The 141760-nt window shown below is 34.8% G+C and overlaps 15 protein-coding genes, 2 non-coding genes and 1 pseudogene across 21 annotated transcripts in view; 12 read left to right on the top strand and 6 right to left on the bottom strand.

Moving 5' to 3' along the window:
• Positions 1-21814: 21814 nt before the first annotated feature.
• On the bottom strand, positions 21815-23751 carry LOC125212697 (cytochrome P450 78A7). The gene is made up of 2 exons (XM_048112932.2): positions 22752-23751; positions 21815-22681 (listed from the first exon to the last, which is right to left on the bottom strand). The coding sequence occupies exons 1-2, from the start codon at positions 23727-23729 to the stop codon at positions 22052-22054; spliced, it is 1608 nt and encodes a 535-aa protein (XP_047968889.2). The 5' UTR covers positions 23730-23751; the 3' UTR covers positions 21815-22051.
• Positions 23752-27711: 3960 nt separating this feature from the next.
• Positions 27712-29560, top strand: LOC148930571 (cytochrome P450 78A7-like). The gene is made up of 2 exons (XM_089067730.1): positions 27712-28711; positions 28782-29560. Exons 1-2 carry the CDS (start codon positions 27734-27736, stop codon positions 29409-29411), a joined length of 1608 nt encoding a protein of 535 aa, XP_088923856.1. The 5' UTR covers positions 27712-27733; the 3' UTR covers positions 29412-29560.
• Positions 29561-37837: 8277 nt separating this feature from the next.
• On the bottom strand, positions 37838-40618 carry LOC125216111 (heavy metal-associated isoprenylated plant protein 4-like). Its single transcript, XM_048117737.2, has 5 exons — positions 40470-40618; positions 40242-40389; positions 39315-39511; positions 39076-39166; positions 37838-38527 (listed from the first exon to the last, which is right to left on the bottom strand). The coding sequence occupies exons 1-5, from the start codon at positions 40476-40478 to the stop codon at positions 37971-37973; spliced, it is 1002 nt and encodes a 333-aa protein (XP_047973694.1). The 5' UTR covers positions 40479-40618; the 3' UTR covers positions 37838-37970.
• Positions 40619-46290: 5672 nt separating this feature from the next.
• On the top strand, positions 46291-46374 carry TRNAY-GUA (transfer RNA tyrosine (anticodon GUA)). The gene is given in 2 exon segments: positions 46291-46327; positions 46339-46374. It is a non-coding gene; the product is annotated as a tRNA-Tyr (tRNA).
• A 3201-nt stretch (positions 46375-49575) lies between these two features.
• Positions 49576-49661, top strand: TRNAY-GUA (transfer RNA tyrosine (anticodon GUA)). The gene is given in 2 exon segments: positions 49576-49612; positions 49626-49661. It is a non-coding gene; the product is annotated as a tRNA-Tyr (tRNA).
• A 90-nt stretch (positions 49662-49751) lies between these two features.
• On the top strand, positions 49752-51381 carry LOC125211901 (uncharacterized). Of its 2 annotated transcripts, XM_048111861.2 has the most exons (5): positions 49752-49818; positions 49900-49977; positions 50063-50167; positions 50328-50383; positions 51081-51381. In XM_048111861.2, the coding sequence occupies exons 1-4, from the start codon at positions 49816-49818 to the stop codon at positions 50334-50336; spliced, it is 195 nt and encodes a 64-aa protein (XP_047967818.1). In that variant the 5' UTR covers positions 49752-49815; the 3' UTR covers positions 50337-50383; positions 51081-51381. The 2 variants fall into 2 exon arrangements, with proteins under 2 accessions (XP_047967818.1, XP_047967817.1); XM_048111860.2 differs by lacking the exon at positions 50328-50383.
• A 1820-nt stretch (positions 51382-53201) lies between these two features.
• LOC125213229 (elongation factor G, chloroplastic) lies at positions 53202-57459 on the top strand. The gene is made up of 5 exons (XM_048113652.2): positions 53202-53362; positions 53576-53813; positions 54388-55805; positions 56242-56754; positions 57055-57459. Exons 2-5 carry the CDS (start codon positions 53579-53581, stop codon positions 57220-57222), a joined length of 2334 nt encoding a protein of 777 aa, XP_047969609.1. The 5' UTR covers positions 53202-53362; positions 53576-53578; the 3' UTR covers positions 57223-57459.
• A 2434-nt stretch (positions 57460-59893) lies between these two features.
• Positions 59894-63666, top strand: LOC125214453 (ACT domain-containing protein ACR10-like). 4 transcript variants are annotated; one of them, XR_007175119.2, is made up of 7 exons: positions 60275-60400; positions 60926-61013; positions 61238-61456; positions 61601-61706; positions 61854-62463; positions 62554-62745; positions 63210-63666. XR_007175119.2 is itself a non-coding variant. In XM_048115484.2 (5 exons), the coding sequence occupies exons 1-5, from the start codon at positions 60247-60249 to the stop codon at positions 62689-62691; spliced, it is 1227 nt and encodes a 408-aa protein (XP_047971441.1). In that variant the 5' UTR covers positions 59894-60246; the 3' UTR covers positions 62692-62921. The 4 variants fall into 4 exon arrangements, 1 of the variants encoding a protein (XP_047971441.1); XR_007175118.2 differs by lacking the exon at positions 60926-61013 and having other exon boundaries at positions 59894-60400; XR_007175120.2 differs by lacking the exons at positions 60275-60400; positions 60926-61013 and adding an exon at positions 60436-60664.
• On the bottom strand, positions 62946-65421 carry LOC125209759 (uncharacterized; annotated as a pseudogene).
• A 954-nt stretch (positions 65422-66375) lies between these two features.
• LOC125214452 (serine/threonine protein phosphatase 2A 57 kDa regulatory subunit B' beta isoform-like) lies at positions 66376-68924 on the top strand. The gene is made up of 2 exons (XM_048115483.2): positions 66376-67838; positions 68358-68924. Exons 1-2 carry the CDS (start codon positions 66672-66674, stop codon positions 68655-68657), a joined length of 1467 nt encoding a protein of 488 aa, XP_047971440.2. The 5' UTR covers positions 66376-66671; the 3' UTR covers positions 68658-68924.
• A 354-nt stretch (positions 68925-69278) lies between these two features.
• On the bottom strand, positions 69279-75897 carry NODGS (nodulin/glutamine synthase-like protein). The gene is made up of 18 exons (XM_089068517.1): positions 75638-75897; positions 74854-75105; positions 74464-74530; positions 74247-74363; positions 74059-74164; positions 73720-73876; positions 73526-73621; positions 73308-73356; positions 72868-73133; positions 72401-72573; positions 71852-71972; positions 71733-71785; positions 71515-71644; positions 71052-71197; positions 70441-70629; positions 70120-70352; positions 69844-69986; positions 69279-69537 (listed from the first exon to the last, which is right to left on the bottom strand). The coding sequence occupies exons 1-18, from the start codon at positions 75800-75802 to the stop codon at positions 69475-69477; spliced, it is 2526 nt and encodes an 841-aa protein (XP_088924643.1). The 5' UTR covers positions 75803-75897; the 3' UTR covers positions 69279-69474.
• Positions 75898-78306: 2409 nt separating this feature from the next.
• Positions 78307-79876, top strand: LOC125212398 (small ribosomal subunit protein uS12). Its single transcript, XM_048112563.2, has 4 exons — positions 78307-78388; positions 79136-79291; positions 79386-79512; positions 79606-79876. The coding sequence occupies exons 1-4, from the start codon at positions 78384-78386 to the stop codon at positions 79744-79746; spliced, it is 429 nt and encodes a 142-aa protein (XP_047968520.1). The 5' UTR covers positions 78307-78383; the 3' UTR covers positions 79747-79876.
• Positions 79877-80782: 906 nt separating this feature from the next.
• On the top strand, positions 80783-102220 carry LOC125209758 (protein SHOOT GRAVITROPISM 6-like). Its single transcript, XM_089068200.1, has 51 exons — positions 80783-80893; positions 81010-81100; positions 81221-81275; positions 81379-81510; positions 82893-82964; positions 83424-83514; positions 83610-83705; positions 84250-84328; positions 84426-84489; positions 84583-84686; positions 84903-85011; positions 85410-85499; positions 86107-86184; positions 86382-86449; positions 86532-86631; positions 86724-86897; positions 87456-87545; positions 87661-87726; positions 87846-87944; positions 88022-88096; positions 89446-89505; positions 90220-90309; positions 90654-90775; positions 91492-91621; positions 91721-91800; positions 92237-92372; positions 93026-93107; positions 93625-93770; positions 94377-94457; positions 94531-94631; positions 95216-95454; positions 95533-95642; positions 95775-95903; positions 96049-96123; positions 96216-96349; positions 96444-96516; positions 96697-96828; positions 97367-97548; positions 97624-97746; positions 97842-97902; positions 97980-98075; positions 98873-98973; positions 99775-99880; positions 100550-100663; positions 100749-100823; positions 100911-101009; positions 101095-101166; positions 101275-101360; positions 101448-101541; positions 101619-101726; positions 101815-102220. The coding sequence occupies exons 1-51, from the start codon at positions 80854-80856 to the stop codon at positions 101992-101994; spliced, it is 5190 nt and encodes a 1729-aa protein (XP_088924326.1). The 5' UTR covers positions 80783-80853; the 3' UTR covers positions 101995-102220.
• Positions 102221-102628: 408 nt separating this feature from the next.
• Positions 102629-105514, bottom strand: LOC125216754 (putative pectinesterase 14). Its single transcript, XM_048118520.2, has 5 exons — positions 105040-105514; positions 104735-104906; positions 104449-104655; positions 103715-103968; positions 102629-102850 (listed from the first exon to the last, which is right to left on the bottom strand). Exons 1-5 carry the CDS (start codon positions 105489-105491, stop codon positions 102655-102657), a joined length of 1281 nt encoding a protein of 426 aa, XP_047974477.2. The 5' UTR covers positions 105492-105514; the 3' UTR covers positions 102629-102654.
• Positions 105515-107946: 2432 nt separating this feature from the next.
• Positions 107947-111561, bottom strand: LOC125215917 (Tetratricopeptide repeat (TPR)-like superfamily protein). The gene is made up of 3 exons (XM_048117497.2): positions 111162-111561; positions 109864-110194; positions 107947-109781 (listed from the first exon to the last, which is right to left on the bottom strand). Exons 1-3 carry the CDS (start codon positions 111389-111391, stop codon positions 109677-109679), a joined length of 666 nt encoding a protein of 221 aa, XP_047973454.1. The 5' UTR covers positions 111392-111561; the 3' UTR covers positions 107947-109676.
• Positions 111562-114977: 3416 nt separating this feature from the next.
• On the top strand, positions 114978-119492 carry LOC125210925 (aspartic proteinase 36-like). Its single transcript, XM_089069362.1, has 10 exons — positions 114978-115548; positions 115972-116101; positions 116200-116450; positions 116724-116951; positions 117624-117786; positions 118037-118110; positions 118223-118319; positions 118494-118560; positions 118957-119028; positions 119128-119492. The coding sequence occupies exons 1-10, from the start codon at positions 115304-115306 to the stop codon at positions 119301-119303; spliced, it is 1503 nt and encodes a 500-aa protein (XP_088925488.1). The 5' UTR covers positions 114978-115303; the 3' UTR covers positions 119304-119492.
• Positions 119493-122357: 2865 nt separating this feature from the next.
• On the top strand, positions 122358-126992 carry LOC125216775 (polyadenylate-binding protein 7-like). Its single transcript, XM_048118540.2, has 10 exons — positions 122358-122697; positions 123499-123617; positions 123734-123927; positions 124052-124311; positions 124406-124512; positions 124597-124786; positions 125454-125743; positions 125852-125992; positions 126124-126255; positions 126343-126992. Exons 1-10 carry the CDS (start codon positions 122505-122507, stop codon positions 126538-126540), a joined length of 1824 nt encoding a protein of 607 aa, XP_047974497.1. The 5' UTR covers positions 122358-122504; the 3' UTR covers positions 126541-126992.
• Positions 126993-137654: 10662 nt separating this feature from the next.
• Positions 137655-141760, top strand: part of LOC148930570 (threonine dehydratase 1 biosynthetic, chloroplastic-like) — a 5100-nt gene continuing 994 nt past the window's right edge. Inside the window, exons 1-6 of the mRNA XM_089069335.1 lie at positions 137655-138183; positions 139295-139474; positions 139566-140042; positions 140176-140424; positions 140512-140585; positions 140721-140838. Coding sequence (XP_088925461.1) covers positions 137734-138183; positions 139295-139474; positions 139566-140042; positions 140176-140424; positions 140512-140585; positions 140721-140838 — 1548 coding nt within the window. The 5' untranslated portion in view covers positions 137655-137733. The remainder of the gene's footprint in view (positions 138184-139294; positions 139475-139565; positions 140043-140175; positions 140425-140511; positions 140586-140720; positions 140839-141760) is intronic.

Genomic DNA, 141760 nt, shown 5'->3' with positions numbered 1-141760 from the left:
TGCTTCTCCCCGTGCATCTGCATCAAATTCTGACAATCTTCAGGAGTAGGGCTTCGAAGGTACTGCTCACCGAAAATGCTGACCACGCCCCCACAGAACTCCTTCAGACATTTCAGGGCTGACGACTCACCGATGTGGAGGTACTCATCCCACATGTCTGCCGCGCCTCCGTAGGCCAACTGCCTGATTGCCGCCGTGCACTTTTGGATAGGGGTGTGGCCGGGTCTGCCAGCCGCATCGTGCCTGAAGCGGAAACACATATATTGACGCTCCAATGCCCTAACGATGCGCATAAACAACTCCCTGCGCATTCTGAAACGCCGCCGGAACATGTTGGCGGGAAACCGCGGGTACTCTGCAAAGTAGTCCTCGTACAGCCGCTGATGTGCAGCTACGTGATCCCGATCAATCACTGCTCGGTGGTGGACAACTGGTGGAGGAGGGCGAGGTATCGCCTGCTGTTCCACCATACGCATGTACCGCTCCATCCCGCGGTTCATGTAGGCCTCCATAGCCTCGTTCATCCTCCGTTCGTACTCCTCAGGATCCCCACCACTACCGCTACCGCTACCACCCGCGTGATCCATCGCTCGATGATGCTCTTGAACAGAAAGTTAGAGAGAGAGAAAACTCGTTAAAACAAGTGGTGCAAATGAAAATGAAACGAAAATCGCATTTATATATGATTTTAAAAAAAAAAAAAAAATCGAAAAACACCGCTGGCCGATCGCTAGCCGATCGGGCCTCTGCAATGGCGGCTAGCCGATCGGCCAGCGGATCGGCTAGCGACGAGCGATCGGCCAGCCGATCGGCTAGCGCGACAAATCGGCTAGCCGGTCGCTAGCCGACCATTGCGGATGCTCTTACAATTTGTAATCGACTTATAGATTTCGGTGTTAGATTTCAAATAAATTGGCTATAGTCTATAAGGTATATGCTATGTCATTCCTCATATCGCTCATTAATTAATATTTTCAAATACAATGACTATAAGATTTATGCTATGTCGTTCCTCATGTCGCTCATTAATTATTTCGTTTTGTTATATTTCTGTTGATTCTCATATTCTACTATCTAACCTCACTCATAATTAGTATAAAATTAATATATAAATAAACTTTACTTTTAACAAACTTTTTTCCTATCAATTTTTCAATATTTGTAGTGTAGTGTATATGATTAAGATGACATGCTACATGTATTGGTTGATTTCATGTCTTTTCACAATATTACAGTCTATCAACTAACTAAAAACTCGTTAGTTCATTTCATTACTAATGAAAAATAAACATGTAGTACAAAGTTTTCAGGTAGAATAATCCGATAAGAGCATCTTCAACCATGTATATTAAACTCAAACTCATTTTAGTGTAAATGTCACGTCAAATATGATTTTACTCCAACCATTTACATTAAACTCAAACTTAAAAGTATATTCTCTATATTATGCCTTTTTACTCACAAAATTTGAAAAAATTTTAGATTTTGGTTTAGCGTAGACCTAAAGATAGACATTTTTTTTCTCCAAAAACAAAAATAAGATTGGTTTTTGAGTACTATTGAAACTAAATACCTATCATATTTTAGATTTTAGTATACCCTTAGAGATGTCTAACAAACAATATATAATCTGTTTAATTAAATACAAAGGTTGCAATGAAAATGGAACAATGACGAAAAGTGAATCCTGGTTGAACCGAAAAATTGAGTGTTATTCGAATTATAAATTTATAAAACAATTGCAGTGTTGCGTTCCCAGATGAAACAAAGAAACAAAATTTAGTATATTGATAAGTTCGAATTGTTATTAAAACATTGTTCTCTAATTCAAAAATAAGTCAGAATTGAGAAGGATCACGAAGAAGGCAGAAATAAAGGACTATATAAAATTGAAACATTTTACACAGACCTTGCACAAATAAGAGTACTTCAATTTTGAAAATTTCTGCTACATGTTGGACTACATCAAGAAAATTTTAGTACTGACTTTCTGAATTACCTGGCTTTAACCACCCATCTACATCATATTAATTGCACTCTACTTAAATACCGAGTTAAAAAAAAATGATTATAACCGACACAGATTTAATTCAATTAAATTATTAAACTATTTTGGGGTTTTACAAAAAATAATCTTCATTTATAGTTTTTTTTTCTCAAATAAGTTAAACTGATAAGTGCATAACGAAGATTTGACTAGGGATGAGCTAGTATTTTCGTATGAGATTTTTATCCAATCCAAAATACCAAAATTTTATAACAAGAATCTGATCCGATTAAAATCTTATGGAGTACTAAAAAAGAATCTAATCTGATTCGTAGTGTTCAAAAATCCGAACGTTAAAATTCCAAAATATAAAATCAGTTCTGAAAAATCTAAACTTAGGGCATCGCAATGGTGCGGACGCGGATGATGTATCGTCCGTCGCGTCGTCCGTCACTGCAGCATCGCGGACGATGGGTTAACCATCGTCCGCGCCCGATACATCGTCCGCGGAGGATACCCCATCGTCCGTCGCATCATCCGCTACTGTGGACGACGCGGACGATGGGTCGGACGATGCTCACGCGTTTTGTTTTGTTTTTTTGATTTTTTTCCAAATTTTTTTCTTATTTAAACACTACAATTCTCTACCATTTCACACACTCCAATTTCACATCTCTTCAATTTCTCTTCAATTATTCTCTCTCATCGTCTCAAAAATGAATACTGCCGACTACGATTTGAGTACATCGGATGGCTGCAGACGGGCCTTGACTCGAGCTTTGTTCGATGCCGTTAATGAAGCCAAGGCGGAATGCTTGGCACAAATGCAGCGGGAGCAGGCGGCGGCGGCGGCGACGCGGGTCCCTCGCCCGATACGACGTCGGGCGTATGTCCCCCGCGAGCACGACGTAGCGCACGAACGTTTGTTCGCATATTATTTTGCCGAGAATCCAAGGTGGAGCCCGAATGTTTTTCACCAACGTTTTAGAATGAGCCGAGATCTTTTTCTCCGCATTGTGCACACGTTGAGGGACGTGATGAGTACATCATATGGGGTACTACTTGGCCGATGGCATACACCACACCTGATTTTTTGAAGACGATTAGCTGCCCAATTGGTGAGAAGAGAGTCTTGTTTGCGGCAAAGTAGGAGTCCGCGCGGAAGGATGTGGAGCGGGCTTTTGGGGTGCTCCAATCGCGGTGGGCAATCGTGAAAGGTCCAGCGCGTTCAAGGAAGTCATCGCCGACGTCATGTATGCGTGCATCATCATGCATAACATGACAGTCGAACAAGAACGTGGACATTGTCACCGATTGGGTGGATGATGAAGCCGGATCTAGCTCCAGCACAGCGACCTCGCCTGTCACTCGAGGATTACTGATGGGCTTCGATGCGTTTCTACAGCGACATGCCTCAATGCGCAGCCAACAAGACCATACTCAGCTCATGACCGACATGATTGAAGAAGTTTGGAACCGCAACCGCCGCCGTTGAGAAATTGTAGTTTTTTTATTTCGTATTGTAATGTTTTAATTTTAATGAAATGAAGTTTTTTTTCCAAAGTTCGAAGTATTTAAATATTCAAATAATAGATAAAATGCTTAGGGCGGGCTATAGTCCGCCCCACTGCAGGGGGAATGAGAGGAGGATAAAATACTGACGTGGCGGTGCATAAGGCATCGCTTAGGGCGTCCCACTGTGGATATGCCCTTAGAAGTATCAAAATCTAATAGTACTATCAAAATGACAAAATCCATTAAGTACTACCAAATACCATCACAAACTGGTCAAATGCTTCCTCCATCCACCAAATATAATCTCATCTTTCTATTTTCGTCCACCTACCAAAATTAATTTCATACTAAAAATAAAAAGTTACTCCCTCCGCCTCCCATTAAAAGTAGCACTTTGACCAAGCACGGGTTTTAAAAAATGTAAAGAAAAGTTGGTTGAAAAAGTTAGTGCAATGCGAGACCACTTTTTTATATTGGTTTTATAATAAAATGTGAGTGAAATGAGTTATTGGACTGTGAGACCTACTTACCATTTATGGTAAAAATATACTGCTACTCTTAATAAGGAAAGACCAAAATGGAAATTAGTAACTCTTATTCGGGAACGGAGGGACTACTTTCAATTTGTAATTCACTTTTTATATATTCTCCCCAACTTGATCATATCTTAATTCTCTTGCTCTTTATTATTTTGCCCACTTTTTATCTTCCTCTCTCACGATAATTTATCAATTTCATTTAAAAATTCATATAGTTCATCAATAAGATTATTTTTAATAACATGGGACTATGGAGTAGTAGTGAATGAATTAGGGCAACGTGGCAAAAATGGGAGTATAGGCACATAACCAGAGTCAAAGAAATATGCATGCTATCACGTGGTGAAGTCCAATCAAATCAATAGAGAACTAGGGTTAGCCGACATAACAAATTCGATATCAGATGAATCACACTGTTGAATCAGAGTGTTCATATTTGAGATTTGCTGGCAGTAGGCCACCACCATCCAACCAAAAGCTAATACCTATCTCTGCACCTTTCTACGCTCTTATCGAAACCCTAAGCATCTACCACCAAAATGTAGATGTCTTGTATTAACTCAGAATTTATGAATTTAATACTCGTAGCTTGGCTAAAATAATACTCTCTCTATTTCACAGTAATAGAGTCATTTTGCTATGATTTTTAATACGTTTCATAATAATAGAGTCATTTTTCATTTTTAGTAAAAGTCAACACATTTTCCCACACATATTTTACTCTCTCTTACTTTTCTCTCTCTTCATCTCTCTACCTTTTTCATTTTCCAATTTTTTTCCTCTTTACTTAACTCACCTAACATAATTTTTCTTAATCTTCGTGCCGAAAAGAAACGTCTACATTACTATGAAACGGAGGAGTAAATATCTGCATCCGCAAATAGAAGAAAACTACTCTTATACTCTTTTATATATGGTTGTTTTTTGAGTCAAAGAGAATAAAGTGAAAGAGATCAAAGTATAGATGGTATTGTTTTCATTCTTCATTTTAAATGAGATAAATTTAAAAGGAAAAACGTTTTAGTTTTAATGGAACAGAGGTAGTATGAATCACACACTTTTATATATTAGTTTAAATGATACTCTCTTCTATCCGTCCTAAATCATAATTAGGTTAAGTCGTATTTTTTTTTAGGATAAAAAAAAATATTCAATCAATTTTACTTTATCCGATCAGCTACTTTACCCTCTCTTTCTCTTCATACTTTATTAATCTCTACAGCTCTACTATTTTTCAATATAATTTCTTAATCTATGTGTCCAAAAGCTTTTAACTCAAGTTAATTGGGACGGATGGAGTACTCAGTATGTAAGTCGAATGAGTTAGTGGAGGACCATTTTTAATTTATGGTAATTACGAACTGAAAATCTTATTAATGGACGGATTAAAATAGAAAAATGAGATCTTATATAATAACGAGGGTGGTATAACTTTTTATCATTCATTTTTCACTGGTTTAGAATATATAAATAACCAATCAAATTTAGATATTTTTAGTTACTTCTCATTCTTTAAAATTTGTGTCTAATATGACTTTGAATATAGTACACCATCCATCTTAATATATACCATTCCTAAAACAATTAATTTTAGGCATGAGATTTTATGTAGTTTTGTTTTATAAATTAATAAAGAGAGAATAAAATAAGAGACATGAAAAAATAGAGATAGTGTTTCATTTTTAAAGAAACAAACTAAAAAGGAAAATGTTTTATTTTTTATAAGACAGAATTTTTTTACCAATTTTGGTCTATTTTCTAAAAATATAAACTTTCTATTTTAAGAAACTTCTTTTCTCTATGAGCTAAGACCCATTTTTCCACTAACATAATATTTTATTTTACTAATTTTATACTTTTTCTATTCCACAAGAGCATGCATTCTTTTCTTTTTAGTTCGTTCCACGATATTATTCACTTTCTAATTTTAGAAAGTATCTTATTTTTAATGAGGTGAGACTCATTCTCGACTAACAACACTTGAAGATATGACAAATATTATAGAAAAGGGCCTATATTTGTAGGACGAATGGAGTATTTAAAATTCGTGTTGTTTCAAAAATAGTTACTCTTCGGGAAACTTAGGCAGTATAGAAAAGTGAAATACATGTTCCACTAATTTTATTCTTCAAATTTCTTAAACACGCACAAAATCAAATACGGACAACATATTTGCTGGATGGAACCAACCTACGATCCAAGGATATATGATTTTATATTTGAATAATAGGAGTATGATTGAATGAGAGCAATAATTCTCAAGTGTGACAAGCTAAATACGGACGACCCCAAAAATTGGGGCAAGTGTATTGAAAAGGACATTGATCAGATATTGTAGCATCAAAGGAGTGATCTCGTAATGTACTGTGGTAGCCCCATTTATCAGGAAGTACGATATCGAATCGTACGGCTTCTCTGTATTCTACTTCCTTTCCACAACATTACTACATAATTTTCAATCGTACGACCACCTAACGTGGACCCCACCCTCATGTTGTTCTAATATTTGTGTTGAACTTTCTCCATTATAATTATAAAAATACTCCTCACATCCGCAAATAGGAATCTCATTCCTATCCGTCACGCGTTTTAAGAAATACTAAGAAAAGTGGATAGTTTCACTTTTATATATATTTCTTTTAAATCATTAGTGATTGCAGTGAATTGGTGGAATATGAAGCCTCTTTACCATTTATAGTACTACTAATTATAAACCTGGACTCTTATTCGCGGACAGACCAAATTGAAAAAAGTACTCTCATTCGCGGACAGATTGAGTAGTTTCTGAGGAAGATACCCCTTAATTCATTTGGTGGCACAAGAATAAAGTGAATAGCGTAAAGTAAGATAGGGTTGCACTAGTGTGCTAACTAATTTACAGTAATAACTAATAACTTTCAATTCAGTGTATTAAAATTATCAACACAAAGACATAAATTTATCAACACAAGAAGATTGATAAATTTATGTCTTTGTGTTGATATTTTAACATACAAAATTGATATTAGTTATTAGTTATTACTATAACTTAGTTAGTATTTGATCACACACCAAGTAAGATATATATATATATATATAGGATTGTGATCAATTGAGATTATTTAGGCTAATTGAGAAATGAGATGCAATAACAGCCACTCATTTTTATTAAATGAGTGGTCCAGATTTTGCCACACAATAAATATTTTTAGATTAATTTATTATGAAAGGGTATAATAGTAAATTCAATGAAAACAAATGAAAACAAACATCTTCGCCGCTTCCGTTCTTCAATTCTTCTCCCACCAAATTCTGGCGCATCCGATCTGATGTACCTCTCCAGCGACGACGAATTCGAGCTCCTCCGCCGCTGCCTCGCTCCAGAACTCCACCCACCGTGCCGTCCTCCCCTCGCCGCTGTCTAGGCTCCTCCAATTATTCAATACAGCCGATTTCTCGATCTCGATCTCTCTGGATTTGTTAATTGAGATTAGAAGCAACTGAATCCATCTAACTATATCTCAATTTCATGAGCAACAACTGTTCTCAATTTCAGATCTGTCTCAGTGATCTGTCTCACCGAAATCGGCCTCGAGAGGTAACGAATTGAATTCCGACGTCGATTCGAAATGAATCCCCTCCAATTACTTGATGCAGCCGATCCGCAAAGGCTCGGTATCCTAATCGAAGCGCAGTCGAAACGAGAATGATGGAGATTTGGTGAGAAGAAGTCAGAGATCGAAAATTGAGGAGAAGAAATCTGTTTCCACACAGCCGCACATGCTTACCTGGCTTACAGATGTGTGAGAAAGAAAATTGGAGCTGAGAATTTGGAGAGGGCGATTAAAATTGGGGGAAATTAGGATATTCAAGAGTGATGATAGATAGCATCTCATGGTCTTGGTTGACCGCAGCAACGGCTGCTGCATTTTTATTTTGATAAATTATATACACCGAAATTCCTTTTTATTCTCAGAACTTTTATCTCGATATTTAACATTTAAATCAGTGTTGATTATTGATTGATTACGCCTGCTTTTATTTGTTTCGGTTTGTTTATCAGATGAGAGTATTTGGATGTTCTATGTGGGAATATTAGCAACATTTATCTTTACTCTATTAATTTGGATCTGTAATATAATATGGTTGGAAATCGCTAACTTGGTACAGGTTTTGTGGTTGAATTTGTTCCTTTTTGAAGTTGAATGTGATGCTTTGTTTTGATTAGAGCAATGTGGTTTATGAGCATTTCTTCAAATTTAAGGTTAATTATAATGCACTCCAGGTGTTTGGTGATATTCTCCAAATGCAAATTAGTTGCTAAGAGATAGATTCAAGATTTAGCTATCTTCCTTTTTTAATGTCAACTGCATATATAATCTATGTCAACTACATATATAATGTCAACTATGTGTACAATCCATGTCAGCTACATATATAATGTATGTCTAACTACATATACAATTCATGTCAACTACACACGTATAATGTCAACTACACAAGCCTGTCGGATTCTTTGTCAGCACCGGGACTCAAGGGGGCGGACAAGAGACCACTGCGTAAGCTTCAATTTTACTCTTGTATTAATTTATTATGATAACGTGGCTTGCTTCAATGATGTTGAAACATGAATTGGAAGATAGTTTGTTGGAGATGAATCGAATTGTTTGTGTGATGCTTTGGATTTTTCAGATTGATGTGGAAATGCGTTGCAATTGTTTGTTTTACTTATGTATACTGCAATTTTGAAAATGTTGCATTGCTCTAACAAATGCAGATTAATGTGGTGTTTGATTCATTAGAATCTTTGTTCACTTGTAGTTACCGAATTATTGGATGGAACTTTTGGAATGACTTCTTGTATCTGTGTTTGTGAAATTTTGGAACAATAGTACTCACTAGCATCTGACTGAAAATCGACTGAGATATTCTTCTAATTTTGTTAGAATAGATTTTGTTGCTTCACAAACGATGGAAAGTCCGGGATCTTGTAAGACACTATATCTGTAGATGCAGCAGTTTTGAAGTTGCAACTGACTAAATTGATGAAAATGTTTATTTTTTACATGAATTATATAGCTCGTTGACATAATAACGTTTGTTGTTGACATGAATTTTATAGGACGTTGGCATAAATTTTATAAAAAATGTTGTTGACATAAATTATATGTAAAACATTGTTGTTGACATGAATTATATGTAAAACATTGTTGTTGACATAAATAATATAGGTCGTTGACATGAAAATATTCGTTGTTGACATTAATTATTTGTAAAATGTTGTTGTTGACATAAATAACATTTGCTTTTGACATCGTGGTTCCCATAAATAACATTTGTTGTTGACATCGTAGTTGACATAATGTCTCCGTAGTTGGCATCGCGAAAATGACAATTATGCCCCCTAGTTGACATAATGTTTGAGTAGTTGACAGGTGCTATTTTATGGGAAGGTGACATTTAACAAGTTTAAAGCAGCTGTGAGGGAGCGTATAGTGGACTTCGCGGCAAAAGCCCTTGGATCGTTGCCGTATTGTTCTGCAGTCAAATCCGGCTTCAACGACATGAATTATATGTAAAACATTGTTGTTGACATGAATTATATGTAAAACGTTGTTGTTGACATAAATAATATAGGCCGTTGACATGAAAATATTCGTTGTTGACATTAATTATTTGTAAAATGTTGCTGTTGACATAATAGTTGACATAAATAACATTTGCTTTTGACATCGTGGTTCCCATAAATAACATTTGTTGTTGACATCGTAGTTGACATAATGTCTCCGTAGTTGACATCGCGAAAATGACAATTATGCCCCCTAGTTGACATAATGTTTGAGTAGTTGATATTGCGCGAAAATTGTGAATGAGTGGCTGAAAATGCATCTCAATTCTCAATTAAGCTAAAAAATCTCAACCTAACAAGACCCGTTGTTGATATTTGATTTTGCTCTCTATTGACATCTATTGTATGATTTTGTTTTTTTTTTTAATTTTAAGATTTGTTTTCTGAGTTGTACACTCTTTATACAAGCTGTTGACATTTGGTTATAAGTTGTTGACATTTCAATACAAGTTGGAGTCAGACTTGCCTCCGTGCTACTCGCTGATGAGGGCGTCCAGGCTTACCATGTCAACAACTAATATAATTATGTCAACTATGGTGCATATCGTGTCAATGGTACATACAAGTCATGTCAACTACGGTACATATCGTGTCTACTACACGTACAAACCATGTCAACTATGTTACATACTATGTCAACTACACGTACAAGCCATGTCAACTATACATAGAAACCATGTCAACAACAATTATAAGTCATGTCATCTACACATACAAGCCATGTCAACAACAATCAGAGTTGTTTCTTAGTTGTTAACATATACTAAAAGTTATTGACATTATCTTATTAGTTGTTGATATTTGATTCTGCTCTCTAATGACATCGATCTTATAATTTTCTTTATTAATTATAATATTTGTTTTCTGAGTTATTGACACTTTATACAAGCTGTTGACATTTGGTTATAGGTTGTTGACATTTCAATACAATTTGTTGAACTGATTAACATTTTATATAACTGCTAAGTTCAAACTTCAGAATCCACAATAATAGTTTTAAAACCCATCCAACTATATAATTTAAGATTACTTACACATGGAGATGTAGTCATATAATTTTAGATTACTTAAACATATAATTTAATTATGCTCAATCATAATTCATGTTTTTAAGGTTAGTTACAATTAAAAATCATGTCAACTATATATACTAGTCATGTCAACAACTAATATAATTATGTCAACTATGGTGCATATCGTGTCAACGACACATACAAGTCATGTCAACTACGGAACATATCGTGTCAACTACACGTACAAGCCACGTCAACTATGTTACATACTATGTCAACTACACATAGAACCATGTTAACAACAATTATAAGTCATGTTAACAACAATTATAAGCCATGTCAACTACACATAGAACCATGTCAACAACAATTATAAGTCATGTCAACTACACATAGAAACCATGTCAACAACAATTATAAGTCATGTCAACAACACGTACAAATCATGTCAACAACAATTATAACCAAATGTCAACTACACTTTCAAGCCATGTCAACAACAATTCAGTCATTTTATAAAAACAATATACTATTTAATCTTAGTTTTAGTTATTTTATTTTAACAATATTCTCTACTTTCTATTTTCTTTTCTCCTGTTGCATTTCTTTGTTCGCTTCAACTTGTGCGTCATCCATTGGGCTTGCGGTTGGTGGTGAGATAGGAGAGGCCGATTCATTGGCTCACCCCTTTAGGATCATAACCTGGCGATGTAGGGATATTTTCTCTGTTTCTTTCTTCTGCATACTGCTTGTAAATTAGTTCTACAATGTTAGTATATAAACTGTAGGAGTAATCTAATGCCAACTCAGAGAAACATATGTAAACAAAATGATGTACTTACTTCATCAAAGAAATGTCCAAATTTAAAAGTTGGAATTCAGTCAAATCTTCAAGAACTTCCTTTTCTTTTTCAGCAATAACTATTGATTCAGATATTGTTTTCCAGTGATCAAAAGTATCAGACTTGTCTTGAAGGAACGTCTTGGACAAATGAAGAAACTTGTCGGCCATAGATTCAAGTGAAGTCGTTTGGCTTTCAAGTGCAGATCAACTCAAGCAGTTGCATCAAGAAGCAAAACACATATGATGACTGGTGGGAGGGGGTATTGATTGACAAGAGAAACCTCAGATATTTATTCAGGGACAATAAAATTACAAAATCCACTGGATAAAAATAGGCATAAAACACCAAAATATGATTACACATCATCCCTAAGACCCTAATTGTTGGGAACATCCATGAATTGACACTTGAGATTCTAGTAGAGATTGAAAAGACTTACAGCTATGCCACATGCAATGAGTCCAGGCTTCTCTCTGTCATCCATACAGACACATAGCAGTAGAAAAGCTCCTATATACCAAGGGATTGCACCCAGAAAGAAACTGGTAATAAACCTAGCAAAAAAGCAGCAAAATCAGAGAAGTTCCTATTTCACTGAACAAGATGGTAAATCATTCAACTATCATGAAACTATCAGCTGCACCGCATACATTATCTCTTAAGAAAAGCAATTTTGAAATAATTAAGTAGACAATGACTGCTAGATAAACTTACAAGAGCCATCCAAGACCAACACCAAAACAGGGGAGCCGTTCCTCCCTAAAAGGTCCATGAGCAACAACATGACCTAGAAACATTTGTATGTTTTCTACAGCCATTCAAACAAGCATACACTATGTCAATATAATTATATCAACACATATTCAAACAAACATACACTACTACTGTCAACAATATATTATTATAGCTATGTCAATAGCTAGTATATAAAATGTCAATAATCTTAAAATTTTTAAAATCAAGCAGAATAAATCAATATCAATTATACACGATATCATGTCAATAAGAAGTATACCATATTGACAACAAGTGCATGCATGTTTTTACGATTATGACAATATATAAAGTACATAATAAATCTATGTCAATAACAAGTATACCCTATCGACAGCAAGTGCATGTATATTCTTAAAATTATGTCAATAGATAAAGTATATAATAAATCAATGTCAATAACAAGTATATCTCATATATAGCAAACATAATTATCTGGTTACTATTATGTCAATTTGACTATGTCAACAGCGATTCTAATAAGTATACACTATGTCAATAACAAGTATATCATGTTTAAAGCAAACATAATTATCTTATTACTTTTATATTAATTGTTAAAGTTTATAATGTCAACAGCAATCCAAACAAGCATACACTATGTCAACAGTATACAACATCATCTCAATGACAAGTATATGCTGTTTATAGAAAACACAAGTCTATTATCATAACTATGTCAATAGCTATTGTATGAAATGTCAATAATCTTAAAAATTTAAACAAATCCTTAACTGGAAGCAGATGCATGTTCTCTTTCGTTTTTTCCAGCAGCCTTGTTGATTTTCCTCTCTTTCGATTCTACCATCGCTAATCAACAATAAAAAATCAGCAGAAATCGAATTCAGAAGAAAACAAATCCAGATCTGTTTTAATACACTAAAATCGAAGCAATATACTTAAAATTTGAATCAATTTCTTAACCTGAAGAATTCACTTCAACGACCGCCGATTTGGAATGCCTTTTTCTGGCTACAATCGGTGCTTCAACTTCAACTACTTCTTCGATCCTCATTTTTGGAAATTAATTGATGCAGAAAACTGAACGAAGTCTAAGATTAGGAGATGAATTGCGACGAAGGGAAGAGAAGATGCAGAATTGTAGAAGAAATTTGGGAGAGAACTCAGAGAAATGTTCGAGAGTTTTGCCGGCGTGTTTTGAATACAGCTGAAACATTTTAGAGCTGAAATGACAAAAATACCCCCCTGTTGACATAAACCAGAGGTTGTTGACATCGCGCTAAGATTGTGAATGGGTGGCTGAGATTGCATCTCAATTCTCAATTAGGCCCAAAAATCTCAACCTAACAGGATCCTATATATATATAGGTCCATGATCGATTGAGATTTTTTAGGGTAATTGAGAAATGAGATGCAATATCAGCCACTCATTTTTATTAAATGAGTGGTCCAGATTTTTCAACACCAAATTTTTTTTTTTGATTAATTTATTATAAAAGGATAGAATAGTAATTTCAGCATTCCTCTCCTTCACTTTCAACAGACACCATTCCTCTCTCTCCTTTTCCTCTCTCCATCGTTACTCCGCTTTTTTCACAGAGAAACTGTGATATTTTTAATCTGCAATTTCAGTAATGGAGTACTTCGCGGCTGATTATGCTGAATTCTCGCCGGTGGATGATGGCAACAACAATAATGTCGTCCATTTTATGGTGGATGATTTGCTCGATTTCTCCAAGGCGGATGAAACCATGACCGACGTGTTTTTCAAGAGCTTGCCGGTCAATTCGGACGATTCCTCCACTGTTACGGCGGTTGATAGCTGCAATTCGTCGGTGTTCGATTACGCTCTCAATTTGATCAGCGAGATGTTCAAATCGAACAGTCTTTTTCTCCTGAAGATCAATCGTGCCCTAGGTTTGGGGAAGGAGAAGAAGCTAAGGGGAAAATCGATGAGGTTCGTGAATTCGCGAAGAAAATCATGAGAGAGAAGGAATCGGAGTTGCGGAATCGTAGGATTTACTCTCTAGCTTTCTCAGATCTGGTCAATCCGATGAGGAATTTGTCTTTGACGTCGTTATCTGCTTCATCCTCACCGGAAGAGACACCACGTCAGCGGCGCTGACGTGGTTCTTCTGGCTGTTGTCGAGCGGTGATTAATCGTGAGAATCGGCGGCGCGATCGATTCGCGGCGCTACGAGGAAGTGGTGAGTCGTTGCTGGTTGGTTGTTGGAGAAAGTGTGGTCAATCCTCTGTTGTTATTTTTTAATTAACAATCGTGCCATTGACAATCTTGTTATTTTTTCAGATATTTCCTATACATGCCAAGGGTTTAGCCGGCAGCCTGGTGAATCTTGTTAACTGGTTCGGTTCTTGGAATGTTACATATTCATTCAACTTCGTAGCACAATGGAGCTCTACAGGTGAGCCTTTGTTCTAGTTTGTGATTTTCAATTGTTGGTGTGGAGAAGGTGTTGGATCTGAGAGTGGTGGTTTCGGTTCAGGCACTTTTTTCGTGTTCGTGAGAGTGTTAGTGGTCTGACAATGGTATTCATCACAAAGCTAGTTCTAGAAACCAATGGCAGAACACTAGAAGAAATACAAGGATCCATTATCTCATAATTATTTTCACACGATTGTATTAAAGGATCATGACATTTTATACAATTAACAGATCGAAGGATCATAATTTAAAAAATTAAGATATTTTTTAATTACAAGAATTGTTTTTGAGTTGTTGACACTTTATATAAGTCGTTGACAAGCTGTTGACATTTGATATTCTGGCTATTGATATGTGAATTGTAAGTGTTATTTTTTAGTTGTTGACATTTTAATACGAGATGTTGACATTTGATATTCTGGCTATTGATATGTGGATTATAAGAGTTATTTTTAGTTGTTGACATTTTAATATGAGTTGTTGACATTTGATATTCTCGCATTGATATGTGAATTATTAGTGTTATTTTTTAGTTGTTGACATTTTAATACGAGTTGTTGACATTCGATATTCTCGCTATTAATATGTGAATTACAAGTGTTATTTTTTAGTTGTTGACATTTTAATACGAGTTGTTGACATTCGATATTCTCGCTATTAGGCTTGCACTATTATTGGACATGGCCAATGGAAAGTTTTACTTGCAATGCTGTATAGCTTTTCTCAAATTTGATCTATAATCACTCATTTATTGAATTACTTGTTTTGCTATAAATCAACAGCATAAATGTCTTTGCAATCTTTACTGTTGTCTAACATACTCTATGTTTGTAGGTATGATATATACAAAAGGATCGATGCAAGTTATTACGGTTATAGGGATGATGAGGATGACATATTAGAGAAACTTGAAGGTGCTTATAATTCCACAATCATGTATATGGTGCTATACAAACGGTTGAGAAGTGTAATAACCATGGATCTGTTTTGTTGATCATGTAATAGGCATGTAGTTATAACTTTTATTATTTATATTTAGGATTAAGTTGATGTTGCTTAATTCAAGTTCGGGGAACGAAACTATTGGCTAATATACAATTAGTATATATAATGTAACTACATATATGTAGTTACATATATGTATGGGGAATCAATGAGCTTGAGTAAGAAGGCGGTGGGGCTGTATGTCGGCAAGAAAGGGCTGTTGTTTTGGCTCAACAAATTCGCCTACGCTTCCATCTTCATCGTGATTGGGGGATAGATTCACTTCTGGTTTGTGGGTCCCGCTTTGAACTTGTAGATGGAATTGTGAAATATGTAGATGAATTTGAGAAGGCGATTTATTTGACGTCCAACAATCACGATTAATTTGTGAAATATATGGATGCAGTTTTTAATTCAATTGTGTTGCTAGAATTTGTGAGTTGTGTAGATAAGGTGTTTGTGATATTGCCTAAAATATTATTGTTGACATAAATTATATAAGTTGTTGACATGAAAATGTTTGTTGTTGAGTACGAAAACAATGTCAACTATATATACAATGTCAATTAATGTAAAACGTTGTTGTTGACATAAATAATATAGGTCGTTGATATGAAAATATTTGTTGTTGACATTAATTATTTTGTAAAATGTTGTTGTTGACATAATAGTTGACATAAAAAACGTTTGTTGTTGACATCGTAGTTGACATAAATAATGTTTGCTATTGACATCGTAGTTGACATAATGTCTCCATAGTTGACATCGCGCGAAAAATGACAAAAATACCCCCTTGTTGACTTAAACTACACGTTGTTGACATTGCGTGAAAATTGTGAATGAGTGATTGTCCATCAGTAGTAACTTTTGATCATCATCATTAGTGGCTCTTTAATCTTGATTAGTGTGTTTGGATTATTAATTTTGGGTGTACAGATGTGTTAATTAACATGTCAACTACATATACAAATTCATGTCAACAATACACATATAATGTCAACCGTGTGTACAATCCATGTCAACTACATATATATAATGTCAACAACATATACAATTCATGTCAATTACACATATGCAATGTCAACTACATATAAAATTCATGTCAACTAACAAACATATAATGTCAACTATGTGTACAATCCATGTCAACTACACACATATAATGTCAACTACATACAAGTCATGTCAACTACGGTACATATCGTGTCAACTACACGTACAAGCCATGTCAACTATGTTACATACTACTATGTCAACTACACATAGAAGAATGTCAACAACAATTATAAGTCATGTCAACAACAATTATAAGCCATTTCAACTACACATGGAACCATGTCAACAACAATTATAAGCCATGTCAACTACACATAGAAACCATGTCAACAACAATTATAAGTCATGCCAACAACACGTACAAATCATGTCAACAACAATTATAACCAAATGTCAACTACACTTTTAAGTCATGTCAACAACAATTCAGTCATTTTATAAAAATAATATTCTATTTAATCTTAGTTTTAGTTATTTTACTTTTAACAATATTCTCTTCTTTCTCTTTTCCTTTCTCCTGTTGTTTTTCTTTGTTCGTTTCAACCTGTACGTCATCCATTGGGCCTGCAGCTGGTGGTGAGATAGGGGAGGCTGATTCATTATTGTTATCACCCACTGTGTCCTCTTTTGTTCCTTCTACTTATTCTTCTTTAGCAGCCTATTGAATTAGTAATTTATAATTAATATCAAATTAATTTGAATTAATTCTAAATAACAAAAGACAAGATTTTGCTCACCCCTTTAGGATCCATATGGCGATATAGGGATATTTTCTCTGTTTTTTTCTTCTGCACACTGCTTGTAAATTAGTTATACAAGGTTAGTATCTAAACTGTAGGAGTAATCTAATGTCAACTCAGAGAAACATATGTACTTACTTTATCAAAGAAATGTCCAAATTTGAAAGCATGTAGTGACTGTGAAATGTTCATGAATTTTACGAATTTCCTGCAGCAAGCCAAGAGGCACAACCTGTTAGATTTCTTAGTTATTTTATCCTAATATGCATAAACTTACATCAGCTGGATTTTTTATATCATCACAAAAATTCATCAATACATAAACTTCTACCAAGGATTTAACGTCTAATGCAATTTCAAATATTTTTACATATAGCTCAATACAGCTGCCCTAGTTTACTAAAACAGTTAACAAAAATGAAGCAATGAGTTAAAACGAACCTTGTTGAGGAAGTTCACTGAAGCTAATAATTGCAAGGAGAAGTGCGCAAAGTAGCCACGTCGAGCTAGCAACATCCAACCACTCTCTACTCCCTTGTGAAATGTAGTTACTGAAACGTAGAAACATAGATTATGATGATGAGGATGAACTTAATCATTAATTGAACTGAATCACATGTAGCATGGCTTGCTGCATGTGGTGACGGTTGAAGCTGAGAGAGAGTTAAGAACACAAGATGCCTTGAACATTAATATATCAAGATGGCTTGCTGCATGTTGATGCCTTGAACACGTCTGTCTAATTAGCTTGCGCTTCTTCAATTGCTAATCAACAAAAAAATCATCAGAAATTGAATTCATAAGAAAACAAATCCACATATGTTTTAAAACACTAAAATCAAAGTAATAGCTATTGACTTACTACTACAGCCATACATATGTTTTCTACAGTCATTCTAACAGCTATTCAAACAAGCATAAACTATGTCAATAAAATTATGTCAACAGCTATTCAACAATCATACAGTCTGTTATTATAGCTATGTCAATAGCTATTGACTTACTACTACAACCATACATATGTTATCTACAGTCATCCTAATAGCTATTCAAACAAGCATACACTATGTGAATAAAATTATTTCAACAGCTATTCAACAATCATACAGTTTGTTATTATAGCTATGTTAATAGTTGTTGTATAAAATGTCAATAATCTTAAAAATTTAAACAAATCTTTCTCTTCTGATTCTACCATCACTTATCAACAAAAAAATTCAGAAATTGAATTCATAAGAAAACATATGGAGATGTGTTTTAATTCACTAAAATCGAAGTAATATACTTAAAATTTGAATCAAATTCTTAACCTGAATCAATTACTTAAAATTTAAAAATTCAAGCTTTCACTACTTATTACCAATCAAAATATCAAGAACAAACACTTTCCTGAAACGATCTGTGAAAATAAATTTCAATTAAGTGACAAAATAAACCTCAAATTTTCCAATGCCCTCAAGAACCAGGTCGCAATGAAAGATTCCTTATTACTACCAGATCGCCTACAAAATTTAAAAGAAATGTCGAAAAAGTAAATGTAGAGAACCACCACTCCACTATCAGCTAAAAACATTTCAACAAAATCACATGAACAAACTAAAAACCAGAACACAAATTAAACTAATTAAAAAAGGAGAAAAGACGATCAGATTTTATTCTCAGCAATTGAACATCAGAAAACCAGGGCATTGCACAAGAATCATCAGACAGTTCCAAATCAAAATGACTACACAAATAATTAAAAAGAAGACATATAACACGGAAAAAAAATCGAATCTCTAACCTGAGTGAAGAAAAAAAGTGAAAGTCCGAGCCAAAACTGAAAGTATCAATCGATGAACAGGAACGGAAATGTAGAAACAACGCTAGTCAAATCCACTTCTCCGTCTTCATCTCTCACGATCTCCGCCGATTTGGAATGCCGATTCTCTTCGATCGTTGCTTCAGCCGATTCAGCTACAATCGGCGCTTCAGCCGATTGTCTTCGATTTTGCTCTTCGATCATCATTGCAGAAAACTGTTCGATTTTGCTCTTCGATTTTGAAGGTCTACGAATTGAAATTTGAAGATCAGCAGATTTTTCAGCGAGATTTTGAGGGTTTTCGATTTTGCACAATTGTGTGAATTGTATGAAGATTTGCAGATTTGCAGATCTGAATGTCGTCGAAATTAGAAAATGATTTGAAATACAATTTTATGTTTTCCTCCATTTTATTAATAAAATTACAATTATACCCTTTTGTTGACATAATGTGCTAACTGTTGACATTTCATGAATCTTATGGATTAGTGGCCCATATTGCATCTCAATTCTCAATTAAGGTAAATAATCTCAACCTAATAAGACCCTATATATATATATATATATATTAAAATAGAGAGAAATATATTTCTACTTTTAGTAACGAGTTATCATGATTAGGATAAATAAAAAAAGAAACTGAGTTATCTTAAGTAGGACGGAAAGAAGACTATATTACAACCAACAACTTTTAGAACAAATCCAAATTTTATACTCTCTCAATATGCTCATATTCTTGAGTGTCATTGAGATTTTAAAAGAAGTTGTTAGGAAGAGTAATTAGAGAAAGAATAGTAGTTGAATATTTTAATAAGAAAAGATGATAGAAATTTATTTTTAAATATAAAAATTAAACATCTTTAATAGGACAATCTTAAAAGGAAATATAGATATCTTCAATCGTGAGTACATAAATTGTTAAACACAATTTGATACTCCAAATTAACTGTGATTTTTTAAAATTATTTTTCCAATGAAAATTGAATAGTATAGGAGGTGTGGGAATTAAATGATTGTCAGTAGAGACATGCATATATCTTTGGTATGAAAAAAGCAATGTGGAAGAAGCAAGCAATGGTGGCGTGCCATAACCCCAGCAGACCTATCACCTGGCTTTTTACACAGATTCCAAATCTCCACATTTATTTGTTTGCTTCAAATGTGTATATATTAGTATTACTACAGTGTCGCCTGCCATCTGATTCTTGTTCATGCAGTTGGTCTTTGACTTGCCATAATGGTGAATGCTTACGTTGTAGTAAATGCTTAATGTTCTTGTCCAACCACCTCATTGCTCATACAAATTAATGGAGTACTACCTCACAATTCTATTTCTACATATGGATACAATCGTCCCTCAAAAGATGTCACATTTGTTGTACGACACATGATTTTAGAAGGTTTTATTTTGTGTCTTAAATGTAGAGAGAAAATATAATTTTTATATTCACGTGAGAGAGAATTTTTTTCAAAAAACAAAATGACATCTTTTATGAGACAAACTAAAAAGAAAAGTATAACATCTTTTGTGGGACGGAGGGAGTACTACTTAGTATTTGTCTATCGATGTATATCGGTTTCAAATTAACTCTGAAATTTGCAAAATTTAAGGTTATTCTCTAGCTAATCTTATACTCTATTTATACTTCTTCTATTCTCTAAAAAATAATAATTTTTTAAATGACAAGGTGTTTAATATACAAATTATTAAAATAGGAGAAAAATAAAAAGAAAAAAATGTTAGTGAAAAATAGATTTCGTCCTGTAGAAGAACTTTTCTGAAATGAAGAGTTTATCTAAATGTTTTTTTAGAGAAACATCTAGTATAAAATGTTTAGAATGAAAAATTGTAAAATTGTTTATACAATCTATAAATATACATGTGTTGTACTCCCTCCGTCCCATTGAAGATGACCCACTTTTCATTTTAGTTTGTCCCAACTAAGATGACCCATTACTTAAAATGGAAACACCTTTATCTCTACTTATTCTCTCTCTCTTACTTTACTCTCTCCTCTCAACACACAAAATAAATTTGCATAAAATCTCGTGCCGTCCAAAAAAGGAGTCATCTTCCTTAGAACGGAGGGAGTAGTAATTTTGCAACGGCCTCACGAACATAAATGCAAAGCTTTGTTTTATACACCATCATGCATTCACTTTGCATTTTCAATAATTTTCTCAAAATGTTCATTATAATTAAAAAAAATTCTTATAATTCTTGTGAAAACTATTGATATTTTGTTTAATTGTTAACTTAGATAAACTTTGGAAAAATATAAAAAAAGGAATATTATTATTTGTGACAATATTTCGCTTATATTCTAATATTAGTTCCAGAATAAAAGTTGGGACTAACTCACATAGAACTTTCCATAGAACTTTCTTCCACATGCTCCTCAAAGCCAATAAAACCACAAGAACCCTTAATCAAACGAACAAAATTAAGCAAAACAAGAAACAACCGAACATATCCTTTTTAAACCGAACATCCCTCTCCACCGCCTATTAACCAAGAAGCAATACATTCATAAAGAAATACTCCACGAATAAAAATATACTTTCATTAATAATCAACTATATATATATATAGTCAATACAAACATATTAAAAGTGTTGACTCCACCTAGAGAAACAACATCAAAATTAGGAGTCAACAATTTGAAACCCATCTTCGATATAGTAAGCATAGGGGTAACTAACATGTTTTTCCCTTAAAACCCATCAAACAAATAAAAGCAAACATAACTAAAAATTAAGTCCCCAAACATGTTCCATTTATATTTTAATAGGGAACGTCCCTCTCGAGCAGGACCGCGGACAAGGGGAACTTCATCTCGCACGCCAGCTTGAGAGTCTCGCTCAAATCGATCGGGGAGGAAGCATCCTCGGCCCACTGGAACCTGTGCACGAGCTTGGCCACCCACATGGCGACGGTCGCCATCCCGAGATTCTTACCGGGGCAAACCCTCCTCCCGGCCCCGAACGGAGCCAGCCTGAGATCCCCGCCACGCACGTCCACATCAGCCCCGCCCATGGAGGGCACGAAGCGCTCGGGGCGGAACTCGTGGGGATTCTCCCACACGGTGGGATCGTTGGCGATGGCCCACATGTTGACCATAGCTGTGGTGCCAGCGGGGACCACCATCCCGTTGCTGAGCTGGACATCCGACGTGGAGAGGCGGGCCCAGGACAGAAGCGGGCCAGGCGGGTGGACCCGGAGAGTCTCCTTCACAACACCCTGAAGATACGGGAGGCCCGCCACGTCAGCATCCGTCAGGTCTCCTCCCTTTGCCGCCGCGAGATGGTCGATTTCGCGACGGAGCTTCGTCTGGATTTCCGGGTGCAGGATCAGCTCCGCCAGTATCCACTCAGTCAGCAAAGCCGTAGTGTCCGTTCCTCTGAATATCATTTCCTATATGTATATAAAACAAACATTTAATTAGTGAATAAAATCAATATCTGAATTAGTAGTATGTACTTACCCATAAGACGGCGATCATGTCATCCTGATGGAGCTTCTCATCGCCATCCAAAGACAGCAACACGTCAACGAAATCACCGGAAAAGGACACGTTTCGTTCTCGTTTGTGGTCTTGGATGATCTCAGAGACGAACTTCCTGACACGTGGCACGAGGGATTCGCAGCGGGCGGAAATGCGGTGAGGATCGTAGAACCAAGTCATCCACGGCACGTAATCGGACCAGTTGAAGGCGCTGAGCAGCTCGAACCCCTCCCTCACCATCTCCTCCAGCTCCGCGGCCTCGGCGCCCTCGTACCTCTTGCCGAACACGCTGCCGGTGATGTTGCTCAAGGCGGCCTTCTGGAGATGCTTCCTGACCGAAACGGCGCCGTTTCGGGACTGGTCAAGAGAGATGCCAGAAAGCATGGCAGCCGCGTCACCGCAGCGGCCGGGCTCGTGGGCGGCGATGCGGCGCGGGGCGAAGAGGTGCGAGGCGGCGATGCGGCGGAGGAGGCGCCAGTAGGTGCCGTTGGGAGCGAAGCCGATGGCGCGGGAGAACATGAGGGAGCGGGCGGACTGCTTGACCGGGCGGTCGGAGAAGTTTACGGAGGTGAGGATTTCTTTGGCGATTTGAGGGTCGGAGGAGACGACGGCGGGGGTGCGGCCGAGGGAGAAGGCCATGAGGAGGCGGCGGGAGGGGTGGGAGGAGGCGAGGGAGTGCAAGGTGCGGTGGGCGAGGGAGCCTTGGGAGAGGGAGAGGAGGGAGCCGAGGAAAGGGAGGCCGCGTGGGCCCGGGATGGAGACGGGGCCCAGGCGGGTGCGGTTGTTTCTCCAGGCCGCGCCGCCGGGGGAGAGGATGTACGAGAGGAGGGCGAGGGAGACCAAGATGGAGAGGGCGGCGATGATCAAGTATTCATCCACTAGGATTTTGGAGCCCACGAAAGCGGGAAGGGTTAAGACCCACCAGCTTGAATCCTTTGTTGCCATGGATACTGACATTTTTTTTTTTTTTGAGTGAGATGTCAAGAATTGTTTGTGAGTGAAGTGGATGGATGAGTGTCAACTATTTATACATGATTTAGATGCAAAATCTAATTAATCCTTTTCTCCCTTCTTTTCTTATGGCTAATAGACATTAATACTCTCAAATATGTCATTAAGTGATGGAGAACTGGCAAAACGTTTCAGGTTTTTCCCGAGTAATAAATAGAGGACGAGGCGTATCTTATTTACACCAATACATTTATGAAAATTACAGTGGAAGGATTCAATTTTTTAGACCGCATGAATAATAAATAGAGGATGAGGCGTATCTTATTTACACCAATACATTTATAAAAATTAAAAAAAAGGATTCAATTTTTTAGACCGCATGAATAATAAATAGAGGATGAGCCGTATCTTATTTACACCAATACATTTATAAAAATTAAAAAAAATGATTCAATTTTTTAGACCGCATGAATAATAAATAGAGGATGAGCCGTATCTTATTTACACCAATACATTTATAAAAATTAAAAAAATGATTCAATTTTTGTAGATGTTCTAAAATAATGTCAGATTTATGCAAACTCAACATTAAACAATAGTAGTACTATTTACACCACTAAATTCAAATCTAAATGAATATTCATACTCACCTACTTTTTACACCTTTTAATTTATACCTCATATTTATTTAAATTACACATTAACAACAACATTTTTTTCAATTAATGGTGAGGAAAAATCTTAATGCTACCACATTTGTCTTCTTTTCCACCTTAACAACATTAACCATCTTATTCCTTAACTATTTATGGGCCCCACTGTAATTTTCACCCCACCTCTTAACTAAGAGACAACACCTGCATCCCTCCATCTCTTAACCATCTCATCCTAACTATTTGTTCAATTTTATTTTTTTATTTTTATTTCCAAAAAATTCAATTAATAAAAAAACACTTTACTAAATAAAAGAAAATTGCAATTTAAAATCCTAAAAAAAATAAAAAAGTGATTGGAGAGGAAAGAAAGAGCTATGAGAGAAGATTAGATGTGTGTTTGTGTGTAAAATGGAGAATGAAGAATATTTATAGAATAAAAAAGAAAAAATAATTTAAATTTTTTGACCGTTGAACGGTCATATTGTTAGGTTTGGTATACTGAAAAGCATGTTTCGAGCAAGTATCGCGCGAATAGAATCTTGCTTGTATACGTAAAACTCTACAATCCACTTTTAATCCGATTCAGTATTATTCGAGCAGTCTCGCACGAATAGAATCACTATTATTATTACATTGTGTTTGCTTGTACATTTATAAGATGTTTTACAAACATTTAAATGCATAAGAAGTAAACAAAGTCTAAGTGTCTTGCTTAGTAGACCGGTTGTGGGCGTCGTCCACTTTAAGGTAACACGGTCAGATCTATGCAATGCTTTGCAAAAGAATAAGAAGAATTTCACAACCTAGATAGGCTTTGGCTACCTATCGTGAAAGGTTGCAATGTCAGTCCGCATATTTCTAAGCCTTACTGAAATAAGATGACAATGGTGTGGTATAGCACTGTACGGGTCTAACAGCAAGACGTGTCTTTATGCTATCTACTGAAAGACTAGGTCTTGATGAAATACTATTTCTTAATCTACATATGTTAGCATTGAGCGTACGGTATTGATTATGCACTACTTTGACTTATCAAATGGTGCGGGTTTTTCGCAACCCAATAATCCTGATATATTGGGTAGTGGTGATTAATATCTAGCGGTGCTAGGATTGCTATTATGTTGAAACGTGCGCGAGGTGAGTCTCGTTTGATAATGTCCTCAAGAGGAGCTCGAACAAGGTTTTATTATTCAGAAAACTGGCCAGTTGGAGTTTTATTACTCTATGAATAATAATTAAGTGTTTCTTGCTAAGTCCACTCTTGGAATTAATAAGATTAATTAATTAAGTCCATAGCAGACATTAATTAATTATTATTCATAATTTTCGTCCCCCTCTACCTAGAGGAGTTCGAACTCCTCTAGGTAGAGGGGGACGAAAATTATGAATAATAATTAATTAATGTCTGCTATGGACTTAATTAATTAATCTTATTAATTCCAAGAGTGGACTTAGCAAGAAACACTTAATTATTATTCATAGAGTAATAAAACTCCAACTGGCCAGTTTTCTGAATAATAAAACCTTGTTCGAGCTCCTCTTGAGGACATTATCAAACGAGACTCACCTCGCGCACGTTTCAACATAATAGCAATCCTAGCACCGCTAGATATTAATCACCACTACCCAATATATCAGGATTATTGGGTTGCGAAAAACCCGCACCATTTGATAAGTCAAAGTAGTGCATAATCAATACCGTACGCTCAATGCTAACATATGTAGATTAAGAAATAGTATTTCATCAAGACCTAGTCTTTCAGTAGATAGCATAAAGACACGTCTTGCTGTTAGACCCGTACAGTGCTATACCACACCATTGTCATCTTATTTCAGTAAGGCTTAGAAATATGCGGACTGACATTGCAACCTTTCACGATAGGTAGCCAAAGCCTATCTAGGTTGTGAAATTCTTCTTATTCTTTTGCAAAGCATTGCATAGATCTGACCGTGTTACCTTAAAGTGGACGACGCCCACAACCGGTCTACTAAGCAAGACACTTAGACTTTGTTTACTTCTTATGCATTTAAATGTTTGTAAAACATCTTATAAATGTACAAGCAAACACAATGTAATAATAATAGTGATTCTATTCGTGCGAGACTGCTCGAATAATACTGAATCGGATTAAAAGTGGATTGTAGAGTTTTACGTATACAAGCAAGATTCTATTCGCGCGATACTTGCTCGAAACATGCTTTTCAGTATACCAAACCTAACAATATGACCGTTCAACGGTCAAAAAATTTAAATTATTTTTTCTTTTTTATTCTATAAATATTCTTCATTCTCCATTTTACACACAAACACACATCTAATCTTCTCTCATAGCTCTTTCTTTCCTCTCCAATCACTTTTTTATTTTTTTTAGGATTTTAAATTGCAATTTTCTTTTATTTAGTAAAGTGTTTTTTTATTAATTGAATTTTTTGGAAATAAAAATAAAAAAATAAAATTGAACAAATAGTTAGGATGAGATGGTTAAGAGATGGAGGGATGCAGGTGTTGTCTCTTAGTTAAGAGGTGGGGTGAAAATTACAGTGGGGCCCATAAATAGTTAAGGAATAAGATGGTTAATGTTGTTAAGGTGGAAAAGAAGACAAATGTGGTAGCATTAAGATTTTTCCTCACCATTAATTGAAAAAAATGTTGTTGTTAATGTGTAATTTAAATAAATATGAGGTATAAATTAAAAGGTGTAAAAAGTAGGTGAGTATGAATATTCATTTAGATTTGAATTTAGTGGTGTAAATAGTACTACTATTGTTTAATGTTGAGTTTGCATAAATCTGACATTATTTTAGAACATCTACAAAAATTGAATCATTTTTTTAATTTTTATAAATGTATTGGTGTAAATAAGATACGGCTCATCCTCTATTTATTATTCATGCGGTCTAAAAAATTGAATCATTTTTTTTAATTTTTATAAATGTATTGGTGTAAATAAGATACGGCTCATCCTCTATTTATTATTCATGCGGTCTAAAAAATTGAATCCTTTTTTTTAATTTTTATAAATGTATTGGTGTAAATAAGATACGCCTCATCCTCTATTTATTATTCATGCGGTCTAAAAAATTGAATCCTTCCACTGTAATTTTCATAAATGTATTGGTGTAAATAAGATACGCCTCGTCCTCTATTTATTACTCGGGAAAAACCTGAAACGTTTTGCCAGTTCTCCATCACTTAATGACATATTTGAGAGTATTAATGTCTATTAGCCATAAGAAAAGAAGGGAGAAAAGGATTAATTAGATTTTGCATCTAAATCATGTATAAATAGTTGACACTCATCCATCCACTTCACTCACAAACAATTCTTGACATCTCACTCAAAAAAAAAAAAAATGTCAGTATCCATGGCAACAAAGGATTCAAGCTGGTGGGTCTTAACCCTTCCCGCTTTCGTGGGCTCCAAAATCCTAGTGGATGAATACTTGATCATCGCCGCCCTCTCCATCTTGGTCTCCCTCGCCCTCCTCTCGTACATCCTCTCCCCCGGCGGCGCGGCCTGGAGAAACAACCGCACCCGCCTGGGCCCCGTCTCCATCCCGGGCCCACGCGGCCTCCCTTTCCTCGGCTCCCTCCTCTCCCTCTCCCAAGGCTCCCTCGCCCACCGCACCTTGCACTCCCTCGCCTCCTCCCACCCCTCCCGCCGCCTCCTCATGGCCTTCTCCCTCGGCCGCACCCCCGCCGTCGTCTCCTCCGACCCTCAAATCGCCAAAGAAATCCTCACCTCCGTAAACTTCTCCGACCGCCCGGTCAAGCAGTCCGCCCGCTCCCTCATGTTCTCCCGCGCCATCGGCTTCGCTCCCAACGGCACCTACTGGCGCCTCCTCCGCCGCATCGCCGCCTCGCACCTCTTCGCCCCGCGCCGCATCGCCGCCCACGAGCCCGGCCGCTGCGGTGACGCGGCTGCCATGCTTTCTGGCATCTCTCTTGACCAGTCCCGAAACGGCGCCGTTTCGGTCAGGAAGCATCTCCAGAAGGCCGCCTTGAGCAACATCACCGGCAGCGTGTTCGGCAAGAGGTACGAGGGCGCCGAGGCCGCGGAGCTGGAGGAGATGGTGAGGGAGGGGTTCGAGCTGCTCAGCGCCTTCAACTGGTCCGATTACGTGCCGTGGATGACTTGGTTCTACGATCCTCACCGCATTTCCGCCCGCTGCGAATCCCTCGTGCCACGTGTCAGGAAGTTCGTCTCTGAGATCATCCAAGACCACAAACGAGAACGAAACGTGTCCTTTTCCGGTGATTTCGTTGACGTGTTGCTGTCTTTGGATGGCGATGAGAAGCTCCATCAGGATGACATGATCGCCGTCTTATGGGTAAGTACATACTACTAATTCAGATATTGATTTTATTCACTAATTAAATGTTTGTTTTATATACATATAGGAAATGATATTCAGAGGAACGGACACTACGGCTTTGCTGACTGAGTGGATACTGGCGGAGCTGATCCTGCACCCGGAAATCCAGACGAAGCTCCGTCGCGAAATCGACCATCTCGCGGCGGCAAAGGGAGGAGACCTGACGGATGCTGACGTGGCGGGCCTCCCGTATCTTCAGGGTGTTGTGAAGGAGACTCTCCGGGTCCACCCGCCTGGCCCGCTTCTGTCCTGGGCCCGCCTCTCCACGTCGGATGTCCAGCTCAGCAACGGGATGGTGGTCCCCGCTGGCACCACAGCTATGGTCAACATGTGGGCCATCGCCAACGATCCCACCGTGTGGGAGAATCCCCACGAGTTCCGCCCCGAGCGCTTCGTGCCCTCCATGGGCGGGGCTGATGTGGACGTGCGTGGCGGGGATCTCAGGCTGGCTCCGTTCGGGGCCGGGAGGAGGGTTTGCCCCGGTAAGAATCTCGGGATGGCGACCGTCGCCATGTGGGTGGCCAAGCTCGTGCACAGGTTCCAGTGGGCCGAGGATGCTTCCTCCCCGATCGATTTGAGCGAGACTCTCAAGCTGGCGTGCGAGATGAAGTTCCCCTTGTCCGCGGTCCTGCTCGAGAGGGACGTTCCCTATTAAAATATAAATAAATTCTAGTTATGTTTGGTTTTATTTGTTTGATTAAAATGGGTTTTAAGGGTAAAACTTGTTTCAAAATTGTTGATTCCTAATTTTTACGTTGTTTCTCTAGCTGGAGTCAACAATTTAAATGTTTGTATTGACTATATATATATATATATATATATATATAGTTGATTATTAATGAAAGTATATTTTATTTATGGAGTAAGAGTATTTCTTTATCAATGTACTGTCCTACTTCTTGGTTAGTTTTTTGGGTGACAAATTCATACTACAAAACATAACATTTTCTTTATATGTAAGTTATTCTTTTTAAGTACAAGAGTTTAGGTGGGGGTATTTAGTGGTTAAATAAAGACATAATAAAAAATGAATGATAAAATTTTTTTAATAGAAAATAGTATAGTTGATAAAGTAAGGAGAGATAGAGTTTTTTGCTAACAAAGGAAATGCATCAAGGTAGCTTGGACAATCCAAAGAGAAATCCGACTCACACTCACTTTACGTGAGACTGAGGAAGTAGTATATTTGATGACGTAATATTAATAGCAAGTAAATTCAAATTGTTGACTCCCAATGTTGATATTGTTTTCTTGTGGTGTCAATAATAATTTATGTGTGTTTGCTTAGGATGGAGGCGCCACTCAATAGACTTTCTAAACAAATCCCTTACCTATTTATTTTAGCATTTTAATTGCATTTGATTGTATTTATACCTCACTATTTCTTTGTCATGGTATATAGATTTATCTCTCTTTTATTTCTTATTTCTCTAAATACACCACAGTTTCTTAGTTGCACCCAATAGTCCATAACTTTAATTTGGTGACATTGTACTGAATCAATAGGAACCAAAAAAATCTCTCGAGTTGGATAAAGTTTTTGGTACCAAAAAATGGTTATATTTTGTTTGTTACTGAAATGCACAGGAAATTGAGTCATGCCAAGGGAATGGGAAATAGAGAGAAAGGTTTGGCTGAGAGTGGGACAGCTTTTCCCACTGCTTCTTGGAGATTTGACTTCTCATATATGTTACTGCTGCAATGTTGACTGACACCTTCCCAATCCCACATGATATTGCAGCAATCCTTGCATGACTCCAATCTACTCATCCTCATCTAATTAGACTCAATCTAGAAAACGAAACTCGTGGAATCGACTTTTACTCGAAATATTGAGTTCAATAGAACTTTAAGAGCTCGTATAGTTATATGGCCTTAATCGAGTAATCGATAAGCATATTTGTCTCAATAAATGACTCGTGTTATTTTTATGAGCCAGGAAAGCCAGTATTGAAGCTTGTGTTTCAATGAAAAAAATGAAAGCAAGTTCCATTAGCAGTTTTAGAAATTGAATCTAAATGAAATCTAAGTATCTAACAATGTTAATTTGTTATTTAATGGAAGTTAACATATGTGGCCTTCAATAAATGTTAGTACTCCTTCTTACGTGTCATGCAGAACTAAAAGAAAATGCACAAATATTTTAAGATATCAGAGCATCCGCATCACGTCTCGATGCGGGCTCTACCTTGTCTCGAAGAGACGAGACCGCATCGAGATGGCGATGCGGCCTCCATCTCGTCTCGACGAGACGGGACATCTCGTCGCGTGTCGCGCGCGGAAGAGGCAGGCCTCGAGACAGCTCGCCACGCGCCTTGGCAACGTAGCGTGCTCCGGTTCGTGCGTGACGCCCACTCGCCGGCCCGCGAGTGGGCGTCGCTTATATCCGTTTAAAATATATTTTTTTTTGTTTTTTTTTAAAAATCAGTAAAATTCGAAAATAAAATAAATTAAAATATTGTAATTTTTAATTTTTGTATTTTTCAATATTGTAATAAAAATCGAAAATTAAAAAATTAAAATTAAAAATACTCCATAGGATTTCAATTATGTATTTTTCGTATTTTCGGATGTTGTAATTTTTGTGGTTTTTAATGATTTAATGAATTATTAGTATTAATTAATTATTTCAATGAAATATTAATTGAATTTGTTGAAAATAAAAATAAAAAATGAAATTGAATGAATAGTTAAGAGATGAGATGGTTAAGAGAGGGAAGGATGCATGTGCTATCTCTTAGTTAAGAGATGAGGTGAAAGGTACAATGAAGTCCATAAATAGTGAAGAGATGAGACGGTTAAGAGACGGATAAGAGACATGGATGCGGATGACCTCATAGGCACAAAAATACACACGATCATAACGATCATAACAGACGGATGAAAGGTTATTACAATTAAAATGGAATCTACCAATATGATTACCTAATGGCTAAATATAAATCTATTTGTGATCAAAGCACCCAAACTGAAATTTATAATACCAAATGGGCTTACGTTCAAGTTCAACAGATATTAAAATTTAAAAAGCCCGGATAAACCCACTTATATCTCACTCTACTCGGCAAAAAAATAAATTTAGAAGCATAAGTACTTTGTTTACAAATTAAATGGGCTTTTATTGAAATTTACATTTGGGATTTAATTCACTGTCCAAAATCTTATTATATGGGCCTTTGCCATCTCTTCTCACAGCCCATGAATTGTAATTTTGATGTTTACTAGTAGAAATGATGATCGGATCATAAACTCTGTGTTCTCGTAATCTTATATTTTATAGTAGAATCATTTCATTTTCTGTATTCATTTTGAAAAAATAAATAAATAGTTAAAATAGAGAAAAGTATAAAGTAAGAGAGAAAATAATATAGAGAAGACTCTTGTCTACGCTATTATTTTCTTTTACTTTATGCTTTATCCACTTTAACTATTATACTCTCTTCGTTCCACAAAAAATGTCATACTTGTGGGATGACACGAGATTTTAGGAGGTTTTGTTTTGTGTGTTAAATGGAGAGAGAAAATATAATTTTTATATTCATGTAAGAGGAGAGAGAAAATATAATTTTTATACTCATGTGAGAGAGAATTTTTTTCAAAAATGGAAAATGTGACATCTTTTGTGGGACAAATTGAAAAGGAAAGTGACATCTATTTTGGGATGGAGAGAGTATAGTTTTTTAAGATGAGTGCAAAAAATGAAACGACTCTACTACTAGAGCAAGAGATGAACCAAAATCAAATGGTCATAATACGGTAATACTCCCTCCGTCCCAGTTTAAGAGTCACATTTTGCCATAAAAATCCGTCCCAGTTTATGAGTCACATTTAGAGTCTTTCATATTTAGACATAAAATTTTATCCCATTATTCATCAAAATTACACTCAAATGTCATTATTTACATAAAAATAAACAAATAAATAAATAAAAAACCAAAAAATCAAATTATCTCACTTTCCACCAACTCACTTCATTTATTACACACTCTACCATCTGATTTCATTTATTATACATTCCACTAATTTCTTAAAACCCGTGTCATAACTAATTGGCATTCCTAAACTGGGACGGTGGGAGTAATATAGTAAATGGCATTTAGTAGTATGTACTATACTTCATTTAGATGTGATATGTTGAACATACATGATATGCATGTGCATGTATGAATGAATGCATTATGCATGGGCATCTGTTGTTGCCAGCATGATGTGGTGGTCCTAGTCAGAGCTGAGTCAGAAGCGGTGGATGCCATTCCGCGCTATGGGTGGATGCTGATGATGATGGTGGATGATGTAAGCCATGCCCATATCCTTTATTATCTCCTAATCTTAATGCATCATGCCATCTCAATATTAGGTTATTTCCATGCCATTATTAGAGGTGGTGTAGTTTATTTCATGTCATTTTCATGGTATTTAGATAGTTCTTTATGAACAAATTCTGCTTAACTATTTATGTTCATCCCTACACCTAATTACTTTCCTATGTATTGAATTTATGTTAGATATTTTGGGTCATGATGAGCTTTGTAGGGATTCATTCATTAAATGCGATATTTTGAAATATTTTACTTCATTGGATAGGCTTGTTATATTCTTATTTAAGACTATGTTATAATATGATATACTACTATACTTTTCTACTCTGATAAGTAAATATAAAACGATATTAAAGTGGCAAACAAAGGTAAAAATTTACGAGCTATGGAATATTAGTATAAAGCATTTCAATACAGAAACAACAAAATCAACATATATACAAAGTATGATTTATGAAAAACACTATAGAGAAAAACAAGATGCACGAAAAAATTAAAGAGATAAAAGTTGTTTCGATATTATCTTCTCATCCCATCAAAAAGAATATAATAACCACAGATAACAATAAAACATGAGAGATAACATTTCATATCTAAACATCCACTTAAACCAATCCCCAATCCATGAAGAATATATAAAACGATATTAAAGTGACGAACAACTGTAAAAATTAATGAGCGACGTAATACCAATATAAAACATTTTAAAACAAAAACAACAAAATCAGTATATATACAAAGGATGATTTATTCAAAATTACTATAGAGAAAATCAAGATGCACGAAAAAAAATAAAATTAAAGAGATAAAAGCTGTTTCGATATTATCTTCTCATCCCACCAATAAAAAAAAATTGATAACCACAAATAACAAGAAAACATAAATAGATAACATTTCGTATCTAAACATCCATTTAAACCAATCCCCAATCCATAAAGTATATATAAACGATATTAAAGTGGTGAGCAAAGGTAAAACAGACAAACGACATAGTACTAGTAGTAATAAAACGTTTCAAACCAAAAACAACAAAATCAGCTTATAAAAAAAGATTGAATTAATCAAAACCACTGTAAGGAAAAACAAAATGCACGAAAAAAAAACAAAATTATAAAGATAAAAATTATTCAATATTATCTTCTTATTCCATCAATTAAAAAAATCTGATAATCACAAATAAAATAAAATAAAAACATAAGAGATTACATTTCATATCTAAACATTCACTTAAACCAATCTCCATTCCATAAATATGTTGACCTGAAAAAAAGAATACCAATCCCTGAAAATGTTGACCTGAAAAAATATTGAAAAAAAAAATCATTAAAAACGTTGTGATACTTGAGTCTTATTGATCGAGATGTAACATTGTGTGGTATACAATGAATATTATGATTCATTTTTTGACCATTTATATGAATATTCGTGGTAAAGTTAATTCAACATGTGTATGATTAAATGCATAATTTTTTTAGTAGAGGGATACAGTCATATATATATATATAGCTTCTATCGCTATAGTTAATTCAGTTATTCTGTATGAATAAAAGTCTTCTTTTTTCGTTTTATTTTATCATTCTATTTTATATTTATATAAATATTAAGTAGATTATATATTTTTTATTAATTAATTTCAACCATACTATTTTATTATAAAATTATTATAAAAAATTAATGTTTATTCTATAAACCTTTTCATATCAAGAAAATGCCATTTATTCTAATTATACCTCAAACCTCAAAGCACCGAGAAAGATCTGAAAAATTAAGATAAAATTTTGATGTTAAAAATTCAATTTACCCATCATTTAAACTAATCTCCACAAATCATTAAAGTAATAGACTATAATTAGCAATTATGAAAAATTGACATTTTTTTATGAGTGGGACATTGAGTTTTTTGTAACTGTGTTCTATTTTGCTTTTCTAAGTCACCCAATAAAAAAAACTACTTTTAGTGATTTTTGCATAAATTCGAATTAGGAATTTGTCATTTTGCACTTTTATATTTTCGTCCAGCTGTATGATTTTAATTGTTTTTAATGTTTTGTAGATCCATCTCCACTAATATTTAATATGGCTTAGATTCAAACGTGGAAAGATAGAATTAATAAAAACACTAAAGGCCCTTTAGAGATAAGGCATCTCCACTAGTATTTTATTTTATCTTTTATAATTTATAGTAATATTTTCCAATTGTATATATTATATAGGGTGTTAATTAATTAGTAATTATATACACATAATTCTGAAATATAAAAAGTAGGTGAGTATAGAAACAAGAAATCAAAGTTGGACTCCACTTATTGTGTTTGTCTCATTTGTAGTGAATAGCATTAATTTTTGAGAAATTAATATAAGTATTGTTGATATGTAGTCTATAATTGTCTTTACCTTTTTTTATATTTAATAATCTACTAACCGTAGTCATCAAATATTATAAACAAAATCGAAGACTAAGTAAGTTGTGAATTATTTCTCTTTGAACTTAAAGAAGAAATGAAATTTTAGATTCTTAACTATAATGATTGTGGTCAATTGGTCATAATTTATTAATTTATGAGATAGTATAAAAGAAAAATATAGTATCCAAAATATGAAGATAATATTTTATATGTATATATGTTGCGTCTTGAACTTCAATCGCTGCGTGTGTTTTCTAAACTTCTACAATCGTGTGAGATTCAAATTTTAGTTTCTCATTTTTGTTTTCATACTGCTAGTTATCTTCCAAATTCGTGATCAAAGAGTTAGATTTAACATAAATCAACTACTATGGAGAAAAAATAGTACTCTCTCCATCCGTCATTAGGAGTCACATTTCATGGTAGCACGAGTTTTAAGAAATATTAAAAAAAATGGTGAAAAGAGTTAGTGGAATAGAGATCCCACTTGTATATATTAGTTTTAAATAAAATGTGAGTGAAATGAGTTAGTGGAAGGTGAGACCCTATTACCATTTATGATAAAAGTGAATCAGGACTCCTATTCGCGGACGAACTAAAATGACAAGATGGGACTTCTATTCGTGGACGGAGGGAGTATTTATTATAGAGTATATGTAAAAATTATATTTCAATGTTGAAATTGAACACACTGAACTGAAAGATCATTGTATTCACAATGAAATTAACCAAACTTTAAACAAATGAAATTGAAAAATATCTGTTCCTCATGTGATTTGAATTCCAATGCTTCATTTATCCAATAAAGAAATACATCTACCGTTAATCTTTGTGATTGAAGAGGTGTTACAAAATGAAAGCGAACATTATAGTAATAGTACAAAATCAGTACATAATAGAAATAACAACAGAAAGCACAAAAACAATATCTATATACATAAGAAATGTTTTATGCAAAACTACTACTACTACTAAAAAATAAAGAACAAAGAACAAATATACATAAATAAAGTAATTAAATAGAAAACACATCTAGACGTTATCCGTCAATCTCACCCAACACAACAACTCCAAACCAAAAGGTAAATTCTAAATAATAATCATAAAACACATGATACATATCAACCACCAACTTTTACACGAGAGACTACAGAGATAAAACACACGAAACATAGTAAAATTATTACAATTATATTAATATTTTTCAAACCAAAAAAAAAATCCATACGAGACATGTTTTCAACTACACATAAATAATTTAGAAAGCAACATTACAACTATCGTAACTTTCTATATATATGATATTTCTATCTCGATTTCGTTAATTTGTGTGAATGGAAATGGAGAAGTTTCAATCAACTTTTATTATGATTTGTTCGTCATATTTTGAGTGAGTGATCCGTCTTCATCACACTCAATTAATAAGAATTGCAACTGCCAATTTGTTACATTCAATTATTGTATCAAATAGACAAAGTCGTGACAAAGGCCACCACGCAATATTTTTTTTAGCTTTCTCATGCTTGCCAAATTGCTCCTCTAAAAAAGTTTTTTCATGGTTCCCATTTTTTTCATTAACATAGCATGATTTAGATATATATAATTCAAATAGTCTCAAATATTTTATAACCGTCCTGATAAATATGCAACATTTGGTTTTCGGCACGAGATTTTATACAGTGTTGTTGTTTTGTGAGTTAATGAAGAGAGAGTAAAGTAAAAGAGGAGAAAAAATAGAGATAGTGTTATTTTCATTTTAGGAAATGCTTCATTTTTATTGGGATGACACAAAAAGAAAAAACGTTTCATTTCTAATGGGACACGGGAAGTACTAGTAATTAAAGTGACTAACTAGAGAAATCAAGGCCGTATTTTCCCAATTATAATGATTTTCCCATCAAGGCAAAGAAACAATCGTTTTTTTACTATAAATACATGTCATTATTTTAGTGATATGTAAAAGTATAATTATATTTATGACATAATGTTTTCAGCCAAATAAAACGTTGTTATTTTGGGTTGTATACATTTTAATCAAAACAGTTAAAATAGAATTTTCGGAGATATTAATGTATTAGACGACGGCCGTCACATAAAAAGAATTTATAATATCATTAGTAATAATGATTAAAACAATTGCATGAATAAGACATTTGATTTTGTCCAGATAGAAAATAAGCAAAAAATTGAGGACTGAAGGCCAGACCATTTCTTAAACTTCACATGACTTTAACTATTCCTAATATCATTAATGTTTCGAAATCTGGATTGTTTATTTACTAATCAATATTGATCAATATACAAGGATCTTTTGAGTAAAAATAATTTGTTACGTATTCTTTAAAAAACTAATAGTCTTATATAGAGGTAAATACAAAAGGTTTATTCAATATTTTCCGGAACGAGAATTATATACTCTATGTTACACACTAATTGCACTTTCTATTACTTGTATATAATTGAAAATTGCAACTCTAGGAGTGAAGATAATTACATGACGGAGCACCCGTTTGGGTTCTCATCACTGAACATGTTATCATTCGCATCCGCGCTCAAGTACGTAGGCGGCGGCAGAGGAGGCCCACCCCGCCCGGCCATGTAGTAGCCCATATTGCCACCACTTTCATGACGATGCATGTCATAATCCTCATGTCCATACATCACCATTGGCATGGCATAGTGCGTTTCTGGATTGTAACTATTATGATACTCCATCTTGCTCGTCTCCACCTTAGTTTCGGCCGCGGGCGCTGCCACTGGTTTCGATTCGCCTTCTTTTTTGTCGCCACCATCCTCTTTTTTCTTTTCACCACTTTCTTCCACGATTTTGCTTTCCTTGTCTTTCTTTTCTTCTTCTTTGCCCTTTGCTTTCCCCTTCTCTTCTGTCTTTTTCTCTGCGGCAGGGGCGCTGTCGTCTTTTTTTGGAGGAACGATCTCAATTCCTCTTTTCAGCTTCTCTTTTAGATATGTAACCAAATCATTTACGTCCATTGTTCCGATCACAATGATCAGATCCTTTTGTAGATCAGTTGTTACTGAGTCAACACCTATGATCATGAAATAATTCCCCATATTATATCATACAACATAAAATATAAACGAAGAGCAAAATATTATTATAATTATTATTATTTTAACTTTTAGTACTGAAAAAATGTAGGGGCATCGATCGTGATAAAAGTGACAGGGGTCAACATTTGGAATTCGAATTAAATTTTTGTCAAATTCGAACCAATTTAAAATTTTGAATTTTGTAATCTATAAATTTGAATCAATCCAAGTACGTAAAATTAGTTTTTCATAACTAAATCTAAGCCGAGAAAAAATCAGAAATATCCAAAAAAAATGAAATATAAAATAAAATATTTTAATTATTAGTAATTAAACATTTTTAATATAAAATTAATTACAAAATAATTAAATATATTAAATAAAATTTGAATTTTGTTTTCAAAAATTAATTGGATCCAAATCGAAAATCCGAACGGAAATCAACTTTTTGATTAGGTCCAATTCATTCATTCGGATTAATAATAGAGAGTAGTAGTAGAAATAAACAAATAAAAATGAAATAAGATAAGATTACCAAACTCACCTTCAAAATTCTTAATTATAATCCTCTTTATTTTATGCGCGCATCCGTCACAGTGCAACTTTGTTTTCATCATCACAGTGCTAACAACAGCCTGAAAATTATAGAACCACAACATAAATAAACATATAAAACTAAATATTAAAATATACTCCAACATTAACACACGCAAAATCACAAAAAATAACATATTTATACAATCTATCTTATTAATAAAGTCAAATACTATTAATTAGGAGTACCTTTTTGGGCTTGCCAATATCATCCTCTGCTTTCTTCACCTCACCAGCCTTGTTGTCGTCGGGCTTGGGCTGAGGGGAGATGAGCTCCACCTTCTTCATGGTCTTCAGCTCGACTTTCTCCCGGAGCCAGCTGGGGTCCACATTTCCCGTCACCGTCAATTTCTTGGTGTCAAAGTCGGCCTTCACCGTCTCCACACCTTCACAAAATGGACCACACCACACCGCAATTATTTCTCCGGTCCCTACTTTGGCTTATCATGTCTGCTACTAAACCCCAACACCAACTCTCGATTTTGTCCCATCATCTAAGTGTATTAATTGAAAATGTCTAATTTTTTGCTAAAGCTAGCTGAACTTAAAATAAATGGTCGGTTTGGTCTAATCATTTGAACGTGGTTAGCTATAGAACATGAGAACTTTTTTTATTGAAAACAAATGAAAGTGAATTATATTCATGAGACTGACTAAAATAGAGAATGAATAAGATTCTTTTTTGCGTCTCAAGCGATTGAATTTAAATTTTTCTTTTTTTCAAATGAATTTGAATTGATTGTAACCAACGGTAAATATGTCAGTTGCTTAACAAATCCGAAAAGTTCTACTTTAGTTGCTACCAAATCAAGAAAATCAACAATTTTACATACATCTTCTCGATAAGGTTTCTATGTATTTTAATAATCATAGTATTATCTTATTTGACATATAAATGAGGAATTTCATCATTAAAAAATTAAATAAAAAAATTGGTAGAAAAAAAAATTATTAACAGCACTCGTGTGGCCTATAGTTGGTAAAAAGCTAATTAATCACTAAAATCTACATTTCACCAACCACACGATAATTGCAATATTATTAAAAACTCTCACCTAATTTTTATTCCACTAAAAAAATCATCTAAAATAAAATAAAATGAATAATTATTAGTACCTGGTAAATGGCTGATGGATCGCCTCACTTTCTTGGCACAGCCTTGGCAATGTAATTCCATCTTCAACACCACCGTGGTGGGGCCCTCTTTTCCCTCTCCGCCGCCTCCCGCCGCCGCCTTCTCTCCTTCATTGTTTTTCTCAACCTGCTGAAAACAAACTCACAAACACACACTCAACACAATGATTACAAAACACACACACTCACCATGAAAGATTAATTAATTACCTCGCCCATTTGCAGCAAGAATTGGGATTTTTATTTGATTTTTTGAAGGAGTGAATATTTGTTTGAAGAAATAAAATGGAGGCAATATCTGAGATATATAGAGCTTGTTTTTGTTTTTGTGATGAGGTGATGTGGGCCCAGGGAATTTTTTTAAAATATGATTTTTTTTGTGTGTGTGGAAATTAAAGTGTATGTATTAAACTATTAATGTATATGTGGTATGGTATGTGGTATGTGAGGATGTGAGTGGGATGGGATGGCATGAGACATCAATCATGATGACGTGAGATTGGACTTGGATGACTAGAGCCATGACCTCTTGAATTTTCCATTTTAGATGAGTGGGAAAAGAAATTTAATGTTCTAATTATGAGATTATATATCTCATTAATTAGATTATGCCATGATGTGAATATTTTATTTGTGTGTATTGTCATTTAGAGAATGATATATCTAACACTCCATTTTCTATGAAATATAATTTCACATTCTCACGAGTTTTAATGCGTGATTACTAAAGTGAAAACAGAATAAGAAAATTGAAAATGAGATTATTCTTTAATGAATAAAGGGAGCATTCTGCATTTATGTAGTTATGAATTAATAAAATTGTGTGACTGCCTAAGTATGTACAAGAAAACACATATTCTTTCTGTTTCACAAAAATGTGCTTTCTTTCGTTTTTAGTTTGCGTCATAAGAGTTTGCATTTTCTAATTTTAGAAATTGTTTTTTCTCTAATGAGGTGGTATTCATTCTCCACTAACAATACGTTAATTACTTTTTGTTTCAGTTCTCTCTTATTTTATCAATTATGCATTTAAATTCGTGCCCAAACAAAAGTATACAGTGAGATGGAGAAACTATAATATCAATTGTTAAATAGTAGTATTGTGTACTGCATATATATGGAATATAAACCAAATGAATTCTCATCATGATAGACTAGTTTTTTTTTAGAATATGTTGTTATGTTTAGTTTGTAACATTGGTACTTTAATTGAGAAGTCCGACAACTCATTGTGGTAGTACGGAAAGGAGCTATTCGGGACCAATCGGGTCATTTCCAAGACAACTTGTTACAGTAACCTAGGGAAAAGAGTTAGTCGTAACCAATGAGGACGTTAACCTTTAAGGGAGATCAATTATAGCGAACTCTAATGCTATAAAACTTGTATAATATGGTATATTTGATCCCGAGGCTTTTGACCAGATCAGACATTATCACTTTACTGTTTGACCAATTTGTGTGATTCGCACACACAAATTTGGACTAAATATGATAGAACTAATAGTGTGCGTTTGCTAAAAACCCTTTATGCAAATCTATATAACCAATAAAACTCCAAAATACATGTCCTCCAAAAAAGAAATAAAAAGGCCACCAATTATGGACCTTAATGCAGGGATGATTGGATAGGCAAAGATAAAATAATTTAAATTTTTGATCTGGAAGGTCCTAGCTAGCCAATCAATTTCTTAGCTGTGTATATTTCGACTATTACAGAAAATAAAGAAAAAGAAAAGATAATTTACAAAGGAGATAGTGTTAACTAATTGAAGTAAGATTTTGAATAAAATTTTTAATAGATAAAATAACAATAAAAGTAATTACTCCATATATAATAATATGATCCAAAATTTTAAATTTAAATTAAAAATTGCTTAGTAAATTAATTCAATAATAAACTATATTATTGTTGTTGTAATTATAATAAGATTTTTAATGAATAATTAACTGTTATGATAATAATAATAATAAAAATAAAAATAAAATTTAATTAATATAATCTCAGAAAAAACATAATTTGATTATTCCAATAATACTATGTAATGTACTAAAAATAGCAAAATGGAAAAATGAAAAAGGAAATACTAATTAATGTGAACTACACCCCATAATACTAGTTTCATCCCTATATACATATGAAATAAATAAATAAATTATCATAATATTGATGTTTGAGTTGATCTCCCTTTTTATCACGTAAGATGCCTTTTCTATGGCTGGAAAACTAAAGGAGAAATTGCTTTTCCTCAACGCAAAAGAATGACACTGATTTATTTTGTTTTCTTGTAAAAAATTGAGCATCATCACTACAATATTTCAATAATTACATAATGCCAGCCAACAATATTACACATTTTATTTTGTAGTTTTTTCTAATATAAATAGTTAAAGACATTCAATGGCGTTTTCAAAGTACCACGCAATACTAAATACAAATTAATTAAATTAAGCTCGTAATATATTTAGTACTAGTATAAATGTGAACTGAAATATGCCAAAGTCAAAAATATCTTCAATTATGTCACTTCAATTAATTGCGATGCTTATCAAGTAATATAAAAGAAGACATAATGTTATCAAAATGAAGAAAAACAATGCTACGTTTTGCTATTATTAGAAGTATTTTCACATCTATAGCAAAGAATTTCAGTTAGGTGGTATATACATATTTTTGGGGGAGAATTCACTTAAGTTTGAATTAGGTTTTCTAGTCGTGTTGAATTTAAATACCTAAAATTGGATCTATCAATTGACTTCAAAAGGTTTTTATTTCCATAATCTTTCATCTTAATGTATTTTCTAGATTCATTTTACTCACACCCAATCACATGTAAAGCTTTGTCAAACTTTTCATGAGAAAATAAACAGTACTAAAAACAGCTTTATAGAATTGTAAATAATTACATAAGTTTAACTAATAGAAAAACTATTAGAAATGAGTCACTCACCCCTTTAAAGGCCTCATAAGGGGGAGAGTTATCCATCCTTATATAGAAGGCCTCATAAGGGGGAGAGTTATCCATCCTTATATAGAAGAGATAGGATCATCACCAAGCTGATGTGGGACAATATATTAGAATTTTAACACGCCCCCTCACGTGTGGGCCAGAATGACACATCGGACTTCTATCACGTGGGTAGGCAAGAGAAGAGATAAAGAGATAAACCATCATCGACTTGGGCCCTGCTCTGATACCATATTAGAAATGGGCCACTCACCCCTTAAAAAGTCTCATAAGGGGGAGGGTTATTCATCCTTATATCGAAGAGATAGGATCATCACCAAGCCGATGTGGGACAAGATATTAGAATTTTAACAAGAACACATAAAAACAAGCTTTATTTCTAAAATTACCGTACACATATTTCTCTAACTAAAAATGTATCGTATTGGATGAGACAAACCAAAAATAAATATAGGACATCTTCAATAAAATTGCCTGAGTGTGTTAAGCTAGCTCAAGTAATAAATTAAAGGATGAAATGACTTAATTGTTTCCCGAGAAAAAAAAAATGGGAATAGTAAGTAATCACATTTATGGCATGTTTGGTAGGGATAATAACTCATTTTTGCTCATAAAATTTCATCCCCATATGAATTATCACCCTGCATAAGTTTTTGGTGATAGGGGTGATAAGAAAATAATTAGCCAATTAGATGCTTATCATATTAAGTTATTAACCACACGTACTCTAAAGCTATATCTTTTGGCATTAGTTTTAAAAATAAAATAAAATAAAACAAATTCATGCATGTATATAGTACTAATACCTAATTAATTAGTTAAAAAGCTTCAAAATAACGGCGGCGCAGCCTCACAAGTCACGCACGCCCGACAACATGGCTGTTAACTTGTTATTGACAATTAAATAAATTTGGGCATTTAAAGCAGTAGTTCACAGCTTTGACAAAAGGTGTGACAATAAAGTTGAAAAATACAGGTTGTATAGTATGATATTTTGATTATTTTCATTAAACATACTAATAATAATCGAAATTTGATTTCTTTTTTTGGACATGAACTTGAGTGAGTCATAAACATACAACGCAAAAAGAACTTTTTTTGTGTAAAAAAGTGTGCGACACATGAATATATATTAACATAAAGTGATGGAGAATCTATTTGTAACTGAAAAATATACAAATAAAGTAACGGAGAATCAATTTGTATAAGTTGCAACTGAAAATTATACTCCCTCCAAAATTTGTCACACAGTTTTCTTTGTCGTCGTCCCTAAAAATTTATTACTTTTTACTTTTATTATTTTTGACAGCGGATCCTATATTCTACTAATTCATTTTCATTAATATTTTATTACTATAAAACTAATATATAAAAGTAAAACTCACATGCCACTAACTTTTTCAACCCACTTTCTATTACTACAGTTCTTAAAACTCGTGGTCAGGTCAAACTATGTCAAATTTTTAGGGACGGAGGTAGTATTCATAATTCAAGAAGATGTTCAAATTTGTCAGGTGTCTATATTCATAAACATATAAGCATATAACACTAATATCTTGCACGTTTTATAAATTCCTATTGCGAGCACCATCATCAATTAGTTTGGGGACACTTCTTGTGAGCACTATTTATGTCTAATCGAAGTTATTGAAATTTTTTCCTCTTTTTATTGTTGCGGTCCCATTATCAAATTTAAAAGATTAAGTAAAAATAAGAATTAAAAATTTTTGATACCAAATTAAGTATAGTAGTGAATCATTGGATGGGACAAGTTAATTCCAAAGTTTAATTATAAGGGGTCCATATATCTCAATCATAAATTCGTGGCTACCACAGCCCAATGAAGCTTCTATAATTCTCGAGATCCAATCAATTTAATTTATTTTGTAAGCATGTAGTTTGTTTAAAAGTTTTTGGGTTTATTTTATATAATGCTACTTGGTAAGTACTCGTGTGATGTACGGTTATGGGCCCTCTAACAAATAATGCACAATTATTGTGCATAACTTTTACATTCATTTTGATAATTCGGTGCTCATATAGTACTACTATATAAGTATACCAAGAAATTTCAACTAGTATAATTTTGGAATAGACAAGAGAGATATATGACTATAATTCTTTAAAAGTTGGGGCATGTCAAGGTATCAAACAATGGATTATTTGCCGATAAATTCCTAAATCCTAGCATTTTTTTCTATTTTTGCATATTAATTTTAAAATTCCCATGTGAATTATTCAATGTTTAATTTCCTTTCACTTTATTTCTGAAGTTTCAACTACTGCAAAGGATTCCGGTCAATATTCGCGAGAGCATGTACAATTGGGGAATCAACATGGTAAAATCGTCCTACAAATAAAATGTTACTCCATCCGTCCCGCATAATCTTACTCAGTATTCAATTTTAGTCCGTCCCACATAATTTTACCTATTTCACTTTTACCATTTTTGGTAGTGAACCTCATATTCCACTAACTCATTCCTACTCACATTTTATTATAAAACCAATATTTTAAAAGTAGGACCCACATCCCACCAACTTTTTCAACTCACTTTCTATTACATTTTTTTAAAATCCGTGTTAAATCAAACTGTGTAAAATTATGTGGGACGGAGGGAGTATTTGAGGAGAAAATGAGAGATTGTCTAAAACCAGTGTGACAAAAGTTTAGTAATTGATCGACCCAAAATTGAATTAAACTAGAAATTACAAAATAAATGTATATTGCTGAAGTTTGGGGCCCTTCAAATATGGGCCTTAATGAATTGTATTGAGGCCCATAATACAACCCAATCCAATGTGCTCGTGGATTCGTAGCCTATTTTGTTTTTCAATTAATCATAAATTAACATAATATTTCACCAAATTTGCAATTGGAATCTTCCTATTTTTAATGTCACAATCACATCAACCCCCTTTTTTTTTCCCCTACAAGTTGCAATGATGTTGGAAATAGTAGAAAACAGAATAAAATAACACATGTTCATTATTTTTTCCATCAAAATTATAAGGAAAGTGTAATACACACATTATTATACTAAGTACTAGTACTAGAGAACACAGCCGACCTTAGCTCAGTTGGTAGAGCGGAGGACTGTAGTGTGTGCTGATATCCTTAGGTCGCTGGTTCGAATCCGGCAGGTCGGACTTTTACACTCTTTTCTGCGTTTATTATTATTTTAATGGATTTTTCCTACTTTAATTTGGAAATTTGCACTTTTTATATCACGATTAATATTCACGTAATAGACAAACTCATATAACAATAAAATAATTCGATATTATCAAAGCAAGAGTCCTATTATCTACAAATCCACTCTTAAAGATCGAACTAGAGATCAAATTAGGGTCATCCATTTTCTTAAGCTTGTGGTTTGGATTAATTTACAATTAATTTAATATTTTATTCAATAAATTATTTTTATTTTTCTTTTATTTTTATTTTTTATTTTTTTAATTATTATTTTTTAAAAAAATTATTATTATTTTTTATTCTTTTTTCTTCAATAAAAGTTTTTCGGAGTAAATAATGAACTAAATGAAGTATGTACTGAAGTAATTTTGACATGTTATTGAAATACATTAATGATACAACAAATTTTAGTGTTAAACGTTAAGCGGTAGTAATGAACTATATTCAATAAATAATGAACCAAATGAACGTTAGTAATGAAGTAAATATGACATTTTATTGAAATACTATGTTAAACGTCAAGTAGTAGTAATGAACTTATTACTTCATTCCGTTAGTTTATTACTTCATTACGTTAGTTTATTACTTCATTCCATTAGTTTATTATTTCATAATGTGTTATGACATAATTATCTTTCAGTTGAAGTAAATTCGATATTTAATTAATGCGAAATATTACTTCATAACATACATTATATGACATTTTATTGAAATACAATGTTAACTGTGTTAAACGTCAAGCAGTAGTAATAAACTTATTACTTTATTTCATTAGTTTAATATTTCATAATGTGCTATGACATAATTTTTTTTAATTTTTTTTTATTCAATAAAAACTTGCTGGAGTATATAATGAGCTATATTCACTACATAATGAACTAAATGAACGTATGTTATGAAGTAATTTTTCGCATTCATTACCTACCGAATTTATTTCAACTAAAAGATAATTATGATACATTATGAAGTACTAAACTAATGGAATGGAGTAATAAACTAATAGAATGAAGTAATAAGTTCATTATTACTGCTCGACGTTTAACACATTTAATATTGTATTTCAATAAAATGTTATATTTACTTCATTACTAATGTTCATTTGGTTCTTTATTTATTGAATATAGTTCATTACTACCACTTAACGTTTAACACTAAAAGTTGTTGTATCATTAATATAGTTTAGTAACATGTTAAAATTACTTCATAGCATACTTCATTTAGTTCATTATTTAGTGAATATAGTTTATTATATATATAAAGCATCAAACGTGTGCCTAAGTCTAGACACTAAAGGAATGCAATTAATCTGACATTTAATTTTCATTTAGTTCATTATTTAGTGAATATAGTTCATTATATATATAAAGCACCAAACGTGTGCCTAAGTCTAGACACTAAAGGAATGCAATTAATCTGACATTTAATTTCATCTCTCTCGGGTAAACACATATAATATTCTATTCGAGTTCTTTGCTGCAAATTGTTGAATGTAACTTTATATTTATTCAATAATTCCCAATATTCATCAATTAAGCTTCATAAATGTAAATTACTATAACGAATTAAGATAAATTGCTCCTACTTAAAAAAAAAACCGTAAAATTTATTAAGAAATCTTGTAATTCAGATCAAGATTTCACCTAAATCAGAACCGCTCATATCATAGTGTGAAACAATTCACAAACAAAACTCGTGTAAAAAATTAAAATAATATTTCAGAGAAAACAATTCCGCTTGGTGGAGCCAACGCCATTGCAGCTGTTTACCTGCACACCTCTGGAAAACGAGTCGCCCTCTTCTCTTGCAACGACCTCGAAGAAATCCAGCTCGAAGAGCCTTCTCTTGCATGTGGCAGCGCGGTGTCTCTTCTTCGGCGCCGGATGGCAGCGGAGGACGGCGGGGATCATGTGCCGCGGAGATCTCAGCGTCTGGCAACCTTCTTCTCCTTCCCTCCTGCAAATTTCTTCGTGATTCAGATCATCTCTGCCGATTTTGGATGTGGAATTGTGTAATTTAATAATTGGTAGCCTAAATTCGAGATCCGCAGACATAATTGATTCGTTTATTAATAATCATCATACGTGAATAATGCATAGATGAGATTTGGTCTCTAGTTCGGTCTTTAAAAATGGTTCGACATTGATCACAACTCATCCAGAAATTTTGATAGTTCAATTTTATTTGCTCATAGAGTTCCTCCTATTTAGATCCTAATGAAATTTAGTACTGCAATTCCTGCTATTAAATTTAGTAACTGAAGATGGAATACCAAAGGAGTAGTTATTTGAGATAAATGTTTAATAATTAGAATAATAAAGGAGTGGTTTTTTGAGATGAATGTCTAATCATAAAAAATTTCGATTTTCATGAGTTGACAGTGATTAACAGGGGCGAATCTAGTGTATGTATAAAGGGGCAATTGCCCCACCTGAATTATCCATTTATACAAAGATATATAGATAACATCATTATAATATGCGTATTTTGTATTACCTTTGCCCCCTTAGTATTTTAATACAAAAATCTTTGTTGCCTCATTAGGAAAAAAATGAAAAGTAAGACATGTAATTAGGAGTAATATTTAATAAAACCTAGTTATTTTTTGAAAAAAAAACATAAGTTATTGAGTGTGAAAGACCTAAACATGAGTCTTAGTTCTAGAACTTGTAGAGAAAAAAGCAAAATTGTTGGGAAAATATACAAAGTTCTTTATCCGTTTTTGTACAATTTCCTGGGAGTGAAATTGGTCGACCTTTCAATCCCACCTAAATCTGTCATTACACTTAGACACTAGTTTGCAAAATCTCGTCAACTCATTCATATCGTCTTAAATTTCCAACTCCATACGTGATCCTCATGAATCAGCAATGGACGGCCTCTTGTACCTCCACATATGTCACTGCCCCTAGTCACTTGCTTACATATTCTCTTCCGCTCATTTATATCGTCTCAAATTTCCATTATTTCTCCTACCTCTCCCAAATGCCATGTCAGTGGTCTTCTCACATACATTACCAATCCCATTAATGAAAATAACCAAATGTCACACTATGAGGAAAATTTAAAAGTAGGGGTCTTATTGATCACACAAAATAGTTTTTTTAGTTTGAATAATGTAGTTAGTATTTATATGTAGAGATTTGGAAATACAATAACCGACCTTAGCTCAGTTGGTAGAGCGGAGGACTGTAGTATCAAACCTGAAATCCTTAGGTCGCTGGTTCGAATCCGGCAGGTTGGATTTATTTATTTATTTATTTATTTATGAAAATAGTAGTAGTAATTAATTTGTTTATAATTTTTTATTTTTAAAATACTGATTTGATGAGATCATAAGATCAAGTCTTCTCAGCTAGAATTCGCCAAACGAGGGAGTCAATCGGTTCACCGTGAACATGGTAAGTCTCGATTTTTCTCAATCGCCTCCGATCTCAATCTCACCGCACGATTTTCTCATTGTAATTCCTCCGATTCTGCAGGTTTGCATTGCGTGTTTATTGCCGTTGTTTCTCGTCCCAATCGTCAATTTATTGCCGGTCATCTTCGATTTGATCATGGTATGTTCAATTTCTGCGATCTAGATTCCGATCCTGTTTTCGTGTGACTAAATTGATCTGATTTGGCCGGGGATTTTTGTTGCAGGCGAAGGTTTACGGATTGTTTGGGTGGGAGTATCGGAAGCCGGCGAGACCTCCGGCGGCTTGCCCTATTAGACCCTCCGCCGCCAAAACTGCCGCCAACGGCTCAGTAAGTAGACTGCTTTGTTGATTATTGATTTCTGATGTCTTTTATTAGGGTTGGGGATGTAATTTTGGGGCTTTTGCTTACTCTTTTGACTTTTCCTTTCTCTTAATTGATGCACAAATTGAACATGAAACGTAGTTACAAAAATTTGTTTGATTGGCAGAACACTTAAATTAGAGTAGCTCGCTGGCATTTGCTGTGTAGCTACTTAGCAATAAGGTATGTGAATCTGCATTGTAAGTCATGATTCACTCAACATATTAGGGGGTTGATAAAAATGATATCAATTTCATGAATACCATGTGTACTGGTCATTATATTCGTGTGTATCCAGAATAGGGAGTATCGTTTTTTACGTATTGGTCCTTGTGGATTATGGTACGAATGAGTATTTGGATCATGCTGCGGAAATCGCAGTACGTATGACTTTGTCCTTGCTTCTGTATATGATTATAACATCTAAATGGGGCGTGTTAATTGCTCGAAATCTTAATTTAGATGATTGAGGATGTTTCATGTTTACCTTCCATAAGCAAGCTTAGTAGAACACCTACATTGTTAGTTCATCTCGAGGAGCTCGGAGTTTCTACCTGGCTATAGTTGTTCAAGAAGATTTCATAATTCTACTGTTAAGGGGTGTGTTAATTGCTGTCAAAATCTGAAATTTGGATGCTTGGGGTCGTTTCACAACTCGCGTTTAACTTCCTTAAGCAAGCTTAGTCGAACATTGACATTGTTAGTTCATCTTTAGGAGCTGAATTTCTACCGGGCTATAGTTGTTTAAGAAGTTTTCATGAGTCTACTATTCTTTAAATGGTGCCATTGCAAAACTGCATTATTGCTTTTAGAATGTGCATTTCATTTTTGTTTCGGTTAGCATTGAATTGTTGAATAAAGTAGGATGTCGGTGTAAAAGGTTTCAGGGAAGGAGGACCTTGCTGCTGCTACTGCCGATTCGTCTCCAAAACCAATTGGAGTTGATGATTGCAAGCAAGATTAAAGATCAGCTATATCTTTGTGTAGACCACAAGTGAGTTCTGTTTGGAGGCATAACTTAAACGTTGAAACATATGTCTATAGATATTTTCCTACTGCACTACATCATGAATTCTTTCGGCCTAATATAAAAGATACTTGCACTGTTTCCTTGCTGTGACTTGTAAATATCTTTGTGCAGTTTTATTGCCCTTCCGAATATTGATACTTCATTTCTTCCACTTACTTTTAGTAGCATTGTAGAGATTTTGAATCCATGCGGAGATCATGGATCATTGGCAATGGCCTCAGTTTCTGTTTGTGTGTCTGACGTCGCAAAAAGTGAAAACTATTATGTTGTGGTGGTGGTGGTGATGGTGCGTGTGTTGTTTAGTTAGTGGAAACCGCAGCCACTAATTTATGCATTGAATAAACCCACGGTACAGTAGCTCGTACCCGGTGCTTATCTGCATCTTCTTCTCTCTTATTTAAATGGGGGTTATGTATGGATGAGAGAAATTAGAATATTTTTCTTTTTTGATGGTTTTCCATTTACCCCTTGATGACTCGATCCTTGGCCCATTAGATGAAGGAGAAACGTCTTATCAACTAAGTTGCGGTTCATCATTCTTTAAAATATCCTTTTTTTTTTCAATTACGAGGTCCTTGATGTTTTTAAGTTATATGACTGGAACATGCACAAAATAAATGAATCAATGTCTAAGATTTATTGGAATGCTAAATATGTCATTTTTAGGGGTAATTATACTTTAAATACAAAGTATTTTATCAATATTTCAAATTGGAATAAAAAAATTTGAGTAAATTTAAGTTTACATTACAAAATGTTTTACTTATTATATTTTAAGTTAATACATTTCATTTAACACTTTTTAACGCCGTTGGTTTTGAATTTTTTTAAACCAAAAGTTAGAGATATTAACAAAAAAGTCATCATTCTTCACCACTGAAATACGAAAGAACTAAAAATTTCCATTGAAGAAATAAAGTGAAAAAAAAGTATCACTACGAAATTCTCCATCAAAAAATCAAATATACTTTGTTCTCAACAATATTTATAAAGATGTATTACTATTTTGAGTTGAAATACATTAAAAATTAATGGAAAGACATTATTTTTGATTAAAAAAATACTCCTTTAGTCTCATAATAAATGTGACATTTTCTTTTAGTTTGTCCCATAAAAAATATCACATTTTCTTTTAGAAAAAGTTCTTTCTCACACATTAATATAAATATATTATTTTTCCTCTCTCCTTAATACACAAACATCTTCTAAAATCTCATGCTATTAAAAATTTATCACTTATTTCCATTTTTGTCAGTGTTCAAAATTTGTCACATTTCACTTTTATCATTTTGGTCAGTGGACCTCGCATTCCACTAACGCATTATCACCTACATTTTATTATAAAACTTAATACTCCTTTTATCCCATAAAAGATGTCTCACTTTCTTTTTTAATTTGTCCCTATGTCACATTTTCATTTTTTTTAAAGTTCTCTCTCACATTAATTTAAATATTACTCTCCCGTCTCACTCAAGATATCTAACATTTTTAGTGACACGAGATTTTAGAAGAAGTTGTTAGGTGGAGTAAGTAGAGAGAAAAAATAATTGAATATTTTAATAAACAGAAAGGAGAAAGAGATTTATTTCCAAATATAGAAAGTGAACATCTTGAATGAGATAGACTAACAAGGAAAGACGAACATCTTGAACGAGACATGGAAAGTTTATTTTGTCTTACTTAGCACATGAAACAAAACCTTCTAAAATCTTGTGCCATCAAACAAGTGTGAATGTGACATCTTTTATGGGACGACAAAAGTATATAAAAATAGGATTCACGTTCTTTTCAAATAATTTAGTTGTATTGTTTTAAAACATTGATAAAATAGAGTATTGTATTTTGTATGGCTGGTATAATTATCCCAAACCATGTTGAGCACACAAACAAAGAAAAGAAATTGCGGTAGAGGTTTCTGGGTGACGTGGCAGAAAGTGTAAACCAGTAGTAATATTGAAGTGGATTGAATTGAAATTGATTTCGGACCACACGAAATCCCACCTCCAATTTGCATTATCCCTCTATCCCTCCAATTGATTTCGGATTATCCAATATACATGTATCTAGTTGGAGTATTAATTAATCAATAAAAAAGGAGCTCACAATTCACTTCAACTCCAGCTGCGCTTCAGGTTAGTTGTTTGCCTCAGTTTCATTCGTTTTCTGTCACTGCACACAACTTGTTCGATGAAATGTTTGTCAGCATGCTTTTATGGTTATGGTTATTTTATGTGACTCGGTTTAATTTAACCAACTATTTTAATATTAATTGCAATTGATTTCAGAGCACACCAAATTCTACCTCCAATTGATTATCTAATTCAGTTGTGTTTCACTGGAAACAGATAATGGCCGTGATGAAAATGTCATCCTCCGCCGTCTGTAACTTAAATGGCTCTTCGCGGAGGCCTCTGCCGCCTAGGCCTGTATCTCACTCCGCACGACGTCGTAGGTCCACTTCCTCTGCCGCAGTTCGTGCCCTTTCTTCTTCATTTCTCGCTAGTGTTGCTATTTCCACAAAGCTCTCAACTTTACGCCACAACCAGAAGAGGGGGAGCTTCTCTGTCATTGCCATGGCTGCAGGTATCTCTCTCTGTGTGTGTGAAGTGTATAACTGCTGCAATACAAGTCTGCTTTATTTGATTGTTAAGTAATTGAGGTACATAATCAGCAAAAGTTAAGTGAATTACCCGTGAATTGCGTATTTAGTTATTTTCCTTTTCTGTTGCTATCAACTAATGGTCATTTTTCAGTAATGTCAAGTGAAAGATGAATAACTGTGTTATAATGCTCTGAACTCGAATATAGTGGATGGTCTATATTGGGACAGCATGAATTTTACTGTAATTTTCCTAAAGGAAATGTGCTGTGTGATTACGCAGTTATGATTTTCATGTTTTACATTCAAAATCCTAAATACATGCTTATCATCTTTACCAAATTTGTAAATGATTAATCTTATCTGATTCGTTTTTTTTTTAAAATATGTACTTTTCTTTCTTTATAGTAGACTAGAAATTACCTGCATAAAGTGGATTAGCCTAGTTAACTACTTGTTATCATAATGAATGGGCTATTGACTTGCAGATGAATTTTTAAGATTAGTATACTGATTATGTGTGAGTGAGAAATATCATAACTTTTATTTACTTTTCAGGAGAGGAGAAGAGAACGATTCCATTAAAGGACTACCGCAATATTGGAATCATGGCACACATAGATGCAGGGAAGACCACCACTACTGAAAGAGTCCTGTACTACACTGGTAGAAACTACAAAATCGGTGAGGTGCATGAGGGAACAGCAACTATGGACTGGATGGAACAAGAACAAGAAAGAGGGATCACTATTACCTCTGCTGCAACAACTACCTTTTGGAACAAACATCGGATTAACATCATCGATACTCCTGGCCACGTTGATTTCACCCTGGAAGTGGAGCGGGCCCTCAGGGTTTTAGATGGTGCAATATGTTTATTTGACAGTGTTGCTGGTGTGGAGCCTCAGTCTGAAACTGTCTGGAGGCAGGCTGATAAATATGGCGTTCCTAGGATATGTTTTGTGAATAAGATGGATCGGCTAGGAGCAAATTTCTTTAGAACTAGAGATATGATTGTGTCGAACCTGGGTGCAAAACCACTGGTGCTTCAAATCCCAATTGGTGCAGAGGATACTTTTAAAGGAGTTGTGGATCTCGTGAAGATGCAGGCAGTGGTTTGGTCTGGGGAGGAATTGGGTGCAAAGTTTGCATATGTCGATATCCCAGCTGATCTTGTAGATTTAGCTCAAGAGTACAGGGCTCAGATGGTTGAAACTGTAGTTGAGCTGGATGATGAAGCTATGGAGAACTACCTGGAAGGAATCGAACCAGATGAGGCCACCATTAAGAAGCTAATAAGGAAAGGAACTATCTCAGGCAGTTTCGTTCCTGTTTTATGTGGCTCGGCCTTTAAGAACAAAGGTGTCCAGCCTCTACTGGATGCTGTCGTAGATTATTTGCCCTCTCCTGTGGATTTGCCACCAATGAAGGGGACAGATCCCGAGGATCCAGAATTGGTTCTTGAGAGGGCTGCCAGTGATGATGAACCATTTTCTGGATTAGCTTTCAAGATCATGAGTGATCCTTTTGTGGGGTCTCTTACATTTGTTCGGGTGTATTCTGGGAAGCTTGAATCTGGCTCCTATGTGTTGAATTCAAACAAAGGGAAGAAAGAGAGGATTGGTAGACTCCTGGAAATGCACGCTAACAGCAGAGAGGACACTAAAGTAGCCTTAACCGGAGATATTATCGCACTCGCAGGTCTAAAAGATACCATTACAGGAGAAACGTTGTGTGATCCGGAGAAGCCTGTTGTTTTAGAACGGATGGATTTCCCAGATCCTGTGATTAAGGTTGCAATCGAGCCAAAAACTAAAGCTGATATTGATAAGATGGCAGTTGGCTTAATCAAGCTTGCTCAGGAAGATCCTTCTTTCCACTTCTCACGTGATGAAGAAACCAATCAAACAGTTATCGAAGGAATGGGAGAGTTGCATCTTGAAATTATTGTTGACAGGCTCAAGAGGGAATATAAGGTCCGCTTCTCTGAACTAATTATCCTCTCATCACAAAATATTTTCTTGCTATATGGATATTTGCTTGGAACATATTGCATTCCAGTTCACCTTAGTGGTTTCATTCAAATTTAATATCATTTGTAGGAGTTTCCTACACAATCTCAGTTCTTATTCACTTCCAAAATCTTATGTCGCATTAGGTGATAAGATATGCAATACCCAATGTTAGGAGTGGGAGCTGAGATGGGCAAGAATAAGGCAACACGAACAAATATTCTATTCTATAATTCTATTTGTATACTTCAGGAGTAGGATAAATTTTAAATCATAGTTTCTTAAATAATAGTTGAATCCAGAGTTGCAACTAAAATCCTCATACCATGCACAACAAAGTAAACTTTTGGGTTTTTTTAAAGTGTTCCTGCAACTAACTTTGCTCTATATATTCACAAAGGTTGAAGCCAATGTTGGAGCGCCCCAAGTCAATTATCGGGAAAGCATTTCCAAGGTCACGGAAGTCAAGTATGTGCACAAGAAGCAATCTGGGGGTGCAGGTCAATTTGCGGATATCACTGTCAGGTTTGAGCCACTAGAAGCAGGTAGCGGGTACGAGTTCAAGAGTGAGATCAAGGGAGGTGCGGTGCCGAGAGAATACATACCAGGTGTGATGAAGGGGTTGGAAGAAAGCATGCCGAACGGAGTGCTGGCTGGCTTCCCTGTGGTTGATGTTCGTGCAGTATTAGTCGATGGGTCTTACCATGATGTTGATTCAAGTGTTTTGGCATTCCAATTGGCTGCCAGAGGAGCATTTAGGGAAGGAATAAGGAAAGCTGGACCTCAGATGCTCGAACCAATCATGAGGGTGGAAGTTGTCACGCCTGAAGAGCATTTGGGAGATGTGATTGGTGATCTCAACTCAAGGCGAGGTCAGATCAACAACTTTGGGGATAAACCAGGTGGCTTGAAGGTACGCGTCATGAAGTTTTGTACCCTATATCTCATATCGCTGCAGACGGGACAGTTAAATCCTCAGCCACTTCGGGACAGTTTGGTAGGGAAGATAAATAAACTAAACATGATAAGAGCACACATTTTAGGTCAATTTTGTTCATATAACTTCAAGATAATGAGTCATCTACCCTACCAAACTGCCCCTTAATGTTTAAGATGTATCTTTGACAAATCTCAGTTGTAGTTTCTTCTGAAGCGTCTTTGTGATCAACTGGGTCCAGTTGAAAATTAACCTTGTTTTCAACCATGTTTTCAGGTGGTGGATGCCCTGGTGCCTTTAGCTGAGATGTTTCAGTATGTAAGCACTCTTCGAGGAATGACCAAAGGGCGTGCTTCCTACACTATGCAGTTGGCCAAATTTGATGTTGTCCCTCAACATATTCAGAACCAGCTGGCCCAGAAGGAGGAGCCAGTTGCTGCATAATGCTATTTCTGAGATTGTAGGCCGCACCGGACTACAATGGAAAATAGGATTCTTTATGCAAGGAATGAGTGCAAGATTACTACTGTGACAACATAAGGTTCAGTTGTCTGTTCTATTCTTGAAGTTGCCAAAACATTTTTGTTAGATAAGGCATTGGAGGGTTTACGAAGTATCCATGTACAAATACATTGGTTTTTTTAATTGAAGATCAACTATTATAGAAGATTATTGAAGATACTTGCGCTGTTTCCTTATTACAACTTGTAAATAGTTTTTATTTCCTTGCCCCTAATCTTGATACCTCATTTTATTCCACTTACTTTTGGTGGCATTGTAGAGATCATGGATAGTTGGCGATGGCTTAAGTTTGTGTTGGTGTGTTTGATGTCTCAAAAAGTGAAACCTGTTGCTTCTTGTTGTGGTGGTGGTGTGCGTGTGTTGTTTAGTTAGTGGAAACCGCAGCCACTAATTTTTGCATTGAGAAATTGGAATATTGTTCTGTTTTGGTGTTTCCATTTACCTCGATCCTCGGCCTATTGGATGAAGGGAGGAACGTCTTATCAATTAAGTTGCGGTTCATCGTTCTTTAGAATATCTTTTTTTTTTTTTAAGTTACAAGATCTTTGATGTTTTTAATATTGAAGTTGTACTTTCATTTGTAACTCTTTTCGATGACGATTTCAACTAGGATAATGATGAATCTCTTGCGTCAAATAAATTCACGTATAAGCATAGAGCTGATGATTTTTGACACAGTAACAAAATATGACATGAAGTACTACAAAATTAATGAATCAGGGTTGGGGTTTATCATTTTTGTGTTTTTATCATGTTATAATTTTTAGTTAGGTTTTGGACTTTGGTTGAGTTTAAATAACTTGTTAATAAGAATAATAGTAATCTTTATGCTTTTTTATTTTGTGAGAGTTAGGATTGTGTTTTTGCTTTTCATATGGCGCATTTATGCCTTCTTTCATCGTCATGACCACCTCGACAATGTTGTTGGGTCATATCTCCTTACATCTTAATCATTTTGTGTTATTATTGTGTGTTGTTGAATTTATGTTATTATCGTGTCATGTCAACCTTGTAGAGTTATGTTTGGATTTAATGTAATAGATCAGATTATTGTACTAATAGATGCTTTCTATGATGAAAGTCCAACAAATAATTCAAAGTGCAGATTTGAAGACTAAGAATCCAAATTTAATTTGGATATTACAAAAACAAAATAATGACAAGTGGGGTCTTAAATTAAGACTTGCAAATTGCAATACCAATAGAGGTTATTTGCAGCCGCCCACTTGTAATCTTTCGACCAATCAAATCACGTGCTTTGACTTTTAATTAAATCCAACCTAATTACGTTTTAATCACACGGGGTTAAAGAATCCCATGTTGAGATTAATCAATTATAAAAACCCCATCAAGCTGTAAAACAAACAAAACACATGTACCTATTAAAATAAAATAATATTGTGACATGAAAATGTTTTTTGCCCTTAGATTATTGGCTCATGATTAATGATTGTTTGTTTTCATTACTAAAATTTATGCATATATGCCAAGAATTTGATGGGCACACAAAGCAGTTTACTATGTAACCAAAAAAATAATTATAAGAAATTGGTGTAGTTGTGAGGGGTGACTTAGCTATGAGTCATGCATATCCACCTTCCATTAACTATTTAAACTAGTTCAATATTTAGTTTTTCATTTGGCCTAATATGTCATAATACTAATGAATAATACTCTTCATATTCAACTACCCTTTTATTTCAAACTTAGCACACTAGAAAATTATACCTAAAATCACATGATGTTCAAAGTGATCATTTTAAACGGAACAACATATGTATTCAAAATCTTCATCCAAAATAATATTCCTTCAGTCCACAAAAAGTAGAGCACAATTATCATTTTTGACCGTCCACAAAAAATAGAGCACAATCATTTATAGAAAGTTTTCAACAGATAATAACCCTACACATCATTCCACTAACACTACTTATCACTTATTTTTTCTTCTTCTCTCTTACTTTACCAATTCTACATTAAAACTCGTGTCATATACAAATTGCTCTATTTTTTGTGGATGGATGAAGTATTAATTTGCAAAATTTGCTTAGTTTATTACTCATTCTGCCCGTCAATAAATATTTGCTTCCGAAATGAGTGTAAGAATTTTATTGAATATACTATGAAAGCCACCCCTAGCAATAGCCCAACCTAAAATTACTTCTGCCACATCATCATATCATTCCCACAGCCTAGTCAATGTCCTAGCCCTCATGAGAAGAAAAAAACACAAAAAACAATAACGAAATGAATTTCAGAAAAAAAAACATAGAAAAAAATGAAATGGGAATATAGAATTTCATAGAAAAATTTAAAAAAATCGTTGGTCCGTGCAATAGTGGACTAGCGATCGGCTAGCCGGACCTCGTCCACGCCCGACCCCTCGGGGATTTCCTTTTCGTCCTTTGTGTTAGTGGAGTAGCAGAAGATATTATTACTACTCCATTTTTAAGACTAAATTTACTAAAAATAAATTAGTAAACAAAGAGCTACAATAGTGAATAAATCCAAAAGAAAAATAAAAAAAACTGTTTACCATAAGATGGCGCGAAATCATGAAGAAAAAGACAAAGGAAACTCCACCTCAGTAGCACCCAATGATTCACAAAACATATGCAAATTCCCGTGATTCACAGCACAAATGCCAATTCACACCATTTCTTCCATCTAAAGAAAAACCCTTTACTCCTTGGCCGCCGAAAACAACTACTTTTCCACTCGCCCCCTCTTGCCTATACATATATAGCAAAAAGGGTGTGAAAGACATCGACAGATCAACCCCCAGCTCGTATCTCTGTGAAAAGGGCGTAGATTTCTTGCTTTATTTTGTGGTTGGGGATTGGTGGGGTGAAACTACCTTGTTCCCATTTTCGGAAATAGCAAGTTTTTTGTGTTTAATAGTGATAAAGATTTGATTTTTATTGGTGGGGAGTTGGGTTGAGGGGGATGGGGATAGTGTATGATGATGCTGTGATGATCAGTCAGTCGGAGAGGGAAGAGGAGCCTAGTGTGATAACTGTGAATTGTCCGGATAAGACTGGTTTAGGGTGTGATCTTTGCCGCATAATCCTCTTCTTTGGGCTCACTGTTGTTAGAATCGGTATGTGGTTGAAGCCCTTGATTTGGTTCATTGTTGTTGCTGACTAAGTTGAGGTTTTGTGAGTTTTTTGATGATGTGTGATGGGGGATTATACTCTGTTTTTGTTTCTTGTTTATATGCAGCTTGTTTGTGTTTACTATTGTTTGTTGTTCAAGATTGGTATTGACAATTGGGATTATACATTTCTCCCCAATTTGTTAATTAGGTCATAGTTGTGAGATGGTTGAGTTTGACTCTTCTTTGGTCTCACTGTTGTTAGAATCGGTCTGTGTTTGAAGATCATGATTTGGTTCATTGTTATTGGATGTGACAGATTTTGATGCCTACTAACTTAACTAAGTTGAGGTTTCAAGAGGTATTTGATGAACTCATACTATTCTTTGTTTGTTTCTTGTTTAGATGCATTTTGTTTGTGTGTTTTAGTTTGTTAATTCTGTGTGTATTTGTTCAAGATTGATGTTAATAATTAAAATGATGCATTGTGTTAGTAGCTGCTTTTGTGATTCTCTCCAATTTCTTCATTAGGTCATAGCTGTGCGATGGTTGAGTTCGACCCCTGTTCGGACTCACTAAATGTGTTTGAAGCTCATGATGTGGTTCATTGTTATTGGAGGTGACAGATTTTGGTTCCTAACAACTTAACTAAGTTGAGGTTTCATGAGTTATTTGATGAAATCACACTTTCTGTTTTGTTTCTTGTTTAGCTGTTGTTTGTTTGTGTTGAGATGATACAATGTGTTAGTGACTGCTTTATGGTAGTGATTCTCCCCAATTTCTTAATTACTTTATAGACGTGAGATGACTGAGTTTGGTTCTGATATTTGTATTTAAATGTAGATGTATCAACCGATGGGAAATGGTGCTACATAGTGTTCTGGGTGGTGGGGAGACCGAGCACGCGATGGAGCTTGTTGAAAAATAGATTGATGGGGGTGTGCCCTTCTTTTCTGTTGGCTAATGGGATTTCATACGATAGGCCCGAGCTGAGCCCCCCCAAGCCCCCGGACGTGTACCTCTTGAAGTTCTGTTGCTTTGACAGAAGGGGCCTTCTGCATGGTAACTCACTTTTTTCGAATCTTGGCTCCATTGCCCTGCTGGTGTAATTTTTTGGAACGCGATTCTTCTTGATGTGATTTTATACTTACTTTCTGCTGCATTGTTGGATTTGAAATATCTTGATCCATCGAGTTTCTTTGGCAGATGTAACGGGGGTTCTCTGTGAGCTCGAGCTTACGATAAAGAGAGTGAAAGTGTCAACAACTCCAGATGGAAAAGTCATGGACCTCTTCTTTATAACCGACTCGAGGTTGCAAAATTTACAGTCTTGTAGGATTTATTTGCTCTCCTATTTATGAAGATTGCAATAATTTCCCAACTTTTCTTGAATTTATAACTTTTAACATTAATTTTATTGAGAGTGACTTAGATTCTTGAATTATTGTACTTGAATCAGAGAGCTTCTGCATACAACGAAGAGAAAGGAGGACACATGTGACCATTTAAAAGCTGTTTTGGGGGATGGGGCCATCAGCTGCAGCATAGAAAGGGTGGGGCCCGAAATCACATCGTCTTCTCAAGGGCCCTCGTTTCTTTCGTATGGAATCACCGAGGATATGCTGCTGAATCCAAACGAAGACGACCCCATCGCCTTTAAATGCCCCTCGATCACCATGGATAACTTGCTGAGTCCCTCTCACACGCTAGTCCAAATTGTTTGCCGGGACCACAAAGGCCTTTTATACGACGTGATGAGAACTCTGAAGGACTGCGACATCCAGGTCTCGTATGGACGCCTGACAAGGAAAGGAAGCACGGAGTGCGAGCTCGACTTGTTCATCATGCAAGTAGATGGTAAGAAGATAGTCGACCCCAGCACACAGAATTGGTTGAGCACTCGTCTTCAGGTGGAGCTGAGCCGTCCGCTGAGATTAGCATTGATCAACCGTGGCCCTGACACTGAGCTGCTCGTTGCAAATCCCATCGAGTTGTCTGGGAAGGGTCGTCCCATGGTGTTCCACGACATAACTCTTGCACTCAAGACGCTAAACAGACCTATCTTCTCGGTACTTCCTCACTTGTATTCTTACCTCGATGATTCTCCCTTCTGATCCTTATTCGAACCATTGTTGATATAATATGGCTACTTTAAACAGGCTGAAATCGCAAGGCATGGCATCGGGGGTCGTGAGTGGGAAATTTACAGAGTTCTACTTGACGAAGGGGAAAATGGCTCTGCTTCAAAGAAAGAGATAGAGGAGACGGTGTGGAGAATGCTAATGAGCTGGGAGTAACATTAACGTTCGTGCTCGTTGAAAGCTTCAACGCTGGATCAGCCGATATAACATGTAAATATTCTCTGTTCTAGATATGTATATACATGAGGAAAGCTTAGGTTTGTGAGGTCTTTAGATGATGATGTTATGACCATGTTTTGCTTTTAGATTTAGCAAAAATGTATGGAAATGGTTTTTTTTTCACTTTGGAAGTATATATATTCAAATAAAAATGAAACTTCATTATAGTTTTTGCCTTGCAAGTTTGTAACTTTGAAAACACACACACACTACAGTTTCCAGTATATGCCTAGTTTGTGGAGAATGCCAGAAACCACTGACCAGAATGTGATTTCAGCAAATATTACATACAAAATTGTTCCGACTCTCTCCGAATTCCATACATCAACGAAAACATGCTGCATAATCCACTTGACCTGGGAAAAAAAAAGAAAACAAAATTATCGAGCTTCCAACGTCGAAAAATGAATTAAATTTAACAGCATGTCTCATCTTTGTTTCCTTGTTCTTACCAGATTTCTGTCTGGATTCTTGAAGTACCATCCGTTCACGAATGCTGCGAAAATCCCCTGAGCTGCCAGCACGAAGACCAGCATCGCGTTCATCCCAATCCACTCCAGGAACAAGAATGGCGTTCGCAGTCCATAGACATCAATCTGCAAACACTCACTCACACTGTTGTTACAAGATGGCCGCGTCTAGAACTTGTCGGGTGAATCTGAGTTTTTAGATGGCTACCACTATGTATAAGACAGAGAAAACGGTGCCTGCTGCACCGGCTGTGAAGCAGACGTAGCTGAAGCTGTACAGCTGCTTGTTGATGGGAATAGCTGCAAGAAAATATGTTTCGTTTATTTTTCGTGTTTTTTCTAGATGGTAGAATGGGATAGGAATGTGTATAACTGTATAAGTATATACCATCCGTGAAATGAAGAACACATGCTACGATTAGTAGCGAAACTCCCATCGATACCCACTGTTTGAGTCTTTCGCCATTATCCTGATTGTGTAACGTTACGTTAGATTCTTGACTTACTGAATTTGATGCTGATGGATTCTTACCTTAAAATGAATCAGCACGTGTCCATAATGGATGCCGATAGTGCCAGTAACAATGGCTGAAATCGAGCTACACGAAAAAATTCAGGGAGTGTTGGTTCATTTTTGGTAAAATCTGACATTTCTATGGGTCTTTTTTTGTAGGAATGAAACCACCAAGTGAGAGATGGAAAAACCTCAGAAGCCCTTCTGGCTCAAATGGAGCACGACACCAAGTAGGCGCGTCTTCGCGGAAGGGGCCGGAATCTGGAGAACTAAAAGTGCAGGCCTGCATATTCAGCCAAGAATCACATGTTGTGACACAATAACATGAATTGATGAGAAATGTGTTTTAAGTATCTGAACTGACCCTTAATCTTGCCCAAACGGGTTGAGTGTAGAGATGATTGACGCCCCAGAACTGTCGATCCACGTAGCCAACTGCGTTGCAGGCTGGGCCGAGATGCCCTCTCATCCCACATTTTACCTGAAATTTTAGTATGCAAATCTCATTTAAGTGGTAGATGTTAATGTTGTGCTGAAATCATTGGTGTTTATTACTGTGTATGTTTCAGATCTGCCATCCTCCTCAGAAGCCACGAAACTCCAGTCGGGAACATAGAGGGAGAACGTGGTGATCATGTATACGGTAAATGCAACGATCCCTCCAACCCTTGATACACCAGATAAAAAAAAAGCTGCATTAGGTGAATGAAAAATCAATTTTTTGAATGAAAGGGAGATGGCTCACCATTGCCATTTATACGCAGCAAAGATCGAGAAATGGCCGGGTTTCAAACTGCTTGGTCTGGCTTTGGAGGTCAGAGTCTCGATCAAGGCCACAACGAAGTACACCAAAGCTATTCTCTGCTTGCATACGAAAAAAAGAAACCGTATCAGGCTAAGTTCGATTCTTGAATATATTCTTACCTTATATTTCTATCTTGTAAGGCAAAAGCCCGTCACCTGGAGAATGCCACACCACCGGATTTTCTTCATGTCGACTCCATAAGTAAGTTCGTACGGTGCATGGGAATACCCTCCTACGAAAGTTTTACAGTTTTGTTAGTTATTCATGAAGAACATCAACATACATTCTTGGTTTCATTACCTTGAAGCAGAATTCCCCAAAAAATGAGCTTCAAAGTCCTCAAGATTATCTTTTTAACTGCATACTTGACCTCGGAAATCCTCTGTCACAGGTCGAATTCTAACTGAGACGAGCGCAGGAAGAAAAACGAGAACTGACAAAACTCAAAAGGGTCAGTCCTACCTTGAGTGCAAGGGCTATAGACACACCAACAATGAAGAGGAAAAATGGCAGCACGAAATCAGCCAACGTGCAGCCATTCCAAGGCGAGTGGTCGATCCGTGGATACGCCCCTCCAGCATCATCCACGAGTATCATCAACTACACTTGCAACACCACAATAGTCATGCAGAGCGAACGATGACTGTTTCATTACATTTAAGTTTACTTACCACTATGGTCAGGCCTCTGAATGCATCCAACGTCGCAACCCTCTTCGTCTTGCCCTTCCTCAACGGCTCCTCCTCCGTGGCTGTCTTGCTCTTCTGCTCATTGCCATCGCTCTTCTCTCCATGAACCTCCTCTGCAACGGGCTCACCCTGATGGCCATTAGCTGTTCCATTGCCACGCCCCTCTTCCAACGTCTTCGGATCTTCCATGAAAAAGATCTCGAGATTCGCTGTTTAACACAGACATATTATATACTAGTCCATAAAAGATACTCAATAGATTCAGTTGAATTAGTCTGCAAGAAGGCCTTTTGGAAGTGTGTGTTTGGATGGTTACAGCTGACATTTGTGAAACTTGTTTGAAGGCAGCCATTGTTAAATCTTAAGGTGATGTTTTTGGGAATTTATAAGCATTGTTTTGGCTCATTTTATGCAGCCGGCTGTCTGTTATCTGCACTATCTTCTAAAAATAATATCCATTGTTGTAATTGAGCTGCCGCCTTTGTTAAATAGTGTAGTACTAATCATTTTTAAATGTTCTATTTTACATATGAAGACTAGTAAAAGTTAATTTTTCACTTTTCATCTGAAGCTGACAGCAGTTTTAGGCAAAATAGCAATCTTTGGTGTGACCAAATGTTTTACACAATATTCACATTAACACAAAACAAGACTAACCTATTTAAATTGTTGCAATAAGTCTAGTTATAATAGTATAGGATTAAAGATTTATCATCCTTAATTTATTTCATTTAATCATAATACTTTAAAACAAAATTGTTTTTGACATTGTATACTACTCCTACTTTTATTGATAAAATATTAAGTAAAATTATAGTAGTATAATTTGTATTTTATCCGAACTTGGTTTTTGATGTAAAATAAATTATAGTACTCCATAACTTAATTTCATTCATTCATAATGTTCAAAAGTTAAAAAGAGAATAAATCGTTGCTCAATATGTCAATATTGTACAAGATTGAATTAGTTATTCAAAATTAATTTTATGAATATATCGAAATTTATATTCATCTAATTCATCAAACAAAACAATACTAAAAAATTTAATAATTTTAGAAAGATGTTAAAATTTAGTATCCAAAATAATTCCCAATTTCGTCTCTCTCTCACACAATCAAATATACGTACGCGTATATAAGTAAATCTTATGCAGTCCTTCCATCACCGTTCTCTCCATTCCGTTCCTCCGATCGCCGGAGCATTCCGATCTCCGGCGATCCACCGCTTCTCCAACTCGCCGTATTCTCTTCCGCCGCGCTTCTGCAATAGATACGTTCTCCACTCCTATTGCATAATCATTCCTCAATTTATCAATCGCATGGATCCATCTCCAGCTTTCGTTCTTCCGATTTGCGAAAACCTAATTTTGTAGAATGTAGTTTTGCTCGTACATAAATATACATATAATTGTGTGTGTGTGTGTGTGTGTATTTGCTATATGCATACATACATAAGAAGAGCCGAGATGTTTCACAAAATCATAAAGAGAAGCCACCGCAAGGCGGCGAAATCCGACGTCGATTTCGCGTTTCCTCCGCCGTGGATAAGCTCCGCCGCCGACCTCGTCGTGTGCCACGCCTCACTGCGGCCGCAAACGCCTGCTGCCGCGAAGGCGGAGCAGCCGCAGCCGCAGCCGCAGCCGCCTCTCGACGTATTCGAGAATCTACCGACGTTTCGAGATGCTGCAGCTGTGGATCGCCAGGATTTGTTTCTGCGGAAGGTGAAGCTCTGCTGCGTGCAATTTGATTTCTCTGACACTTCGAAAATGGCGAAGGAGAAGGACATTAAGCAGCAGACTTTGATCGAGCTCATGGAATTTCTTCAATACGGTAAAATCACGGAGGCGAATCAAGGGGAATTGGTTAAGATGATTTCCACCAACATTTTCCGTGAATTGCCCCCTGCCTCCTACGAAAGCACGTGTTCTGAGATTGTCGAACCCGACGAGGAGAATCCCTATTTTGATCCTGCTTGGCAGCATTTGCATCTCGTTTACGAGGTGCTGTTGCGGTATGTGGTCTCGCCGGATACAGATACGAAGACTGCCAAGCGCTACATCGATCATTTCTTCGTTATGAAGTTGCTTGATTTGTTTGATTCCAATGATCAGAGGGAGAGGGAGTGCGTGAAGACTGCTCTGCATAGGATATACGGGAAGTTCATGGTGCATAGGCCGTTTATTAGGAAGGCGATAAACAATATCTTCTACAGGTTCGTGTACGAGACGGGGAGGCAGAATGGGATCGCGGAGCTGCTGGAGATACTAGGGAGCATCATCAGTGGTTTTGCATCGCCAATAAAGGAGGAGCACAAGGTGTTTCTTGCACGAGTTTTGATACCGCTCCACAAAGCGAAGGCATTGGCGACATATCACAGCCAGCTATCCTATTGTGTTACGCAGTTTGTGGAGAAGGATTACAGATTGGCGGATACCATTGTTATGGGCCTGTTGAAGTGTTGGCCAGTCACCAATTCGCAGAAGGAGGTTCTTTTTCTTGGGGAACTTGAGGAAGTGTTGGAGATGACAAACATTATGGAGTTTCAGCGATGCATGGTTCCTCTGTTCAGACAGGTTGCTCGTTCCATGAAGAGCTCTCACTTTCAGGTCTCAAAAGTTCACACTCACTCACTAAAGTATTTGGTTGCACTGTGTTGCTGTTACTAAATCATCTGATTTTTGCTTGGTATAACTGCTGGTTTCAATGTTTGATGAATCGTCTATATTTTCTATACTTGTCCAGCGGTTCAACTTGTGCTTTTTTGCCTCTATGTTGGTCATTTACAACGCACAGTAACTCGTTCTTCTGTTTGGTTTCAAAGCCAACAAGATGACCTCAAGTCTTAGTGCAATTTGTGCCTTTCCATGCCTCTGTCACTCATTCTGAGTAATCGATGGTTTATTTCGATTCTGCTGCTATAGTGTCTTACATTTTGGTATTTTCTCTGAATTTTGAGCTATATGTGCCTCTTTATTGATTTGGTATATTCATGATATACTGCTTTGGTTGCTGATGTATAAGTGCTCTATTGTAACTTGTTAAGCAGTAGGATAGTTGTCTTGTTATGCCTTTGGTCATGTTCTTACGAGCATGTATCTAATCCGGGGTCCTAATGACTGTTTCAGGTTGCGGAACGAGCTCTTTTCTTGTGGAACAATGAACACATTGTTGAACTGATAGCCCAGAACCGGAGTGTTATCTTGCCAATCATTTTTGAGGCGTTGCAAAAGAATACACAGTATCACTGGAACCAGGCAGTACATGGCTTAAGTCTTAATGTTCGAAAAACGTTCATGGAGTTGGATGGCGATCTATTTGAAGAGTGCCGGAAGCAGTACAAAGAGAGGAAAGGCAAGTGCAAAGAGCTGGAGGAACAACGAGAACTAACATGGCAACGACTCGCAGCAGCTGCTGCTGCCGAGTGAGGATGGGAGCGAAGGAACACGCTTATCGCCTCCTGATCTCCGATTGGATTGGAATCATTTCCTCAGTCTCAAATCTCCAAGGTACATAATTTTTGCATTCACTTTTTTCTTTCTGTTGTTACTTTGCCTTGTTTTCTGGCAAAGGAAATGGCAGTGTAATTATGGATGTGCGTTTATATTTGTATTATGTGCTGCGATATTAGAGGTTTCTGACTTTGACTTTTATTTGTATTTATACCAATCAATTCAATTGCGCCATTGGAGAAATTCTCTCATATCTACAACTTTTGTGCATTGCTTTTAGTTAAAATACACACACAATCACACAACAGTCACTTCTGCTTCTACTTCCACCTAAAATTTACTACCAAATTACTAATTTGTTTTGATTTTGCAACAGGTCAACATTTTAACTTATGGCTTTATATAAAGCATAATTCAACAAATGAAATTATTTAATCTAATACAATACGATGTTTCGCTTCCTAAAATGTGACATCATTTTGGTTTATGCCTTGAGTAAGTCATCAAACCATGTTAGTATCAAAATCAAAAGAAATCAATAGTGTGATAATTTATAGACGGATTTTAAAGCTGATATATGAAACCCAAATTTGGAAATTGTTAGGCAACCTTGAAAATGTGACACTTTGATTGAGAAATAATTATATTTAACTAAATCCATACACGAAAAGGGAAATGGGAATCCTAAAAAAGTAAAAAAAAAAAAACCGTTAGGCTTCAACAGTTGAACCGGAACAAAGCTTTATCGTCATTTTGGATCAACTTTATTCACCTAGAAATCGAAGACATCACCTCAATATTTGTAGATGAGATTCTTCCAAGCATCCTTGTTTTCTGAATAGTACTTCACCTCAGCCTGCAATTCAACAAGTAAAAATCTAAACTTCTTCTCAAAATATCAGAAATATTCATTACTTAAAGTACTTCTTTCAGTCATTCATAGAACAAATATGGCACGCGACAAAATTTCCCGCAGTCCAGTTCATGTATACGAGCGATGGAAATTTTTTCATATGCCATATTTGCATTTTCTAAAAATTCAGATTCTTTTCGTATATTTTTGTAGGCCGTGTCATTATTACAACCCGACTCAAAGTTCAGGGCCATATAGTGTGACTAGATCTACATTGTATATCCAGATCGAAAATACGTAAGTCATTACCTTCCTGACCCCTATAATGGCAACCAGAAGCTTTTCACCGATCAAATCTCGCAGCACAGTGTCTTTCTCAAGGGCTTCGACAGATTCGGCGAGTGACTTAGGTAGCCTTGCCACCTTGTCTTTGAAATCCGCGGGATTATAATCTGTTTAACAAAATCCAGTCTCGTTAGCGTATAGAAAGCCGGTTGATTGATTGATGAGCAAAAACAGTGAAATACATAAGAGAGATGCAAAACTAGATGAGTGTAGTATGATGCCATATTTTGTTGATCTTACCAATAGGTTCGGGTAGTGTTAGCTTTCGTCTTAGGCCATCAATTCCGGCAGCCATTATGGCAGCAAGGCCTAGATGAGGATTTGCACAACCATCGAATGCTTTGATCTCGAAATTGCTTACAGAGCCATCCGGGGTTCCCGGGGGGGAAGCAGCTCTTAAAGGAGCTTCTTTATTTTCCACCCCCCAGCACAAGTATGCGCCACTCCACGTATTAGGTTGTATACGATCATAGCTAGAACGATCAGATAATACAAAGAGTTATCAAAAACGTCATTGTGTTCACCTCTTTCCCTGTTGTTGAATATGATAAGATTTATTACCTATTTGGAACTGGAGCTGTAAAGGCCAATATCGAAGGAAGATGATCCAATACTCCGGCCATGAACTCCTCCCCGACCTTGGATATTCCGTATCTAGTTTCTCCGTTGCGCCCCATGAACACATTCTGTCCATTCTCGGACACACTGATATGCACGTGCGATCCAGAGCCAATATCATAGAGCGAGTACCTACAAGGAGAAGAGTGTGTACCTCATCAACGACTTATCTTTCCGATGATGCTATAAATAAGGATACTAATGAGGCTGGGGTAGCTCAAGTCCTCTCTCTCTCATATGCATGCAGTTAAATTCTTTTATGTGAAAGAAACTGAGCTCATAACATGTTAAGCTAATTGTGAGACAACATATTCAAAAACTAAGAATAAATATGTGAGTAACTGTGCCTGTGTCTGTGTCTCTGTCTCTGTATGCATCAGTATGAGTTTTGGTGTTGCACAACATAGATATTGGACCAAATGTAAAGATCTCATTTACATATAACTTCGAAACATGTAGCATAGTCAAGTGTTTTATCGAGATTCCACAAGTGAATAAAGGAAAGCGCCTTAGGGCTTAGAGTAATATTGAAGCTATAAAATCTGGATACCTACTTAGGTACAAAAGTCGCCAATAATCCATGTTTTCTGGCCACTGCCCGAATAGCTTCGCGTGCAAAAACTATATTGTCAGCTGAATCTTTGCAGTTTGTGTAGACGAATGAGAATTCGAATTGGCCACTCCCAGATTCTGCATGTAGCTACAAGAATTCCAAAAACAAAGTATAATTAAATCCTAATTGGTTTTTACTTGAAATGATAAGGAGTACAATGCAGCTAGTTCCATATAATAGTGAGAAATATTTAGTAAGAAAATCTCGATTTTTGTCAGAGCAAAGTGAAGTCGCAGACGCATTCTTAACACCCTCACGCCCACCTCACATAGAAGTTCTCAAGACAGAAAAAAAAGATGTCGTGGGTGTGGGTTGGGGCTGCGAAAGTTGAGTTATATCTTCCCTCGATAGCTAACATAGTAAGATGACTACAACTATAAAACCTTACACAATATTTTAAATACCTGTTCCACTGAAATATTTAAGGACTGAAGACAAGCCATGATTTCACTAAGTATAGGGAAAGCAGCATCTGTCGCAGCTGCGGAACAGTAAGGAGTTGCATCGAATGGCAACCAATTTTCTTTCCCATCCCTGCAAAGAGTTCACCAAAAGGTGGAAAATGAGTCATAATTCACACAAGCTATTTGGATGAAGAAAATCAATCAGTCTCTTGGCTTACACTTGCACACTCCGTAACAGAAAGAACTCATTCTCAAATCCTACATTCATTACCTGCACAAATAGCCATTTCATATAAACTTATAAAATATGTAAACAAAAGAGGCCAATCAATAATACCAAGTTAAATTCTTCTTTCAAAATTTTTGAAACTCTCCGCAGTGCATCTCTAGGACAATACTCCCATGGTGTGCCCGGTTTAAGGTGCATGTCACCCAGAACCATTTCCTGTTCTTTTGCCCTGTGATATAGATAAATGAATTAACAGAGAGATAACTTTAGAAGCTCAAACATGTTTGTAATACGGTGTAATGTTCGCTACTTTAGTACTTTATGAGGCCCAAATCAAATTAAAAAAGAACATAGATGTTACAAATAATTATACCAAATAAACCAATGATAAAATTGATGAATCAAAATCCTTTCCACCCGAACGATACTCATGTTCGTGCATGCACAAAAATAAGATTTTTTTTGTGGAGGAGTGGATGAAAAAACAAGTTTGTGTTGACAAAGCAGAGATAGAGTACCAAATGCAAATGGGGGAAGTCTAACAAGAAGAGGCAGATGATAAAAATGAAGAATGCAAAAGTGAAACGGAAAAGGTAAAAATAAAATGTCACAACACAAAGGATAAGCAACAATGCCTTCAGAAGAAACCTCTCCTACCAAGGAATTAGCCTTTTGGTTGATAGGTCTGGAATGAGGCTAATTTCACCCACTCCAGTTAGATTAGTTCCATCAGCGGGACCATCCATGTGTGAGGACATAGCCATGGATGCACAGGTCAGTCCAACACCATTTTTTGCAACAACATCATGGAAACGTTTTTGAGGAACCACCTGATCGAAGAATCAATCCTTAGAACAGCATGGGTGGCAACAAAACAGCAAAAACAACTGATCTAACAGAAATATATGTCATATAAAAAATGAACAATTAGGTAACTCCACAGTAACCAGGGCACAACAAGATAGCTTTCAAGTTTGACCATAATGTCAGTAACTAGTTTATGCAAATTCTCAACTTTATCGCCTCAGAATATGCATTTAGAAGAAGGATAGATTAGAGAAAATGATGAAAAGAACTTTACAGTGAGAAACATCGTACTCAGAAACTTAAAGAAAGAGGCTTACACGGCATCTATGCTGTCCAGAAGCATCAACCCACAGAATGCGAACAAATGCAACACCCTGAGCAGAAGTATTAACACCGGACTTCACAGAGAGGGGAGCAATGCCATTTTCAATAGATTTTGAAACAGTTGTTATCTTGTATAAGTTTCTCGCATTTTCAGAAAATATGTCTTTGACAGCCACAATGGATTCAGCAACTGAAAGGTCCTCGTTGATGCATGCATCACGTAATACGGCAAATATAACCTCACGTGCTTTCTTTGCACCTGTTAAAGCATCAAATATCCGGTTTTAGTAATCTGATCTATATGATAAACTTCAGAAATCAGTAATCATGGGAGCCAGTGAATATTGTAGTTAGTTGCATGTTTAAAATGTTGTACTGATGTGATCAACTGCCAAAAAAAATGCTAAATTGGAAGTATGAATAGATCAACCACCTAGGTAGTAACTCTCCGGAAAACCGCATGCATCAGTACTGAACATCACCTGCCAATTGCAACATGGAGTATATTATTCCAGTTAGTACAAATCTTATGTCCTGTGAAAACTGGCATGGAGAATTATTTTGGTTAACAAAAGTACATAAGTTCAATATATTTTTTCATCAAAGTAGTGACACGTATGATAAAGTGAAATCTTAGACCATGATGTTCACCTTCTTTATTGGTGCTAGCTCAAGGAGTTCTTTCACCGAGGAGACCATTCCATGGAAACTAAGTTTAGGCACTGCCAGCCCAAAGTCCAGGTACACCTATCATTAAATGTGTGAGTTACATGACAAGGATTAGGGATCCTAGTGAGAAGACCTTTTAGACTATAGAATACACGAGAACAACTCCAAGACCAGACCTGCGAGTACACAGAGGCCAAATATGATGCTTCTTTTGAAAAGGGGTATGAAGCATGCAATAGAACAATCCGACTTTTGCTGAATCTATTATCCTCAAGAAGACTACGAAGATGAAGGGGATTGGACAATCTTAAATCCAGATCTTTGTCACCAAAACTACAGAAAGCAAAAAAAACATAATCATTAACCCACTGTAGCAAATAAAGCAACAGGAAAACATTAATAAATATTTCCTGTTTTTCTGTGATACTGTACTAAATTGTTAGCTACCATGAAATCTTTGCACATAACAGTTTGAAACCATCCCTCCCATAATGTGAAGGAAATTGTCACATTACCCTGTATGTATTTGCAATGGCAAGTCAAAAAATTGGGCAACCTCCAATGCACGGATGAAGATGTGATCGATAAAGTTTTTATTAGCGATGCGGACAGGCTTCCCAGCTGAAATGAAAGACCATCAGAATTCAGAATACTACAAAATACTTATGTGGCAATTCATTAAATCCATTTATACATATCATACCTCGTAAAACTTCATTAAGACCCTCCTCCGCATCCTTTTCTGATACATTAGTATTAATCTCAAGTCCGCTGCGATATGCAGCTATACTTTTGAAGCCAACAATTTTATCAGCATGTGTAATGATTGATAAGGAAATCAACAAGAGCAGATAAATTCCGTTTACATGAATTATATTTCGGAAAGTATAAAGCACACATAAAGAAACAAAAAGGATATGACTTCAAGTTATCCACGAAATTTTTCGTAAACAAGTCCAGTGTCCATGGAGCTCCACCTGGACTTCCCTAATCATGATTTGAAAGGAAGAAATGGAGAAAAAGACGCATAAATCCCATGGGCAGAAGTAATATTAGAGGAGTTCATATAATAAACAACTAGAATAAGAATCCATATGATGCCAGGAAATTAAATAGAGAAGTGAGTAGATCAATAATATCATGACATAGTGAGTGAAAAATGAAAATCATTATCCTTAAGTATATTATCCTGAATCAAATTTTTTAAATATAGAATATACAATTAAGTATTAGTAATTCTATGACAGTGACATACAGATTTATTCATGAAAGTAACACAATAAGAAACAACTTCAAAAAGTATATCTCACCTCATCAAGAATCCTTTCAGCCACATGTTCAATTCTCAATATTCTACCAACATATGGGAAAAATTTCTTGTGCCACTCAATATTGTGCATTTTGTCCAACTGAAGTCCATCGTCAATCAACACGGCTGAGATTCCAGCAGCAGCGAGGCACTTTGAAGTCACCGATTCCAGTCCACAGTTGGTCCGGTATTCTTGAACAACATCCAAGGACGAGTTGGAGCCGTAGAGTTGGGAGATTTCTTTCAAGCTTCTCTGGTAGTATAATCAAAACCAAAAAAATTGTGTTTGAAAATTCTCAATCTTATCTTTTGGCAAAGGATGTTGCAGAAAATGACAGTGCAGAGATTAGTAGTACATTATAGTAGTATTTGGTATTTTCTCTTAAAAAATTAGACTACTCCAAGTTTCAGAACATGTGCAATGATTCAGAAAATGTCTTCTACCTGTTGTTGGTTCAAAAGAGGCAATTGAAAACATAATACACATTCAGCTTTAATTTATTTTTAGTTGCATTTGCACTACATTTATCACCCGAATAATAGAATCATAATCGAGTACAACAATAAATGGCATGCGTGCAACCTCAACAACTCATCAGTTCATAAATCCAATCCAGACTTAAAATGCGAAACAGCAATCGCTCGTAATTATTGGAATTTGAGAAATCAAATATGTTTTCAGCCACAATTATGCGACGCAGAGGAATAATCATCTTCGTCAATGAAATAGTGATAATATGAACTAAATTTAAGTAGATTTCCATGGAATCTCAGCTATATATGACCTTGAAGTTAATGGTGTGTGGTACAGCCGATAGGGCGTCGGCGGTGGCCTCGGAGAAGCAGGAGATGAAAGAAAAGGCGGAGTCCAGCGCCACGATGTTGTGCGCGTGCGCATCCACGAGCTCCGCCGTCTCCACCGCCGCCTTCAACGCTGCGTATTGATCCATTCTATCTCTCCCTCGATTTCAGTGACTGTGTCTGCTTTTCAACGCGCGGCAAATTTCTAGTACTAGTATATCGTTATCGTCGGCATTTTAAAAATAAAAGGATAAAAAATATTTTGGTCAAATCTCATTTATCATAATATTAAGTCGCCATTAGTTTCTAGAACCCTAAGTCTATGATTCTCTAATATCCAACTACTCTATCAGAAATATTGAAATTTGATCCAAGTTTGATTTTTTCCGCAAGAAGACAATATGAGATAAGTGCATGTTTAAATTATAATAATTTTTTCGAGGAATTTGGAAAGTTATAACATTACCCATTTGATGCAGCAAAATCAACGTCACTTTCTATAAATACTTTCTACTCGACTACTCGTTATTTACCACAACTATTTAATCATCATATCCAACTACATATCCAACTAAGCTTTTTAATTCTACTTGACGCAACTGAATTAACGTGATTTTCTACGTGAATTTATATCCTACTATATTTATTATGAACTTAAAAAAATACTTCTTCCGTCCTACAATAAGAATTCTGTTTTATATTTTGGTTTGTTCTACAATAAAAGTCATATTTCATTTTTACCATAAATGATAAGTAGGCTTCACATTCCTCCAACTTATTTCATTCACATTTTGTTATATATAAATGAGACTCATATCTCACTAACTTATTCAACTCACTTTTCTTTACATTTCTTAAAACTCATGCCATAATTAAATAGGACTCCTATTCCGTAACGAATGGAATAGTTTAGATTATTATATATGTTTCGCGATTGCTAAAGTAAAAAAAAAAAATTACCGGAAATATCTTATTTGGATTGATATAGAAAATAACAAACGAAATATAAAATTTATAGAGTCATATTTTAAATTAATTTTAAAATTCGTAAAAATATTAAAACTTGATAATGTTTGCAACTAATTAATTTTTACAATAAGATAACTCCCTCCGTCATAGATAATTTGTCTCATTTTTCTATTTCGATCTGTCCCACATAATTTGTTCCATTTTACTTTTTAATTTTTTTGGTAATGGACACCATATTCCACTAGCTCATTCATACTCATATTTTATTATAAAATTAATATATAAAAATTGGACTCACGTTCCACTAAATTTTTAAACTTATATTTTATTATGATATTTTTTAAAATTCATGTTCAGTTAAAATAAGATAAATTATTTGGAACGGATGGGAGTAACAGCTAGTATAGTAGCAGTACTATAATTTTATGAAATTTAGTCAGTCCGAAAATATTGCATTGGATTAAATGCTTTTCATATGTCGAAGTCAAACACGTGATATTGTTTTATTACAGAGCAGCCCCCACTTCTGACTGTCATAACTCAAAGACTCTGAATGGGCATGTAGTATTGAATTTGGAGCTCTTTTTTCCTATATACCAAAAAGATAATGAACATAGCCTGAATATAATACTACATGCTATGTTTTCAAATATTAAATAGAAAAAGAAAAAATATTATAACACTACTCCATATGTTATAAATTTAATATAAAATTAAAAAAAATAACGAACTTTAGCTCGTATATCACATTTATAAAAAGAAAAGATATCATTTATAATTTCTCATTTACCTCTGCAATGATTCGAACCATCATTCGAACCATCATTCGAACCATCGATACATCGTATCACTTTCATACTCATTTTCATCTTTGTCCATTTTTTTATAATTATTTTTCAACCATAGGTAGATATGATTCACTTTCTTGGTCACAAATATTTGCAACAACAGAAAATCCACATAAAATTAAGCTAAACAAAGTGTATTTGTGCTCCGTCAACCAAGGGTGGAGCCATGAATTGACGTGAGAAGGGGCAAAATTATATTATCAACAATTTTAGACGTATTGAGAACAATGAGATGGAACATTTGAAAGGAAATTTAAAATATATTTATAAATTTATAGAAAAATAACATGGATATAACTTTTTTAGGAGGGACAATTGTCCCACTATTGCCTCATTAAGCTCCGCCCACACCATCAACCATTAGACTTACATGTACAGTAATCTATATCACTAACACAAGACTCGAAATATCTTTCAAAGGATGATATTTGCAAGATTGTCGCGTCTTGCACATTTAGCTAACTAGCGAAACACCAAACATATAATTATATTTTTTCTCACAGACAATCTTTTAGTACACAAAAAGTACTCACTCAACCCAATCAAAGACGTCACATTTCGTTTTTCTTTTTTTTCGAACTAAGATGTCCTTTCTCCAAAATATAAATTTTCTTCTTCTTCTTCTCGTTAAAATATTCATCCATATAATCCTATAATTTATTACTCAATAACTCCGTCCCGATGTGTTGAAGAAAATAATCATATTGAATGGGCCGAAAAAATTAAACACATAATTCGAAGTCCAAATACATGCATAGTAGCCGGCCCAAGAAGAAAGCCCAGTAAAAGTGAGCTCGGTTCTGGGCTTGGAGGCCCAACATGAGAAGTGAGAGATTATGATGTAGTCGAACTGTCGAATTAGGGTTTTACACATTCGTTCAGCTCGTAGATTCAGACGCTATTCTCTGCAACAATGGGGTATGATAGTTCATCATCTTTATCAAATTTTCCGTTATTGTAGTTTTTGTCATCGAATCGTCAATCCTTTTATTTTAAAAATATATTGTTGGTTTATGCTTTCGCTGTTTGGAGTAACTTTTGCTCGGTTTTGAGTGAACTATGAAGTGATTCTAGTAGTTTTTGCTGAATAATGGATGAGAAGTGATAGATAAAGGATTATGGTTGTTGTTCGTAGTTTGCCGTTACTTTCTTCCTCCATTCGTTTTGAATTTTTAATTGTTTCGTCGAGTGTATATCATTTTAATTAATAGTAGATGGTGATGATTCAATGGTTATCATTGTACTTCTCCAACCATTGAGTTGCTTGCTTAGATGTGTATTATAGCTGGTAGTGAAAGGAATATGTCAAAGTAGTAGAACAACTATTCAAATTGACCATTTATCAATGGGCATTCTTGTGAAATTGGAACTTTTGTTCCGGATTGATCATCGTTATATAGTTATTTTGTATCGAGTATACTTGTAAATGTTGTAGCCCTAGATTTATTTTAGCTCATTAGTGGTATTTGTAGATTGTTTCATTTTAAATCTCTTTGAAAACTGAGAAAGGTTTTAACTTTTAAGTGATGACTGGGATTCACTTCCTTTTGTTTCTCTTGTCTCGTATTTCATGTAGATCTTTGCTTTGAATTGAATTGAATTCTGGGAATTGGTAGGATTTTGTTTGTAATGGAAGGGTTCTCATTCTTGGTATACCGTTTACAGGAAGACACATGGTATGGGAGCTGGGCGCAAGCTCAAGTCTCACCGCAGAACGCAGCGTTGGGCTGACAAGTCGTACAAGAAATCTCATCTTGGTAATGAATGGAAGAAGCCATTTGCTGGATCATCTCATGCTAAGGGCATTGTGCTTGAGAAGATGTGAGATTTCCTTTATGAAGTCAAATGGAATTATCCTGAGTATAATCTGCTGTATGTAGTAAAAATTAGCATATCTCTATATTGATGTTTGCAGAGGCATTGAAGCTAAGCAGCCGAATTCTGCCATCCGTAAATGTGCTAGAGTCCAGCTCATTAAGAACGGAAAGAAGATTGCCGCCTTTGTCCCCAATGATGGTTGCTTGAACTACATCGAAGAAAATGTGGGTTCCCAATTGCAACAATTTTTCAGATTGTCATTTTTCATCATCTTCTTGAACTAAACTTCCAGCATGTTTCATTTTTTCTGCGTACAGGATGAAGTATTGATTGCTGGATTTGGACGTAAAGGTCATGCCGTGGGAGATATTCCCGGTGTTCGATTTAAGGTGGTGAAAGTGTCGGGAGTTTCCCTCCTAGCCCTCTTCAAGGAGAAGAAGGAGAAGCCTAGGTCTTAAGCCATTTTGCTCATTAAGTTTTGATAAAAATGTTTGAAATTTTTGTTTGCTCATCTTTTCTTTATTCGTAATTAACTATACAATGTTACTAGTAAGATTTAATTGATTTCGTATTATTAGTTTGGACTAATTTTCACATGTTGCTTATGAGTTTGTGAAATATTTTCTCAAGTAATCAACTAATTTTGTCAAACCAGTTTAGGTGTGAAAAATTAGTCCCATTAACATTTTTATTCGTATCCATGCAAATCGTTTCCTACTTTCTTTTCTATTTCTTTTTTAAAGTAAAGCAATTTTATTACTCGACACTCAAACAAACACAAAATTGTGAATAATTCAATGCCATTATTTTTCTCTGAAAAAGTTGTGTGTACTTGATTTTACAATGACAATTATATTGTTTGTTGTATATGTATGTTTTCCAAATTGTTCAAATGTAGCATTTGGTAATATATGTATGTTTCCAGATTTTACAAATGTATTTGGTAACAATAATTGATGATTGGATTGCATGCATGTTCTAAAGTCTCAACAAATATTTGTAGACATGTAGATATGGACATGAAATGTCTCAAATTGTGGACAAACACATAAAACATATGTTACTAAGTGAATTTCTAGAAACCACCAATTCAAATTTGAATCTAAGATTGTAAAAAGAATTATATTCTCTTTAGTCCCTATTAATTGTCTAATTTTTATTAGTACATATTTTATCATTTTAAGATATTATTTGACTGTATTAAAGAAAGTGGAAGAAAAAGAGTAAGTGGAATGAGAGTCCTATGTATAAGTTTTACAAAATTTATAAGTGAAATGAAATAGTGGAATATGGATGAAATATAACAATGAATGGTATTGCACTAAAATGAAAATGCCAAAATAGGAATATTAATGAGAACTTAAAGGAGTAAAATTTAATTATGTTGATATTGTTCGTAATTAGATTTAAGATGATGATGTGACACATAATTTATAAAATCACTGTACGATTAAATTAACGAAAAAAAAACTGTTAAAAAGGAGTTGCGACAGCGCATCGTTAAGCATTCCTCTTTTTTATTAATAAATTTTTCATTTCTGCGATCTCAGTATTCTCCAGCGTTCATGGCGTCGTCCAGCTCCGGCAATTCCGTGCCTGCTCCTGGTATTCTCGATGGCAATTCCGATTCAATTTCGAACAATTTTTTGCGTGCATTTCCTAATAATCATAGCTTCAACTCCAAATTTTGTTGCGTGTGGATTCCTTTCAAAAATTTTCAGAGGCAGTTCAAGTTCTCGTCTCGTCGTTGGCGGACGAGTCGCCGGTGGTAAGAGAGGCGTCGGCCGATACTCTGAAGGACATTGCTTCCGTGTAATTTATTGCTCATGCTTGTCCATTTTGTTTCAGTGATTGTAAATTTTGAGCTCGTTGATGTTTATATGGTGATGAAATGAATTGTTTGGTTCATATTGGTTTCTTCAATGCCTACAGGAATCCGCTTCTGGTTCTCGATTGCTGTTCGACAGTTTCACGTGGTGGTCGAAGAGTATGCCTCGTGTTTTATGATCTCGTTTGTGCACAAATTGTGTAATTATCAAGTGTTAGTAAGATATCAGTACTAATGAATGAGCATTGTATATATATTTCAGAGATTTGGGAATATTGCTGGATTGTTTCAAGTTATGTCTGTGGCAATTCGCGCATTGAATAAAGCTGATGTTGATCCTCAATATATGGCAAAGTTTGCTAAAGTTGCCTCTGCTGAGATAATCTCAACCAAGGTACAGTAAAACTAGGTTGCACGCACATGCATATGCAGAATATATCTTAGCGACCTTGCCAAGCTTAAACTCTTATAATGCCAATTAGTTGTTTTTTTGCCAAGTCTAAAAGCTTAACTGTCTGAGGCTCTGAGCCAGAATGGTTTTTAACATTTACGAACTTAGGCTTAATCAGCTCTTCAGATTTTAATTGATCTTATTGACAGAGCCATGGAGATGCTGTTCGGCTGATACATTAAGTCATCATTTTTGCCACATCTAATTTTAGCTCCGAACTAGCACAAAATTTTTATTGTTGAGATTCTTCAGAGAGCAATTAAGATGCTTCTTGTGAGCTTCATTGACATAGCTGTCTGAGTACTTGAAATGATCTAGTCCTTGTTCATACTTATAGTTCTTGACTTCCTTTATGGCGATAATGATTTATTGGCTGGGTCTAAATAGAGATTGGGAAAATTTTCAAAATTCAACTATCACCTCTCTTGTTGATTTTAGCGAATTATTGGAGTAGATGTCTTACTGGAGTATCCTTCATCTATATATATTTTCAAATTTAATCATGGAAGTCGCATATTAAACACATTTTGAGGCTTTGATCACCCTGGTTAATATATCTTGGAAATGAATCAAAGGGATTTTAAGTTTTACCCCAACTGTTTATAGTAGTATAAGTTTAAGTTCAGCAAATGCTAGTATTAGTTTATTTTTTCTAGTGATTCCAGTAAAAATGTGCAATGTCAAAATACAAGTACTCTAAAATTTTGACATTTTTTTGTCATATAACATCTAAAGAAACTGCAATGCAGTCAGCTTAGATATTTTCTCGAACCCTATACACATTGTCCATGTCCCAAAGCAACAAAGCAATAAATCAATCTTTTACCCACATGACATAACATATTGAAGGGCAAAATTTGCAGTTCCTGGTAAACTGAAAGGAAATCAAAATTCTAGGAAAGTAAGTATCTAATTAAAATATCTGCTTTATGTTTGATTTTGTTTTAGTTTAGATTTTAAGAAGATCTAATTGGATTAAATTAGACAAAAGTCACTCAGTTTCAGTCAACTTAAGGACATTTGTCCTTCTTGCTGTAGCATTTACTTATATATTCAGATAACCTTAATCAAAAAATGAACATTTCGTGAAGTGCCAGGGAAAAATAGAAGTTTCTGAAGTTCATAGCCACATAGGGTCCATGATCAAATATCTGAAGATACTCATTAGCTTGATAATGCCTAAATCCAGTTCACAACTTATAAATTCCTAGTAGAATTCGTATAAATGATTCAAATGCTGTTTGGTCAAATGCTTTCATTTGTTTGTGGGTATATACACATTATGCAATATAGAAATGTTTCTCATGTTTATCTTATTCTTCCAGGAACTTAATGCTGATTGGCAGAAGGCTGCATCGGGTGTACTTGTTGCATTAGGTTTACATCTGCCTGACCTTGTAAGTTCCTTGCTTAGATCAATTTAGACAACTTAGCAGGTGAAGCATGTTTCTTCATTTTTTGCCATTTGACCAATTATGCTTTTACCATCATACGTAGTACTTCTCTGCAATTGCGTTCATTCTGCTAGTTTGATCTTTCACTTTTTTATGAAAAGTATTTCATAACCTTAATAATGGTAGTCGATTTGGTGTTGGAGTTGAATCATCTATGTATTTGTCATTTGGGCAAAGTATACATTTTAATTTTACCGCCACTTGAATTATTGGTTTGCTGCCAGAGTTCTGTGCCTATAGGTACATCATATTGTCATCAGTTCGATGGCTACTCATTGTAACCAATTCTATTTCATGAGCTACACGAAGTCATAAGTTATAGTAAATGTTAACAAGTGTCAACAACTTGTCTGTTGACCTGATGCAGAGATAGAATACATGTTTATCTACTTATTTTTTCAGATGATGGATGAAATATTTCTTCATCTCTCTGGGACAAATTCAGCTCTTCCCGCCATGGTTCAAATACTTGCAGATTTTGCTTCATCTGATGGTATTCCTGTGTATCAAGCCTGTTTACTCTGATATTTATAGTTACATATAGTATTTTAAATGTTAGTTGATGTATATATTTTTTGATATGTGAAGCTTCTCAGTTCGCTCCACGGCTCAAAGGTGTACTTACAAGAGTTCTTCCTATTCTTGGAAATGTAAAAGACATACATCGACCTATTTTTGCAAATGGTATGTTAACTTTGTTGCATCTGTGTTACGAGGTAGCGTGTGATTTCTTTTTGCTAGCGCTCCAATATTTCATTGAATGTCAAGAGAGTCAAGGATGCTTTGCCTCTAGCCTGACCATTCTTTTATTGAAGGCACAAACAGGAATAGCTAAGATGATGGGATTTGATGATAATGTGGGCCGTTGATGATAGTTTGACTCAAACATGAACAACTCTATTGGGTGCTAAGCTCGATAGGGGTGAAATTGCATAGTTCTTGTAGAGTAAATTGGCTTTAGATGTCCTGCTCGATGAAGAAACAATTTTCAGATCCCTGTGATACACGAACTTAGTACAAACTATAGATCTCTGATTGGGAAGAAGATCATAATGGACATTTATGCTGCTGATTCAGTTAACTTCTTTTTAGCATTCCATTTTAGGCTGGTTTCTAATTGATTTATTAGTACATGGTGGAAATGCCATCATATTATGATATTCATAGTCCAACAAAAACTTTACAGCACAATCAACTTACATCAAGACTTTTTTTGTCCTCTTTTCAGCATTCAAGTCGTGGTGTCAGGCCTGTTGCCAGTATGGCGTCGATTTCCCGCTGCCTACAGCCATTGATGGTGATGTCATGTAAGGCTTGTGTATAGCCTTTTCTGTATTCTGCATACTTAGTACACCATTTTCTGCACAAAGTTGCTTTAGTTTGTGCTGAGCCATTTTGGCGCAGGTCTTTCCTGAACTCCGCGTTTGAGCTTCTATTGAGAGTTTGGGCAACTTCACGTGATCTCAAGGTTTCTGTTTTATATTTAAATTGACTGTCTCTGCCGAAGTTTAGTAGAAATGCCAGGGCCCTGTCAACAATATAGATTGTTTTGTTTCTGTAGGTTCGCATATCTACAGTCGAGGCATTAGGCCAGATGGTTGGTCTAGTTACTCGGACGCAATTGAAGTCGGCTTTGCCAAGATTAGTGCCCACTATGTTGGAACTGTGAGCTGTTTGCTTGATATGTTTGTTTATATATCTTGAATCTTCTCAGTTCACTATAATTTGCGATATTCCTGCTGTAGACCCCCCTTGATCATAGTTTAAATCTGGCTGGCTGATAGTTATCTGATATTGGTGTCATTTTGTTTATCAATTGAATAAAATGTCTAATATTTCGTTTTCTCATTTTTCCTCCTCCCTCCTTTTCTGCTAATACAGGTATAAGAAAGATCAAGAAGTTGCAGCATTTGTGGCTACATGTAGTCTCCACAATCTCTTGAATGCTTCTTTACTTTCAGAAAGTGGCCCCCCTTTGCTGGACTTTGAGGTTGAATATAGTTGTGATTTTACTGTTTGTAAAGGATGAAGTTTCAGGCTTTACTGCATGTTTGGCATCATCCTAGAAGGGTTTCTAATATGTTTGGTCTACCTTTTCTCATTTTGGGGTTACCTACAGAATTGTGGTTTGCTTGATTTTATGAGTTATAGCAATGTTCTTATCAAACGAGGTTGAACAATTGTTACAATTTTTTAGTTTCACGTTTTCTTATATCATATTGCCACAATATGAAATAGGGACAGTTTACTGTTGAACCCAATCAGTGGATAGTTGTGGTAGGAATACATATATTAGAAAATTACATGATGCAGTTTCTAACTGAAACAACTACCTGTCCTCTTGTTTCCTCCAAGTTTTCATAGTCTTATATGGGTTGTGATTTGCAGGATCTCACTGTCATATTGTCAACACTTCTTCCTGTGGTTTGTATCAGCAATGACAATAACCAGCAGTCAAAATTTCCAGTGGGACTGAAGGTATATTCTAGTGGCATTCTGATGTGTTTATAAGCATACATAACTTGATATGAAAAGAAATATGTTACCGATGCAAAAGAGAGTTAAGTTACACAACTTTTAAGATCCGAAAGTGGAACATAAATTAGCTAAAACACTAAACCACTGTTAGAGAAAAAAGGCAAGAAAGACTGACAATGGACAGTAAGAACAGAAAATATAAGTGTGTATAAACTGAAATGAAACAGATGTTAATCCTCTTGCGAGGCCAATCCTCCAACGAGGCCCTACCATAAATTTCCATTCTTAAACTGAACTCTTAACAACCCTCTCAATATATGAAGATTTCAATTACTAAAACACAAATTTCAGGGTGCGCATGATTTTGAGGTTTTATAGTAGTCAATTCTGAATTTTCCTAATCGAGATCCTTGAGTACCCTTAGAACATGAAGAAACTTTATAGTTTTGGACTCCCCCCCCCCCCCCTCCTAACTGTGAGACATACCAACTTCTGAATTTTCCCCTGCATTATAGTAACTGCATCTTACTTCATAATTTTTTTCTTTTGCTTTTGGCCAATACAATCTTCTACTTTAGGTGATTTGATGTATGCTATATATTTGCAGACCTACAATGAAGTTCAACATTGCTTTCTCACAGTTGGTCAGGTTTACCCAGAAGATTTGTTCGCATTCCTTCTCTATGTGGGTTACATTTATGAAATATTGTACTAGTGCAATTTCTTTTGGTTATTTTTCTATAAGGCATAAGGTTCAACAAGAAAACCCCTCCCCCTGGTAAAAATCATCTAAGCCCCAAGAAATGATGAAAATAAAAACAAATTTAAAATGTTGGATTTCAATTTTTTTTTTGTATGGTATCTGAATGACGTATGTTCCAGAAATGCAGGTCAAAAGAAGATCCTCTTACTTTTGGTGCACTTTCTGTCCTAAAGCATCTTTTACCTAGGTTAGCTTTCTTTCTTCTTCTTCTTTAAATTTTTGGATTTCAAGATCTTCTACCAACTTATGCTCTCATTGGTTCCTTCAAGATTGTCTGAATCTTGGCATGCTAAAAGGCCTTTGTTAGTGGAAGCAGTGAAAAGTTTGTTAGATGAGAGTGATTTGGCTGTCTGCAAAGCACTTTCTGAGGTAGTGTCTCTGTAGCAAAATTGGAATGTTTTCATATACTATTGCAGTTGATAGTTGTTATGGCTTGAACTTATCATTATCTTCAATTGCAGTTGATAGTTGTTATGGCTTCCCATTGTTACTTGGTTGGTTCAGCAGGGGAGTTATTTGTGGAATACTTGGTACGACACTGTACAATAGATTTAAATGAGGAAGATACTGAGAGTTCAATGGATTTTATGAAGTCGGCTGGCTCTTTCAATCCATTCATGTACAAGAAGTCAGAGGTTGGTTGTCTACTTAGAATGTCTGGCTCTGTATGACTGCATATTGGTGAACATGATCATCTGTTGATCGAATGTGAAATTAATACACTGCAGAGTGACTCCTTTACTTACATCATCACAGTACAGTGTGTGCATGTATATAATATGCTACATTCTAAGTCAAATGAACTGCAAATATTATGAACAGTGTAAGATTTGTTTTTAGCCGTCCTATTGTAAGAATACAGTACTTGAATGATCAGAAGAAGATATTTACTTGATCCCATTTTTAAATTTGGTTCGCCTACTGAAATATCTTTTGAAGAGTAGTTATTAATTTGGGTTGCAAATAATAAATATGAGACTTATTGAACAACATCAAGTCGAAGAATAGGTTTTCCAAATGGTACTAGTGGTCGTAGTCCTGAGATATCGAACACATAGGGAATGAGTTTTGAAGAAAACAAATGCCAGAACATCCACGGGGAAGTATAGAATCGGATTGAACCTCGTAGAAAATCTAAATGCTTGTCCTCACATAGCCTTCTTTTTGTTTATAAACTCTTGGATCTTTTGCAGGTGAAGATTGGAGGCGTATCTCCAACTGAGCTACGTGACACCTGTGAAAAAGGTCTCCTTTTGATAACAGTGACCATTCCTGAAATGGAGGTATGTTGATGCCCCGGTTAGTTCCCTTTTCAGTTGTTCTCTCTTCTCTCCATAATCCTCTTTTTTCTGATTATGTTGGAAAATTTAATTACTCTTTTGTGTTTGAAACTTCCAGCATGTCCTCTGGCCATTTTTGCTGAAAATGATCATACCAAGGATTTACACTGGAGCAATTGCCACAGTAAGATACATTAAAATGAATCTCTAGCATTTGTCTCAAGATTCCACTGATTTTTATCTGCTCACATCCTCATTATGTAAATTGTGTTTCTCTTCTCGGTGATTTGATGTTTTATGCAGGTTTGCCGGTGCATCTCAGAATTATGCAGACATAAAAATATCCAAAGTGATGTAATTGTTTCTGATTTTAAAGCTCGTGCAGATCTTCCCAGTCCAGAGGTTAGATATGTACTTGATGTAATTTAATTAATTACTCTTCTGATAGAAAATCATCACCTGAATAACATAAAATTCAGGATCTTTTTGCACGTTTCGTGGTACTTCTTCACAATCCGCTCGCGAGAGAGCAGTTGGTGACTAATATTCTGGCTGTATGTTTTCTTTACCATTGTCTGATATATATATCACAGTCATGTATTATTGAAGAATGATTGTAAATATCCACAGCTTGAAATTCAACTAGCAAGTATTCCTGGAATAATGCTTGCACAATGATGCATATGATGATTTGTACAGACTTTAATTCATCGAATAGAGTTTTAAATGATCAAGTCACTTATTCTAGAATCTAATCGACTTTTGATAGTCTTAATAGATGAAGCCTCTGCTCTTTCTTTCCTTCAATAGTAGTCGGTATTAGAATTTTAGACTTTGGCCACATACTTATGTGAACAACCAGGTAGGAACCTGGGGATTTTTTTTATTTATTTCAGTTTTAGAGAATTATGAAATACTTGATGCATGTTGTAGGGTTTAACAACTATTAAATTATTAATCTGGATAGGTGAAGCATACATGTAAAAGTGCTTCTTCATTAGTGCCTAGAATGCTGTGCAGACTCTCTCGTAAGAGCTTTTTACCTGAGATTGCTGGGATGAGCTTGGTCAGGGAAGGTTTAAGAACATTAGTTGATGGAAGAAAATCATGCAACTTAGACTTGGTTTGGTCTCTGGTGTTAGCTTGATATCAAGTATTCAACAGTTCACCTACATTAAAAAGGAGTATTTCTACCCATAGACAAATATACCATTTTATAAAGTCCGTCTTCTTGATTTTATTAGACTATTTCTTTCCCTTTTCAGTTTATTTTGTCTTCCTTTTATATTCCTTTTTGAACAAAAGAACCCAACTTTTGAGTTTTGAACATCTAATAAAAATATAAATCAATTGATTAATGGAGAGGGGTGAATCGGGTGATTATATGGTTCTAATGTGCTATGCTATTAGAAGAACGAATTCCAGTTTGTTCCAGTCACTTCATGCTAAAACATGCACACACAAGATCAACAATCGTGTTTTCTTGATCACCTACATTTTACTCTTTTATTCATCGTGTGTTGTTGTTGACATGATTGGATGTTGTTGTTTACTACAATGAGATTTATATAACCTATTAGAAAGTTGTACTGTTAAGATGCAAAATAGTTTAATTTTCTCCAGCTATCATTTGATTGTCCTTCAATTGGATAAGACATTACTTTGTATTTCAAGCTGAGACAACAAATTGCATTGATCTTTTAAATTTCTTATGATCATTTCAAAACAACTCCGGCTTTAGTTGGTGGCCTGTGTTGAAGATGCAAAATCACAGGAATACTCATCTGATGCCCTTTATCTCGAAGCACTAATTTTTGAAACCATAAATCTCCTTAAAATGAATTGTTCTGCAGCATGGAAACTGGCAGATTTTTCTGTTCGTTACATCTATATATTTTTGCAGGTCTTGAATCAGTTAGCTTCTCTATTTCCAAGGAATGTGATCTTATATTGGCAAGATGAGGTATAGCAGCTTGATGTTTTGTTTGCTGTTAATTTTCTTAAGAAACTGCTTTTATATTTTTATTTCTGTGGACTGCTTTTATATGAATGATTTGAGGTAGTTTTGTGCTACTATATATGATAATCCTATGTGGTACTTGAATGTGTTTTTCTAGTTCCATGGAGTTGAGGGATGAGAATAACGAACTATCCCACTGCGTGGACAATGGCAGATCGATCCACTGTGTATCTTTTGGGTAGAATAATATCAAAGATGAAAGGATAAATTTTGGCCTTGTTTGGTCATCGGTAATTTTATTTACTAGTAGGATTATACCATGCGGTAATTAATTGTGTTTTCAAGTATCATGGAACACACTTGTAGCTCATTATATGAATGCCTCCTATAAATTCGCATGCTGGTATATGTTTGTTGGCATACTCTGTGCAGTAGATTCTTTCTTTTGTACTAGTTGGAATGGTATGGCTGCATATTTGAGTGTATTGCTGAATCTAACCTCTTTATATATTCATATTTTCTAAGCACGGCCATTGTGAGCTAGATTGCGTGCTCCTGTTTGGTTGATAGATATAAAACAGAGGATATTGCTGAATCTCGTATCTACTATCTTTTAATGTTTCCAGCATTATGAGCTAGATTGCATGCACATGTTTAGTTGCTAGATAAAAAAATATAGTTCTCTTCTAACTGTTTGTCTTCTTTTGCAAGCTCTAGATTCCAAAAATGAAAGCTTATGTGAGTGATCCAGAAGACCTAAAGCTAGATCCATTATATCAAGAGACTTGGGATGACATGGTTATTAATGTAAGCTTGTTTGTCTTTCTTTCTAAATTGATGCTTTTCATTCATAACCGTTATAGACTGGAAAAGTTTTTGGGACGTGCCAAGTCAAAATTTTCTCGACTTACATAGCCACTTCACTATAAGGAAGATAATGTTGGTTAACAGTGATACAGTTCCTTTAGTTGTACTTTGCATATGTTGTCTGCTCCTGATGCCGTAGATTGTGGTTTTATATAGTTTCATATTGCATTGTGGATAGGGATATAATCTTTGTCTGTTGTCTGCTCTTGATGCCGAAGATTGTGATTTTATATAGTTTCATATTGCATTGTGGATAGGGATATAATATTTGTCTGTGGAAACAGTTTGTTGCGGAGTCGTTGGATGTGATTCGGGATCCTGATTGGGCAATATCTCTGGGGAACTCTTTTGCTAAACAATATGAACTTTATTCATCTGAGGATGAGCATTCTGCTCTGCTTCACAGGTAAGATGCATTAGTTCTCCCTTTTCCTTATGTCTCAGGAAGAGGTACTGTATCTTCTACTTAAATTATCTGCAGTCTCAAAATCCACCATAACCTGAATCAAGAGACTGAAAGTCTTCCAACAACTCCTTTTCCTGACGCATTGGTTTTATTGATTTTTGTGTAGCAAGTATTTATCTTGTGTCCCCTAGATATATCTTGATAATTGATGCTTTCAACATTACAATTTCAGGAAAGGAACTCTAGTGTGTGTATGATTCTTTATCTTCTTGCCGACTAGCTGGTTTATATATACTTTTTACTTCTAATTTTTGTCCTGTTGATTCTACTCTTTTTTGCTACTTAATCTATTCGCATTGGCTTGTGCTGGTACTGAAATATAGATGTACTTACTTCCAGGATCATATTGTTTTCTCTATATATGTAGATTGGCATGCATAAAAGTTGTTACTGTGCCTTAGAATTGTAATCATTTTAAGAGACTGAGATTGGAGAAAGTAAATAAATGTTATAATCTCAGATAATTATCTAATGAACTTCATGAGTATTGTTGAGCTTGCAATAATTTTAACCAAAGCAAAGGGAATCTAATGTATGACTGTACTATGCCCTCCTAATCTATATGAAGCTACATGCTTAAATATTTTTGCATGCATGATCTGCCTCTTATCCAGATGGAGAGCTGAAATAAATAAATTGTTTTTTTCCTAGTGCAGATGCTTAGGTATTTTGCTTCAGAAAGTTCATGACAGATCCTATGTCCATGATAAGATTGACTTGATGTACACACAAGCTAACATTGCTTTGCCAGTAAATAGGCTTGGTTTAGCCAAGGCCATGGGACTGGTAATCACTACTTAACATGCATGCATCAATTTCATTGAAGAAGATTTCTAGTAATAATGCTAAATAAATGATGCTTTTGGCTGCCCTCTTTACACAAAGGTTGCTGCATCACACTTGGACACTGTTCTGGATAAGCTAAAAGACATTCTTGATAATGTTGGTGATAGTTTCCTTAAAAGGTAAATGATGATAGCTTATGAGCTGATTTGAATCATACAGGTCTTCTTGTCCTCAAATTTTTATGGATCTGATTCACATACATGTATGCGGATCATGTTTTCACTTTTGATGTAAGAATCACGGGTGTAGTTATCACTCACATGGGATGGCTTTAAAGTACAAAAATCATGTATGAGTGCTGGAGGATTGATGTTAAAGAGTCAAGATATAGTGTTGAATGATTCGATTTTAAGAGTCATGATGTAAAGAAAGATGTTGCCAAATCTCGTTATATCTTGCATTTAGTTATATATAGAGCATGGTGCATCTGGGTACTTAGAATGTATCTAGATTTATTTGTAGTTTCAGTTTAGTATGATAACAAATGCATGTAAACAACCACCATGCATCAATGCTCTCACTGTATCTTGCTACATATGACAACCACCATTGCAGGATTCTATCATTCTTTTCTGATAAAGCTAAAATGGAAGAATCAGATGACATTCATGCCGCTTTGGCTCTTATGTATGGTTATGCTGCTAAGTATGCTCCATCTACAGTCATTGAGGCCAGAATAGATGCACTTGTGGTACAGTGGAACCATTGCTTTATTATGTTATTGATTTACTATGTCGTCCTAGTTGAGAAATCTATCCGTGAATCTTCATCTATGTGTGTGTTTCTCTTTAGCATAAGAGCATAGCATAACATAACTTCACATAATTAATTTGACTCAGCAACTGCTCAAAACACTTGGTTTGAAAATGTATCTGGTAGAACTTACTGACATTTGGAAGCATGTGCTAATCAATGCATGCATATTAACTGGATTTAACCGATTTTTTTAATAAATTGTCTTATTGCTGTAGGTGTCACTCTAATCTAAATGAGGAGACGAAGCTTAATTAAAAGGGATAAACTCCATCGATTCTGCAAATACGCACAACTTTTTAATTCTTCAAAATGATAACGTCATTGCACATAGTATCAAAATTTTCATTTAAATATAATATCACCAAGATGATAAACTCAATAAATTAAATTGAATATTAATAAAAGTTCAAAGATAATATGACAGTTGATGCAGTTACATAACCATCAGAAACAGTTATGCAGTTTCTTAGCATGTTGTCTTGATGGGATGTGAATTATTCCCCAGTCTATTGGGTTTTGGCTTCTACCATCTGCTTTATGAGTCTATTTAGATATATTATCTTTGATATATTTTTCTGCTTATGACAGGGGACCAATATGCTTTCACGTCTTCTTAACGTTCGCCATCCTACAGCAAAGCAGGCAGTTATCACAGCTATTGATTTGCTAGGTTTGTAATTTAACTTTACTGTTGTACGGAATGTGCATATCTCGTCCATCATGATGGAATCTTTATTTTATAACTTATATTTCCAAGTGTTGTTCGCAATGTGCCCATCTCGTCCATCATGAAATGGTTTGGTTTCAAAATATATAATTTCACATGATTGCAAATTGTATATAATCTTTTGCAGTGTTAATGGAGAAATCAAAACAATTAAAATTAGAGGTTTTACCTTTCTGCAAGGAGGGATCAGAGGCTGATCTTAAGTCTTTTTGAATCTGTATAACTGAAGAAGGTTATGAGAAATATTAATCTATTCCCTCATGTTGCTGGAAATAGTGAATACTTGTTGCCAAGCTGTGGTTATGTAATGATATACATGTTGTCATAACATGTTGTGTGGGCATAATAATGCATCTTCTGTATTTCTATGCCTACTGTAAATTTATAGTTCACGAGGTACCTTATTTTTGGTTGATCAATTTCATACATTCATAATGATCATATTATTTTGACAATGCAGGTCAGGCTGTTATCGGCGCTGCTGAAAATGGTACATCATTCCCACTGAAAAGGAGAGATGTGCTTCTTGATTACATATTAACTTTGATGGGCCGAGATGATGAAGATGGAATTTCTGATTCTAACCTGGACTTATTGAACACTCAGGTTTATTGTTGGGAGTCTTGATCTGTCTTTAGTATTTGATGCAGTATTTTCCTGAACCTGCCAGCTTAGAACCTCCGACCTTATCAATGCATAATATCCCCAATTTCTGATGTGTATTATACTTGGAAATTTCTCCTTGGAATATGCCATTGCTGGCAACCTGGAAATAGTACAGAGCTAAATTTTCTTTATAGTTAGAAAAGCTTAACAGTAAAGGATTTTCGGCTAGACAATGCGTACTTCTATTAGAGGAAATAACCCTTCCTGTAAATTAACCCTACAAATAGGTGCCACAATATTATTTTGTAACTGGATGCGCACTCGCTCATTAAAGTAGCAAGATAGAAGGGTTGGGTGATGGCTTTGTCAATAATGACTGAATGTTCTCGTCTTTTGTAGAACATGTCTTTTCTTGCTATCTATGTCATTTTCCCTACTATCGTTGGTTCATCTGTGCTAAAATGACTAGATATGCATGCATGATAGCTACTTGTCTTCCCCAATCGTTTTTACTGTACATCTCTCAGCTTGTGTTTTTCGTTTGTGATTATCTTCCTTGCCAGCATTTCCTTTCTGTTGTTCCTGAACCTGGACTCTTCTATACAGTGCCTTGCTTTGAGTGCTTGCACAACTTTGGTTTCTGTGGAGCCAAAATTAACAACTGAAACAAGGAACCATGTTCTGAAGGTGGAAGATGCAACTATGCAATTTTTCTTGCAACTATGTGGTTATGGTGCTGAGTATTTTACATTCTTGACAGGCCACTATGGGATTTTTTGGTTTACCAGATGATCCCCCTGATGTTATTAATGGTCTCATACACAACCTTACTACACTTCTCTGTGCGATTTTAGTTACGAGGTACTTCCTTCAATAATTGCCCGGTCTATATTTTTGGTTTTGCATGGTTATTTGAAAATTACTTTAGAGATATTTATGTATGTCTGACACAGATTCGTTGAAGGCCTTGCTTCCACAGTAAAGGAGATATTTCTAGAACAATATACTTTGAGAATTAGTTTAATGCTTCTAGTATATATGATCTAGTCTGATCTGTTTTTAATCACATGCCTTGTGAAGAAACTATTTTCTTCTTCATATCTCCTTATTCTTTAGATAGATTAGTGGGGATTTTGTTCACTTTATCAGTTTATCTTGGTAAGGCTGGAAGTATATCCAGTAGATTCTTAAATAGGGGCAGCAGCCTTCGAGGATTTTTCAGAAATTGTTGTTCCAGTTAATGTAAATATTGATTAAGATATAAGCATTTCTTCATCAGGTCATATGGATGCAGCTGAGTGTCTGGTTTATTACTATTATTTTGATTAGTCATATCGCATCGGTAAACATCTGACGTGTTGTCACTATTCACTATGGTTGTTGGTATAAGCACTTTGTTCTTGAATACAGTCATCTGCTGTTTTAACTTGCTTTTTTCTCATTAGCGGGGAGGATGGAAGAAGTCGAGCAGAACAGCTACTGCATATATTGAGACAGATTGATCCATATGTTGCTTCCTCTGTGGAATATAAGAGAAAGAGAGGCTGTCTTGCGGCATATGAGATGATTCAGAAGTTCCGGACTATTTGTGTTAGTGGTTACTGTGCACTTGGTTGCCAAGGAAGTTGCACCCATAACAAACGAATTGACCGTATAATGAATAATAATTTTTCTAATTTACCAAGTTAGTTTCTCTCTGTCTCTGCTTTTCACCGCTCATCTGTGATTTCAAGCTTAAGATATTTTGGCTTTTATATTTCAGGTGCATTTGTATCGCCGAGTCGTGATGCATTGTGTTTAGGAGAGAGAATCATGGTATATCTGTCACGCTGTGCAGATACAAACCCTGAAGTTAGAAAAAGCTCTGCGCAGGTCAGTAATTAGTGATGCCTTACCTTTTCCTACTTTATTCAAGAACCAGATTACATGGTCTATGCGGTTATCACTTTATATCTGCTGATCTATTCTGATTCTGTATATTTTGATCATGTTCTCTATCTGCAGATTCTTGATTTATTTTTCAGTATATCCCTTTCATTACCGAGGTCTACAAACTCTAGCATTGGTCTTGATATTGAATTGTGTTATGGAGCTTTATCAGCACTTGAGGACGTGATCTCTATTTTGAGAAGTGTAAGTCAAATATAACATTTTCTTTGATACTTTACTTTATCATACCTTCTTAACGGAAAAGCAGAAAGGCAGGATGGGTTCCTTGCTATAAATTTCTGCTTCCAATTCAAGAGCAGTTTTCCTCACTACTAATTTTGCATATAAGGACGCATCACTTGATCCATCAGAGGTGTTCAACAGGGTCGTGTCATCTGTGTGTATATTATTTACTAAGGATGAGGTAATAATTTAAGTTTCCTGATCTTATGCGTATGCATTAACTTCTTAGATAGTTTAGAAGGCTTCTAAAAAGAGCACTCAATTTTTGTATAGCTTGTGGCCGCCCTATATTGCAGCTCCTCAGCTATATGTGACAAGGTCAGACAGTCTGCCGAAGGTGCGATTCAAGCTGTGATTGAGTTTATCACTAAGAGGGGTAGGGAGCTGAATGACACTGATATCTCAAGGTGGAAAGAGACAATTGCGACTGAAACATAATTTGATTATGAAATAAATTAGTAATTTTTTTGACTTATTAGATCCTTATGCATGTGTCATCAGGACGGCGCAATCCTTGCTTTCTGCTACGAACCATGTAATTGAGAAGTATCTTCGCCAAGAAACACTTAATGCTGTATCCTCTTTAGTTCTTTATTTATTTTTCTTTTACCTGGTCATGGTGGTGAAAAATCTTTTTGCTGTTGATATTCATGATTATTTATCGCTTATTTTATTGGCTCATGAAAGCTATAAATGCTTTGAATCAAAATGATTAAATCTGGTCCTGTGAGTAATTTCCTTTGACTGTCGAAAGATATCTTCTCTTGCTGAGAATACAACCTCAAGAATTGTTTTTGATGAAGTGTTGGCTGCTGCTGAGAAAGATATAGCCACAAAAGATGTATCTAGATTACGTGGGGGCTGGCCAGTACAGGATGTATTTCATGTAAATTCCTACTTTACAGCCTATATACATCTAATTACCATTCCTTTTTATGTGTTTGAAATCTTCATCAATGCTGCTGTGTACTTTTGCCTAAAGCCTGCAAACTAGTGATGCATATAACACACACATACACAGACACACACAGAGAGATCTATTTTACTTCAGTACTTCTTTTCATTATTTCCCAACATTGTTATATATATTGAATGACATTCTTTTTACTACTTTTGAGTTGATCTTATATGTATTAAATGCCATTCTTTTCATTTTCATGTACTTTTAGTTACTTATTTTAAGAGGAATCGTCTTCTAGAAAGCTAACTCAACCATTCTGTTGAAATACACAGCAATAAATGTCAAAGAAATGAACCACTGTGGCTGGCATTTCTTAATTCTTATCCATTTTCTAGGTTTGCTGCAATATTTTCTCATAGAACTAACTGCGAGGGCATCTTATGTGCGAGTTGTCCTGTTGTGCTGTAATAGCCATTATAGAGACGGTTATAACTGATTTTCCTTTATTTCTTGAAATTATTAGGCATTTTCCCAGCACACAGTTCTTTCATATTCATTCCTGGAGCATATAATCTCTATCCTGAATGAGAGACCTATATTTCGAGGCGATGCGGTTAAGGGGGAGAATTCCAACAATGTTGGTGAAAGTAGTGTAGAAGATAATGTGCTGCATGCTGCTGTGGTAGCTCTTACTGCCTTCTTCAGGTATATCTTTAATCGAGTGATTATGATTCTCCATCAATGTCTACGATTGTCAATGGTTTATTCTTGTATATGCAGAGGTGGCGGAAGAGTTGGAAAAAAGTCTGTGGAGCAAAGCTATGGTGCGGTCTTTGCAACTCTTGTGCTTCACTTAGGAATTTGTCATAGTTTATCTAATTCTGGCCAGCAGGAACCACTGCGGTAGTGCTAGCATATTTTCTAAATTTACACTAGAAGTACCAAAGTAATTGATGCTGTTGAATTCTTTTGTTTAATCTTTTAAATATGACTTTCAGGGCTCTACTGGTTGCATTTAATGCATTTTGTGAATGTGTTGGTGATCTCGAGATGGGGAAGGTATTTTAGCCGCTAGTTAGTGTAAGTTTCACAACTGTTTTGAGTTTGAGAGGCATTAAAGAGAAAATCATATGCAGATTCTGGCTAGGGATAGGGAACAAAATGAAGAGGAGACATGGATTGGTCTAATAGGGGACCTGGCTTGTTGTATTTCTATAAAAAGGCCCAAAGAGGTAGTTATTGCCACCTAACTCTTAATTGCAGGGTGATATTTGAATCACACAGAAGGCATACTTGTAAAATCACCTATAGAAGCGAGGGAATATCTGAATTCTGTAAATAAATTCTCATCTAAAAAGTGAATATATTATGCTGCACATTTGGTTTAAGTTGGGTGATGACTGGTCCTAATAGTTCTGGAGTATTTGTTGCTCCGAGTTTCTTATAAACGCCATGGCATTATTGAATTGCTTCATGAGCCTCCATAAGAGTTCTAGGACCATGCAGCCATTTCAATATCAAGTAACTAGAAATGAAATTTCTTTATATTACTGTCTAGGGTCGAATATCATTGCAATTTTCTGCAAAACAGTAGTAGCAAGTTAAATCAAGCTGGAAAGTGACTGAGATATTTTTGTGCAAAATGTGTTGGCATGTTACTAAATTTTTTTTCCATGGGACAATAAATTTTAATAGACTACAGTTCAAAGGAAAAGAATCTTGGGGTTCAGTTCTTGAAGCATATTAGAAAGATCAAAGATAGTACTATAATAGATTGGATAGCAAGTTAAATCAAGCTGGAAATGTAGCAGCATCTTAGAAAGATATAATAGTTTGAATAGCATTTTGAACTCGTTCCTGTTGTCTGGATCTGTTCTTGTTATTCCTATAGCTTTGTGAAGTTTATATACCTCAAAAGTTTCAGTTCCTTCTTTGTGAGGTTACAAATAACTCGTACAGTCTAATTGATGATTCCCATTTGCTTCTTTATTTTATGACTTCTTATTGTCACTAATTTATCATGACTCAGGTCCCTATAATTTCTTTGATTCTTTGTCAATCACTGGATCGACCCTCAAGGTATCTGAGGGAAGCTGCAGCTGCTGCACTGTCAGAGTTTGTCAGGTTCAGGTATATTCAGAATCCCTGCTCTCTCTCTCTCTGTGAGATGTCAGGCTTTGTCATAGGTCTCTATTTTCTGATTATCAGTTTGGTAGTAAGATTGGTGTCTTTTGCACTCCCATTTGTATTGTTGGTTATAACTTATAAGAAATGTTTGTGCATACAAGTTATATGGAACTGATCAATGGTGAAATATGTTAAAGCTTGTGCACCTGACAATTTTATTGGTAGTATACTTTTTTTCCCTCTGGGAGTCTTAGTTGGTGTGCCCTGTTTATGGCTTGGCAATGACAAGCTTCATAGCTCTGCTAGCAATATTCTCTCAAATTATATTGATCTAGACTCTGAAATCTTATGCAATTGCTGTTTTTTGATAAAATTTCTGCCTCACTTTCAGGTATTAGGAAATAAATCTAAATTTAGTTATACTTATTCTTGAGAGCACAACTAAGATAAGTTGCATTCAGGAAACCAGGAGGATATATGACAGCTAAATCCTTCACCAATAAAGAATGTTATATCCCTAGTATTTTGTGAACTGAGATTTTCTTATTTCAACACTGCTATTCGAAGTTTGTCATGCAATGGAAATAACCTATTGTACTCGTGTTCAAAGCAGTCTCGTCTCATTTCCTTTCTTTTATTTTGAAAAATAGATATTATATGTTCTTCCCAGCCTCGTTATTGCTAAGGTTCAAATGTTTTTCTATTTTTTGCCTCTGGTTTTAGAGCTAAATTATGTGTTTTGGGTAGTAACTAGTTCTTGCTCTCAAATATTAATGTCTCCTGCTGACGTTTATCATTCTGCAGTGAGAGTTTTGGTCCTTTGTTGGAGCAGCTGGTTGAAGGATTGACTCGACATGTTTCTGATGATTCTCCAAATGTTAGGCGACTTTGTCTAAGAGGACTTGTACAGGTAGTTTATTATAATAATAACAATATTAGGTAAACTTGTAAGTAGTTTCTGAATTTATTGTGCTTCAACTAACAGATTCACAATTCTCAGTCTCTCATCTTAAGAATCAACTATAAAATTCTTCCTTAGTTCGCCCATGTTTTTCAACAACCTTTGTCTCACGAAGTACGAAGATTTTCAGCCTGTACCTTTGGATCTAAAAAGACTACATCCTTCATTCAACCAATGGAAACAAGAAGTTTGACAAATTATAACTATTGCTGTTATCTGTGCATTTATACTTGTTGTCTTCTCTTGATCTTAAGCTCAACAGTTGCTTAAGGAGTTCTTTTTGGGTGGGAATGTTTGAGAAAATGAAAAAGTCAGTTGTGAAAGACATTCACACGGTTTACTCAACCGTGCCCCTCTCTTCTTTTCTTTTACTGATTGTGATGGGTTATCCCATGAGATTATTAAGCAAGATAAAGCAGAGAAGGGGAAACTTCATGTCACTAAATAAGCAATTGGTGAAGCCAATGATAGCAGTGTGGAGGGAGGCGGGGTATGATTGGGTGGGTGCTTGTAAATGGTCTATTGTTGTGAGATGCATGTTGCTATATGGACATTATTGAGAATATTGGTGACTTTTATAATGTCTTATGCGCATCTTTTGCCCTGCATTCCGTGCAGATGCCACCAGTCCGTGTTATCGAGTATACCATTCAGATTCTCAGTGTTATTGTTGCTTTACTTGATGACCCGGATGAATCAGTTCAGCTAACTGCTGTCTCATGCCTGCAAAAGGTGATTTATCTCACATTGCACTCCGTTAACAAATCCTTACCACAATTAAAAATCTCACTTGTTCTGCTACTGCTGACCTTTTTAGGTCCTTGGATCTGCTTCCACGGAAGCTGTTGAACCCATTTTGTTTAATCTTTCAGTTAGGCTACGTAATCTTCAAGTAAGTTTATCAATACTCCTGCATCGTAGCTTTCTGAGTGAGGCTACTCAATCTTCAAGTAAGCTTAACAAGTCATTTTTGCAATAGGTATGCATGAATGCAAAGATTCGAGCTAATGCATTTGCAGCGTTTGGGGCAATAAGCACATATGATTTTGGGCCACAACGTGATGCTTTCCGTGAGCAGGTTTGTTGATTCGCTTTATACCTGATATTAGGAAAAATTGATTTTTCACCAAAGCTGACAATTCAACAATACACATTATTATTAGGTTCTTGCTGCCTTCCCGCGCTTGGTCTTGCATCTGCATGATGATGATCTTGGTGTGCGACGAGCTTGCCGGGTACAGAATTCTTCAGAGAAGCTTATTTTCAGTGCCTTCAACAAGATATGCACTTTTACATATGTTTCTAATGATTGTTGATTTTTGATATACTTTACGGTCTTTCAGAACACGTTCAAGCGCATTGCTCAGTTGATGGAGCTTGATAGTATGGTTGCTCTTGCCAACACACATAGGTTTAGCTCTGATCATAGGTATGTATAAGATTCCAACCTAAGCTTTAATTGATCACTTTCTTGTGAACTCAACTTTATCCTTTTGTTCTACAAATTCTTCCTCAGAGGTGACTATGAAGACTTTCTTTTAGATATCGCAAAGCTTTTTACTCAACATATGTCATCCAGGATCGATACCTACATGGCATCACTAATACAGGTCTGCATCCGTTTCATCTATGTCAGCAATCGCTATACATATCCTGTTTCTGAGTTGGTCGGGTTGTATATGTGCAGGCTTTTGAGGCACCTTGGCCGGTAATTCAAGCAAATGCTATTTATTTGTGTAGCAGTATCGTTGCTTTCTCAAGTGTTCAGCATATCTCCACCCTTTACTTAAGTCAGGTATATTCATCCACCTCAACACACAACATTCTTCGGTTAGTCCCACAAAATTTTGAAGTTACATAACCTAAGCTCGTCTTTCTTTAAGGTTTTTGGCATGTTGATTGCGAAGATAAATAGATCGACAGACGCGATTGTGAGAGCAACAGGCTCTTTGGCCCTCGGTTTGCTACTGAAGTCAACCAATTCCTCTTGGAAAGCCACTCGTCTGGATTCACCAGACTCACTCCTTGTGGGACGCGAAGCGGAATCTTCTTGGAGGTCATGAAGCACAGATGCAAGAGAACTGCAGATATGATTGTATAGATGCCAAGTGATTTGATTCATTTGTGTATATGCGTGTATTGTGTGTGTGTGTAACGTTTTGATGTATAGTAGTTGGGACTTAGGTAAATATTCTCTTGCAGCTTAGCAATTATGTCATGTGCACTAGTTTGTCTTGATTTAAATTAATTTCGAATATAGCCAATCAGGCTATTATTCTCACCTAGTAATTAACCCTTTCATTTACATTAAATTAAGGTACTACTAGAAAATCTTATAAAAGTTTGAGAGTTTGACAAAGAGTTATTTTTTTACTGCGTAGCCATATTTTCCAATGAATTTCACTACTACTATTATGTAAGTTGAGTGCATGTATAGATTGCGTGACATCCATTGCTATAATAAAAGTTTTACTTATTTACTAATGATCTGAAGTTGCAGTAGACATTCATCAATTAATTATAAGCTTAACAATCCAACAAATTAAAAATGTAAGTAAGTAATGAACCTTTTAATCAAAAAAGAAGGGGGAATGGAGACTTGATACATCAAAATGGTAACTTCGTCATTTGTAGAGTATTTCATTTTTCTTGTTCCATTGTATGACTATATATGTGGTATTCATTTCATGTGCCCAATACAGATAAAATCAGTATGTATTTAATTAATTTAATGAGTGAAATTGAATATATGGAGTTTGATCTACAGAAGGAATATCAAGAAGCCAATCTTCTCCATTAATATATGAAGTGGTCACATATGGAGCTGCCTCAGATTGCTTTAACTGTTTCCCATATGCCACTCTATTTGTAGCGTCGGATCCGGGACCGTAGCATTCGTACTCCCCATACGACACCGTTCTGAAATAAAATAAAACACGATTAGAGGTGTCAAAATTGGCCCGACCCGAGAAATTTGGTCATAGGTCTGCAGACAATCCAAAGATGAAAGATCCCATAGCTCAGTCGCAACTCCACACTATGACGTTGACAACTTTATTGACAACCTTTGTCAAAACAAAATCCACCTAGCGTCAATTAAATGGACAACATTGGTTATCAAGTCTCACTTTATTTAGTTCAATCTAACATGAGTGTAATGGATATATGTGTGCATAGGAGAATATCTTTGGGTTAATTTAATAATTGATGTACCAGTCCTCAGCCAATTTACAATTTAGATGCAATTCTGAAAATGATGCAATAGTAATTAAAGGCTCAAATTTTTATTTGTATTGAATTTGTCACTCAAATTCATATCGAGCAGTGTAAAACGACATGGTAGATTTCATTCAATAGTCACCCATGCACATAATTAATTGAACTTGCCACGTTCTCATTAGTAAAAAAAAAATGATGTGGCAAAATTACTACAAACTAAAGATATGTACACGTAAAATGGCAATTCAACCATCTAGTTTAAAGAAAAAACATAGGTAATAGGTAACTCTAGGAGATATTTTGGAAATTTTGTGGTATAACTATGATTTTTCAAAGTGTTGTTAGTATCTAATTATCTAAATTCAAGAATATGGAATTTATCTCGTGCTCGAGCTTTTTAACCCCATGACTAACTCATTCATCTTACTTGGCTATTTCTATTTATTTTCAAATAATATTTAGAAACTATAATAAAAAAATTGAGAATCGTTTTCAATTTCTCTAATTAAGTTAAAATATAGTAACAAAAGATGCATGATATATGAAGGGATATTGAGAACATACTGATCTCTAGAAGGATCTCTCCAGTTATTCCAACCATCACCGGAAACAACATCGGACATGTAACATTTGGCGAAAACGGTGGTTGCATAATGGCCCCAAGCTCGGCCTAGCCACACTTTCCCGCTCCCCCTAATGCTGCATTTCAGGAATGAGAACCCGGTGTTTTCGTCCGCTGAATCCCTCGCCTGTGCCGCGATGCACCCGCTCACAATCCCGCTTTCCTCCACTTTTGCCGTCGAATTTATCGTGCACTCCTGCATATTTTTTTTTTTATTTTCTCTCTATTAATTATAAGATGTATGCTAATTTTTGTAGGGTAAAGGTTCAGTAGCAAATGCAGAAAAAGATATTGGTAGAAAACTAAACTATTTTTATAATTTCTAGAGAAGCTACAAATATTTTTAATAATTTATACATATTTTAAAAGATACAAGGAGAAAAAAATAAATAGTAGGGCTAAAATGAAGTGCTCAAGGGGATTGAGCCACGACCAAGTTGATTTTTTCGCTTTTATTAGTATATTTAATTTTATACTTATGCAAAAGCTCCTATCAATTATCTAACCATCAAAAAATATAATAAAATTATTTCTATTGAATTTTTTCACAAAATGGAAAAAATCCACTACACTAATATTTTTAACAATTCCAAATGAACAATTAGGATATTATGTTGAGGTATGTAAAATAGTATACTAGTATTAGTATTAACAAATAAATATGACAAACATATACCTCAAAAAGTGATCTAGCATTCCCAAAAATGAAATCAATAGATCCCTGGATGAAACATTGTTTATAATAATGTCTGCCTCTAGCATCATTCAATGTGTCTTGAAATCCATAAAATCCACATCCATAAAATGCAGATTGATCGCCTGAAACGCCAATTGCCACCGCCTGCCCTCCGCTTTCCCCGGGATCCGGTGCCGGAGCTGTGTTCTTCACCGATTTTTTATAGTTAGATAAAAATAATTATTAAATCGTTATAAGAAACACGAGCTCGAGGAGGAGAAATTACCACAAAACTAATATTATACGCTACGAAATTGGAAGCCCATACGGCAAAAGTAGAACTGTAGTTGGTTCCTCCGGTCGAATTAGCCGTATCGTTCCATGCTATGGCCGTGTTGCGATAGCCTTTACCCTGAATTATTATATTCGTCTTGTTGGAGTTCACCACCACTTTTTCCCTGCACCCATATAACATGTGTTTATTAATGACGTGACATGTACTGATGAAATGAAATTTTTTAAAATTTTTAAAAAAAGGAAAAAAAAAAAAACAGGGAGGGTGGGTGGGGGCCGGGGCGACGAAAAACCTACCTATAAGTGCCGGAATCGACCATGATGAGTGTCCACGAGCGGCTAAAATCCGGGACCGCGTCTATAGCTTTTTGGATGCTGCTAAAATTGGCGCATCCCTTCGTGTCAACCGTCATAATGACACCGATCTTCTTCGATGATTGGAGATCCGGACTCCATTTTAGGGTTTCGTTACATGAACTCTTTTGCCTCCGATGATGATGGTGATGGTGGTGGTGGTGGTGGTGATGACTATGGTGTTTCTTATAGATAACATCTTCTACATTGCAAAATATGTCTTCTAACCCTAGTTTCCGGCCTACTTTACACGAAAGCTCAGATCCAACGACACGACGAATGCTGGCTATAATGGTGGTTGAAGAGTAGTGAGAGGAATGGAAGGAAACTATGAGAGAGAGAAGCAAAATGGCTATGGCTGTGAGCCAAAAGAAGGTGGTGGTTTTTGTGTTCATGGTTTAAGTTAGGACAATTAATGTTATGGTGGTCTTGTTTAGGCAATATTTGGCATGTGGGATGATGTTGTTTTATGGTGGGGATGGGGTGGGGTAGGGTGGGGTGGGGTTATGATTTGTCGTAGGATGTAAGAAAAGCATGGGTATTTGGTGAGAGAAAATTCAATAGTGGGAAAGGAGAAGGTATGGGGATTTTGGTCTGTTGAATAAATCATACGCTAAGCTAAGTGTATAAAAGGTAATTATGGTCGGTATTGTATTAAATAATAGGGGGTCTAATGTATTTTGGAAGACCGAATGTAATGGAGTTTTTCGGCTCATGTCTAGCTGTGGGATTGGCCAGAGCTATCGTATTGTAAGTTTCCAGAGGCTCGAAAGACCAAATTATAAGTACAATGGAATTTTTGGCTCTTTAAGGGCGGAGCTATTGTATTGTAGGATTTGCAGTAATTTGAATGACTGAATGTAATGGAGTTTTTCGGCTCTCAAGCTAGTTGTGAGGTCGGCCGAGGGGGACGGCAATGACACATACATCCGTATTACAAGCACTTTTATTGGAGTTATTGACGTGTATGAAATGGGTTAAACTAAATTTGTGAACTGATTCTCTTTTAAAAGAAACTTGGATTTAAAGTATGGCCAAAGACGCGAATTTAATTTGTTGAAACTTATTTTATATTAACAAATGAAAGGGCATAGTATACTTAAATTAACTTTTAAGCAGTATGATATACATAAAATATTTATTAATATAATAATTATTGTAATTATTCTATAGAAATGGTTGAATTTAGGGTTTTTGGCTTTTTAAACCAAAATCTTTTCCCGAATTTCGGTTTTTCCCATGAACTGTAAGATTTGTTTTTAAAACCACGAACTTTCATTTCGTTAGGATTTTCCCAACCCGACCCGAATAGCATAATTCAAAATGTTAAAGTTGTGTTTTGTTTATTCAAAAGTTGTCATTTGTTATGTAATAATTGTGATTGTATGTATTATTGTGCCAAATAGGATCCGAGTAATCAATTTAGTGACAAATGGGATTAAAATTGACATGTAAACAACCCGGGTTTCGTCGTTGACCCGCGGGGGGAAAATCCTAACGAAATGAAAGTTCGTGGTTTTAAAAATAAATCTCATAGTTCATGGGAAAAATCGGAATTCGGAAAAATGTTTTGGTTTAAAAAGCCAAAAATCCTTGAATTTAAAACTGGGAATTCTCACGTGTGTTAATTCCATCTCGAAACGGATTAAGGTTTGAATTTAGTGGTATATTTCTAATTATATATGGATTGAAATATAAATTGTACTACTCTTAATTCATTTGATTAAGAATTACGTGTTACTTGTTCTCATCCAACTACTATCATTGTTTAGAAGATAACTCAAATGAAGTCCATGATTGTGAATGTTTTCCATTTTTACATAACAAATCGAGACTGACTGATCAGTGATTAATAGTTTTATACATATTGCATCCATTTCAATTAATCATTAATTATAATTAATACATTTTATTTAAAATTTTAAAAATTATAATTAAAATTAGAGGTATTAGCTACTAAATTAGAAATTTTGGTCAAATTCTGATACCCCTAAAATTAAAAAATGATGAAAAAGTCATGAACTTTGATGTTGTAGCCCACGTGCTGCTGCGATAAGTCGAATTTAGCAATAGCTCAAGTTCTCAATCTTCTTATGCACACCCATAGTCTACTCGTCTTCTTCTTTGTGCAACCATTCTCTCAAAAGACTACCTTCCTCCTTTCTCTAGGACATTGGATTAAGTTATTATATCTAGAGAAAGTGAGGAATTGAAGTTTGATTTTGGGAGAGAATCAAACAAACCTAGGGCAAACTATTTTCAAAACATTTTTAAAAATATAATCAACGATATCGTTTAGAGCTTCTCGAAACAACGCAAGTAGTTCTTTTAAACGTCCGGTATGCCCACGTACATATTCTGACAATATCATAGTAGTGTAAGATTTGATTTAGGGGCAAACCTGACTCCCTAAAAATTGAGTATAACATCAAAATTCAAAACTTTTCTGTACATTTCTTAAAATCACGCGGGATACCACCAAAATTCATAATTTTAGCATCTAATACCATTTAAAATTAGGACAAAATCCATTAATGAATTCTTGAGTACTAATAATTAGTACTTACCTAAATAAAAATTAATACCCTCTTTGTCTCAATAATCTTTTCTTTTTGGATCATTCTAAGTCAATTTATTTAAATATTCATGTCCAAAATAAATGGGCCATGAATATTGGACCCCAGAAAATATTAAATTACTATTTAATTTATAAACATAGCATGAATTTTCTCAATTATTCGCTTAATGGCTAGCATCAATTTTTTCAATCCACAGCTTCGAAGAAGAAACCAAACCAAATACTAAACCATAACAAAGTACATAATCAAAATACAAACCCAAATCCGAAGGAAAAAAGAATCTTTATTTTAGGTAACACAAAGGTCAAACAATACATTTATTCAAACATTAAACCAAGCCTACCATCAAAGGGTAAGGCTATAGCAAATACAGAATGCCAAAGGATAGAAGTTGCCCTACACATATATAGCAAGAAGCACACCATATTTTGGATCCATCCATCCATGCAGGTGGGTGCAAGCAACCACCTCCGCCGCCCCGACGCTGCCGCCGAGGCGGCCGACGTGTGCTCGGAAGCTGGCTCTTGAGTTATGGTGGCAAGAGTAAGAGGGAGTGAGGAAGAAGAATGGTTTGGAATTTATATAGAGAGCATATGTTGGTAGTCATGAGGGCAATAAAGAATGAGGTGACTTAACTTGGAGTTTGTGATCACTTTTGGTTTAAGGCAAAAAAATAGGGAACAAAAAATATAAAGTGAAAATATAGGGTGGCATTTTGTAGTATCTTCAAGGGATATGCCAATAGCATATCTCCAATTATAGATCTCAAAATTATTCATCATTCCTCTATGACAAATATGTCTCCTATTTCATAATTTTATTCTACTAACAAAATGATATTTTAAAATGAAAATTTTGAGATTTTTTGGTGTATATTTGGTTTTTAACCGCATATACTTGATGAAGACAGTAAACACTACGGTTAAGATTTACACAAGAAATACCCGAAGTCAAAATTGTCGGGCAATACATAAGCAGTTCAAAATAGAAACAATAACAAAAAGTAACAAATCAATATATAAGTAAAAGCAAGTGTTCTATCTAAAACCATTATATAGAAGAAAAGCCACACCACCTTGATGCTATATCTTTATATCTTTCAACTCAGGATTTTAATTATAGTATGTATAATTAGTTCATATTCGAAAGAATATTCAGTGGCATAAATCTATGTAATATTGTTAATGAAGGCTTTTTGACTCTATTTAAAGCTTAAATTGAATAAAGATGTGTGAGGATTAGGGATTAATTGCAGATGCAGTGTATAAAGTAATTAATACTATTATCAAATGAATTATTGATGTTGTATCATCGTATTAGTGTATTATTAAAAAATGTCTCACTCTATCATACTAATTGTTTAAAAGTACCAAACGTTTTATTCATCGGTTAAGAAATGTCCCACTCTATGAATAGTTATGTCTCATCGTTTTAGCGTTTAACCGATAATCACCCATGAAATCTCTCTGATCCCTCTACCTTCTAGTTCATCTTTATTTCTTTCTACGAAAGAAAGATAAGTCGAAAGATCTCGAGGTTGGTCGTTCTAGAAATTGAGTTGTATGACTACTCAATTTGTTTTTGGGGAAGATGATTTTCGTTTTTAAATTGGCATGATTTTTTAGTTCTGTTGGTTGTTGCTTCTGCTGATTTCTCTGCAGATGGTTAGATATTCATATCTTGATCGAGAGCTTGACATTGCAGCCTTCGTAAAAAAATACACGAAGACGCAGCTTACTTATCATAAACGAGCACTGACGCATCTCGCTATGCAGACAACCGTACCCAGCAGAGCATAACCTCGAATACACACTATTGCTGCTTTTCGTGAATAATTTTGAATGTATTCAATCATCTAATTGTTCGAATACTCTATAATGTATCTTATCTACCTATTTCATCAAAGAAAGTAACAGCCCTTTTCATGGGAAATTATGAAACTATGAGATCACATAAATTATGCATAAACAACCCAAAATTGAAGAGAAGAGGAATACCAAATCAATTCTCAATCTGAGTTTCTTCCTTCAGTCGATCCATTTCTCTCTCCCACTTGAATCCGAACATTTGGCGGCCAAATGGAACAATAAGGTTGTAACGGAACACCTATAAGATGCATATGCATATTATATCAGATTGAAAAATGCATTTTGTGAACAACTGGAGTTTCAGTGTAGAAGGAAAATACCTTGTTGTTTAGATCACGGAGTTGAAGCTTCAATGCTTCTGAAGCCTCGAGCCATTTGGAATCATCGAGTCCGTCCTTACACTTCCACGCTCTCCCGAGCGCTATGCGCCAGCCAGCAATGCTATTTCTTATCTCTTTGTTAAGTTCAACCCATTCTGGAGCGCATCCATTTTTGTTAAGAATCCTGTATAAGGTGTCTTCAGCAGGGTCGGCGTGGGGGTTAGTATCGAGGTCCAGAGGCTTTCCCTTCCCGGGCAAGTTTTCGAATTGACCCTCTTCCATGGCATGATACACTCGTTGCTCCACCACATTTATTATATCAGTCTCTGATCTGAAAAATATAGGTCATTTAGGTTGCATTACACTATAGCTACAAAGTCAAGAGCCTACAAAGGGTGCAAATTATGTAGAAATTCCACTACAATTAGTGGAATAAGTGAAAAGATATAAGCACTCTGCTAACTAGAAACCATGTCTATTCTTATCTCTTGTTTGGTTGCTTTTTTCTTAAAAGCTCGGCCGTGACAATGTATCTTAGCCCGTCTCCGCAATGCCAAGATTACATTGTATAATTGTATATCTCGCAAATATCCATCTCACCTCTACCCATGTGACTAATTTAATCTTAAACAAATCTCATTTTGGATTATCCCATATTGTATCTCACTATTATATTGTCTAATGACTATACGTCACCTGAATTGTTTAGAACCAGACTTTCTACTCCTACTAAGTTATGATAGATTAGGATCAGATATGGTGAATATGTGTGGAATCTTAATCTGGATAAGGTGATTACTGTTAACAATAACTAAATAATGGATCTAAACAAGGAGAACAAATATTTAAGAAACGTTGTTTGCAAACATCTTAGCATTTCTTCTATCTCCTTACTGCTTCACCTGCAATCCTGCATTATGCTGTCTACTGTAACGTTACATAAACAATTATAGATGTAATATGAGATTGGTATAATGAAGAATGAAGATTCAAGGTAAATCACAATTCTCCATTATCACTCAGTGACTCAAAGCAGTCACAGATTAACAGAAACAACATGAAAACCGAACTAATTTAATAAACAATTTCTACAATTGACGACATATTATGTAAACACACATAAATCGGATAAAATTGATCCAAAATTTGGATTCCAAATCACCAATCGGAAAATCTCTAGAAATTTAGAGAAATTATCCAACGGCAAATCTCTAGAAATTAAGAGAGCACAGAAATGAAGCGATCGGCAGAATACTTTCCGAGAAATCAGAATCATTCGAAAGGAATTGAATGTGCACCTGACGTTGTTGCGCTGTCCGCGGAGCTCCGGCGGGAGTTTGCGATCATTGACGGCGTCAATCACGGAAGCGAGACGATCGTCCGAGACTTTCTTAGTGGATTTGGATTTGGGAGAAAATTGAGGTGAAGATGAAGATGAAGACGACGCCTGTCTTCTGGCAGCTGCCGCTGATCTGGTTAAAAACGCCGGCGCCGATGAAGCTTTCCTTGCCGCGAAGCGAAGCGCCATCACGCACTCCAAAGACTTTGGAAGTTGGGCTTATAAAATGGGCCCGATTTGTATGCTTTCTTCTATTTTAGTCCAACTGATTTTTTATGCGTACGACACGGATCAATCTCATGGGTTATGGTGTCGCTCTATTGGTTTCGGGTTAGTGATGCATGGTTAAATCGGAATCGGCGGTGTCACTCAATTGGTTTCGTCTTAGGGATGCATGGTTAAGTCGGAATCAAGAGTTCGACTTGAAATTAGATTCTTCAATGATGATCAAAACAATTGACCGTAGTTTTGTTTTGAATTGTAATTTGAATTAAAGGTTGGATTTTGATTCTAATATTTTTGAACCATGGATAAGTGGTTAATCGTTGAAGAAGAAATGGAATCAATGTATCAGTTTCGATTCCACATAAGTTTTGAAATGTAAGGTGAAAAATATCTTCGGGTCATACTATGTTATAAAGAAATGAGAAATTAAATAACTAGTAATATACCATTATTAATATTTATGAGATGAAGAAAATACATTATAGGTTGAGAGTTTTGACTACTTCTTTTCCAACTTCTTCCATGGCAGATCTTCTCCTCCCTCTACCCCCATGCCGGTTGCGCCTTGCTAGATCCCACGATTCCACCCATGCCTTGTTGCTGCGCCCCTCCCAACCTCCGATGCAAATGCCTCGGCCCTGGCCCCCACGACCCCGCAACAGAAGGGCTGGGGACACCCCGGCCCAACCTCGTGCAAATGCTAATGCTCTTGATTGAAATGGATTAGATCAAATATATAAAGATTGAAATTGTGTATAATTAAATTTATATTTATATAACAAAGAACCTCGAAAAATTAAGTTTGGACAGGCAATTTGCAGTCGAAATTTTTGATAAATAAATTTTGTGAGTTGATATTATGAATGACATGAATTGCATTATTTATTTTATTCCTGAATAGCGAATAAAATACATGGTCTAAACTCTAATATTTTCTTTTTCCAAATGTGACACCAAATTATTAAGGTCCTTCCTATAAAGGAGTGATGCTAGCCAGCTATCAAAAGTGAGATTTCGTCAATTAGGTAAATTAATAAAGTTAATTTCATATCTAGAAGGACTTTCTTTCATATTTTTGGGCAGAATTGTGGGGAAAGAAATCCAAGACCACCTTTTACAATCCATTTATTTCAACTTCACCACATGCTTCAATTATTTCCTGGACCCAACATTTGACAAAAGTTGGGATCATGAGAATAAAGTTCTCAAATAAAAGCTTATGGTGGCTTGTTTATAGTATATATATATTAAGAAAATAGAAAAATAACCTTGTTAGTTACTTCTATTATATAGATACACTATATATTTTTTTAAATAAGGATAATTGAGAAGAATGTCACCAAACCTACATATCCAAAAATCTCTTCCTATGATTTATCTGATACATAGGAGTATTTCTTTGGTAAATGACAACTATCCACATTATGTAAGGAAAGAGGTTTATCTTTTGTTCACACAATTATTGTAGCATATATATACAGCAAATCAAATGTGTGTGTACGTAACTATACTTTCTACCAACTGCACAGCTATATTATAAAGTTTCTAAAATACTTTTCCAAGGCTAAACCATCCTAACTCGAGAAAACAAAACAAAAAATAAATTTTGCAATCTAGGTAATATTTTATACTTCATGCCACTACAAAAAATAAATATGGCAAGCTTTGGGAACTATGATATCTTTTGGATCACATTTGATTTTTCTTGATATATGCTGACACATCGAATATTCACTCACCTAATACATCTATAATAGTACTCACTTACCTTATTGATATGCTGTTTTTAACTAGTAGTACTATTAAAATTATCTAGTGCAAATAGTCTCGATAATGGACAACATTAATTTTAATATATACTCCATAAATATCAGTGAAGTAGAAGAGATATAGAAATAGAGATCAGTTGTAAATATTATTATTAGAGAATGTGTCTCAATTCAATAGAGAGGCACTTACAAACGATAAAAGGTTTTTTAATAATCAAAAATGAAAAAAGTAAGTCTATTAAATATGAACGAATATAATATATAGTATTTCTCTATATACTAGTTGTTTGAACTATAACTCCCTTGTGTTGTATAGCACAATTTTATAAAAAAATGTAAAAGTAGAGAATTACAAAAAAATCGAATATTTGAAAATACAACAAACTTAAATCGAAAATTGCATCCTGAATCTAAATGGCATCCAACCAACGGAGCATGGCGCCCTTCTCATACGAGATGAGGCGGGAACCGATGGCACGAACATATGGATTTTACGACACACTTATACACATAATTGCTACAATCACACATATAATGAATAATTATACACCACATGATTAAACAAGGTTAAATCAATGCAAATTAACATGATTAAACAAGGTTAAATCAACCCGCATTCTTCCACATATTTATGTTCACTGGAACATTAGTAAAGAGTTAAGACCATTACTTTAATTACGTAATTAATTTAGGTTTTGCAACATCTAAATATTGTTTAAATCCGACACTAACCCTGAATTATGTTGGTCTATCATGATTAATGGGTGATAGAAATGATATATAAGTCTCCTTAATTCCTGAAAATAGTGCAATGTTCAAAGGCCTCTCCCTCTCTCTAATGATGCAACATTATCTTTCTATTCATCAAATTTGTCGTATTGAGGCTACTATTTTTCATGTGGAAATTTTGGATGTGATTTACCGACATTGCAAGATATGCTTTTGAAAAATGAAATTGGTTAAAAGTTGGCTATATTATACTTCATTCGTCACTAGTAATTTCTTTATTTGACAAAAGCTTCTCTTTTTAATATTTTACTTTCTTTCTTTCTTATATTTCATTCACGCTCTTATTTTATTATCTCTATTTTAAGTTTTAACATATTATACTTTAAAATCTCGTACCAAATATCGCTACTAACTTGAGACAGAGTATATTATCAATATCAACTATTTTTATAAATGTTGAATAGTCGAAAAAAATTACTATGAAATTTGGTCAGTCCCACAATTTAAAAAATCAGAAAAAAATAAAATATAAATTTATTCTTAATTATCTCACATCACTGTCCTTTTGGTATATTATCATATTATGGAGTAGTTACTATGCAGTAAAAAAAATATTATCGTTTAGTTAAAAAACATCAATAAGTAATATTAAGTGACCAAATATTTTTTTATAGTAAAATAGTTGAGAATAATATTGATTAATTTTTAAAGTTGTATTAAGCCATAATTTTAACCAAATCATTATTTTTACATCAGAACTGTATTTAACTCCTTTCACACCGATAAATGTACTACTTTTTCATTTTCTAATTTAGATTTGACTAGAATGATGAGATGTTTTCTTAACTAAAAAGCTTGTTATTAAATTAAATAACATACTCAATACATTTATAAAAGAGCAGACATCAGTCCACTTTATTTTATTCTTATTTGGTCGTTGCACCCCTAATTTAGATATACAATAGATACACCATATTAATAATATACCCATTTTACCCTTTAAGATTAAGCCACTCTTATTTACGCATTTGGAACATATCCGACTTTACTCACACCATTTCATAATCATATGAACCATTTCATAATCCCTCTCTCTCTCTCCTCTCTCTCACACACTAACACACACCTCTGAATTCAACAACTGTGTTGAATGTTGCTGCATATGATTATATCATCTTCATCTACTTGTACAGTTCTGCAACTGATCTCGTTTTCTCGATAATAGACTGCCGTTTTGATGAGAAACTGCCTAAAATTTGATTGCGCACTCGATTCATATTCAATTGTATAGAAAATTGTTAATCGAGCAGCGCAGTTGTTGAGCTCGAGCAGTGTAGGCGTGGAATCGGCAGCTCAGAGCTGTTTTGTAGCGCCGGAGATGGATGGAAGGGTTTTCTATGTGGCGGCGGCGGTGGTTGCGTTGGCGGCCGCCGCCGCCTCAGCGGTGAATGACGCCGTAGGATTTCAGAGAGTTCTGTCGCTGGAGAGAGCTTTTCCGGTGAAGGAGGACCTAGAGGTGAGTAAAGCTCGGGACCGTGCGAGGCGCGGACGCATGCTGCAGAGCTACTCCGGCGGCATCGTCGATTTCACGGTCGACGGCACCTCCGATCCCTACGCCGTCGGGTAATTGCTTAGTAGCATCTCTGTGAACACTGTGTTGTTATATTGTGATGAGTTCGTTAGTAGAATTTCGGTTGCGTTTATTGTTTAATTATTTCTGTATGGTGCTCTAGATAATGACTGGTGAGTGAGTTCAGCAAATTTATGTATTGTTTTGGAAATCAGCTGCTTGAATTTACTGCGCTTTTCTACAGCTTCATCTAATCAACGGTTTGATTTGGAATTTTGAGACCTGATTATTTAGAATTGAAACGTTGACCGTTTGGATTTTGTTTGGTGAATGATTCGGGTGTGAACGTGTAATTCAGATACTTTACGTTTTCACATTGTATTGAGTTCGCCTTTTATGATTTAACTAGTTGATGAAGTAGTTGTTGTTAATTTTTATCATGATTAACCGTACTGCGCTACTGCTTGATTTTGCAGACTTTATTATACGAAAGTTAGGTTGGGAACTCCACCTCAAGAGTTCAATGTGCAGATTGATACTGGAAGTGACATCTTGTGGGTTACTTGCAGTTCCTGTAATGATTGCCCGCAGAATAGTGGATTGGGAGTATGACTTCTACTCTTTATCTTGTTACTTGCTCATTCATTAGTGTTGTGGCAATTTATTTGAGTTATAAATTGACTTTCTGTGTATTGTGCTTTCAGATTCCTCTCAACTTCTTCAATGGCGCCTCGTCCTCGACCTTTTCACCAATGTCCTGCTCGGATAGCATTTGTGCTTCCATTGTTCAAACTGCATCCGCTGAATGCAATAGTGGGAGCAATCAGTGTGCTTACTCATTCAAATATGGCGATGGAAGTGGCACTTCTGGTCTATATGTGTCTGATATGCTTTATTTTGATACAGTTATGGATGCCTCTTTGATAGTCAATTCTTCTGCTCCTATTGTTTTCGGGTAAGCCGTTATATGGGTCCTATTGTTTATACTTTATCCTGGTATAATCATGATCAGATGCTTTGTGTTCTATTCATATTGTGCCTCGACACAGCTAATATAATTTGAGTAGAAGCAATTTAAAACTGCTGCCCTTGCAAGAACAGCTCTATGTATCAGAATAATTTTCTGTTATGATTTTTTGGGTTATAAGGAAGAAATATATTTGTGCAACATGCATTTAGTTTCCTCTAGCTTAACCCTATAGAATTTCAATTTTTTTTGTGGAAACAGGTGTAGCACTTCACTGTTTGGAGACCTGACTGATTCAGATAGAGCAGTTGATGGAATATTTGGCTTTGGCCAGAATGGTCTTTCAGTAATATCACAACTATCATCAAGTAGGATCACTCCTAAAGTATTTTCCCATTGCTTGAAAGGGGAGGGTAGTGGTGGAGGTATACTAGTTCTTGGTGAGATAATGGATCCAAGAATCGTTTATACACCCCTTGTTCCATCGCAGTACGTCTATTTGCAATATGCCCGCTTAAATATTCTTAATGTTGTTTTTTCTTGACAATTGTGAGGCTGTATGGCCCCTTAAGGTGCATTTAGTAAATCCAGAAACTGACATTTCATCCATGCAATAATGCACATCTTTATTATGATAACCCTTGCCAATGAGAACTTTTTTTAATCATAATTTTACCTGATGCACGAGGCATGGGTGGATACTAGTATAAATTAACAGGTTAATAATTGTCAAGGATTTGGTTCTTTGGCTTTTTCCTTTTATCCGATTTTGATATTCCTTCTAGTTGGAATGAAATCCTTAAGAATACAAGCTATCCCCAGCAGACATTTGCAGTACAACAAATTACATAATTTAATTGGTATAGTTCCCACTCAAATACATTCACTTCACTACAAGGCGATGTTCTGATTTCAATAGATAATCTAAATCATTTTTGCATAATGGTGCACGTTAAATTGAAATAACAGCTTTTTTTTGGTTAGTGTCTGTTATTCATGCCTCCGTTGGTATATTTCTCATTGTTATGGATGGAATCCCCTGGTTCTCTTTCATAAAATAATGAGACAATGCTGCTTGTTTGTTTTCACTGCATTGAGAATGAAAGACTTTGGAGACATATACCAATTTGATGTTTGATTTGTATCTTTAATTTTTTTCAGGCCTCATTATAATTTACATCTACAGAGCATTGCTGTCAATGGACAACTGTTACCTATTGATCAAGGATTGTTTACTACGTCAGGCAACCGAGGAACCATAATTGATTCTGGAACTACGTTGGCTTACCTTGTGGAAGGAGCTTATGACCCTCTTGTTGCTGCTGTAAGCATCCTGATCCACTTCATGCATGCCTTTCTTTCCTATCATGAACCAATTGATGCTACGACCTTCAAGGAAAACAGTTAATGTCATAGGTTTTGACCTTACAAAAGGCCACATTACTGATATTAAGGTGGCCTAAATTATATATTCAGAACATGAGACTGATTAATTCCAGCCTCTCTTAATGAGGTCTCATGAAGCTAAAAACTAGAGTGAACTCAGAATCCTGACCCTTTTTCTATGCTTGCAGATAACTGGTTCTATTTCTCCATCCGTGAGACCAATTACATCTAAAGGAAATCAATGCTATCTGCTTTCTACAGGGTTTGTATATTCTTTAGTATTTAAATATGCAGTTCAGACCATTTTAGTATTTAAATACGCTACTACACGAGCACCTTAATAAGAGTGCTGCTGGTTTCTGTTCTATAAACAGCTTAGCAGAGGTCTTCCCCGAAGTTTCTTTCAATTTTGCTGGAGGTGCATCCATGGTTTTAAGACCAATCGACTACCTTGTACATATGGGATTTGCTGTGAGTCTTCCACTTATATCCTTTTATACTGGATTATTTCCTCGGCATCCTGGCTGTTGATACAAAAAATTTTCCGGTCTGCTCCTCTTAGATCATGATTATCATGGCTTCAACAGTGATCATCACATAGTATCTAGCCCAGCCTAAACTTTTAATTGTTACTGTTTGTCTCAGGATGGTGCTACGATGTGGTGTATGGGCTTTCTTAAAGTTCCAAATCAAGGCACAACAATTCTGGGAGGTGGTTGCCTGTCTATAAGCTATTTATAATACAATTACTTACTCGAAATATTTTTATCCTCATTTATTATCCTTGAAGCCTGTTATTATTCTCCAAGCCTCAGCAACTTCACTGTGCCATCCAATTTCAAAGACACATGACATAATTAATTAGAACAAGTCTCATAACTTTTATTGTATGTATTAATTCCCAATGCATCGAAGTTATTGGCCTAATGCAACGATACTCCAGGTCGCCTTGTGATATAGTCGTTCTTTGATGCCCAAGTGACAAACTTACACTCGATAGAAACAGCATAGCTAGAAGTTTTTTTGCGCACTTGCTTAGCTTTGAACTGTACTGGCTCCGTTTTTTGGTTTATACTCTGAACCATTTGTGACGTTGTCTTATTTCCAGATCTTGTACTCAAGGACAAAATTTTCGTTTACGATTTGGTTCACCAAAGAATAGGATGGGCAGACTATGACTGTAAGTTGAATGAAATTTGTAGACCGTTAAGCATCCTTACCATATCAGACATTTCATTATATCTAAATGTGCTGCGCAACTTCTGAATTTTTTGTTCAGGCGCATTGTCCGTTAATGTCTCTATAACTTCGGGCAAAGACGAATACGTCAGCGCCGGACAGCTGAGTGTGAGCAGCAGCTCCTCCACTGGTGAAATCTTCAAGGCTATGCATAGGTATTATGGTGTTCTGGTTCTGGTGCTGCATTTGTTGCTGTTAGGGATTCTTTCTCTGTAGATTATTTCCACTCATGCCTATTTTTTCATCCATTTCTGATGTCATCAATTTATATTTGTTGCAATTGGCAACTTTCATGTCATCTTCAAGATCATATGAAAAAAGTATTAAAAAAAAATCAGAAATCATGTTAACTTGAGCATTTGGAAGGGATGATGGAAGTGAGGAAGTTCTCTAACATTTTTTATTTATGATTAAATTTGAAATTAGGGAATATAGGACTAGAGATGTTATTTATTTACATTATAGGATGCATTGATTGTCTTTAGTAGTAATAATACAAAGAGCGGATAATATACCTCCATCCAAAAATAATACTCCCTCCGTCCCGCTTTAGCAGTCTCATTGACTTGTCCGACCTCTTTTTGTAAAAATGATAAAAAAAATAGTTAAAGTGGAGAAATGATAAAGTAAGAGAGACAATAATGTAGATAAGGCTCTTCTTTATATTATTCTTTCTCTTAATTTACCATCTCTCGTCTTTAACTATTTTTTATCATTTTTATAAAAAGAGGACAAAAAAGTCAATGGGACTGCTAAAGTGGGACGGAGGGAGTAGTCATGTTAACCAATGTGTAGGACACTTATATATTACTACCATCTAAGTGGAGAAAGATGTCAATTCAATGACATGTTATTAGTCTTTGAACGCATGAATTTTCGATATTTTCTAAATTTTTTCCTTTTTTTCTAATTTAAATACAGTAGGAGATTGTCTGATATTCCCTCCGATGAACAATTTCGATAAAAATAAAATTATTTTGTGAATTGTTCTAATTTTTCTATTTTCTGATAATTTTAGGTTGTTTTAGACAATAAATCTTATTTTTAGACAAGATTAACAAATTTTAAGAGATTATGAGTTGAGATATTTGTGATTTTTGTCCTTCAAATTACATTTGGTTGGGTTTGATGACTGTTTTCATTTTATTTACCAATGGAGTATTTAAGTTTTTGTGATTTAATATGATTATGAAAGAATTTGTAAACAAATTTTATGACTCCCCTCCATTTTATCGCACATTACAAGTGATTGGTTTTTCTTTTATGGCTATCTTACTACAAGTGTTACTTTTTATTTTTAGCAAAAAAAAAGCACAATTAATTTCTCAATACTTTATTCTCTCTAATAAGTACTTTATTGTCCACTTATTAACTTATATGGAATACTATATCATTTTTCTATAGTCCTAATGCCTAAAAGAAATTAATCACTTGAGTGTGATAGATGGAGTATTATTTAATTTTCTTTATTTAAATTATGTGATTCAAATTTTTGGAGAATTATTTTTTTTAAAAATTTAAAGAATATAAATTTATACTCTTGTCTAAACTTAAAACAAAGTGTTGCGAATTAAAATATTTTAGAAATAATCTATCGCTTAGAAAAAATTAGAAAATCTCAAAGTTTGGAAGAATCTAGAAAATCTCGAAAATTTGTGTGTTTAAACGATGTAGTAGTATTCATTATTTTTTGGTACTGATAATATCGAAGAACACGCCAACTTCAATTCAAAGAAAATTAATTTTCCAAGAAAAATAAAGAATATTCAAAATTTATATATTTAGATTTAAAAATAAAAATATAGAGAAATATTAAGAAAAATATATTAAATGTTTATATATTTATAGGTAAATAACCCAAATAAAATGTATTTCTAGCATTTTTGTTAAACATTTAATTTCCATCACTTTGATATCATCACTATAAAAAGATACAGATTAAATCAAATGAATACAATATGTATTCATTTTTACTAGAAAAAAAGGCACTCCTTGTTTCATTTCAATATAGTTAAGTTGTATTCATTTTAAATTGTCCCATTTAAATACATTCACGGAAAAAAAATCAACATATTTTATGAAGTAAGTATCTGTATCTCTTAATTTATTCTTTATATCACTTTTATGTATTTATTCCTTTATTGTTTTATTTATTTACTTTGTTTTTTTTAAATGGGTATAGGTATTTATGTACAATGTACAATTGTACTCAAGTCAAAAGAAGCTAGCAATTCTATGAGAGAGAAATTTGTACATTAATTGAACTTTTCCTTTTTAACAAACTATTGTACCAAAATGAAAAAATGGCAAAGTATCTTTTAGTATTTCCTCATGTAAAATCAAATGAGATCCAAATAATAACAATTGAAAATTTATATTCCATATTGTACCAAGATTAAAAACTGCCTAGTATCTTTTGTTATTTCCTCACCGAAATAAAATCGGTCCAAATAATAAATTTTGAATATTTAATTTTGAAATTGTACCAAAATTTCATTTGGAGTAAAGAGAGGATCATATTATTTCCATTCTAATAAACACTTTTTCTAAAAAAGGCTAGATATAGTATGTGTAATACTCCATTAAAGAATTATTATAGGTGGAATCACACCACACCATGTAATAAATGTGTCTCAATCGCTAGAATGCTGATGAATTTTTAGTTTGAGTTATATTCTAATTTTGTGAGAAAATTAATGTGATTTTATTTAATCATTAGCATCCACAAATCACGATTATCCTATAATGAAGTGTATAGACAACAAAGTAACTGCAATTTGAAAGACAAAAAATTGCAAATACCTCTTAAAATTGTTATTTCACCCGAAATATTACATAATAAATGATTTGCAAAAGAGGTGTCATATAGTAAAAAAAAAGCTAAATTTAGACAAGAGTTAAATTAAAATAATTGATTAATCAACTTGGAGTTGTTATATAGTAAAAAAGCTAAATTTAGACAAGAGTTAAATTAAATAATCAACTTCAATTTGATTGAAATTAAAATCATAAGATGATTTGAAAATAAAAATTCAGGTATAATATCAAAAATTGATATATTTACACATTTATGAGAAATAAGTATTAGCAAATTTATTTGTAAAAATAATATTGTGGTGATTCACCTAGAGACCATTGACCAAAAATTAACAATTGGCGAGTGAAGCGACGCGCGCCTTCGGATCCGTACACGCACTGTTTACGCACAAAACTCCTGCGTCCATGCAAATACCCTTACAAGAAAAACACACTCTCTCTCTTCCTCACTCTCTCTTCTCCTATTTTCATTTAAGGAAAAAAACAATCTCTCGCGTTATTCGCTTTCCAAATCCTCTCACATTTCCCTCAATTCCCCGCTCAATTCCCTGCGTAACGCCTCCAATTTTTTGATCGAGCACATCGATCGGAGCATCAATAATGGCGACGGAATCCGCGGTTCCGATTCCGGCGTCTCTGTACGTCGGAGACCTGCATCCCGACGTGAGCGATGCTGTTCTGCTCGAGGCTTTCAAGGAGTTCAATTCGCTGACGTCGGTGCGCGTCTGCCTTGATTCCGCCACCGGCCGCTCGCTCGGTTACGCCTACGTCAACTTCGATTCGCCTCACGACGGTACTTTTTTGTTTTATTTATTGATTCTGTTTATTTACTTTTGTGTGTGTGGAAGCGGATCGGGGTGAATGGTGAATTTTGGCTGCGTTGATTTGTGATTGAAGCTGTTTTAATGAATAATTGATGTTTGTGGTTGCGTTTGACTGGTGGTTATTTTGGTACGTTTTCATGATTAGAGAGGTTAGATCGAATTGATTTCTGTACGAAACAAAGATTATTTGACAATTCTGTATAGCTAATCCAATGTTTTTATGATAATTAAAGAGACAGCACAATAACGTACATTACATGTGTATGGAGGCACAATGATTCAGTACTTTTTTTTTTAAATGAATTTCGTGCATATCATCAAATTATTTTGGGATAGCTGATTCTGATACTTTCTACTCAGCTAAAAGCACTTGACTGCAAGAATTACTGTTAGTACAATATACTGTAATTATAAGTTTTACACAGCATTTTGATTTTAGCATGAATGTGAAAATTTTCCTCGAACCTGAATCAATAGGAACTGAATGGGTGTGATTCTCTCACCATTGGAGCCAAAACTCATTGAGACTAGTCTCATTGCAGTCTATATCTGTGTGTATGTTACAATTTAAATGATTTGTACGACGAGCATCAAAGGCCTACTTTAAACTGCTATGGTTTTGTTTGTTAAATGTGGAACTCTGATTCTTGGTCTGCATATTCCTTAATTTTTGTTGCGCCATCGACTGCATTCGCATTATGCTGTTATTACTAATTTGTTACACTTACTTGCTCCTTGTGCTCTTCTTAACCTCCAGCTTTTTTCTGTAGCCCTTCAGGCTATGGAATTGAAAAATCATCTCACACTGAATGGAAAAGCGATTAGGGTTATGTGGTCACACCGTGACTCGGATGGACGAAAAAGTGGAGTTGGAAATGTCTTTGTCAAGGTAGGTCTGGTTTTCTATCTGATTTAACATTACTGGTTTATGAGATATCCTTAATGCTGGTTCATGATCTAGTTTGTATAATACTAATAAAGTTTATATCTGTGTTTTCATTGTAGAATTTGAGTGACTCAATAGACAGCGTTAAGCTTCAAGAAATGTTTCAGAAGTTTGGTGTTATTGTATCTTGTAAAGTAGTCACTTCTGATGATGGGAAGAGCAGAGGATATGGCTTTGTCCAGTTTGAGTCTGAAGCCTCAGCAAAAGAGGCCATTGAGAAGCTCAACGGCACAGATGATGGAGGAAAACAGATGTATGTCACATTCTCGGTTCTCCCTTGTTTCTCCTCATGCATTTTTGCTTGAGTTTTAGGCGAGAGACATTTCATCTTCTCCCTTTTTATAACACTTTTTTCACCAAAAAGGCTTTTTCCATAGGTACGTTAGTAAATTTATCAAAAAAAGTGACCGAGCTGTTGCTTCTCACGAGGTGAAGTACACAAATCTGTATGTGAAGAACCTAGATACAGGTATATCTGAGGAAATGTTCAGGGAAAAGTTCTCTCAATATGGAAAAATTGTGAGCTTAGTCATCTCAAAAGATGAGAATGGTGCATCAAGAGGTTTTGGGTTTGTTAATTTCGATAAAGCAGAAGATGCCAAATCTGCAGTAGAAGCTTTGAATGGATCACAACTTGGTATGGTTATGAAGTCTTATCAAATTTTATACTAATATTATGCCAAGTAACATTTCTATTTGAAACTTTCTCATAAAATCCACTCATTCAACAGCTTCAAAGGTCTTATATGTCGCCCGAGCACAAAAAAAATCAGAACGCCAGGAAATGTTACGCCTCGAGTTTGAGGAGAAAAGGAAGGAGCAGATCTTGAAATACCAGGTTCTAAAGGAGTTGTTTTCTTCGTAAAATGGTTACTTATTAAATTTTTTATGATTATATTTTCCTTTACTCTATTGATTGCAGGCATCAAATGTGTATGTGAAGAATATTGATGATGAAATCTCTGATGACGAGCTAAGACTGCATTTTAGTCAGTGTGGCACGATTACCTCTGCAACGATAATGAGAGATGATAAAGGTATAAGCAAAGGGTTCGGATTTGTCTGCTTCTCAACACCGGAGGAGGCAAATAAAGCTGTATATACATTCCATGGTGAGCTTTTACCTTCTAATATATAACAACACAACATTTGAATTTCTTTTAGAGTTAATGGATTCATGAGTGATGAGGCACAACCATACTTGCACTTGTTATCTCTTGTTCTTTTGCTTGATGTAATTTCTGATCTGGATTTTGAGTTATTGACAAAATTTGTCAGAAGCATTCTAAAATATACAATGATTGGCCTGTCATGGAGTGAGAAGTCTGCTTTCCTTCTTGTGTGGAGAATGCTTTGAACGGCATGCTTGACTGCATATCTATCCAGTTTATCGTCTCAAGTTCAATTCCATTCATGGAAATGATGTGAATGCACTAAACATTGTCTTTAGTGTTAATTTTGTTTACAATGCCTCAAACTATGCATAAATGTAATTTTCCTACATGAATTAGCATGTTGGATAGCACTTGCTGCACTTTGATTCCACTTTATCACCATCACCAGATTTCTTATTCAACAGTAATAGTTTTTTCTTAGTATTTAGCTTCATTACAGATTCCTTTCTTGTTTCGTTAATTACAACTTTAAAGACCGCACCAAGGGTCTCCTTCATGAAACCTTTGGCCATAGGCATTAACCACTCAACCACTAGGCCACACACACACACAGATTCCCATTTCATTATTGCAATAGCACACTTATATTGTGAATGTGTTACAGGTTTGATTTTGCGAAGGAAGCCATTATATGCGGCAATTGCTCAGAGAAAAGAGGAAAGACAAGTTCAGTTGCAGGTTATACATGCTCAACGTCTGGCAGGATTATCAGGACCACCGTCACCTGTTATGCAGGGTGGATACTCACATTTTTATTATCCCCCCGGAGTTGTTCCTCAGATACCTGCACAGCCTAGTCTGTTATATCAGCAGCCAGGAATCAGGCCAGGATGGAGGGCTAATGGCATTCCAAATCCTTCTAGACCCGTTTTTCATCCATCCCCCATCCCCTTGGTCAGTTTATTAGGTTCAGTTTCAGCACTAATTTCTAGTAATTAACTTTTTTATAATTATAACTCAACATATCATTGTCTTTCTTTCTTTCTTTCATCATATATACAGCCCCCCAACAGTTCTAGGCAAAGGCAAAGAGCAAGGATGAACGGGAATATTCTACCACATGTTCCTGGTCTCGCATATCCATCACATTTGCAACGGCCAGTGCATCCCTTGGCTTCATCTAAAGATTCCAACAATCAGCAGGTACGTATTCCACTCATGTATTTAGTAGCTGGATGTAAAACACCACATTTCAGTATTATGCCGATTTAATTCATCTAGCACCACATTCAAATTACATGCATCCCTAATCTTGGACGGTGTTCCTGGTTCAGCCGATTCTTATGTCTTCTGGGGTTGGTGGCAATGGATCCGAAATGTTAAGCAGCCTGCTCGCTGCAGCTCCTCCAGATCAACAGAAACATATTCTCGGGGAGCGCCTTTATCCTCTAGTTGCTCATCACCAGGTCATTAAATTTAATCTTTCCCAATCTAAAATCCAGGACTAGTTTAACCTTCACATAAGTGACGATTACATGATGTCGTAAATGCAGCCTGAACTAGCAGCAAAGATAACAGGCATGCTTCTGGAGATGGACAACAGCGAACTACTGGTGCTGTTGGATTCACCGGAGTCGCTATCCTCCAAGGTCGAAGAGGCGGTTCAGGTCCTCAAACTATCAAATGCCAAAGTGTCCAATTCAGACGCCCCGCGCTCAAATTACCTCTCTGCTCGAGTTGCTGTCAAATGAATGACGGAGAGTTTCTCTACAACTTCTCGACATCGACGCTGAGTTCGATAGCCGGTTATTTTCCATTTCACAGCCTTTCCAATCTTCATTAAAACTCATTTACATGCTCTACTTCCATCTACTATATTCAGCTAGATTCTAAAAAAAAAACAGTTTTGTTCTATTATTCATGGTTGACTATCTGAAAGTCAAAACGTAAGAGAAGACTTCTTTAGCTGCTAGACATTATTTAGTGTGTAGAATTCCATCTATTTGCAACATTATACAATTGATGGTATAAACTCAGACTTTTGAAAGTTTTTTTGCGCCGCCATGCGTAATTTATATTAGTGGACATTATTTAGTGTGTAGAGTTCCATTATCTTGTTTTTGTAGGTATTGCAGATAGAAATTGTATCTATTTGCACCATTATACAATTGATGGTATCCTATAAACGCAGACTTTTGAAATATATTGTGCCGCCATCCATAATTTATATTCGTCTTACTGTTGCAAAAATAGTGCTCGCCATATTCCAACCAAGTTGAGTCATAGTATTATTCTTTTTGTTTGAGTCATTATTGTTTATGTCAAAAATCAATACACTTAATTATTATTTCTTTATTATATCTCATACGCTACTATCTCTTCAATTATCTATTTTATTTTCTTTATCCTCTTTTCACTTACCAACTTTATTGTTTCAACATTCACTAATTAATTTATTAAAATACTTAAATATTTTCTGAAATTTATGTCCAAAATAAATATTTCAACTAAGATGAGACAAATTTTAATGAAAATTATTCTTTTACAACTAAAATAATGATGAACTATTTATTAGCACTAAAAATACTTGCAAGTATACAAGGTAGATCTAGTATAGATAAAGGTCAGTACCGGGATATCGAACACAGAGAATAAGATTGCAACTGTCTATCATATACTAAGCGTCATATACTATTTAGAGAGACATGATTTTTTGGGTTGATTAATTAAACTAGACAAAAAGAAATAAATAAATAACAGAAAATATAAAAATAAATACTATACAAAACAGGCTAAGGAATGTAGAGTTTTAGGAACTACAATCAAAAGCTAAAATCCAAAAGACTTCCTTGAATTACGGTCTCTAGAGTTACTAAGCTATCACATATGTAAAACTATATCTTCTCTCGAAGCATATAATTTGTAGATTGCTACCTAGAACCGAAGTGTCCATCCTAGAACTAAGGCAACAACTCCTAAAAGCTCCTAAGATAAATTTGCTTCATTCAAAAAGGCTCAAATCTCTCGATTTTATTGAAAAAGACGTCAATTTCTCATCTTTCAAATTAGACTACTCACTTCTCAGTTCTTGTAGTAAAATCCACATGCATTCATAAGATGACCAATCAAACAAATGTATAAGCACAAGAAAAATCGAAATAACTACAAGAGCTAACAAGGAAAAACAATTGAATAAATAACTCAAAATTATAGCATGTTTACCAAAAATTCTACAAAAGATGTTTAATACTCATAGACAAGTAAAACAACAAAAGTACTAGACATGAAGTAAAACAAAACAAAACCCAAGGTTGAATTATGCAATCTTCAGTCTTCTCTTGCCTGGATCTGCAGAGCTCCGCTCCAATGGAAGATGGAAGAATAATATGTGGAATATGGGATGGAAGAATTATAGGGGTGGAGAGGATTGGAATTTGGAGGCTCTGAGATGAATATTATGAATTAGGTTATGTGGTATATATAGGCTAGAAAAAGGTTTATAATTGGTAAAAAAAAGTATCCTCTAAGTAATGGGAAACAAGGTAAATTCGAATTCTCCAATTAATAGGAGAGATTTGGCAACAATTTCTTTCCTTCCTTAATTTCCGCCTTATTTTGACTGCACTGCGCAACGTTCGTAAAATGGCCATAACTTTCTCCACAGAACTCCGATTTAGATGTTCAAGGTACCCACGCGAAGCTCTTTCGAAGACGAAGAGAATGGTATGTATTAATCACTGATTGGACTTCAAAATCGTTGGCAGATGGGTTCGAACAGAGGCTGTTGTACCTTGGCCTTTTTGCATCCTTTTTTCTATCATTTATCAACAAACACGTCAAAATACCAATATATATAATATGTGCAATTTAAGAACATAATTTGCAAGATTGACATTTAAAACGAGCCAAATCTAGGCCTTAAAAACATGCAAATCCCGTGTTTATCAAATAATAAGATCAAATTGGGTTCAGTGTGGTTCGGATTGAGTTAAACCCGATATTGATCCTTTCCGTCCTTACACACATGAGTGTAACTTATATTGATTGAGATGTAAGTTAGCATAAAGTTTGATTCATACGCTCCCTATCCCAATCAAATACTCCAATTTTCAATTCGGTTTGTTTATAAAATAGTCTATTCTATTTTAGAAAACTTTTCATACAATAAATACAATTAAATATAATTATGTGAATATCACTATTCATTAAATACAATTCAATCAACTTTTCTCATTCTATCTTATTTACTAATTTTGTATTAAAACTAGTATGTTTGTAGAGGAGAAAGAATAGTTAATAAAAGTAAAAGAAACACATGCACTTATCAAAAAGTTGGAAAAAGCATACCTAAATTATGATGAACTTTATGAAATATTGATTGACCATAACATTTACTCTCCACGTGATGAAACCTCAATACATCAACATCATAACGAGGACCGGAGCTATATATGGAAATGTGTAGACCCATAGAATGATTGAAATTCAAAATTTTCATGGAATAGGTATTTCAGTTAATTTATTGAGCATTACTCTCTTTGCCATTATTGCTATCTCGATGGCGATCGGCACAATTTCTAGAAACGTGAATTAAATGTGTAAACAAGTCATGAAATATAAATTCCACGTTTATATTTCCTCCTTCTTTTATCAATAATTTTGAAAACAGACGACGTCAAATTAATACACAAAATTGATAAAAATGTGAAAAATATAAAAAGGAATTTATTGAAGTATTATCAGTAAAACATTAGTGAAATACAAATTCCACCTCTATAGTTCCTCCTCCTAGTATTAATAATTTTGACAATGGGTATATATAAATTTCATACTATAAAATTAAAATTAATAAGAAGAAGTTATTGAATTATTATCAGAAGAAAATAAGATTTATTTTGTTTAGGGAGGGAAATTTACTAAAAATAGAAGATGACATAAAATTGAAAAATAAGACTATTGATTGTTGACAAATTTGAGATTAAATTCAACAAATTAAAAAAAGTATATAAAAAATATAGTTGAAATTTTATTATTTAAAAATAATACCCCATTATAGAAAAATATATTAAAAATAAAAGAAATTAATTTTGTGGCTTACACAAAGTGAAAATTATTGATTGTTGGACGTATGGAATATTCATTTTATATTTCTGACTTTGTCTCCTATTAAGTGTTTATTTTTATTATTTTCATCCGTCCTCTCATTAAGAATTCACTTTCACTTTTATCATTAATGGTAAGTAGTTCCCACATTTCATTAATCATTCTACTCACTTTTTATTAGAGCATCCACAATGGGGCGGAGGATGCGACGGACGATGCATCCTCCGCCCCTTAGTCCGCCACTGTAGGGATCCGGACTAAGCACACATTATCCTCCGTGGAGGATAGGTCGTCCGCGGACTATGACACGGAGGATGCATCCTCCGGCCTATCCTTCTCCCTATCCTCCGGCCCATTTGGGGGGGGGGATACGGAGGGTAGGCCGGACGATACACACATTTTTTATTTTTTGTTATTATTCTTTTTTGTATTTTCTTCTATATATATCACCATTTTTTACTTCATTTCACACCTTTCACTCCACTCTCTTCCCCATCTCAATTTCTCTCTGAATTCAATAATAAATTCCAAAGATTTTCATATTTGCAAGCATAAAATATAAAAAATAAAAATAAATACTGACAATAGGATATGCCTTTAATTTGTGGTGTTTTTATATTTTTATTCTTGCTAATTGATATATTTGCAAATATAAAAAATAGGATTAATGAATTTGCAAACATAAAAAATATATTTTTATTCTTGCTAATTAATTGATATACAACTTATAATGAAATGAAGTTGTTTTTTTCTATTTTTGTAGTGTTTAAATATTCAAATAATTAAGGGGAAATTGGCTTAAAAATCATGAACTTTCATAAAAGTTTGGTTTTTCCCGTAAACTATAAATGTTGCTAAAAAATCATGAACTTTGCTTCCATGTGCCGATTTCCCGTACCGGGTATTCCGGTTAAGATGGCGATATTGACACTGACGTGGACGATGAGTTGGCTGCTGAGATGGAATATTTTTTTTTAATAAACTAAAACATTACTTATTATACTTATCCCTAAATCCCCAAATTGACTGAATTTACGCAAACGAGAATTGGCAAACCCATCTTCTGCCTAAAGTGCTTCCATCTTCAGCGGTGGTGACAGCGACGGCAACGCTGGCGGCGGCGAAGGCTACGGCAACAGCTAGCGGGGAGGGCTACGGAATCTGATGGCGCCACCAGTTACGTAAGTCCTCCCATTTGATTGAGTTTTTTTTTTATTATTTATTTGGAGTCAATATTCGTTCACTTTTATAGTGCACAAGGATCAGTTATTTTAAAGCATTTCTAATTGAGTTATTTTCAGGCATTTTCTGATGTTGAGTTAGTTTAGATTTTCTGATGTTAAGTCCTCTCATTCCGACTCGCAACACAACAATGAAGTAGCCAAAGCTATAACTTCCAATAAACACATGGACAACGCCGATTGTCCTACCCAAAGTCCATCTCTACCATTTGATAAACTAGTATTATCACCTGTGCTATGCACGGAATATAAGATTTTCAAATAATGAAAATAAGGTCTAAGATAAGTAGATTAAAAAAAAGATTAAAAAAAAAAGAATAAAGAAAATATAATACTCCATTAGAGTGAAGCTTGAAAGCTTGAATTTTTTTTTAACTCCAAGTCGATTCCTGCAAAAATTAGTGTAAGAAACTAAATTTACTTTGCCTATTATCTTCTCCACAACAGATTGGGTTTAAATTTATTCTAATTCTAGGAGGATAATTGTAAGCAACGAAAGTTTTGGTCGAGAACTCTGTCATTCTCGCAAAACTCAACTTGCTTTTATACTCCTACTACTGTATTTCAAACTTCTTTTGAAAGCTTCAATTAAATATTTGTACTTACTAAAAAGTTTTTAGACCATAGCTGTAGAGACCTACTAATTTACACTCTGCTAAAGATGTTAACTCTGTATAATCTGCAAAAACAATATAAAAATATTTACACTCTTCCCGCCTAAAATGTGCCACGTGTCATTCCAAAAAACTGGAACTTTATATATGTATAGATTAGAAACACAAAAGTCAAAAGTTTAATATCAAAAATAAAGAACAATTCACAATCACAATACTACTAATCACAAAACAACTGAAAGCGAATTGAGTATTAACACATAAACCACAAAAATGAATCATAAAATAAAAAAATTGACTTCATGTTATAATAATATAGATGAAGAAGGGGAAGAATACCAAATGAGTAAATTTCAACGAAGAATGTAATAAAAAAAATTGTAGGAACGTGTGGATTATAACATAACAAATGCCATAAAAAATAAGAATTCTTCCTAAACTTTTCACTTTTCCCATTTAGAATACAAATAAAATAAAAACTTTTTAGCTTCCCTACTATCGAAATTTGTAAATATCAAAACCTACAAAAATGTATTAATATTGGGTCCAATTAATTATACGACATAAGGTATATATTTATGAGTAAATAACGGTTACATCTCTCTATGCATAACAACATTTGATAGAATTTTATGATTGTGCATTAAATTTAAAAATTCATGATTATACATTAAATGTAAAATTGGTATTTTTTAATTTTTTTTCCTAACGTTTGAGTGTTATAGTTATGGTAAAACTAATTATCTAAATTATTTTATTAGAATTTGCCTTTATTTATATATTTATTGCGTATGTTGATTTAATTTAAATCATTCTGAAGTAGAAATCTCATAACAATTTGCCTATATTTTATGTAACAACAATTATATGGAGTATCTATCATATAGGTTAATGGTATATATCTCATTTAAAATATGAAGTTCATGGCCGGTAACTATAGTTAAATCCTTGAGCCCATTATGTAAATATTCATGGCTGCCAATTAAAACTTTCGGCCGTTTCATCATCAATTCCATGGTGTGAAATGATTCTGGGAAGGACATGTCTATATTATAGTTTTTATTCTTAAATGTCTACATTATAGTATATAACCTATATATTTAAGCTTAAATGGTAATTCCATAAGTACCCCAAAAACTCCCCTTTTATATATGTATAGCTATGCATACCAACATTTGATAGAATTTTATGATTGTGCATTAAATTTTAAAATTCATGATTATACATTAAATGTAAAATTGGCATTTTCTATTTTTTTTTTCCCTAACGTTTGAGTGTTATAGTTATGGTAAAACTAATTATCTGAATTTGCCTTTATTTATATATTTATTGCGTATGTTGATTTAATTTAAATCATTCTGAAATAGAAATCTCATAGCAATTTGCCTATACTTTTATGTAACAACAATTATATGGAGTATCTATCATAGAGGTTAATGGTATATATCTCATTCAAAATATGAAGTTCATGGCCGGTAACTATAGTTAAATCCTTGAGCCCATTACGTAAATATTCATGGCTGCCAATGAAAACTTTCGGCCGTTTCATCATCAATTTCATGGTGTGAAATGTTTCTTGGAAAGACGCGTCTATATTATAGTTTTTATTCTTAAATGTCTACATTATAGTATCTAAACTATATGTTTAAGCTTAAATGGTAATTCCATAAATACTCTAAAAACTCCCCTTTTATATATACTAGTGTAATACCCGTGCTATGCACGGACCATTAATTTATATATTTGTCTAAATTTTAAAAAATTAAGCAATACCTACATGAAATTAATACAAATAAATGTGTGTAATAATAATTTAATCCTATACTACAAAAAAATAGTAATAAATTCAAGAAATTCATCAGTAATATAAGACACAAATATTGTGTATGAGTATTAAACCTAAAATTAAATTAAACTAAATATTTTATATTAATTACAGAAAATTAAGAATTTAAATTTCATAAAGTCATATTCAATTTGTCAGTAGAATTGAAATATAAATTATAGTTTAATCCATTTATCACTATAGTTAATAATGTACACATATTTGTCAGTGCACAAAGTTTATCAGATTGGTAATTATAATCACAGGTTAGGCAATGTCCTAATCCATTTGTATAATAAAAATTTGAGATTTTATTCTCTTTCTTATGTTATATATTTATAATTCTATTTTTCATTATATAATTTATTTTTAATTGATTTCTCATTAGTCACCTATATAAATAGGTCATTCTATATTCATTTTGCATTAACTTATTTTTTTGATTTTTCTATATTATTGCTCCAACATTATTTTGATATATTTCGTATGCGTGAATAAAATATCCATATGTACTTTGTTTTTAGTATACGTCACATAGAAATACACTGAATAAGATATTCAGTAAATGATTTAATTCTATATATATATGTATTTTATGTAATTTTAATATATAGCAATATTTAAAAATAATATTACCTTTTATTACACCTAGAGTCCTATTTTTTCCAAAATATTATAATTGGGTTCCATATGCTAAAACTCAAAACCTAAATCTATACAGAAAATTATAGAAAACCTCAAACTGTAAGACCTAATTAAACCCTTCTACAATAATTTCTTAGCATTAAATAATTCAGCCGAATACAGTTATACAAATATAAATTGAATTGAATAAATTGAGCCAATTTATATTGAAACCCACTAATTGAATTAGGTTAACCATCAAATTGACCTATTTCTATTTAATAGAGTCAATCAGGTTTTAAAAAAATGATAGCTTCCTTTCTTCACGCTTGTAGCGCCTCCATCTTCTGCTTCATGTTGAATTTTCTGCAATTTTCAAACGAAACATGAAATAGCCTAAATAAGATTATGATAGAATTCGCAATAATAGATAGCTATATAAGATTTTCAAACATATAAAGGGTTGATAACAAACGGAAACACAATAAAATATGAGCACCATATCGACATCATGGATCCATGAATACATTGCACAAATCCTGTTCGTGTTATCCCAACTACTGACCTTGCAAGACCTTGCCGTTGAATGCTCATTTTTCATTATCGTCTACATGGAGTGCATTCTTATTTGCATTAAGCCTTGCACATTCAAATGACAACTGAACAAAATTTAATTTAGATAATAGAAAAAATAACACCTTCAAAGAATATAAAGACAGTTGCCAAGCAAAACTTCCTCCTTTTGTTACTCTCTTTTTTCTTCCAGTGTCATATCAATTGTATTCGAAGCAGAATCCACAAGCTCAAAAAGTAGACCTAAACACGAATAAACATAATTAGAAAGCATAAACAAATAAGAAAAGAACAAAATAGAAAACTTGGAAGAAAATGACCATAAAAATGGAGGTTGAAAATGATGACTCGATATTTAAATATACATATGAAGCAAAGCGTTGCAATAATTGGGAATTATTAGCATTTACTAATATTAATTTCAATTGCGCAACGGCAGTCACATTGATTTAATAATTAATAAATAATAATTAATATGCAATTTATATCTGATTGAATTGGGCATTACTACTACATAATATTAATACAAATTCCTAAACGCATGATTGAGATTAATTTTTTTACATTGTGGATTACATTTATAGTAGTGCATATTAAACTGCCGTATGTGATTTTAAATTTCTGAATGCATTAAATTTAGATTAATTGAAATAAGACCCAAAACAAATAAATATTTAAAATTATGCCCAAAGCTCGTCTTTTATATATGTATAGATATCTCTATGCATAACAACATTTGATAGTATTTTATGATTGTGCATTTAATTTTAAAATTCATGATTATAGATTAAATGTAAAATTGGCATTTTCTATATTTTCTTTCCTAATGTTTGAGTGTTATATTTATGATAAAACTAATTATCTAAATTATTTTATTAGAATTTGCCTTTATTTATATATTTATTGCGTATGTTGATTTGATTTAAATAATTCTGAAGTAGAAATCTCATAGCAATTTGCCTATATTTTTATGTAACAACAATTATATGGAGTATCTATCATAGAGGTTAATGGTATATATCTCATTCAAAATATGAAGTTCATGGCCGGTAACTATAGTTAAATCCTTGAGCCCATTATGTAAATATTCATGGCTGCCAATTAAAACTTTCGGCCGTTTCATCATCAATTTCATGGTGTGAAATGATTCTTGGAAGGACGCGTCTATATTTTTATTCTTAAATGTCTAAATTATAGTATCTAAACTATATATCTAAGCTTACGTGGTAATTTCATAAATACCCCAAAAACTACCCTTTTATATATGTATAGATTTTTCAACTGTATATTTCTAAAACCCGTGCTAACAGCGGCAAAGCCACAGTGGGACAAGGGGTTCTTGGGCCCCTCAACCATTTGAATATTTCCTATATAGTTCACAAAAATAGACAAAGTTATGAATGACACAAGTTTTAATGCTCAATTGATAAAGTACGAGAGATGGAGGGAAAATGTTTTAGAAGTAGTGTTAGTGGATTGTAGGGTCCACACTTAAAATGATGTGTAGGGTTGTTATTTGTTTAAAAGTTTCTATATTTAGAATTTTTCTAATATTTAGAAGAGTGAACTATATAAATGGTACTTGATCTTTCACTTTCGCACATAAATGGTATCTTTATTTTATATCGTTTTTGGTACCTGTAAATCACATTTTTGGTACCTGATGCAATTTGACCCCAAAATGCCCTCTAAACAAATACATATTTCCATTTGTATCATTAAGGTTATTTTGGACATACAAAACTAAGTACCAAAAGTGATATTATAATTTCTTCACTCATTCTTCTCACTCTTTACACTATTATTATTAATCAATATTAAAATTATTATTTGATGTTATAAATTAATAATTAATTTATTTTTAATATCATTCAAATATACTTAATTATAGTTATAGTTATAATTATATTCAATTATTGTAATAATATTATTGTTATAATACTAAAAACTAGTTGTAATAAATAAATAATAATAATAATATAATTTTTTAAATTATGAATCAAAAAAATATAATATAATATAATAATAATAATAATAATAATAATAATAATAATAATAATAATAATTATTATTATTATTATTATTATTATTATTATTTTACATTAAACTAATAACTAATTAACATAATCTTAATAAAAATTTAAAATTGTGAATTATATTCATAATGATACTAAGATTTTTGTCACTGGGTACCAAAAATGATATAAAATAAATGTCAGGTACCATTTGCGTGCGAAAGTGAAAGATCAGGTACCATTTATGTAGTTCACTCTATTTAGAAATATGTCCCTTCTATTTTGGATTCATTTATATTTTATTAGATTTATAATATCAGTAATTTTATATAAATAATTTTAATTTATGATTATAAATCTATAATATAATATTACTAAAATTGATTTTAATGTTATGCTCATAGTTCATTTGTGGCTTTTTTTCTATTTTCTCAAAATTAGTAACTCTTGTTGATTTTCTCATATTTATTTACTATATTTTGTGGACGTAATAAATCATTTTAATTTGCAATCATGAAGAATGTTTTTTATAATTTAAGAATAGAAAACAATTATTTGATTTTATAAATATTTTAAAATATTAGTAGTATAATTTCTAGAGTGAAAATAGTTTCCAAAATTGAAAAGTGTATATTGTTGTGGGATGGAGAGAGTATGAAAATATATTATTGTATATAATAGTGTATAATATTAGTAAAATGTATTTATGCTCTAAAAAATCTACTCACAAGCACCTGGTCACAACGACTGAATGCGTACTCATCTCTGATTGGTTGTCACAATGAATCAACGCCAAGTCCACACAGTAAACCCCTGCACCGTCACACACACAATAAAACTCTAATTATAAATGAACAACGCCACACTTTCATGACTCACACACCACCCACATTCCTCCCACTCCACGGCGGCGCAACACCACCGCTTTCCACCTCCGCATTCCCCCAAAATGCAAGCTCTGCGCTCCTCCTCCGCCCAATCGCCCCTCCACCACTCCAATTTCTCCCCAAACCACGACGCCAGACCATCCTCCAACCGCCTCGCCTGCTCCCGCCGCAGCCCGCTCATACGCGCCACCCTCTCAAAGCAGGGCTCCGAGACTCTCACCTCTGCCCCCAGGGCTCCCCCTCCGCCCTCGCCGCCTCCTCCGCCGGTCTCCGAGCCGCTGCTCAGAGTTTCCTCGGCTTCTCTCCAGTGCGAGAGCGGTCGTCTGCTGCGGAATGAGAACATGGGGAATGGCGCTGGTAGGGAAGCTACGCTGAGTGCGATGGAGTATCTCACCAACATTCTCGCCTCGAAGGTGTATGACGTGGCGTATGAGTCGCCGCTGCAGCTGACGGCGAAGCTGTCGGAGAGGTGGGGAGCGAAAGTGTGGCTGAAGAGAGAGGATCTACAGCCTGTATGTATTATTCATCGTTCCTGTACGTTTGTAAATTTTTGCATGCATTGCTTGATTCTAGCTCGAATTGATCCAATTTTGGTGTTTAAACCTTGAGCGATTTCTTTTACTGTTCTCCAGGTTTTGAGTGTGAAATTTTTTATTGTATTTTTTGGTATTTGATGCAAACAGTCAAATGTATGCTTGATTGCTTTGATAAATTTTTATTTTTAAGTTGTTTCTGCATAATGTTGTTTGATTATATCTCGAATTGATCGAATTTTAGTGTTTAAATATGACTAGGACCTGGAACGATTTCTATGTGAAAGGCTTGTCAATTTTTTTGAAGATATTTGTATCATAATTTGATAATTTTATTTGTTATTGGTTTGATGCAAAATTTTGCAGCTAACGACAGTCAAATGCATGCTTGCTTGATTCTAGCTCGAATTGATCCAATTTTGGTGTTTATATATGATTACGACCTTGAGCGATTTCTATTTTTATTGTATTCTTTGGTATTACATTGGTGCAAACAGTCAAATGTATGCTTGATTACTTTGATAATTTTTATTTTTAAGTTGTTTCAGTATAATGTTGTTTGATTATATCTCGAATGGATTGAATTTTGGTGTTTAAATATGGCTAGGACCTTGAACGATTTCTATTACTGTTCCACTTGAGAATGTGAAAGGCTTGTCAATTTTTTTTGAAGATATTTGTATCATAACTTGATTATTTTATTTGTTATTGTTTGATGCAAAATTTTGCAGCTAACGACAGTCTAATGCATGTTTGCTTGATTACTTTTTTACTTTTAAGTTGTTTTTGTATAGTGTTGTTTGATTATATCTCGAATGGATCGAATTTTGGTGCTTAAATATGGTTAGGACCTTGAACGGTTTATATTACTGTTCCATTTGAGAATGTGAAAGGCTTGTCAAATTTTTTGGTACTAGTTTGGTGCAAAATTTTGCAACTAACGACAGTTAAATGCAAGCTCAATTGCTTCTATATTTTTCAATTTTAAGTTGTTTTTATGTGGTTTAGGACTTCGATCATGATGATGTTCTATGTGAGTGGTGTCATGGAAGTGAAATATTTACACTTGCATATGATATGTGGCATGCAGGTTTTCTCATTCAAGCTTCGAGGTGCTTATCATATGATGGCTAAACTTTCAAAAGAGCAGCTTGAAAGAGGGGTGATTTGTTCCTCAGCAGGAAATCATGCTCAAGGTGTAGCATTATCTGCACAGAGATTGGGATGCAATGCTGTGATTGTGATGCCTGTTACTACTCCAGAGATCAAGGTTATACATTGTTTATTTATGTCCGCGTTTTGCTTAAGTGTCCAAAATAGGCAATTTCACTTTGGAAGCCTTTTTTCCTTGATACTGGCAGTGGAGATCAGTTGAAAGACTTGGGGCCACTGTTGTTCTCCTAGGTGACTCGTATGATGAAGCTCAGTCTTATGCCAAAAAGAGAGCGGAAGAGGAGGGCCTCTCATTTATACCTCCTTTTGATCACCCCGATGTAATCATAGGGCAGGGAACTGTTGGAATGGAGATTGTGAAGCAGATAACGGGCCCAATAGAAGCCATTTTTGTGCCTGTTGGTGGCGGGGGGCTCATAGCTGGAATTGCTGCCTATGTGAAAAGGGTTCGTCCAGAAGTTAAAATTATTGGTGTGGAACCATATGATGCAAATGCGATGGCATTATCACTTCACCATGATCGCCGTGTAATGCTGGACCAAGTGGGAGGCTTTGCTGATGGAGTAGCAGTAAAAGTGGTGGGCGAAGAGACTTTCCGATTATGCAGGGAACTGATAGACGGTGTCGTTCTTGTTGGCCGTGATGCAATTTGTGCCTCAATAAAGGTTAGTTAAAACTTTTAATTTTTTAATCGGGATTCATGACTTCTTAGGTTGGTTGTTTATCTGTACTTGGAGATGTTGTGGCCTCAAAGTCTGTGAACCTACTGCTAAAATTTGCATATGGACTTTCCTACAGGACATGTTTGAGGAGAAAAGGAGCATTTTAGAACCAGCAGGTGCTCTTGCTTTAGCTGGAGCTGAAGCTTACTGCAAATACTATGGACTGAAGGATGCAAATGTAGTAGCAATTACCAGTGGAGCCAACATGAACTTTGACAGATTAAGATTGGTAACTGAGCTTGCAGATGTAGGTAGGCGGCGGGAAGCTGTACTTGCGACTTACATGACAGAGGAGCCAGGGAGCTTAAAAGAATTCTGCGAGCTAGTGAGTTTTTATTTCAAGAAATTTTTTTCATTCTCGTTATGTTAAGGAATGCAGTTCAAATTCAAATACGTTGTGCATTGCTTGCAGGTTGGACCTATGAATATTACTGAATTCAAATACAGATATAATTCAGATAAAGGACAAGCTTTAGTACTCTACAGGTAAGATGGAGTACTATGTTTTATATTCTTCTGTTCATTTTGACAAGCATTAAGTTGAGTTGATTGCCCTAATATTATAAACATGAAGTCATAAGATACGTACAAAACCTATTACCTAATTTTTTCTGATAACAGTGTTGGCCTTCATACTGACTTTGAACTTCAAGCAATGGTCCAGAGAATGGAATCTGCTAAACTACAAACCATAAATCTTACAGAGAATGACTTAGTCAAGGATCATTTGAGACATTTGGTATGTATTTCTTTTACTATCATCATCATCAACAACATTATTTCTATTAAAAGACAAGGTAGACTGCCAATAGCATAAAGTGCTGTTTTGTTTCATATACTCTTATATCACACTTTTGAACTCAAATTGATGATACTATACATTGCCAGAAGTTCTACCAATGACTGATTCTTGCTATTTGTGCATATGAAATAAGCTTAAGAAATTGAGTTCAAGTTCGAAGTGTTAAGATTTAAGAGTATCATGAGAGAATGAGGTTGTAATGAAATCTTAATATTTTAATATCAATCAACTGTGGATTATAATTTTATTTCCTCAAATACTTGTAAGTTGTAACCCCCTGACTTCGTCCAGTCCTTCAATCTGGAGCTCCTGGGTGATTTAGCAATCCAGCTGAAGTTTGGATGAGAGAATTACTCACTGTAGAATTATTTCAGCTCAATAATAGAACATGGATAAATGCACCATTGCAGCTGGTACAGGAGAGTTTGTCCTTCCTCGTCGTTCCATACTGAAAAATTGCTAACATACACACACTGATGATGAACTGAACTGTGTCCTATGCTCTTGACCATGTACAAGTAAACTAGATATGAAGATGACAAGTGTGATTCCTGACTGTGTCATAACTATTTAGTTGGTAGTAAAGAATCAGCACTTAGCAGAGAAGTGGTTGTTGGTAGATATGCAATTGTACTTAATTTAGAACGTTCTGAACCTCCAGTAAACGGAAACACTTTTATGTTTTAACTTTTAACTATTGTTTGTTATGGCATTACATATTTTGCTGCTCAGTAATAGATTATCTGTTTGAATGACGTTTAATGCTTAATCTGAGGCTTATGAAAATTCTTTGTATTGGAGAAATCTTAGAATCCAGGAATAATGGAAAGTGAGACCAGTATGTATTTAGACTTTAGAG

The sequence above is a fragment of the Salvia hispanica genome, chromosome 3, assembly GCF_029641045.1.
Source record: "Salvia hispanica isolate PSC_SH4W2 chromosome 3, Shi_PSC_v1, whole genome shotgun sequence".
Classification (NCBI taxonomy): domain Eukaryota; kingdom Viridiplantae; phylum Streptophyta; class Magnoliopsida; order Lamiales; family Lamiaceae; genus Salvia; species Salvia hispanica.
Note: the sequence above shows the minus strand (reverse complement) of the source record. Positions and strands in the feature narration are given on the sequence as shown.

Coding starts and splice junctions, on each gene's coding strand:
- LOC125213229 (XM_048113652.2), top strand. CDS start 53,579: ATGGCCGTGATGAAAATGTCATCCTCCGCCGTCTGTAACTTAAATGGC. Junction 53,814..54,387: donor TGTCATTGCCATGGCTGCAG/GTATCTCTCTCT, acceptor TTTACTTTTCAG/GAGAGGAGAAGAGAACGATT. Junction 55,806..56,241: donor GGCTCAAGAGGGAATATAAG/GTCCGCTTCTCT, acceptor ATATTCACAAAG/GTTGAAGCCAATGTTGGAGC.
- LOC125209758 (XM_089068200.1), top strand. CDS start 80,854: ATGGCGTCGTCCAGCTCCGGCAATTCCGTGCCTGCTCCTG. Junction 95,643..95,774: donor TTAGAAAAAGCTCTGCGCAG/GTCAGTAATTAG, acceptor CTCTATCTGCAG/ATTCTTGATTTATTTTTCAG. Junction 96,124..96,215: donor TATTATTTACTAAGGATGAG/GTAATAATTTAA, acceptor ATTTTTGTATAG/CTTGTGGCCGCCCTATATTG.
- LOC125211901 (XM_048111860.2), top strand. Junction 49,978..50,062: donor TCATCTTCGATTTGATCATG/GTATGTTCAATT, acceptor TTTTTGTTGCAG/GCGAAGGTTTACGGATTGTT. Junction 50,168..51,080: donor AAACTGCCGCCAACGGCTCA/GTAAGTAGACTG, acceptor TCGGTGTAAAAG/GTTTCAGGGAAGGAGGACCT.
- LOC125214452 (XM_048115483.2), top strand. CDS start 66,672: ATGCATACATACATAAGAAGAGCCGAGATGTTTCACAAAATCATAAAG. Junction 67,839..68,357: donor TGAAGAGCTCTCACTTTCAG/GTCTCAAAAGTT, acceptor TGACTGTTTCAG/GTTGCGGAACGAGCTCTTTT.
- LOC125214453 (XM_048115484.2), top strand. CDS start 60,247: ATGGGGATAGTGTATGATGATGCTGTGATGATCAGTCAGTCGGAGAGG. Junction 60,401..61,237: donor GCTCACTGTTGTTAGAATCG/GTATGTGGTTGA, acceptor ATTTAAATGTAG/ATGTATCAACCGATGGGAAA. Junction 62,464..62,553: donor TAAACAGACCTATCTTCTCG/GTACTTCCTCAC, acceptor TACTTTAAACAG/GCTGAAATCGCAAGGCATGG.
- NODGS (XM_089068517.1), bottom strand. CDS start 75,802: ATGGATCAATACGCAGCGTTGAAGGCGGCGGTGGAGACGGCGGAGCTC. Junction 74,364..74,463: donor TTTCGTGGATAACTTGAAGT/CATATCCTTTTT, acceptor TATCAATCATTA/CACATGCTGATAAAATTGTT. Junction 69,987..70,119: donor AACACTACCCGAACCTATTG/GTAAGATCAACA, acceptor TTTGTTAAACAG/ATTATAATCCCGCGGATTTC.
- LOC148930571 (XM_089067730.1), top strand. CDS start 27,734: ATGTCAGTATCCATGGCAACAAAGGATTCAAGCTGGTGGGTCTTAACC. Junction 28,712..28,781: donor ACATGATCGCCGTCTTATGG/GTAAGTACATAC, acceptor ATATACATATAG/GAAATGATATTCAGAGGAAC.
- LOC125216111 (XM_048117737.2), bottom strand. Junction 39,512..40,241: donor ATCCATCAGCCATTTACCAG/GTACTAATAATT, acceptor CATTTTGTGAAG/GTGTGGAGACGGTGAAGGCC. Junction 39,167..39,314: donor ATATTGGCAAGCCCAAAAAG/GTACTCCTAATT, acceptor TATAATTTTCAG/GCTGTTGTTAGCACTGTGAT.
- LOC125212398 (XM_048112563.2), top strand. Junction 79,292..79,385: donor GGCATTGTGCTTGAGAAGAT/GTGAGATTTCCT, acceptor TGATGTTTGCAG/AGGCATTGAAGCTAAGCAGC. Junction 79,513..79,605: donor TGAACTACATCGAAGAAAAT/GTGGGTTCCCAA, acceptor TTCTGCGTACAG/GATGAAGTATTGATTGCTGG.
- LOC125212697 (XM_048112932.2), bottom strand. CDS start 23,729: ATGTCAGTATCCATGGCAACAAAGGATTCAAGCTGGTGGGTCTTAACC. Junction 22,682..22,751: donor ACATGATCGCCGTCTTATGG/GTAAGTACATAC, acceptor ATATACATATAG/GAAATGATATTCAGAGGAAC.
- LOC125216775 (XM_048118540.2), top strand. CDS start 122,505: ATGGCGACGGAATCCGCGGTTCCGATTCCGGCGTCTCTGTACGTCGGA. Junction 125,993..126,123: donor AAGATTCCAACAATCAGCAG/GTACGTATTCCA, acceptor TTCCTGGTTCAG/CCGATTCTTATGTCTTCTGG. Junction 126,256..126,342: donor CTCTAGTTGCTCATCACCAG/GTCATTAAATTT, acceptor TCGTAAATGCAG/CCTGAACTAGCAGCAAAGAT.
- LOC125215917 (XM_048117497.2), bottom strand. CDS start 111,391: ATGGCGCTTCGCTTCGCGGCAAGGAAAGCTTCATCGGCGCCGGCGTTT. Junction 110,195..111,161: donor GGACAGCGCAACAACGTCAG/GTGCACATTCAA, acceptor TATATTTTTCAG/ATCAGAGACTGATATAATAA. Junction 109,782..109,863: donor TCCGTGATCTAAACAACAAG/GTATTTTCCTTC, acceptor TGCATCTTATAG/GTGTTCCGTTACAACCTTAT.
- LOC125210925 (XM_089069362.1), top strand. CDS start 115,304: ATGGATGGAAGGGTTTTCTATGTGGCGGCGGCGGTGGTTGCGTTGGCG. Junction 116,451..116,723: donor TCTGCTCCTATTGTTTTCGG/GTAAGCCGTTAT, acceptor TTGTGGAAACAG/GTGTAGCACTTCACTGTTTG. Junction 118,111..118,222: donor TGCTATCTGCTTTCTACAGG/GTTTGTATATTC, acceptor TTCTATAAACAG/CTTAGCAGAGGTCTTCCCCG.
- LOC125216754 (XM_048118520.2), bottom strand. CDS start 105,491: ATGAACACAAAAACCACCACCTTCTTTTGGCTCACAGCCATAGCCATT. Junction 103,969..104,448: donor ATGCTAGATCACTTTTTGAG/GTATATGTTTGT, acceptor AAAAATATGCAG/GAGTGCACGATAAATTCGAC. Junction 102,851..103,714: donor AGAGATCCTTCTAGAGATCA/GTATGTTCTCAA, acceptor ATTTTATTTCAG/AACGGTGTCGTATGGGGAGT.